Consider the following 144,179-nt stretch of genomic DNA (forward strand, 5'->3'; position numbering starts at 1 on the left):
AGTGATATTATGATTCTTTATGTAAATAACTACTGTACCCCTCATAAGTATTTATACCTATTAGCGTTTTCGTATTTTGTTGCATTTCAGCCACAAACTCTTATGTACTTTGTTGGGATTTTATGTAACAGAAAAATGCGAAAGAGTGCATAACTGTGAAGTGGAAGGATACATGGTTTTGGAATTATTTTCAAATAAAGTGTGAGAAGTGCAGCATGGATGTCCAGTCGGCTCACAAGAGATTTAGATTTAAAAATGACTGCAGAACATCTGCAAACATAGGGTCAGGTTTGGTTAGACACCTTTTTTCCTTAATAAAGTAAATCATCATCTTAAAACTGCTTTTTGTATTTACTGGTTTTTTTTATGCATGATGAAAATTAGTTTAATGATCTGAAATATTAAGGTGTGACCAAAAGGCAAACAGAAGAAATCTGTAAGGGGGCTAAACTGTTTTTACAGCACTGTATGCATAATTCTTCTTCCGCTTCACATTTTTGCCTTACTTTATAATAGTTTATAAAAAAGTACATTTGTTTTTGAAAGGCATTGTAATTTACATTGTGTCCAATAGTTCCTCAAAATAATTTTGTTGTTGAATTTATCTAAATCATGCTCAGTGTAACTGGTAGTTTTGCACCTAGCAGCCTATATAATAAAATAAAAAATAAATGCATGTTCAGAATATTAGTATTTGCAATCTGAAAGCCAAAGACCTCCAAAATGCTGCAGTAGCTTGTCCACTTATTCATTTTGGCTTGTCTTTTCAGACATTTACAATATCCTTTTACAAGATCTTTCTCTATGTTTGGATTCAAAGGACTTTCAAAGTTGGAAAAACGTTAAGCAATTAATGGCTTCATTAAGTAGTTCCAAGCACATTCCACCTAAACATTCTCAAATAATACTTAAATTATCCCAAATCACACAAATATGGATGTTGATCATTTATTTTTTCTAAATAAAATGACAAACACAGATCTATTACTTGTGTTATTCTTTGTAGATTTATGTGCATCACAAGATCTTGTTAACTCTTCCAAAAATGTCATATTTTCTTAAAAAATAATACCCATCCCTTTTAAGTGGTTTTATACAGTAGATTAACCCATTACAAACAGAATCTTCTAATTTCTCATTCACAAAAAAAGGCTACTGCTTTCTATCAGAGATAGCGACGTTTAATGAGAGGCACTTACATTAAACTCTAGCACAATTAGGCGTTTCATGACAACCTCAGTAGTAAAATTAATCCCTCCAATGAATTTGGTCTCAGTTCTCAATATGTCACCCCATGGGACGCAACTTCATTTCTATTCATTGACCCTCCACAAATTAAAGCTCATTTCCTGAGCGTGTGGCTATGTGGCAGCTCCCGCAGCAGGATGCATGGCTTTCATCTGCAGCAGCTCAGAAAAACCTTCCCCCTTATTCTCATTTGATTCGAGGATTAGATCTGATTACAGATTTGAGCTGGACAACCTCTGCAGCAGCCATGCAATCTTCCCTTCCCCTTTTGTCAAATTTACATAAAATTGATGGGATTTCAGCTCAAGATTCCTTCATAAGCACAACAGGGATGTGTTACAGAGCAGCCTGCTGTATTATTATCAGCAACTGGATCATCAGTGAAATAGTTAATGATCAAAACTGATAGCTTTTTAGAAATCTTTAAAATGACATTCAGCTTTTGTCATTTGCCTGCATTTATCAATGAATAGTAAACAATTTCTTTTTCACATCTTGTCTCAAATGTCATGTTTCTGCCTAATAAAATGACTACTGTTCCACAACAAGACAAAAACATGTTTTTTCTTTTGCGCTTTGGTGAAAGTGTATTGTATGGGCGTGTATGTAAACATATTCTGACAACAGCTCTCAAACAAGGAGAACCATGTGTCCCACAAGCGAAAAATAATAGTCATAACACAACCAATTTCCTTAGTCACTCTTAGTCCACATTTGGTGAAGGACAGGTCGGCAGCAGTAAAAAACAAGTAATACATCTTTTTATGTTTTGCATAATCATGAAAATATCTGTTTTATACAAAATTAAATACACTTACAGTATTTTACAACTTTTTCAGATACAGGTGAGCTCAAGCAATACTACAAAGCCTTGGCAAATGAAAATATACTAGACTGGAAATTGTGGGGAGGGATTGATAGTAATACATGTGTATCTTATGGCAAAACAACAGACACCCTGCAGCAGCAAAGTAAATCACTGGCATCACTAAAGCACAGAAAGGGTTGGTTGGGTGGTGGGTGGGTGAGGGTTAATGGTGGTGGGTGGCGTTCAAGAAATGTAAGTATGAAAATGGGAGGCAGTGAGACAAGATGTCTTAAAGGAATAATTTGGATTTTTATAAGTGAGGTGCTGTGACAGTATTACCAATAATAGCTCCCTTACTTGTTAGTTTAGTAATTTTTCAGAAAAGTAAAGAACTCAGAGCAGTGAAAGGCTAACAGCTAGTCAGAAGGGGAAACTATTTTGACAATACTAGCATCATTTCTGGATATGAGTATCAAACGAAAACAGATATCTAATGGATACAATGCTATATTAGAAGGTTTTATTATCATTAGATAATATGACCCAATGTCAGATGTATAGTATCCTTAGCTGAACAATGTCTGTACTACTGCCTGAAATTATGGGTACTAAGGATGGTATCACATTGCTTGATCATCATTGCCGCGCCAGTCAGTGTTGAAAATCTAAACCAGACGAGAGTTATTGAGTAACATTTTTCTGTCACTTGCTGTCTTGAAATTGTGGAAAAATATTCTTGTAGCCTGACGAGTCTAGCTGATAGCATTCAACCTGAGGGATTTATCATTTTTCATCAAACTCACTTAACTGTGACGAGTCTTCTACAGGTAAGTGCACTATTACGTATAATATCTCTAAAATCCAAACTATTCCTTTAAAAGGTCTGTCTCCACATTATGTTTTTATTTTACTTTAGATGATACCTAGAAATCTTGTGTTTTGTTTTGTACAGTTTGTTACCAGAAACTGGCTTGCTTTGTCTGAGCAGAAAATCTCCAGTTTCTCTGATGGCTCATAAGAGAAAGACATTATCACACAGCAAGGGCGCCCACAGTCTTTTCATGTGAGGTTACAAAAAAACAGTATCGTTTTTCACTGAGCCTTTCAGAAATCTTGTTGTCTTTAAACCTGCTGCACTAATTTCTTCTTCACCCACCAACTTGGTCTTGGATATACAAAAGAGTTGCTTATACTGAGCACATTGTCCTCACATTCTTGTTTTTTTCATGTCCATAAGGTTGAGAGTTCCTTCTCAGCATTTGGGGTCTTAGGGTTTTATTTTGAGGATTTTGGTTCAAGCTTCTCAGCAAAGAGAAACAACTGAAAGCAAGAGCATTACAAGGAGAAGAAAATGCCAACGGTCTAGGGGGGGATGATGGAGCGCTGCCCGTCCAGAAAGCTGGTCATCACACTCTCCGGGACCCTGGCATCGAGCTCTCTCACACAGGACACCCATGAAGCCGGGGGCACAGTGGCATCGCTGATGGTGGTGGCACGTGCCGCCATTCTGACAGCGCAGCATCGCGTTGTCACACACCCGAGCTGCAGAGACAAAGCAGAAAAGACAGGAAGGTTTGATTAATAGATCACCCAGTGAGAGTGGCAGATCAGAACATCAACAAGCAGCTTCACAGGGCACAAGCTGCCTCTTCCTGTCCTGCCTGTGTGGCTCTGTGTCCTTGTTGAACAGCAGGCACGTCAGGAACGGCCAAATCAAGGACATCAAATTGTATTGTAAAGGTTAGAAAAATCAACTGTATGAGAAAACAGCTGCTGTTAACAGCATAACAAAAGATTATTAGAGTAAAACATATTTCCAAAAAACCTGAAAGTTCTGTTTGTCTTAGTATTCCTTAACACATCACGCCAAGTAAACAGCCAGATTTCAGTTTTGTTTTGGCTCGGAGCTGAGTAAAAATCACTTTTACTGTTGAATTACTATTATTATGTAAAATAACATCTATAAAGTTTATTGATTTTGTCCAGTTGTTGGAAGTAGGGTGAATGTCTGTGTGACTGTTTGCAGCCACATTTGTAGGCTTGCAAATAACATTAGCGATGAAGAACGGATACAGTGATAGATATTGTGTATCGTAATAAATCTGAACTATACCATTATAATAACTTTGGGCTATATCGCCCAGCTTTAAAAGAATAGTAGAACATTATGAAGATGCCTTGCTGTATGAATGAGCTGACCACTATTTAACTACTATAAGCATTCATATGAAAAAAAGCATTTCCAGTTGGTGTTATTTTCATCTTTTTTTTCAACAAACAATACCACATGTTTAAAAAGCATGGATTCCCAGGAATAGATTGTTTTAGTGCCCATCAAATCTTTATTTATTTGAATAAAGAGTGATGAGGATGACATAAGATTATATTAACTTTTTTTTTAGATAAAACTCCACAACTCAATTATCTTAGGAAGCCTTTCCACTGGCAGAGGTGAAATCCGGGAAGAGGTAATGTTTGCACAAAGATTTCAGTGTAATTGGATATCTCCTCCTGCACAAACAGTAATCACATTTTTGGTTTTCAGTAATGTGGCTCATGCATCAGAAAAAAAAAAAAAATTGAACAAATAATAATTTTTCATACCAAAACTGATTAAAAAGGCATTGGCATAGCATTTAACTTGATCATTTACTGAGACATCGCTGGTGTTTGCTTGAATGAAAATTCCACCTGTGGATGCAGGTTTCTATCTACAGTATGACATTTGACTTTTGTGATGATGGATGCATTTCCTGTTTTTATGTGTATTGAAATATTATTTAGAAAGGAATTGTAAAGGCAAATATTGTACCATTTCTAGTCAGACGCCTTACTCCAAATGCATAATTCCGCTTTGTGACAGGTTCTTCTCAGTTTCAGCCATAAACAGTGGTGCAATATAATGAGGTTGGCAAGACACATTTAAACCAGAGACTGAGTGAAAGCTGAGACAGATTTCATGAATAGATAAAAAATATTTAATGCCAAACTGTAAATCCTAAAGATGATGGTAACTCATCTTTTTAAAATAATATGATTCCTAAATTTTAGTTGTTCTGCTATGATGTTCTATTTGATAGATTTATTTAGTGACTGGATTCTCCTCATGTTGCTTTTGTTTTTATTTCTGCTTCCTCCTGTAAATTGCTCCTCATTATAACTTGTCAGATGTCAGTTTCTGCTTGTCAGATGCTTCTGGTTATTTCTTTGCTGTCGCTTAAGCAGTCTTGTTTATTTTCTCTTCCCATTCTGTTCAGGTTTAAAGTTTTTTGGTTTGTTTACTCCACCTAAGGATAATGTGTTTCTCAATACCCTGTGATAGTTTGTTTCTTTAACCTCTGACATAAATCCCAATATTTGATGTATTTTAAAAGGGGTTTAGTTTTTTTATTTTCTGTTTATGTTTTATAAATTCTTGTAATAACTCTTAAGATCACCTTCAAACTGGATTAAAACCACTTTAATTTCTCTATGATCATTTAAACATGGTCTGAACGCCTTAAATCTGAGGAAATAATCATGAACCATTACCTCTCTCTGAAAGGCCCCCATCTTTGCATTTGACCTGAAATCTGAAAAATTCACACCCTTCAGTCAACCAGCCAATGTGCAATTATGGGATGCAAACCCTTCCCCAGCTGGGAGGGCTATGCACAGCGATCCCAGCAAATACTTATCTCTATGGCCAAGGACTTATGGCACTGTATATATTGGCACTGAGGTTGTTCATCTTCGTTTCTTGGTGAAATCATCTTATAAGGAACCAAGATCATCATGGTTGCTGCCTGAGCAGCAAGATGTGACATAGCAGCTGCACCAGCAAGAGTGTTACAATAACCTGGAGGTCAGCCGCCCAGCAGTGGGAATATAAAGGTTTTAGCCTTCGCATGAGGCCAGCATGGCCAATCCTGCTTCAATTTTTTGTATGACCAATCAGAAAATTTGCCTGCCATTTCACCAGGGTAGTTTTGTGGATGCCCAAAAAGCCGGCGAACTTTCACGCTGCCTTTCGCTGATAGGGAAAGCAGTGCATTCCAGGAGATCTCTGCAAAATCCTGCAAAGACCATTCATGTTCTGTCTGTCTTTAAAATGTCATGGTGCAGTCCTAGCTTGGTGTGATATGTCCAACTTTAGTAAAAACTACAAATCTGATTTATAATATCTAGTGTATCAAGCTGAAATAAAGAATTACTTTTTTCTCTCATCATTCCTCATTATTGCAGAACTGGTAACAAGTTGTCAGGTGATGATAACTTTTCAGATATGTCCTAAATTGCAACACTTCCTGAAAAACAAAACCAGGCTTTTACTAAAAATTTAGACAGATTCCATAAACCTTGGACTAATACAGAAAAAGTTAGAGGAAGCTCACTTAAATGATGTATGATAAATTACAGTTGCATTATGTCTACATAATATTTATCCTTGCGAATTAAAAAAAGAATTGCTTTTTATGACATCATTCACTCCTGAACTCGCACTGGCAATAAGCGAAGATGCAGCCACAGTCGGCTAAGCACCATGCAGCACAGCCTCTGCAGACATATGTGTGCCGGACATCTCTGTCAGATGTGTGACATTTTAACAGTGTAACTGTTGTGACAGCTCCGTCCTCAGGCTTCAGTGGTACATGAAGCAACAGGGAGAAAATTTCTCTACAGCAGCACCACAACTGTGGCAAGAAGGACAAACATCTGATGCAATTGGAGGGTGTGTGCTCTAAATGTCATTGCAACTTGTGCACTCAGTGTTTCTTGTTCACATAAAAATCAGATGAGCCAATCAGTACAAATTTCATCCATCAATGATACAGATAAATGCAGTTTGTGTATTTGGAGGACGGCAACTATTTTAAACTCGTCCAATTTTACAATCTTCTCATCTCTCTGAGCTCTTGGTGTCCTCTGATACTCTGCAACTGAAGTCAGAGAGATATAGAGTATCATAACATGATAAGAGGCTGGGAGTCACAAATCAATGCACTCGATCATATCTTCTTCAACTCTTCGTTTTTGCAAAAGATCAAGATCCATTGGGATGAAAGGAATCATTGTGGTGGCATGGGGCAAACCTAGTTAAAAACGTAATGTCAAAGCAACAAAACCAATATTATAAGAATCAATTATGATTCACGAAGTGAGAAAATGATAATTAAAGACAACCAAGACCCCACAGAGACAGCACCACCTCTATCTAATTACATGTAAAAGCCAAAGTTAAATCATATCCACAGAGATGCATTTAATACTTTTAAAATGCGTTTATAAGGATAGATTCACCAGTGCAATTAATCACAACTGGAGAAATTTCTCAGACACAGGATCTGCTAATTTATATGCTTGGAGCAAGAATAGTGTTGCTTCAATTACACTTGGTCAATATCTTTTGCCATGATGTCGGTGTAACCTAAAACCTTGCGTTCAGTCTTGCCTCCTCTTATCACGTTAACACACAGGCTTCATCATTAGTCTGTGAATCAAGGCTCTGAAGTTCAATATGCGCTGCTAGTGTTATGATACAGCACTCGACTGTGGAGAAGATATAATACGATCTCTGAAGACAGAATGGCAAATGCTTTCCATTTCACAGGAGAGCTGCATTAGTTAATGCTTTCTAATTTGAAAGCATGCATAAGTAAGTTTGATTATTTAATCTATGAACTATGAAAAAGCCTTAGGTAAAGCAATTATGTTTTAAGAAAGGAAATACAGAATACTGTATGTTTATATCATTTCTACCTGGGATTTTATTTAAAATATACAAAGAAATGTGTTTCTTATAGTCTGTTTAGTTTCTTATCAAAGTTCTCATGGACAGGCTTGATTTACATTGTCTAAACAGAAACAACCACAAATCCAGCTCTTGGAACCACATTTAATCTTTTTTAGTGGGTTTAGGTTAGGGTATTTATTAGCAACAAACATGGCATAATAACTACCTTGAATCTTAACTAGAGGCCTTGCTACTTTGCTCTTTGTCAGGAGAAGGAAAACATATCAAAATGAGGCGCATTCTGTGATTAGTGATTGCATTATTGTTTAGCAAGACAACGAATAGGCAAATCAGAGAAGCATAACTCACAAAGATGTCCTGGCTATTCCTTGGAACTGATAAATTTGGAAAGCTGCACTTTTGCATCATAATTTTAAAAGACTGGCAATATACAGTGCCTTGCATAAGTATTTATACCCCTTGGACATTTCTTTCATCTGATTTTCCATTATTTTATGTGATGGACCAACACAAAGTAGCACATAATTATGAAATAGATAGAAAATAATTTATGGTTTTTATGTTATTTATTTTCTTTTGTGAAGATGACCTCAAAAAAAAAAGTTCAGTCTGAGACCTCTAAATTGCATCCGGTGCAACCAACTGACTTCAGAAGCAACCTAATAGGTAAACAGAATCCTGCTATAAGTAAGTTTATCTGGTTGTACAAACAACTAAAAAACATGACACCTGATGGTGGCAGCATCATGCTATGGGGATGTTTTTCTTAAGCAGGGATAGGAAAGCTGTTAAATAAAATAAATCATTATAAATGATCCAGTTGCTGATTTTTTTCCTTCTGTTCAGGTTGGCCCTTGCTTTTCTAGACTGTTACAGTTAGTTAACTTTTGTTGTGCTACTCACAGCAGGTTCATCATCTGCCCTGACAAGATTATTTCTCTTATCTTGCTCGACGTAACTTGCAACAAATTGGCCAATCAATATTAACAATGTAAAAGACAAATATATTTGCTAATTAATTTGTCTCCCTTGATCTTGAGGCTTTGAAAATCGCATTGCGGGTGGTAAGGGATCCTATTTGCATATCCTCCCATGAATTTGCACGTCTGTGTCATTATCATATGTTTTGCCTATTCATGAAGGCAGACACGCTAAAAGGTTTGCGCCCGCACACACAATCCGATTACCACCTTGTTTGTAGATCAGCTTTGCTGATGCAAACAGTTTTGTGTGTGGTTTTGTACACCCAAATCTTTTGAAGATCAGGCCCGAAGTCTGGTGCAAACCCAACGCATCCCATCACCCCAAGAACACCATCCCCACAGTGAAACATGGTGGTGGCAGCATCATGCTGTAGGGATGGTTTTCAGCAGCAGGGACCTGGAAACTGGTCCAAGTCGAGGTACTAAGTACAGGGATGTTCTTGAGCAAAACCTGTCATTCTGCCTGTGATCTGAGACTTGGATAGAGGTTCACCTTACAGCAGGACAACACTCAAGTGATCTAAGGGGAAATATTTAAATGTGTTGGAAAGACCTAGTCTAAGTCTAGACCCCAATCAAATTGAGAATCTGTGGTTAGACTTGAAGAAGCCAACACGAAGAAGCTGGAGCAGCTTTGCCTTGAGGAATGAGGAAAAAATTACTGTTGCAAGATGTGACAAGCTCTAATTGAATAGCAGCTCTAATTGCTGCAAAACGTAGCTCTACAGGGTACTGATTTGTTGTTTGCTTCTCAAAAAAATACGTCTTCCAAGTTATAGACATGTTTTGCAATGAAATGGTAAATGAATGTGGCAAGTCACTGACTCGATGCAATCTGTTGGAAAACTTTTTAACCAATCAGAGTAATAAATGGAATTTGACTGCATTGTTTGATAACTTGAATCTGTTGGAATATATGTACTTGACTTGATTGAAGTGACTTTGTAAAGTGCCTTGAGACTATATGTTGTGAATTGGCGCTATATAAATAAACTGAATTGAAGTGAACAATCCATTTTAATTCCACATTGTGAGGCAACAACACATAAAAGATGCCAAGGGGGTAAAAACTTTTGCAAGTCAATGTGTTTTGCTAACTGGGCAAAACCTTCAGTCTCTTTCAGTCACATGTTACAAAGCTGATAGAGACATACCCCAACAGACTTGTAGTTGTAATTGCAATGCAATGTGGTACTACCAAATACATAAAACACACTTTTCCTGTTTTTATGTTTATTACTTTGTGTTGGCCTGTCACATAAAATAAAAAAAATAATAAGATTGAAATTTGTTGTTGTAATGTAACATACTGTGAAAAGGTTGTTCACAGTATGTCACATTCACTGTGTTCACAGATTTTTGACACACACTAACAAGCTGGTTTCAGCAGGTTTTTGTTTTTTAACTGGAAGACTGAGGATCACACATTTAAAAACCAGAGCTGCTGAGGCATCACATCACAGACTACAAGATTCATCTCTTCAACTACAGCCAACCCTAACCCTAACCCTAACCCTAACCCAACTTGTGAAGGTGACAGTTTAAAGGGTAAACTAACTGACCAGCAGATTGCAGTAATGGAAGATATTCTCAGAATTTGGACAGATTATATTTATTTTACCCTCCCCCATTAAATGAAAGAGATGCAATTTAAAATACTTTGCTTATCCCATAAGTCAATATGATTTGGATAGTGTTGACTGTTTTTTCTAATACTCAAGCTGTGAGTATGAAACAGTATTTGGTTTTTTTTGTGGGTTTTGTAACAAATTTTAATTTTGGCTTTGTTGTAAAAATTTTATAATTGCTAACTTAAATAGACAACAACATAATGTTTGGACTGGACTGCATAAACAAAAATTTAAATTAGGCCTCAAATAAATCCTTTTATTTTATACATTGATGAAACTTTTCAGTTTAAGAGCTTTTTTAGCTTCATGTTTAATATTTGATATGTTTGGTTTATTCATTTACTGAATTTTAGACCCAAATACAAGAGCCTCTCTCTTTTCTGTTTTTGCTTCTTTTTTATCTCTATGTGGTCACAATTAGTAGTTCGTTAAAAGTTTGTATTACAGCGTCCACTGCTGCTCGGTGTTTATTTTCATAATGTTATTACAAATAAATAAAATGATAAAAAGGCTGCCAGCTGATGTTGTCTCTCAGCCTCAGTTTTTAATTGGCTGACAGCAACACATCTTTGCAGTTGGGTCAGTAATCAGTTTACATTAACGGTCTGCTTGCAGATTTGGGCCAAGAAATTCAAACATGTTTTTTTGACTGCGGCTGAGGTCTGGCCGGGTCAGTTCCCCTCACACACCTGCAGACTCCTCTCACACTAACAGGTTTTTGGGCCCACTTGTCTTGCCAACTGACCACAACTACTGCAGACTTTTCCCGACTGGGAATCAGGACTTAAATCAGGCATAACATTTTCTAGTGGAGGGGTGCCCTACTCCAGTCCTAGAGAGCTATCATCCTGCAACTTTTAAATGCATCCCTTCCCAACACAGGGGAATCAAATGAATTGCTTGTTACCAGGCATCTGCAGAGCTGAATGACATGATGAGGGAATTCAACCATTTGATTAAGGTGTGTTGGAGAAGGGATGCATTCAAAAGTTTCAGTGTTGTAGTTTTGAGGACTGGACTTAGGAACCCGTGGTCAAGTGTGTCCCTGGGTTAAAAAAATAATGCACTTTATTACTAACCAAAGCCGATCCTAGTTTTCTTCATATCAATGATCTAGTTTGTGTCACAAACTTGAAGTTTAGTTTAGTTTGATATTTTTAGTCTGTTTATAATAGTTTCAGTGTACACCTGTGGTTTGCATTCCTGCTTACTCGGTTTCCTAAGTGCTTTAGCTTCCTGCTCTCTCACAACTGTTCCTCCTCTGTTAACTCACCTGTGTAACATTTAGTAATGCACAATATATTCATGTGTCTCCTATCCTTTAATCTATGTTTAGGTCCCAACACCTTTATATGACTGTTTAAGGCCAGTACATCGATGTCTCATGAAACCTGAACATTTGGACACAATTACATCATTGTTTTACACCAGAGTTTGGCCTATATAAAAACTGATTATTATGATGGCCATAATTTATGGTCTTTTTCATTGGAGCACATTTGAAATATTTTAACATAACAAGTAAGCAGGTTCATGTATAGTTGGCATATACTGTAAATATAAGAAACAGGCTGATGATAACCAGAATGAGGATTCTGGATATTAACAAGGCTGCAGGTTTGCACTCTCACACTTATTTACACAGATCCTGTTAAGCCTGGTGTGCCCTTATTTGATCAGTGCACTTTTGAAATTACATGCAGAGAAGTCATCATACCCTTTAGAGTTGTTTATAATTTATGAAGAAGTGCTAATTTGCTTGGTTTAATGAATCTGGCTCATTTTTAATTTAAAGGAACTCTTCTGGAACACAGTTACAAAGATCAGCTGCTCTTCTTTGATTTGAAATTCAAATATGTCAGCCTTGACCATGGGACTGTTGTTCCGTCTGACATTTTCGGTGCATAGGTGATAACCGGATGTGCTTGTTTTGCAAGCACCTAAAAGAAAGTTAGGTCAAAACAATTTTGTGCCCTTGCATCTTATGCCAATACTAAAGATTTAATAAAGGGAACATTTGTAATTGTGACAAGAACTACAATGCATTATCTAGTGAAGTGAGTTGAAAAACCCTCCCTTTATTTTGGAAATCCTTAAAGTTTTACTTTCCTCTCCTCCTTTCCTCGTTGTGAAAGCAGTGGTGCAGACGCGACTTAACACTCACTACACAGGATATCTGGGCCTGCGGATTAGCTGGAGATAGCTGGAGATCAATCTACATAAACCCCCCTGAAGCCTCTTTTCTCCTTCCTTCTCCTTCTCTACTTTTGCTTTTTTTTTTACTTCCTTTTTCTACTTTAAGAAGAAGGCAGAAAGGGTGCAACCCCAGGGAGCATTCTGGGTAATTAAAAAGAGGGCATGATCAAAGAGGTTAGAAGGCTGTGAACTTGGTGATCCTGAGGCACGCGACCCGTTCCTTACAGTGTTCTCACAACAAAAAGATCTTGTAAGCACCAGCCTGTGTCTGTGTCGACTGGATGAAAGTGAGCTTTGGTCCAAACAGCCTACTGATTTCTGCAATTTCCATACCAACACAAAGGCCTTTTTCTTGTTTTCTTTTAAACAGCCAATCAATAAGCAGTCAATTCTGTCTGTGAGTTGGTAATGTCATGCTGAAGTTACAAAACCTATGAGCCTACCTTGGTTGCGATTTGCAACACCGAGAGATGAAGCATTTGCTCGATCTGCGTGAAAATGGAAAGGGTATTTATTACATCAGTTGTCATATAATTGAAACTTCTATGTTTTTAAAGTGAGGGGATAGCATGCATAGTCCAGTTTTTTTTTTTTACAATAGTATTCTATATCTCATCTGATTTAGATCAGACTTCTTTGAAAGCTTTGCAGGACAATAGGGGTAATAAATGAGTTAATGCATAGATAGAGTAGCGTGCATGCAGCCCAAGTGAATTTTCCACAACACAAAGGCAGGGAGGTGTATGCATGGAAGTGATTGTTCTTATTCAGTGCGTGGAGTCACCTTCAGGCATCAACATGCATAAAGATGCACGGCTGGAGTCATGTCTTTATAAAGAATGGGTTTTTCTTTGCTTTTGCTTAGGGCACATATTTGGGTGTCTGTGTTTGAGCAAATATTAAGGAGTGTAAAGCAGAGATCTTTCTTTGTTGTGTTAATGCATAGGGCAATTGTGCAGAGCTCTTGCAACATTAAATAAAAAAAACTAATTAGTAAACAATGCACATTTTAACGTTGCTAGAACACTGTATGTAGAAACATTTTATGACTGTTTTATAAAAACTAAAGATGTAGCATGCACCTTGCAGTGCCTTCTAAAAGAACCTCTTTTTTTCCCAATTTTGTATGACAATGTTTACTATATTGTGATTTTAAATGATAGATCACAAAGTAGCCCATTTCAAACTTGTTACATTTAAAAATCTGAAAAGTATGACATGCATCTATATCAAACCCCACTGAGTGTAGAACAAACCTTTCCTGCAATAATAGCCGCATGTCTTTTAGGGTCGTTTTTTACAAAATAGGAATATTCTTTGCAAAAGTGCTCTGTAAGACTGACTGGTGAGCCTTAATAAACAGCAGTTTTCAGGCTGCCATGGATTCTTATTTTGATTTACATCTGCACTTTGGCTGGGTCATTCTAATATATGAATATGTACATAAACCATTCCATTGTACCTCCTGCTGTATGTTCAGTCACTGTCTTGCTGGAAATTAAACTTTCTCTCTAGTCTCAGGTTTTTTTTAACCTCTAACTGGTTTTCTTCCAGAATTACCCTGTATTTAGCTCCATCTTATTAACTCTGACCAGCTTTCCTGTATCCGCTTAAGAAAAGCATCCCCATAGCATGATGCTGCCACCATCATGCTTCTCAGTGGGGGTGGTGCGTTCAGGGTGTTGGTTTTCCAGTTCACATTGCAATTTCCATGTAGGTTGGGAAGTTACACTTTCATCCCCACTAACCGGATCACCTTTTTACACATGGCTGCTGTGTCCTCTGGCTTGTGGCACAATTAACACAGGACTTTTTATGACTTCTTTCAACAAAAGCATTCCTGTTACCACTCTTGCATAATAGTCAGATTTGTAGTGTGCACAACTAATAGTTCTGTCGAAAGACTCTTCCACCTGAGCCATTAGTCTACGCCGCTCCTCCAGAGAAACCACGAATTTCTTGACTGCTTGCCTCAGGCTGAATACAAATGCATGTCATTGTCACACATATTAGATGTTTATTTGTGAAAAAAAACTAAAACCATAAATAATTTGCCTTCTGTTTTGTAATTTTATATTGCTTTGTGTTGATCTAACACATAACGTCTGAATAAAATACATGGAATTATTTGGTTGTAACTTGGCAAAATACGAAAAGGTTCAAAAGGTATAAAGACTTTTTTAGGGCATGACAAAAAGTCAAGGCTTTCATTTAATTTATTTTGGTACAATAAGAAAGCTATAAAATTCCTTTAAATCTTCTTCTATCATCTTTTAATGCACTGTTTTTTTTTTTTTAGCTCCATCATATTGTGGATAATTCCCCATAAAATTGTTTTGTGTTCATTTAAAGGAGGCTCAAAATCCTAAATACTTTAAGCATAAAAGAAGGCCTTTTTAAAGAAATGTCATTTTTTTGCAAAAACAGGCATTAGTCTTTGAAAATTTATACAAACTAATACAACTCTCATTTTAAAACAATTTGCTGCATATTTCAAAATCATTCCAGGCTATAATGCAAACATTCACTTTATGAATTGCACTAAAAAATTTATTTTCTCCTCTCCATACATTGATCCACTGTCATTGATAAGTTAGACTATAAATGTGCTGTTCTGCAAGAATGTCTGGTGTAAATAGACTTTTCTGACAGTGGAAAACATGCTGATCACTGCTACAGATGTGCCACAGTTTCTTACATCAACATCATCACTCGAACAAGAGTTAGTCATGACTGGGGGAGGAAACCTATTAGTCAGCATGCCAATTGAAAAAGCTTGAACAACTTACCCATTGGTCCATGATTGCTGGGAATGCCTGTGGAAAGAGAAGAGGGGGTTGGGTAGTGTTTCATTCAAATGTCACCTTATTTCATTTTATGTTTGATATGTTAGTCATAAAATTACAAGAAAACACATTTGGATGATGTTTCTTGCTGTGAAAAGCCCAATGACACAACGCTTATCCATTTGGCTTCCACTGTGTCTGCTGATTAGCAGCTGTTCCTGAACCTGGTCCAAACTCCGCCTTTTGCTGATGATAATTACAGGTCAGCCAGAGACAAAATGTCAAATGTTCAATATAAGGAAGACATCTTTCCACCAGAAGAGTGTCTATGGCTAAGCTGGAGCTGACTGAACCATCCCTGTAGCATCTGTTTGCACCATATGTCTTATCGGTATCTAGCTGTGGCGTGACCAGCTTTGCATTGCATAATCACCATCAGTTAGTGATTCCCACCCCACAATTAGTTCAATTTCTGATCTTTTTCACTTCGTCTTCTGGATTATGTTTGGGGTTTCATATTGTTTGCATCCTATTCATCAATTCATTACCTGTCAGTGACTATTGCAACAACCGCTGGCAGGAGCAAACCAATGCAGCAGCCCGAAAAGCCCAGAAATTTTGCTCCAATTTGCAAGCAATTGGGCGAGGCCCAACAACAAAATAGTTGTTCTGTGTTAGGAATGGAGGGCAAACAATATTGCACTTCAGAGGTATTCTACAGTTTGATCAAACTCCCAGCTCAAACCCCTTTTAACCTTTGAACCGGCTTGGCAAAACAAGATGGGTTGATGCTGTTGGCAAATGGACTGTCAACAAAATTCTTGGAGCGATTCTTCTTTTTCTATGAAGGCAACATATTTCTTTTCTTACGTTTAGGGTTTGTGCAAGCTTCTATGCAAAGAAAATTTTATTTAAATTTAAGGACAGCACAATAAATGACAAATAAATTACAAGTTTACTCACTTATATTTACAACTTATATTTAAAAACTTTATTTGTATTTCAGAATTTTAGGCATAAATTTAAATAATAAAATTCGAAACATTTTGTTAGTTTTTACAAGCCTGCACAAGCAATGTCAATTTTTTCATAGACACATCCTGATTCTGATCCCATAACAAAGCAGGACTTATTTTGGCTCTAATTCATATTAAACCAGGTCTCCATGTACAGGGATATAAATATGTAATAGACCCTACCCAGAGATTAATGACTGCTGTGATAAAAGAGGAAGGGTTGCTGACAGATGAAACCTATTAAACCATAGTTACATGTTGCATGTTCAACATATTAGTTGTGATACGAGTGGTGTATATTTAATATCATTATAGGAAGCGATCCATGTAACAGGCAAAGGAATGTTAAGGTTCTGAATCTGTACTCAAGAGAGAAATAAGAATAATTCAAGACAAAATGTGCTCATTCAACACCTGGGGGACCAATATTGTTGCATCACCTCCTAGAACAATATTATTGAATTTTATGCCACAGCCAAACAACGCTAATATTGCTTTTGATATGGCTAGACCTCGGTTTCATCAGTTCAGGGCAGATGTGTCCTAGTGGTGGATTTTTTTTTAATAATGGCCTGTCAATCTGACAGCGAGCTCCACATTGCAGGGAGGCACATAAGACAGAGGAGGTACAGGGGCAAATCCAGCAATATCTTCTTAGAGTTCACAGAGTTTCTCATAAACAGATTCCCACAGACAGTCAGATGTGAGCGCGCGTCCAGAAGCACACTCAAAGATTTCTGCACAAGCATGCAGATGATTCATAAAACACAGATTCACACAAATCACTAGATAATTATCCAATTAATCAACAGCAAATGAAAAACAATAAGAAGAGTAGTGTTACAGCAGAGGTTTAATAGTAATATCTTATCCCTTTCAAATCTAATCAGAATTCAAGTCAGACAGTCAAAATGAGCAACTGAAATACCTGCTATAAATCCAAGAGGACTGCTTTGCTGCTGTGAGATTTTCAGACTGCAAGGCTAAAAAAGGCCAAATCAGGGACTGGAGGGCTAGATCTTCCACCATCTGGCCACGCCTGGCCATCTACTGCCGCAACCCTGCATGGCTGTTAGATTTATTGAGGCAATGAGCTTCCCTGCCCCCTGGCATGAGACTTGATAAACGTGACTCAACTCCTGTCCAAGATTATAATGGGGATAATGCAAAAGAGCACCTTCTGCCTCAGAGACACCTTGCAAACTCAAATACTAAAGTTTTGGTTGCAAGAGCTTTTTATTGAAATAATTAAAGAAAACCGGTGATCTGTGATGCAAAGTCTAAAAAGGCAAAGCACATGTATACAACAAGTGCTTTTATTCAAAGTTTTATTCAAAACTACCACATAATTAGCAATAGTTAGCCATTTGGTAATGCTGTTTGGTAATGCTCTTCCTTATCTAAATTAACATTAGCATCACAGAGGGAAAGAACGTATTAATTCTAGTTGAATCTTTAGCAACTCTTCCTATAAGAATTGGTAGATCTCATTGGTTGGTTTTGGTTATGGACTTAGTTTTAAAGAACAGTGTATTAGGTCTGTATTAAAGTCTGGATTATTCCAGAAGCTTAATGTAACCTCTGTTTATTTCAAATCCAATATTAATGTGTCTTCGGGATCATTGCATTTTAGTATTGCATGGGGGGAACCATCAACTGACCTGAGTGATACTTTTAAGAATGACTAAAATCAGCAGCTACTCATGTGGACAAGCCAAATGCCTTTAGGTGAAAAAAAATTGGTCAGAGGAAACAACAATTGAGCTGTTGGTCTACAATAACAAGAAGAAAGTTTAGAAGAGTCAATGCGAGACTTTCGTGCTCAGAGTATGTACCATGTTTCATGTATGGTAGTGGTAGTTTATCCTGCTGTGGAGTTGTTTTGCATTATGCAAATTTATCCACACCACTGGCAAATAAAACTGCCCCACAGCATGATGCTGCCCCCACCATGACTGACAGTTATTGCAGTGTTCTTAAGTGTTAAAGCCTCACCTTCCTCCTAAAAATTCTTCATGTCATTGAGCTAAATAATACCTAAATCTTTATCTCCATTGACCATAAAAGATCTCTGCAAAAGGAATTTGGCTTGTTGACAAAGGTAGATTCAGTTGTTCTTAAAGGTGTTTGCCGGAAACCAGGGAAACCAGCATTGGTGTCCAATGGACACGGATGTAAAATGATACATTTTGTGCCCTGTCACGATATTACATTTTGTGGCATTAGACCTGCACCATTAGAACATCATGTGTTTTTACATATGTTTACATATGTTGTATAAAATGTTACATTAAACCTTTTTTTGTGAATGTCTGACAAACAAATAAGACTAAATCTTTCTGGTTTTAGGTCAGGCAGAATTGCCAAAATAATTTATACTTGCTAAATGTCATAATAATGTTTTTTTTGTTTTTTTTTGTTACTGTTTTTTTTACTTTTTGTTGGGATGTAACAATGGTCAGTGTGCCCAATTAACTAAATTTGTATCTTTACAGGACCTATTGCCAGAAATTAAGGTCTTTGTCTCTGAGTGAATATGCAAACTATAATTTGCCTTTTTATGTGACTTTTGTAGTAATGGCCTCTTCATTGCTGAGTGGTCTTTCAGTTTCAGCAAATGTCCGACAGGATTCGTTTCACTGTGGATAATGTATCTTAGCAACTTCAGCCAACATCTTCAGCATCTTCGTGTGGTCTTCAGCTTTTGTTCTGCACCAAAATAAGTGGGCACATAACTCATTATTTTCTTAAATAATATGAATGATGGAAATTCCCATTGTTTTTATACTTGCATATACAGAATATTGTGCCAACTTCGGGCATCTGAAAATCTTACCCAGACTTTTGCAGGTCCCCAATTCTCTTCCAGATTTCTTTTGATTTTTCCATATGTCACACAATGAAGCAGTATCATGGCTAAAAATACATCCACAGATGTTCTTCCAATTACTATTGGTTTCAGTGGTAAGTAATTTACAGAGTTTGTCTTATATGTGACCTGGGATATGCAGCACTGCATTATGCCTGCGAAGAAAACTTTGACAGTTTATGGTTGGGTATTTGCCAGGTAACAGTATCAGCAGTGAAATATTACATTTGGTGTGTTTTCAGCCAGTAAATTACTTGTGTTAAAAGTTTTTGCTGTACATAATATAGATTTGTTTTTCAACTTACATATATTTGCAGTTCCTTTGGGTATCGGGAGGTAGGAGCCCACACTCCAGGCTCTTCCGTGGTAGTGCCTCTTGCAACGGCTGCAGTCTGGCCCTGTGGTGTTGTGTTCACACTCACAGCCCAGCTTTCCCTTGTCAAACACACAGCTGTTGGCATGCAGGTTACACTTGCACCTAAGACAAAGGAAAAGCAACAAAAAATAGAGACTTGAATAGGCATTGAGCTGCATCCACTGAATCAATACCTTCTATGGGGAATATAAAGAGTCAGCCCTTACAGTTTTTTTGTGCCTTTCAATTTTTTTTTATAGGGATACATTGACATCCAGGAGGTTTATCTGACTTGGATCAAGCCTCCTCAAAGCTTCATTATACTGTCCTTAAAAAAAGAAAACAAGGCTCCATTTGTTGGTACCCTGCTGAGAGAACAACATTGTGAATAAGGTCACTTTTGCCACTGTGAGAGCTAAATGAAAGACACTCTGTTAGATTCACTAATTGAGCTTAAAACATGGCCTGTTAGAAAGATGAAAGGCTTTGCATCCTGGGAATTTTCTTTGTTTCTTTATCTTTAAAGTTGTATTGTTTGGCGAAGACAGCCCTCAGCCTGGAAACTCAGATGGTGAAGCTGGTTTAATAGACTGAACTGCAGCCGAGCTGACATACGCTCCTGACAGGAGAAGAGAGAAGGTCTGACAGTTTTCTACATTGTCTTGACCGAGTGGGAGAACTGTGCTGCAGGCTTAGGTAAAAACAAGTTAGCTGTGGTTTTATTATGAGTGACTCCAACAATCAGAATGAGCAGAGAGTAAACTGCACATACTCAAAATCTAACCTTTCTCCAGCGTGACTTGTGTTCACTCCCACAAAGCTCTATTAGTGGCAGGGAAGGCTTTTTTTGTTGTAATAAGAAGTATTACAGCTCATATTCCAGATATATATTCCAAATATAGCTCTCTGTGTTTGCTGTTCTTCCCAGTTGGGTAAAAGGTTACAACTAGTGACTTCAGCTTCTTGTGAGGTGGGAAGAAAATAAATCAGATGGGAGGAGAGCATGAAGTGGATCTGACACTGCAGACCTCCTGGGAGGTTTGGGCAGCTCATGATATCACATCGAGCCCATGTTTGTTTCTACAAAGTGCTTCTGAGGGCAGACTTTTCCCATTTGAGCCTGATGATTTTTTTTGCTTTTGTTTGCCAACAACTGCAAGTGAACATGAGACAGAGTAACCACAGCAGCCAGAAATATATCTATTCTAATAGACTTCCTGGCTTTACGGTGACATCCATCTTTATTAATGAATAACAGGGATGTAGCTGTATACATGATTCATGGTTTGGTACAGATAACATAAAAAGAAGGAAATCCAAAATGCTCTGTCTATCTTCACTTGTTGGGAACAAAAAATGAGCTCCGCAAAAACAGACCAGCCTTGTTACTGAGGAAAAAGGTAGCAGGCTACATGCACCAAGGCTGCTATCACTTTAACCCTAATAGGCTTCTTCTGGTTATAGGCATCATGGTGTGACAAATTAATTCACCAATCACTAAAACACAAGACTTTTAATAAATAAAACAAATCTTACTTTTAAATTTCCTTTTTCATTTTTAAAAACTCTTTCTCCAATACAGTCTCAGAGGTGCATCAGGGAGTCATTATCTTTTGAATGATTGAATAGGCTTTTCTTTTGTATGATCTGCTAAACAATACCTCCTTTGTTTTTTAGAATCTTGTCAGTTACAAATGTGTCTATGTGTGCGTTGCCAGCTGCAAAGCAGCAGAGAAGAAAGTGCTCCAGAGGGTCATTTCCACTGTCCAAAAGATCACTGGATGCCATGTTTTATCCCTGGATTTTCTTTACCATTTCAACCAGCTAAAAAAAGACTGAAACCAAACCCAGAGGCCCATATCTCCTTGGATGCTACATTTTAGCAACTGTCCTTGCTAAACTGTCCTTGCACAGAAATGAGGTGTCCAATTCTTTAGGATGAGATTTTCAATGAGAAATTAATATTATCTGGAAAATGTTAGTTACAACACAAAGTATTTTTCTTTTATATGCCACTTTTTTTGCTTTTATCTTAATATCATATTAAGTAGGACCACAAACATCCAGCAATTTTCTTTTTAAATCAAAAACAAACATTCATTTAACTTGGCTAAATACAGCAAGTGTTTTTGAAGTTCTTCCTGTTGTTTCTGGCACTAGGCTAAAAATATTTTTAAGACCAACAAAATGGAAAACATTTGACCCAAAATGTTAGGAAACTGTGCCATTGTTTTATGGCAAACATTTGAGAGGTCCTGCAAGAATTTGTGTTTTTACGTTATTTAATTAAAATGGTGCCCTTTTAATTTTTTGCTGAGCAGGTTAAAATAATTCACAATTAAATAATTTAGCATTTACTATCAACCTGACGAATTTGGCCCGCTGCAAAAGCATATACCACTGCAGGAATAAGTGACTAGATGTATGCTATATTTTAACTGTATCATTTTACTTTTATGTGATAGACAAGTAGAGCATTATTATAAAGTGGAAAGAAACAGATTTTTTAAATCATAATCTGGAAAGTATAGTATGCCATACATTTGTATTCAGTCCTTCTAATTCTTTGAAGAATTACCTGTTGTTGAGGGTTGTGCCACAAGTGTTTTGGTGCATGTCTCTGTCAGCTTCGGACATCTAGACTGACATATTTGCCACATCTTTTTTTTAATAAATAGCTCAAGCTTAGTCAGATTGGATGGAAAGCCTTGTATATTTTGTCAGTTTAATTGAGCAGCCATTTTCAAGTGTTCAGAAGGGAAACAGAATCTCAGGTTTTCAAGCCCCAGATTCTCAGTTGTAGCTCTGGTTGTATATTTAGGGTATTTGCCCTCCTGGTAGATAAACCTCCACCCCAGTCTCAAATCTTTTCCAGCCTTTACAAGGCCTGCTCCAAGATTACCCTAAATTTTACTTTATTCCTATCAGCTCTGACCAGCTTCCCTGTCTCTTCCAAAGAAAACCATCCCCACAGCATAATACTGCCACTGCCATGTTTAACAGTGGGGATAGTTTTTTATGATGATGTTGAGTGTATGTTTTCTGCCACATACAGTATTGTGTATGTAGACTAAAACAATATTGGCTTTATCTGATCAGAGCACATTTTTCCCACATAGTTGCTCTTCCTTACATGGTTTGTGGAAAACTGCAAACAGGACTTGCCATAGACTTCTTTAAATAATGGCTCTCTTCTTGTCACTCTCCCATAAAGGCCACATGAAGAGTGTAGGACAAATAGTTGTCCTGACAACATTTTCTCCCAACTTAGGTTTGAATCTCTGTAGCTCTTCTAGCGTTATTACCCTCTTGGTTGCTTTTCTGAATAACACTCCTTGCCCAGCCTCTTAGTTTAGGAGGATGGCCATGTCATGGTAGGTTTCAGTTAACCCAAATTCTTTCAGTTAAATGACCACTAGCACAGAATGACACAGAATGACACAGAAAACAATTTTGTTTTAATTTGTGAAAGCTGAATAAAGTTGTTTAAAACTGTGTAGCCACATAGAGACACTATAGACAATACATTTAAGTTTGCACATGAGAAGAGCCATAAAATTAATGTAACCTTCTGTGATCATGCAGAAATATTCTATACTTGATAATAAAAAAATTCATAAAAATATTTATATAAGAACAGCATCAAAGTCATGAATAATATACATTCAAAGCCATAATACATAAGATTCATAAGCAGCCAGGATTCTAACACCAACAAAATACTATAACACTAAAAAATACCCTAAATTCCCCATTGTCCTTAACTTTTTAATCAATTAAAGTCCCCGCTTCATAAAATTAATGACTGGGTGTAGCTCCTCTACCATGCAGACAGCAGTGACTCCCTGAAGTCAAGAGCGATGAGATTTGACCTTCCACTTAATTAAAAACTAGCAAAATCTAGATCATCAGGCCCAACCAGCACGGCAAGCAGGCTGATAGAGGAGAGGATGTGCACTCAGGGGAGCTCTGGGATGCAATGCTTTTGCCGCCGGCATTGTCATATTGAAATCGGAGAACTTTTCTGTAGCTGCTGATGTTGGTCACAAGAGGGGAGAGATCCCTTGCCTTTTCCAGTCTTTTTGAAAATTAGTCATTGTAAAGGCAATATCTATAAGTTCTATCTACTATCCAGACTCTAGTAATCATATAAATTCTCGTGAAACTGTTTTTTTAAATAAGGTCTGAACATATGTCCACAAATTAAATGTAATTTATAAGAATCAGTTGCAGCAATATCATGGCATAAAGTATTTAACTTTACCTTTATCACATCTTGTGACGCTATGTTCAGTTTGATTTAGATGAAGAAACAACACAAAGTAGTGCATAATTATGAAGTGGAAGGATATTAATACATTGTTTTATTTTTTCAAAGAAAATTCACCTTCTATAGTCACCTAATGGGTGAATAGAGTCCACCTGTATGTAAATTAAGCTGGCGAGCCAAGCTAAGTGATCATTAGAGAAGAAGCCAAGAAGCCCATGTTAACTCTTGTTGAGTGGTAGTGATCCACAGCTCAGGTGGGGGAAACTATTGTCAGGACAATTATAATTTGTGCCCTCTACAAAGCTGGCCTTTATGGAAGAGAGGCCAGGAAAAAGCCACTATTGAAAGAAAGTGATAAGAAGTCCTGTATACAGTTTGCTACAAGCATCTTAAGGGACACAGGAGACATATGGAGGAAGATGCTCTAGCCACAATTCACCATTGTGGCCTAAATACAAAAATATTTCGTGTGATGTGTATTAGCACTCCACATCATCCAGAACACAGCATCCCTATGCTGAAACATAACAGTGGCAGCATAATGCTGTAAGGGAGACTTTTCTTCAGCAAGGACAGGGAAGCTGGTTAGAGGTAATAGGAAGATGAATGGAGCTAAACACAGGACAATCCAAGAAGAAAATCTGTGGAAGGCTGCAAAAGAGTTGAGGCTGAGGTGAAGGTTCACCTCCCAGGAAGATAGTGAGCTAAAACATACAGCCAGAGCATTAATGGAACAAAGTAAATAAATGTGTTAGAATAGCCCAGTCAAAGTCCAGACCTTAATCCAACTAAGAGTCTGCAGCAAGACTTGGAAAATGCTGTTTATAGATGGTCTCCTGAAGGCCAAATTTTTCAGAAAAAAAAAAAATCAATATGTATAATTTCATTCATAGTTATGCTCTACTTTGTGTTGGTTCCCAAATCTTTCAGCCTGTGACCCCTAAAATGACAGTGCCAGAGACTGGCAATGCCCAAAAAATACATATCATTTTTACATTCTATATTTATTTATGAAATATAGAAATATTTAAATGTATTTTTAACTGAATTAATTTTTTATGAGATTTGATCATTTAATTTCATCACATATTTTTAAATTCTTTAATAGGACATTTCATGGTACATTTATTAATTTCATGGGACATTCACATTTACTGATTTCATATTTATTTATTGTATTTTGTCCATTTTGTCCCTTCATACACTTTACCAGTATAATCAAGATGATTCTGAAATTCATCTGGTGACCCCTCACTTGGTGTCTTGCTACCGCCGGGGGTCCCGACCCCTATTTTGGGAATCCCGGATCTATCACATGCATTACACAAGTTTGTGGTTGTATATTGACAAATGTGGAAAGGTTCAAGAGGTATGAATACTTTTACAAGCAAATCCAAAAGCAAAGGGTTTGAATGCATATGGAACAAACAGAAAAAACTGTTTCTGTTACTTGATTAAAAAAAACTCCTTGGAGAAAACACAAGAGAAATATGATGCTTAATCTAATAATCTGTTATTCATCTCATGGAAAATTAAGATGCAATGTAACTTGATTTTGTTGCTCTAATTTGTGGCCTGCGAGTTTTAGTGCTACTGCTACAGATGTAATACTGGACAAATTCATTTAGACAACTGAGGTGACATTTGCATCGAGTTTGTGAAGATATTCTGAAGAAGACAGCAGAGGTGTCCTTTGTCTTCTACTGCCTACCAGCTGGCTGTTAGCTACTTAGAAGTGTGTTGAATGGCTCCCAGTGTCAACCACAGTGTTTCGTCCTTGTGATAGATCATAACCTCCCTGATTTAAGACATTACAAAAAAAGACTACAGAAGTTAAATAGAGAACTGGCAGTTCAGGAAAACCTTTTTTGTGCTAAATTGTGGGTTAAACATTACACTGAGCTCCCAGAAATGTTTAGAGACAGGTATTATTCAAAGAGTAGGTTTTCTTTAATTATACTTTTTAATTACCTGTTTAAGTAATTAACTGCTGAATCATTTGATTATTATAAATGTAAAAATCCAGTTTAAAATAATAAAGACATATACATGAATGTTTTCTAAATCTGTTTGCCTTTGCCAGTATGTGTCCCAGGTTGAAAACCATGGGCTTAGTGGGTTTAAGCATGGAAATCATACATTATATTTGCAAAACATGGTCTCAGTAACTCTACACTGATCATGAATTCTTTAAAACACAGTTTGGATTTACAAAACCTTTATTTTACTAGATGAAATCCCCCAAGAAATGGGTGTCTGATACGGTAGTGGGGGCTAGCCTAGTGTGACATTTATACATAACTGCTACTGTCAACAACAGAAGCACAGATAGATCTTCTGTCAAAATTGTGTTAATAGATGTGAATAAAGGAATTTTTGCATTTTAAGCAAACAGTTGAACTTATCCAAGCTACAACATGTGCCATTTTTGTATGAAATAAGCTTGGAGTCTTCACTTCCTTAGGAATAATTTTCTGTATTTTTTATAATAGTGTGAAGATTTATGTGCCTAACCTTCCTCTTAGATGAATCATACATGAAGGCAAAGAGCTGATTTAGTTCCAAACATTTTATGCAGGTGGAAAACATTAGAAAAAAATTAGAAACAGTATGATAACCATTATTTAGAAGACACAAAACTACACCATTACAACTAAAATGTGCTGTCTCAAACCTTTTTTCTCAAGGCTACAATATGTATGTAGATACTTGCTTATAAAACAACTACGGCTTTTTTGACACCGAAAGTAATCTTTTTTCTTTAGATTCAACCCATGCCTGCCTCTCTGACTGATAAGAATGAGCGAACCAGCCTTCCTCAGTTCTGTATCTCACCTGCTCCCTCGAACAAGTCACCCATGGTCAGAACTTGTAATGCGCCTCCATGCTGAATAAATACATACTGAGTTTTTCAGAAACTTTTCTCACTCCGCAGAGGTTCAGATATGCTAAGCAGCAATTGCTTTGAAAGATATGAAGAGATCAAGGCTAGTGAGCACAACTTTGACCTTGTTGCAAGTTTCAGAGCGTCCGTGTGTTACCTTGGGTAAACCAGAGTAAGCTGCCAACTCCTACTGGGAAACAAAATCTCTTTGTTTTTCAAAAAGGAAAAAAAAACACAATGTAGTACATAGGAGCTATAGAGGCAGAAAAAATCTGTTTCAGAATTAAAATGTGTTTTCAAGCAACTGCTAGAATTGCAAGGTTTGTGAAAAAAAATCACCCTCCTCATTAAATTACACCGCGATGATCCCCAAAACAATTGGAAAATATTCTGCAGACACATTAAATACAATTAGAACCTTTGGGGAATGTCTGGGTGCAATTACATCTGATGTTAAACTAGGACAACAACATCACAATGGGAGTCAAATATGATGGTGTGTTGGCCTTGGTGTGCTTTATTGCGCCATGACCTGGATAAGTTGCTTTTATGGATGGAAGCAGGAAACCTGCTCTCTGGTAGAAAATCCTGAAGGGGGAGGTCAAGCCCTTAGTTTTTAGTCTTAAACTAAGGTGACTACCTCTGAATGGCTTGAAAAAGTAATAAGATTTTGGAGTGGCCTAGTCAAAGTCAGAACATAAGTTCCATTGAAATCCTGTGGCAGGGCCTCAAACAGGCTGTTTGTGTTGGACAACTCTCCAGTTTAGACTAATTAAAAAATTTCTGAGAAAATCTGTGAAAATTCCTCCACAGTGATGTAACAGACTGTTATTGTACATTTTTCAATGGCAGTTGTTGGTGCCAGGGGTGGAGCAACCAGTTATTAGGTTTGGAGGCAATTATTTTCTTTACATAGGGCAAGGTTGGTTTGGAGAACTTATTTTCCCTTTATAAAATAAATATGATATGAAAACACATTTTTGTATTAACTCAGGTTATCTTTATCTAAAATAAGTAAATTTGTCAAAAAAGCAAAAACAGAAAAAGGTAAGGGCACAAAAACATTTTCACCACGCTGTATATTGATAAAGGTAGACCAAGGAAAATTATTTTACAAACAATTTATATAAACTATGGGGATATAAATTATTTCCACTGACAGGATTGATAAAACCTGTAAAGTTACTTTTATGACGTAAAACATTCCATCATGGATGGATGGATGGATGGATGGATGGAAAAATGATTGTTGTAACCTTGGTGTGCCTCAATATGGGTAGCCAGCTCATACCTAGGCCAGACAGTCCCAAAATCCTAAAGGTTACTGTGCTTTCTAGCTTCCATGTTTCACAAAAACACAACCCTCACCTGATTTGTTTGAAATGCACTGTGGTGCTCAATGTTACATGATTGTTACATTAGGAATAGCAGTTTTCCCTCGTTTTTGCTGGAACACAGTTTCCTTATTATTTCAGCCTATGTCAAACACATAGCACCAAGCCCCATCATGGCAACCACAACTCTGAGGTGATGGAGTGTTAATGATCAGCACTTTTTCTCATATAATTTCTAAACAGATGAATGAAGACAATAGTAGCTGAATTAGAATTCTTTAATGCTTATGATCAGTTAGTAAAAGACAAACAGTGGGCAGTTTTTGCAATCTTATTACAATTTCTACATAAATTGCATGGTTGAGTTTGGTTTGAGGCTCACAACGTATGACTGAAATTGATGGTAACTCACCAGTAAACCATTAGGTTCACATGTCTTTAGCAAATAAGCACAGAATTGGCATATCTCTCAATCTTTAAACAACCTGCCTCCCAAATCTGCATTCCATCTTTCTGTTCCAGTTATGCTAAAGTCTGCATCTTATCCTGGACACATCGAGGGCGATCCAAATTTATATTCAGCATCCTGACACTTAAAGATGTTATTCCTTATTCTTGGTGCAAACCTCTCCACAGCTAGCTGTTTGATGGTTATTATCTGATTTGCTGTGTTTTTACAAATATTAAAATAATTTTGGAAATTGCTAAATATTATTTGCTTAATTACCCTATAATGTTTAATACAATTCATTGCAAAAGTACAAAGATTCACCAAATCTTAACCTCTTTACTCTAATACCCCAAAATAAATTTCAATGGCCTCCAGAAGACATAACATGAGGTAATAGCATCCTGCTGTGTGTAATTTAATCTCTGTGTAAATACAACTGTCCAGCACAGGCCTGAGAGGTGTTGGGACCACAGCCATGGTTACAACATGAAAGGCCAGTACAGACTTTCCTGGAACTTTCAAAATAAATTGCAATAATCTACTTCCGGCACAGCCAGGAACTGCGGACGTCCTGTGACGTCCCTGTCCAAATAAAAGCACCGCTCTTGCTACATCCTGCCTCTTCCATCTGGACTCGGCTGCGAGGCTGGCAGGAGAGACAGCGTGCTAATGTCTCTTTGCTGGCAAACAGACATAATTCTTCAACTGGATCCAAGGGTGTCATACGATCATCGATTATATGCACAAAATTGAGTACGGATGAATTGCTGTATGTGTATCCGGTATTCATTCAAGAACGGGAATAATTAAGGTACAAGCATTGCCTGATTTTCTCTCTGAGGCCTGAAGAAGCAAACTGTATTCCAGAGAATTCCCTGCAGAGACGCTGTCTCTACGAAGCCGAGTGGAGCGGTTTTCCCAGTCTGAAGGAACCGTGGTTACAGTAACTGTGCAGATTTGGTCGACATCATCCAATATATAGATTTAGGATAGAAATAAACCCAAAATTCACAAAAAGCTTGACAGCTCATCTTTTGCATCGCCTCCTATAAGAGCGCAGACGGTGTACAGACAAGAGGGGAGAGTCACCTCATTACAGCAAGGTTTGTTACCGTGAAATTGAAGAGTCCGATTAGGTTTGTTTTTGTCACTCCATGTTGTGGCCAATTTTATCATCGTCGGTGGTGTAGCGCAATATCAAACAAATAGTTTTTGTCCCCCATCAACATATAAAGTAGCTTACCTGAGCTCCCTTAAATTATTGGAGAAATATTAGGAATGTATCACAAGTTAATTCCCCCCACTCCAATATTCTACCATAGCAAAATGAAATCTAAATTTGCATACTTCGGGGCCCTGCCCTGGAAAGCCTGTGATTTGTTTCAATGACAAGAGCTATTACTGAGTAGTGCATTGATGCAGTCGTACAGTATTCCAATGTCTAAAACCCTAATCCCACCCAGGTGCTTGCGGTGAAAGGCTGTATAATTCGTGAGATGATGTGACAGCTGCAACGAGATGGAAGCCCTGGAAAAATCTGCCAGAAGAAGAAATAATATATTGAGATGAAATTCAAAGGATTTCTGAATGCAATCCATCCCACAGTCACATTCTTCAGCAGAGAGACTGAAAACACAAATCGCATGGAAAGTATTCCAATTTTGTAACATGATGGGAAAAACGTTGTCACTTCATTAGTGAGTAAACACCCTCGTAAACACGTGCACAGCACGAACGGTTAACAAGCCCCAACATGCTTGTCTGCTTCATTTCGAAAAAACCTTGATCATAGAATAATTGTAGCCAACGAACAACTTGATGATTTTACAATTCATGGCTGCTTCCTCCCCAGAGACTGCTTATGTTGATGTACTTTTTCTGGCACCCATATATCATTTACAAAGAAAGCCCAGCCTTTAATGAGCACTAATTAAATGCTGAAGACTGGGAGATGACTGGCAGAAAACATCGCAGCATGTGACAGACATCTGGAGGAAGATAAGTGATCAGATGATGGAGGAGCTGCAGAGATACCTTATGGTGGAAGCAAAGCAAACTGGAGTCATTGTGAACCTGCACTTGAACCTGACTTTGAAACACTGTCAATCAAGCTGGCTACAGCTGTCCTGGTTCATAGGGCATGGGCTTAGAGGATTGAGAGACTGTATGTGCGTGCTGCATGTGAGAACCTGAATAAGCCAAACATTTGTGTATATGTGTGTGCGGTTTGTGTTTTCCTTCTGTGGTGATGTAAAGGGCAAGTCAGTGGAGTGGACAGTGGAGAGACACCTGTGCTACTACTCATATTTAATTTTTTTTTTTTCAGATTTCATTCTAACACCTTGTTGTTAAAGGTTTTTTTAATCACATTTTTATCTCACAGATCATAAATTAATTAACTTTAATATCGCAAAAACTTTACAAAACTTGGACATTAAGAAAATTGGAAAGATATACATCATTTTAAAGTTAGATTTGTTTTAGTATATTTCAACAACATTTTAAGCAAATTAATTGTTTAAAGAATTTAAACCCACCTTAAACCTACATACCTGCACAGTTTACACAGATGTTTTTCAGCCCCTGGTAAATATATTGTTGCTGTACCTCAGTGTTAGAAAAACAGAAGTAGACTCTGAGAAGTTTAGGGTTGTACAACACAGAATATAATAAAGTGATCTGGTCTTTATCAGATCATAATTATTAAAATCAAAACTTAATAATTTGATTACATGTTAATAAATAAAAAAGTTTAACATTCACCCCAAAATGTCTAAAATCTGTGTGCTCCAAATGGTCACCACATGAAAAAGCCTGGTTTCTCCATTAAGGTAACTTAAAATTAAAAAAATAAATTGTAACATTCTGATGTCAAAATAATGCACTTCATAATTTTTTAGATTATGAAGTGCATTATTTTGACATCTGGGGGTCCATCCAATATTACTTAAGACCAACAGAAATGTTATGTTACCACTCTGTGATCAGACAGGCCACTCTGATCACAGAAGATCCTTCTAAGGTCCCATCACTTATTTTAGCTGCTCCAATCAGGCAGAAGGGTTAACGTCCTTCTGGCCAGGGAAGCCATTTACAAAAGGTTATTCATTCCGTTTGCAATATCCACCTTTAACACTTTAAAATAACATCTTTGCTTTTGTACACTTTTAAAAGTCGCTAATCAGTCCCCTATTATGTATTTTAATGTGCTTTTTAAGTGTTCATTGTATGTTAACTGCAGGAATGTTGTTGTTCGAGACCTGTCAAAGAAAAATGTCTGTCACCAACAGGGACAGACAATAAAGTTTTCTATTCTATTCTATTCTATTCTATTCTATTCTATTCTATTCTATTCTATTCTATTCTATTGCCTACACAATCATGGGCAAGACTGCTGACTTGACAGTTATCTAGCAAAGCCGTCGTCAATCTTCACAAGGAGGGTAAGAAACCAAAGATAGCTACAGAAGCTGTCTCTATACCGAGTACTATAGCCATGCATATTAACGGGAGTTGAGTGGAAAGTGTGGTAGGAGAAGATGCCCAAGTGACAAGAATGACTGCAGTATTGAGAAGACTGTTTGACTCCAACTGTGGTCAACACCTTGTGAATCCCTCCCAGGACTATTGTTTTGGCTTTTTTCAGTGTTTCAAACAAAACAGACCTTTTCAGGACATGGTCTACAACTGTCACATTCCTTGTGCTAAGCCACTCCTGAACCACAAACGATGTCAGAAGCCTCTTACCTAGGGTAAGAAGAGTTCTGGGATTTTTGCTCACTGTTCTCATGATTATTTTGACCCCACGGGATGAGATCTTGCGTGGGGCCTCAGATCAAGGGAGATTACCAATGGTCTTGTATGTCTTCCATTTTTTCACAATTGCTCCCACAGTTGATTTATTCACATCAACCTGCTTGCCAAGACTGGTGCAGGTCTACAACTTTCTTCCTGGTGTCCTTCGAAAGCTCTTTGGTCTTTGCCATAGTTGAGTTTGGAGTCTGACTGTTTGATGGTGTGGACAAGTGTCTTTTATACAGATAATGAGTTCAAACAGGGCCATTAACACACATAACAAGTGAAGGACAGGAGAGATTCTTAAAGAAGCTACAGGTGTGTGAGGGCCAGACATCTTGCTTGTTTGTGGGTGACCAAATACTTATTTTCCAGCATAATTTACAAATACATTCTTTAACACTGTTTTAAAACCACAGATGCCACTCACTTTAAATGAGGTGTGTTCTACTCTGTCCCACTTAGCCAACGTTCACACTGAAGATCTTTTTGGTCAAATACAACTTTTTTGGAATGGTTGTTCAAACTACTAATTAAATGTGACCACCATTAGCTTGTAACCTGAATGGTTTAAGACCCCAAAGCTACCTGCATGCACAGATGGAGAATGTAGACGTCGCACAGCAGCACATTGTTTAGGAAAGTAATACTGGATATCAGTGTCTCTGTGTTTTTATTAAGTTGTTGAGCAAAGGGAGCCGACAATATTATGACCACATCATAACAAGACGAAGAAAGGTAAGAAAAATGAGAGCACAGCTATTTACAATGGACTTTTGTGGTGCAGTGACTGTTATTTCTGTACAGAAGTCTGTGTGGATGTGTAGTTGAAGCCAGGCTCTGACTATGACTCAAACTTAAATTGTATGTTGAAATGTTTATTATAAAACTGGATATATATTTAAATAAATGGACACTTACCAGAAGGAACAACAAGCAGGAAACACTATACTATAGTCTAAGCTATTCCTATGTTACTTTATGATAATATGAAACAAGACAACAATCAAAGTAAATTTATATTTGTCGGTTAAAGTATTTCTAAATGTGTAATAGTAGAACAATAAAACATAATAGATGTTTTAGACCTTTTGATTGTTATTGCACATTAACAGGCTGCAACTCACTATCAAATAAGTATAAAATTAAATTATGCTTGTCAAGCAATGTAATTCAAATTAAATAAGCCAAACAGTCACAACTTCAGACAACTGTGGCTGTGGAAGTATTTTCTTCAACACAAAAGTAAATAGCTGGAGTGGTTTCAGTACACTGACACCACTGAAAAGTAAGTGCACTGTATAACAAAACAAAGGTATGAAACATGTGAACAAGTATGCAAAATATGAACTCCTTGGCTGTCTTTAGCAATTGACAATCTATCTCAAGGTCTTCAAATGCTGTTCTCACAGTCAAGGTCTAGTAGAGGGATTTTTTGCATTGAATATAATGAGGTTGTTAGAGACGCATCATTATATCATAGGCCCTATGTAACCCGACTTTATGCCTTTATATTAATTTACAGGGCAAGGTTAAACCACAGTCCTTCCCAAAGTGTCTGAGACTTTATGGGTAAAAGTTAAACTCCAATGCTAAGAATGACAAAATTTTCATCAAGCTGTTAAACATACTTTGCAAACACTGAGAAGAAATATAGATTGGTGTCCTTTTGCTGCAGTCTGTCTTGCATTATAAGCTAACAAGCTTGAAAGGAAGAATAGGGAAGACCTGTAAAGACCGCGTGGAGGATTTGGTCTCCAGATACAATGTTATATAAATGTCAGTAGTTAAAACGAGAGAAAGAAATGCTTGAGCACATAACACAGGATATGTGCTGAATGTCACTGTGCTGAATTTTCTGCAATTCCAAAGTGCATCCTGTGAATATGTAAATATCCTCAGCATCTAGATACTCTGTGTGTGGCTGTGTGCGGTGGTACAGCGTCATGTAAAGTCTCTGAAGGAGCTATGTACAAATTTAGGTACAAATTTAGTGCAATGTTGAGCTGAAATCTGCATGGTGGTACTATCAGGATATTGGGAATGCCACCAAGGTGGGGAAGACAAAGTTTGTGGCCTGAGGGGAACACTGGAAGCACAAAAATACAAGTTAAATGTTTCAAACTCTATGTTAAACCATTTTTTCAAACGTTTGAAGTTGCCTTTGAAAAATTCTCATGTATATCAAAGTATACATTCAGGATGAAATGACTTTTTTGTTCTAAAGGTTTAGTTTCTGTTAAATATCTGTGAGTGTAGAAAGTCGGGAGGGAATAAAACATCCTTAAATATATTCAAGCCTGGAGTTATGTTAACAATAGATACTTTGTCTTTTTTATTATATAAAAAGCAGCATTTATATATTTATGTATGTAGCACTTCCTATCACAGCTCTGTAATAAGATGTTACTAATAGGGTATTAATCTAGTAATGAAAAAAAAAAAAATAGGTAACATCATGTAATGACCTATATTATTAAAATGTATTTCCCTTGGTAACTTTTTGATTTGTATTTTAATGATGAGTAAGTATAATGTAATAATCATGGCATTAAACAGAACCTGTAACTTCACAACCCTTATTCGTGGTTACTACATATGAATCTGGTAAGATTTAGGTGTCATAATGTCTGATAAAAAAGTACAAATTCTCTAGTTACTCAATGACCTTACAGCCCTGATTCATGGTTATTACATAGAAAGTAACATACTTTTCTTTCATTTAAGTATTAGGCATCCTAATGCTATGTTGACAAGATAAAACTATATAACAAAATAGAAAAGGTTAGTCCAAAGACTTCACAGATGTTACAAAACTTCAACTTTATGGTTTGGTCATTGTCAATTTCATATATTTCCTTTTTTTTTACAGTTTTACCACCAAAGTAGATAAATATAACAACCACTATATTGTTAATTAGCAAAACATTAACTTACTATTAGCAATTAAGTGTGTTCCCTTATTATTTACAAGTGACACACATTTCACCGTAGGAAGATAACCTTGATCTGGTTACCGTTTCTGAAAAGTAATTACATTACATGTCCTAATTACACAAAATTACCTAATCACCACATGTACAAGTAAAAAACCCTTTAATTAAATGGTAATAGGGGGCTGCACAGTGGGGGGCTGCACGGTGGCGCAGTTGGTAGCACTGTTGCCTTGCAGCAAGAAGGTCTTGGGTTCGATTCCCGGCCTGGGGAGTTTGCATGTTCTCCCCGTGCATGCGTGGGTTCTCACCGAGTACTCCGGCTTCCTCCCACGGTCCAAAGACATGCCTGTTAGGTTAATTGGTGACTCTAAATTGCCCTTAGGTGTATGAATGAGTGTGTGCGTGGTTGTTTGTGTGTTGCCCTGCGATGGACTGGTGACCTGTCCAGGGTGTACCTTGCCTTTTTTTACCAAACGTTTACCACATTATAACCATTCTGTTATTGAGTGTATGGCTGCACCACTATAAACTTACCTACTCTCAAACTGTGACAGGAACTGCTGCCTTTATTCCATGTGTTATGTGATATTCTGCATTTTGTGCAACTTTACAAATCAGCTACCACTCAATTTAATAAGAAAATTGTTACTATCTGGTATCAGTTACAAAAACCAATAATTGCTATGATCTGTTTTTCATTTGCAAATTATTTATGTATCCCTAAAAAAAGTCTATAAATATACTAATTATAAACAGAAACTTTAAATTAATGTGTGTCAGATTATGGATTTAAGGTCAATTTTTATTATCTAGCTAAATCAAGAACCACACATTGCTTAGGGTGCTTGTAGTGCTTGCAAAGTTTAATTTAGTCAATTCATGTTCATGTTTTAGGAGCTTGACACCAAACAGTTGCTTGACTTTAAAATTCCAATGAAAAGTTTGATACAGTAACTTTAATATTTAAAAGATGTCCTGCAAGACGTGCACATGATGTATTTTGCAGTACTTTGTACATTCAAACCCTGTAGCAACACTTATATCAAACAAAATGTGGATAGTACTGTGTGTGTGTGTGATGCATATCTAACTGATTTAGAAACTAAGCATCAGAAGTTCAAATAAACTGGTTTCTATATAAATTCAGTAGCCATGTTAGATTATTAGGTCAAGGTTAATGAGAAACCTGTGATTTTCCATGTTAGAAAACCAGTTTCAGGGCACATTCCAGTGGAGCTTTCTGACTTAAAGTTCAAATGAAACAAACCATTAAAATTACAAATTTAGCTTGGTAGTGAAGTAGCCTTTCACTGTTAAACATTTAAATATGTTCTTAATCAGTGCAATGCTTTCAACACTAAAGGTGCAATTGTACCTTTAGTGTTTTATGCTCACAGACTAATATAAATACATATTTGTCAGCAGATATAAAGAGTTCCCAATCTTTAAAACAAGCTACATTTTGCATATGAAACAAAAATTTAAAATTTAGCATAAACATTTTTCTCTCCCCGAAATTCTAATTTTCTTTATCTGAGTTGTATTTTTTATTTCACTCTTCTTTTTGGGTCATATTTTATCAGTAGGAATAATCCTAAATGTTCTTTACAACTGCTTTTTAGGGTTATGGTAACACAAGGCCCAAATAACAGGTATAAGATGAAGCAAAAGGAAAGAAAAAAAGAAAAGCAGGTTTGTAAAAAATAGAGAGAAAATGACATTGGGGTCGGGTGAGATAAATAGCACATTAGTACTTTTAGATTAACTGCCTCTTATTCCCAGGCCCTGCTGCAGCCCTGCAGATGCGCAGGGCTGCAGCATAACTACCCGGCAGCGGTCATGTCTTAATTAACAAGCCGACATCTGATCAATAATTGAGGAACAATGAAGGGGGGATGTGAACCGTGTGACAGACTGCATGGTTCAAGGTTTTTGGTTTTCTGTTGATGTGAAATAACACCAGAAATCGATAGCACAAGGCAGCCCCAGCACACACCGACTTCCTACACAGACATCAAAAAGTGAATATCCCCAACTGTATTCTTTTTTTCTCCTCTTTTTGTCATAAAAAATAAATTATACAATGTATTTTCTTCTCATTTGGGGGGTGTTTTGTGACAGCATGGAAAATTACTCATCAGAAAGCCACATACATTTTTATAAACACAACATAAATAAAAGAAGATATTTTCTCTAGACCCTTTAGTATTTAATTGGAGGTTATTTGGCAATTTTAAAGTTTGAACTGCCTTATGATCAAAGATGCACTGATCTGAGTTCTGCAGCTGATTTCTGATCTTCAGAGTTTGTGTAGCTGATACTGATTTAAGCCAATTTTAGCCACATTTGAACTATAACATGGGAAATGTATTTTTTTATAGCCCTTCAGTCTCTCAGTGGTTGTTAATTATTATAGTAAAAGCACCACCACCTACAAACAACAGACAAAATGATTATGTAGTTCACATTTAAACCTGGCTTTATTATTATATTAGTGATTAGCATGGTTAGCATTTTTAAAAGAGGCGTCTCTATGTGCCATACCTAGATAATCAGACCCTTATAATAACTCTAAGATTTCCAAAAAGGAACAACGTATCTACATAAATTATGGTTCTAAGCTTGAAAAACTAAAAGAGAGCAACTGTGCCGTGATCCATTCAGCCGTCCTGCTATCTACTTGAAAGTCTTTCTGTCTTCTGCTTTCTAACTGCCTTAATGAACTGTAGACATTACTCAACATGCTTTATAAAATAGTTTTTTAAAATAGCTCCTTTGTCTCTGTCCTTGCTCTGACTGTCATGATCCACAGTTGTTTGTGTTTTGGTTCTCGTTTGGGTTTATATTTTTCTTTTAGTGTTCTTAATGTCTCTCGATATTAGTTCATTCCTTTATACTGAGTTTCTTAGTTCTTTCTTGTGTTCTGTTCTGTGCATTTTAGTTTAGTCTCTTTTTTTGGTATTTGGCCTTAAGTTTGGTTTTGTTAGATCCTCTGTGTTCCTGTTCAGTTTCTGCCCATTATTCTTCCTTCCCTCAGTTCCCTGCTTAGCTTCTCCCCCAGTTGCTCTGCATTCTGTTGATTATACTCACCTGGACTCGTCACCCGGACGAGTCCGTGAAACTCCTTAAATTTGCAGATGACACCACTGTCATTGGACTGATCCAGGACGGTGATGAGTTTGCATACAGACAGCAGGTGGATCGGCTGGTACACTGGTGCGGTCAGAACTACCTTGAACTGAACCCACTCAAGACTGTGGAAATGGTGGTGGACTTTCGGAGAACACCACCCCCATACACCCCCCTCACCATCCTCAACAACACTGTATCGGCCGTGGACCACTTCAGGTTTTTAGGAACCACCATCTCTGAGAACCTGAGATGGTCTTCACACATAGACACTGTTCGAAAGAAGGCCCAGCAGAGACTGTACTTCCTGACGCAACTCAAGAAGTTCAACCTTCCACAGGAGCTGTTGGTCATCTTCTACACTGCCATCATTCAATCTGTCCTGTCTTCATCCATCTCAGTGTGGTTTGGTTCATCCACAAAACAGGACAGGTCCAGACTGCAACGAATAATCAGGTCTGCAGAGAGAATAATCAGAGCTGACCTTCCCTCCATCCAGGACTTATACAGGTCTAGGGTCAAGAAAAGAGCTGCCAAAATCTCTGCAGACCCCACACACCCTGCACATAAACTGTTTAGAGTTTTACCTTCAGGCCGCCACTACAGAGCACTGTTTACTAAAACCAGCCGCCACAGAGACAGTTTCTTCCCCCAGGCTGTTTCTCTGATGAACATTCAATAGAGTACAGAACAACAGCATACAGATGTTGCAAATGCACCTTTTCTGTTAGATATGTGTATATTGTACATTGTAAATTGTAAATTTGTATATTCTGTAATGCAAAAACAGAACAAAAGAGCAAAGTGTACCGGAGGCAAATTCCTTGTTTGTATGCACAAACTTGGCAATAAAGCTGATTCTGATTCTGGTTTGGATGCCACAAACACATCTCCACAGTATTTATTCTCCTTGGTTTCTTTCTCTCACTGCTGGATTTTACTATTGCTCTTGTCCTGGTTCCTGTGTTGATTTTCGTTGTATTTGTCTGCCTCTGTGTTGCCTCTGCCTCTGTGTTGTTGCCGTTTAGGTCCTCATCAACATGACACTAAGTTATTTTTAAAAACCTTACTCATACTGAGATTGCTAGTCCTAAGTTTTCCTTTTTAAGTAACAGTTTTCACACTAATGAGTCATGATGTCAGCAATATGGTAGTACTTAGATATTGTTTGTTTATTGATTTGAAAAGAAAAAATGAGGGTGCGATCAAGCAGCACAACAGCTGATTTCAGTCACTGACCGATTTTTCAATACATGTTTTACCTAATCATTTAAGATCCATACTATTGCAGCACGATATTAGCTAAAATAAAAATGAAACTGTGGTGTTGATAAGTATTGCTATGATATCATAATCAAGCCAAATTCCTTTACCACTCTCTTACTTTTCCATCATTACAATGTCTGCTCCATTCTCCCAGAGCTTTATGGTCTTGGTTGCTAAGATCTTTGTCAGAAATAAAGGACATAAATAACATTGAAAGTCCATCCAGGTGATTGAATATATTATTAGAAAGCAATATTTCATTATTATTCTGCATAGCGCTTGAAATGGTATGGCATGCAAAATATTACATTCAGGCAGTCCTTTGCAATTGCAACATTACACACATTGATAGTGTGATCAAAACTGCAATTTCATATATTCTTCTGCTTGAATTAACAACTTGACTGAACAAGATTAGCTATTTAGCTATTTTGGTGATGATAAATCCTAATTGCACAGTTTTGACATTTTTTGCTTTATATTGATAATTCAGGGCGAGTTCCTCCTAGGTTTATTTGATGTGATAAATTAAGAATAATCTGGTCTGTATGGTTTGTAGCAAAACAGTTTTTTGACCTACGCTAAGAGACAAATTTTCATTCTTCAAAACAATAATTTTTTCAAATACCCACTGCTCTGATTTTGACCCTTAAAACTTGGAAGACAGACCTTAATAACTCATCAGACTTGTACCAGGATCAAATACATTTTGAGTGAAAAGTTGAAGATGAGTGAAAGTTCAGCGGTTAATATGACAAAACCTCAAAAGTGTGCACACATTGGTAGCCTCAAAGGTGTGTCACATCCAGTGCAAAAAAATGTAAGTCTTTAAGAAATACAGTAGAGTATCATTAAGAGCTTTAGACTTTGTTCACATTGTCAGAAATACCCCCAGAGCTCTGCACTCATTAATGGAAGGCAATAAAGACTGAAAAGGCTATTTACAAACTAATAAATAGAAATTAGATTTTTTCGTTTAGTTAGATACTTTGTGTAATTTTAGAATAGAAGCTTTTTTTTGAATAGAAGTATATATAGGTAATTTAAATGAAGTTTAATGAAGGTAACTACCAAGCTGAATTATTTCTTTCACATATCAAAGGTTTGATTACCTTTGTCTTTCAGATACTGGAAAATGACAGAGAACATCTGACTATCTCAAGTCTCCACAGGGTCGTTAAAGTGCTGACCAAAACTCTTAGCTCCATGTTAAATGTAAAGCGTGGGAGAGCTAAGATAAAGGTAAGCTGAATGGATGCCGTGTTTCTGTATTCAACGCAGTGTTTAATTATACATCCAACACAGACCTTATTTGTTTTTCACAAAAAAGCAAATGCCTGCATAAAGCACTTTTTGTACAATGACCTGGCAGCCAGGAGGTTTAGGCCTTTCTGTGTGGAGTTTGCATGTTCTCCCTGTGTATACATGGTTTCTCTCCCATCATCAAAAAACAAGCATGTTGGTAGACTGTTTTGTAACCCAACCCTGCTGACATGTTTGCTATGTTTCTTGGTCTTATGATGCTGTTCATTCACTGGTGCTCTCTAACAAACATTTGACACGTTTACAGAACAGGGCACTAAGAGTAAAGTGGCCTAAATCAAATGAATGACAGACCTTTTTTATTTTCTATTTGCAAAACATTTTTTTTTTAAATTTATTCCACTTTGCATTTATGCACTAAATTTATCTTGCTCTAAACCAATAAATCCCAATACGAAGTTTGTGGGTGTTTTTATTTTTATTTTTGTTTAACAAATACAAATCTAAAAATTGAGGTTACTTTGATACTCCTAAATAAGATCCATTGCCACAAAATGTATTTGGGAAGTCTCTTATTAGCATCTACTATGTGTAATGTAATCTCAGTATATTTCAGTATAAATCTAATGATTCTTTCAAGGCCTCAGAGGTTTGTTAGATAACCTTAGTGAACAAACAACATAATGAAGACCAAGGAACACAGCAGACACATTGGGGATAAAGTAGCGGAGAAGTTTAAAGAGTTAAGCCATAAAACAACATGGCAAGCTTAAAACATCTGACAGAGCATTGTTTATTCCATCATCTGTAAATGGAAAGAGTATGGCACATTTGTAGAACTACCAAGATATGGCTATTCACCAAAACATACAAGAAAAGCATTAATCAGAGAGGTAGGCAAGACACCCCATGTCACTTTGGATAGGGTACAGAAATCCACAAATAAGAATCTTTCTGAGGATTAACAAGATTGTGGAATTTTTGAAAGAAAGAAAGAAATCCACCCTGAAATTTGCTGCAAGCCGTTTAGAGGGCAGCAATGGCATCATTACAGCATCTTGCTGAGGATATACTTTTCTTTAATCCCAGTAAAATTAATTGAAGTTTTATGTTTGGAAAGTTACCAAATCTGAAAAAAGTTTAATAGGTGTGATTTTTACAAGGCGCTGTGTTTACTCTGTGGTGCCTCTCACTTATGTTCCTCAAGGTTTCTAAAAAAATCTGTTCACAAACAACATGTACAAAGACAGTTATTTACTTTTACAACTAAAAATCTCAAAATATGGTGAAAAACATCCACGGCCCACTTCCAAATTTTAATTTTGTGGTTGCCTTCCTTCTTAAAACCTAATGACTTACCCCTATCCAAACATTCAGAGCCCTAACACCCAATTCCTAAAACCATCTCCAGCAAACTTAACCTGTAAATAGTCAGCTGTGTATGTAAGGGAAGGTTTATCAGCTGTTGTGGTGTTTCCTGGGAGTTTTCAGACAGGATGGCCATCTTGTGATAATCCTTTCACAGTCTGTGGTAGCCAGAAGGCTACCGGGCTGCTGGAAACTCTAATCAGGCTTTGCCCACCTGCCTCCATCCTGCTCTTTCAAGTGAGTAACAGATCCACTTCTGGACAGAAATCATATGTTTATTTCCCTTTCTTTCTCATTGCAAACTTTTGTTAGAAAATTGAATTCGATGCCCTGGGGCAGGATGGAAAATTGGGCAAAAATAACTTATTTTCCCTACACCCAACCTTTTGCTACCCTAATGAATGGCAAAATAAGATAACCGTGGGAGATGCTATTCCATGACAGCAAGCCATTCTTTCAATTTAGAGTTCATCAATTCATGTTTACAGTATAAGCATCAATACTGGAAGGTGGTGTGTGACCGCAAGAACATGAATCTCTCATGGAGAAAACACTACCCTGTACCATTATGCAAAACGTCTCCAGGCATTAGATCAAAACATCAAATGCCATGAGGCCTTGCAGATTTTTTTGCACACCATGACAGTTCATTTTTACTCTGTAATCTGCTCAGATAAGAAAGGTATAATTTAAGAGCCTTTAAAAAAAGGGAACATCATTGATTAAATCATAAATTCCCTCTTTATTGAACAGGGCAAAGGTAATTTTGGAATCACAGTCTGGCAGTTTTAATGTCGTCACGTTTCACTGATGTGTCCCAGATGATTAGCATTTAATCAGCTGCAAATATTCCTAATTACAAGATTAATCTCCAACCAATTAGCCAACCTACTAATGGTTTCACTCTACCATTGAACCCTACTGAATTCTAATTAGGGAGTAACAGCCTCAATTTACCTAAAGGCCCATCTGATGGGTCATTACCAACCTAGTTACTCTCCGTATAAACTGAAAGCAGCAAGCAACACAGATCGCACTAGGAGAGCAGCTGCGGAGGCTTTATGGTTGTCGTGTGAGGCATTCCATGCATCAAGAAAACACATTTCTACTTCCTGAAAATAACAGAATCATACTGATGATCCACTAATGAATATATTACGTATAGCAACACTGCAAGATCTGTAAACTAAAATGTGCATTAGATTTGATCTTAGTTTAGTTAACTTACATGTTGTATAATATAATTATTTCAGATTTTAGACAGGTATTTCATATTTCCTGTCTTACAGTCTATAACTATACAGCGTAAACATTCACAATTGCTTGTCAAACAGACCTTAACACATGATTTGTTACTTCGGCTGCAGACCATTCACCTTGTCTGTAACAGTAATGGCCTCACCCACTGACTTTGATGGGCAGGGTTGATGTTATGCTGCTGCAGGGACTATAAAACAATTAAATAAATACCAAAATATTTATATATTTATATTGTATTGTGTTCATGATGTAAGAGATTCTACTAAGAAGCTGTTGTTTTTATGTGGAAGTATAAAAACTACTACCTGTACTTATTTTTTTCAAGATATCTTCAGATATTTATGTTTTTAGAACAAGAAAATATCTAATTATCATTAAAAAATCTTGTTTTTTCTTCTGGTAAGATATTTTACCTCTATTTTTCATGTGCCACATGAAAAACAATTACAACATCCATAGCTGTTCTCAGCTTACATAATTTCACATCAAAGATGGTATAAGTTATCAATTTTCAATATTTTATTTATATTTTATATAATTTTGTATAATAAATAATGGCACATCTTTTGTGTTCTTTACCTTTTGATAATTAAAATTATATATAAAATGCCCCTTATTTTGTTTTTCCTGTTGGAAGGTCATATTTCCAAGAATCAATGGAAAGGGAGAACTAAAACTTAAGATTCCACTAATGCACTTAAGATGTACAGTACAGACCAAAAGTTTGGACACACCATCTCACTCAAAGATTTGTCTTTATTTTCATGACTATGAATATTGTAGCTTCACACTGAAGGCATCAAAACTATGAATTAACACATGTGGAATTATATACTGAACAAAAACGTGTGAAACAACTGAAAATATGTCTTATATTATAGGTTCTTCAAAGTAGCCACCTTTTGCTTTGATTACTGCTCCACACACTCTTGGCATTCTGTTGATGAGCTTCAAGAGGTAGTCACCTGAAATGGTTTTCACTTCACAGGTGTGCCCTGTCAGGTTTAAGAAGTGGGATTTCAAGCCCTATAAATCGGGTTGGGACCAACAGTTGTGTTGTGCAGGAGGTGGATACAGTACACAGCTGATAGTCCTACTGAATAGACTGTTAGAATTTGTATTATGGCAAGAAAAAAGCAGCTAAGTAGAGAAAAACGAGTGGCCATCATTACTTTAAGAAATGAAGGTCAGTCAGTCCGAACAATTGGGAAAACTTTGAAAGTGTCCCCAAGTGCAGTCGCAAAAACCATCAACCGCTACAAAGAAATTGGCTCACATGAGGACCGCCCCAGGAAAGGAAGACCAAGAGTCACCTCTGGTGCGGACGATAAGTTCATCTGAGTCACCAGCCTCAGAAATCACAGGTTAACAGAAGCTCAGAGTAGAGAACAGGTCAATGCCACACAGAGTTCTAGCAGCAGACACATCTCTAGAACAACTGTTAAGAGGAGACTGTGTGAATCAGGCCTTCATGGTAAAATAGCTGCTAGGAAACCACTGCTGAGGACAGGCAACAAGCAGAAGAGACTTGTTTGGGCTAAAGAACACAAGGAACGGACATTAGACCAGTGAAAATCTGTGCTTTGGTCTGATGAGTCCAAGTTTGAGATCTTTGGTTCCAACCACCGTGTCTTTGTGTGGCGCAGAAGAGGTTAACGGATGGACTCTACATGTCTGGTTCCCACCGTGAAGCATGGAGGAGGAGGTGTGATGGTGTGGGGGTGCTTTGCTGGTAACACTGTTCGGGATTTATTCAAAATTGAAGGCATACTGAACCAGCATGGCTACCACAGCATCTTGCAGCGGCATGTTATTCCATCCGGTTTGCGTTTAGTTGGACCATCGTTTATTTTTCAACAGGACAATGACCCCAAACACACCTCCAGGCTGTGTAAGGGCTATTTGACCAAGAAGGAGAGTGATGGGGTGCTGCGCCAGATGACCTGGCCTCCACAATCACCGGACCTGAACCCAATCGAGATGGTTTGGGGTGAGCTGGACCGCAGAGTGAAGGCAAAAGGGCCAACAAGTGCTAAGCATCTCTGGGAACTCCTTCAATACTGTTGGAAAACCAGGTGACTACCTCTTGAAGCTCATCAACAGAATGCCAAGAGTGTGCGGAGCAGTAATCAAAGCAAAAGGTGGCTACTTTGAAGAACCTAGAATATAAGACATGTTTTCAGTTGTTTCACACTTTTTTGTTCAGTATTTAATTCCACATGTGTTAATTCATAGTTTTGATGCCTTCAGTGTGAAGCTACAATATTCATAGTCATGAAAATAAAGAAAACTCTTTGAATGAGAAGGTGTGTCCAAACGTTTGGTCTGTACTGTATAAAGGTTAAAATATATAGCTGCCTCCAGGTCTTTTTTGGTGTCAAAAACGTGTCAAGATCTGTTTGACGCACCTAATTGAACAAACAGAGGGCAGAAAAGCACATAGCGGATTACCATTGTATTAGTCAGTACTTCATCTAATAGCCAGGTCAAATCAGGCATAAGTGTTTTTGAAGCTGTAATTTGAACCAAAATGGGCTTGAATATTTTATTTAATATATTTTAGAGATTTACCAGTCATTTCTAAAAGCATTTTTCCCAGCGTGGCCACACTAGACATTTTTTTAATAAAGGCATTCATTTGAAATTAACATAGAAGCAAATAAAGTGTAAGTCTCAAAGAAATCTCAGTGGATCTTACCTGCCCTGTACCTTGATGTCAGATATTGCATAGAAGTATCTGGATAGATTGTTCTCATCCACCATGGTGGCTCCAGTAGCTGGTTTTAGTAGTTTAATCCTCAGATCTGTGATTGTGAAAAAATCTCTCAGGTTCTTAGTGGTATCCAGCTGGCCGTACAGTGAAGCCATGTTGTGTAGCCGAGGTCCGGCAAATAGAGCAAAACGGTCCTTTATCTCAAAACGTACGGTCTTGTCATTCTTCCACACATAACCTCGGGAGTATTCCTCAGTACAAATTATGTCCAGCAGGGTGCGCTGGGACAGATCGTTCACTGTCTTGGGTTCCATGGTGAAAGCATCCAGGCAGTCAGTGGCATAGAACTGGTAAGGGGTCCAGGTACGGCCGTAGTCGAGCGACTTTTCCAGAACCATCTGCTCCGGGCGGCCTGATTCAAAGGTAATAACGATGTCATCGGTTAGCTCAATTGTCTTGTTCCAGGACAGCGTAATGTTGACCTGCAGAGGTTTTGGGTATTTCTTCCATGATGTCGATTGCCAGAACGTTGTGGGATTTCGACCTTCAAAGTCAAACATTAACTCAGGAGGATGAGCCAGCTCCTCCGTAGAAGCATCACATTCGTTGTTGCACATGTAAGGATTCTCCTGAATGAAAACACAATAAACACAAAAGTAAGTGATTATTGTATATAAAGTATTAAAATAATCTCCGCTTCTTTATGATGTTGCTGAAAATGGTTTTATATAGTGCTCTTTATTTTAATTAATATCTTGTAGGTCAACTTAAAGTTTATAAGGACATAAAGTAACATAAAAAAGACTACTTTTGAAATCATATGATATATATATATATATATATATATATATATATATATATATATATAAATAAAAAACAAAAACTTTAGATTATTTAAAAATGAAAGCCATTGTATAAAACCATGTTCATAATGTGGATCCTAGGGTATAACAGGATCTTGTGCCAAGAAATCTCTCCAGACCTTACCAAGGGCTTACATTGAAGTGTGCATTTTTGTCACACATAACCGTGTCAGATCATAAAACTAATTTCAAAATCCCCCAAAGATAACCTGAGTAAGTACAAAAAGCTGTTTTCCACTGATGATTGCATTTTTTTTTTATAGAAAAACAGCAGTCAACACCAACCTAGCCCAATAGGAAAACACAAGTGTCTCCCTTATTAAATCATGAATTTTAAGACTAATTACTTTTTTGGTTGATTTCATAGACAATATCAGGTCTGCTTACTGCCAGACCTGTAGAATTAAAAAGTCACCTATGTAGAACCAATTCCAAGGCTTTGGGACCACAGCAAGAGAAATCGTCCACAAATGGGGAAAACATGGAGCAGTGGGAATTACTCCAAAGGTGCATTGATGACCCATCCAGGAGGGGAATTATCTAAAGCACTGTAGACCCTTCTTCCTTCAGTTAACCTATTAAGCCCCAACCCCCAGTACTGGGGGAAGAGTTTAACTCTTGTTTTCTTCTACTTTCTTTACTGCAAGTTCCATTAGTTAAACATAAACATATGTAGTATTCACAAAAATAGTAGAATCTTGGCTAAAAGCTGATATAAACAATTTCTACAAACACCAAAAACAGTTAAAACCAAAGGAAGTTCAATCAGAACATAAACAAACTCCACAAAATAACATAACCACAAAACTCGGTCTCTGCTTCTACACGCACAACCAGCATGTCTGCTGTAAACAGAGAGCTCAAAGATTCCAAAAAATATATTTTGTCCAAATCCAACCAGGTTTTACTCAACCAGCTGCAAAGAAAGGCCAGAATCATCACTCCCATTTGAAAAACATAATTATTAACATAATGATTGTTTAGATAGAGTATGTTAATTCTCAGAAAAAATATTTTTTATCTCATGTTATTTTGAGCTCAAACTTCACAAAACCCCTCTGGGCTTAAGAGGTTAAGGTCAGTGTACAAAATTCAACAATAGGAAAGAGATCCAATGAGAGATCCAAGGCAACCACTGCTGGCCAAATGGAACAGAAAAACCCATCTGACATTTGGCCCTAGAGGCCCACATTCTAAGTTCAACTTTGGATCTTGCGATATTAAAACACCACAATATTTCTTGTAAAAGTGAATTTACTTTTCAAACATTTCAGTTCCTGTCAGCATATGATTTCATTTTGTTTAAGTTTAATTTGGTTGGTTTAAGTTATTATTTAGGATGTGAAATTAGGAATTTCAACTTAAAACCCTGTGTCTATGTATGAAGTTAAAGAACATTCCTTGTCAGATTAGGCTGGAAACTTCATTACAAAAAACATTGAAGAGGTCTCCACTACTGTTAAAGTATTTATGAGGGAGAATTTTGGGCACCCTATAGATAAATAGAGTCCATTAAGATAATGTCTAATCATTAGTCTCTTACGACGATAAAGCTGGAACCTGTAACATAACTTCTTGTCGGTGCTAAGCTAAAGGGCAGTTACACAGTTTTTTATATCTCTAGGTTGTATTTGGTAATATCTAGTTCAAAATCTATATTACCCAAACTGATCATACCTAAGCTGAAAAATTCTTCACTGAACAGAAAATCTTTAAAAGGCTTGTCATGGATCTCGTAAATTATAGCAATGATATGTACTAAAATGATCAAAAGTTAGCAGTAATTCTAAAAAAAATGAGTTGTTACCAAACTTTAATAGGTTTGGACAGGAATGTTTAAATGTCCTTTTGTGAGTTGGATTGCTTTAGTTTTCTCCAGATTGCACTGAATAACAGCTCCTTTAGCCAACTGAAAAGAACATATGTAACCTCTCAGCAAAATCATAAAAAAGATGAATCAGAATTGATTAGAGCAGTGGTGAAAACAACCAAAAACCTCAGGCTCAGGTTGAAAAACGGAAGTTATGCCGTAACTATGGTTCTGTGAATTCCTGGATGACTGCCAGTGGCAGTAAACAAAGTGGATATGTCTCCTCACACTCCGCGCAGGTCGAGATTAAATGTAAACAAAGTCACGCACGTGACACGTAGCCCACCTGGACATGTGTCTATAAGTAGCACGTGGAAGGCTACGTTCGGTCTCTGGGATCTTCTCGCACGGGAGAAGTTCCAAGTGACCAGTGTGACTGGCAGTCATCCAGGAATTCACAGAACCATAGTTACAGCGTAACTTCCGTTCTGTTTCATTCCTTCCTGACTGCCAGTGGCAGTAAACAAAGTGGATGACTTATGCCAGCAATGTCATGAGGAATGCAGTAGTCGCCCACCTCTCAGTTAGTAGAAGGGGCCAGAGGCAGGATTGCCGAGGCCAGTGCGGACTCATGTGCCACATTGAGGCGGTAGAAGCGTGCAAACGTGCACGGTGTTGCCCATGACGCCGCCGCGCAGATATCACCCAGCGGCACGCCCCTCAGTGCCGCTCAGGACATAGGCACACTCCTGGTGGAATGGCACACAACACCAGAAGGGGCAGCTGCCCCACAGACTCTTAAGCCAGCGCAATAGCATCTACGACCCAATGCGACAGCCTGTGCTAAGAAAGGGCTCGCCCCCTTTTCTGTCCCCCGTGTCCCACAAACAGCTGGTCCGACTGGCGAATAGCGCCTGTAGCCACCATGTACAGCTGCAATGCCCGGACAGGGCACAGCGTGTTAGCCAGCCTCTGTTCCTCGGACTGAAACGGGGGAGGGCAGTATGCCCCCAGTTCAATGGCTGTATTCACGTAGCCTGGGGGCAGAACCTTAGGGAGAAAGGCTATGTTCGGCCACAGCGATACTCCGGACCCGCCTGCCTTCCAACGCAGGCAGGTAGGGGTGATGGCGAGTGCGTGGAGCTCACTGACCCGCTTGGCTGTTGTTACCGCCAACAAAAAAGCAGTCTTAACAGACACCAGTTTCAATGGGGCAGCACACATAGGCTCAAAAGGTGGCCCACTCAGGGCCTTCAACACCAGTGGGAGGTCCCATGCTGCTGCCGGTCTCCGTAACCGGGGGCGCAGCCTCCTTGCACCCCAGAGAAACTGTGACACCCAATAGTGTATCCCCACTCGTCTGCCATCCACAACATTGTGGCTGGCTGAAATGGTAGCCAGGTGCACCTTCAGGGTTGATGCTGCCTGTCCGGCATCCAATAGACCCTGCAGGTACCTCAAAATATTATGCAGGGAACACAAAATAGGGTCAACTGCTCCGCGTCTGCACACACCGCAAAACGCTGCCAGCAACGGGCATAAGTCCTCAATGTGGAAGGAGCTCTGGCATTCTGGAGTGTCCGCTGAATGGAGGGCTCCAGATCCGTCAGGGGCTGCCAGCACCCCTCAGCGGCCACACCGTGAGGAGAAGATGGCCCAGAGACAGATGCCAAACCTTCCCCTCCAACTGAGACAACAGGTCTGCCCTGACCGGGAGCCACCATGGCTCCCTGTCCAGCAGACCGAGGAGCAGTGGGAACCAGACCCTCATGGGCCACTCGGGGGCCACCAACAGAACCTTCAGGCTCGACGACCTCACTGTGTGGAGAGTGGGCAGAAGCAACGGAAACGGGGGAAAGGCATACAGCAGGCCGGCTGGTCATGCGTTCGCTAGGGCGTCCATCCCCATTGGGGAGCTGGCCTCCACCAGGAAAAACCACAAAGGGCAATGTGTATTGCTCCCTGAGGCAAAAAGGTCAACCTCTGCCCTGCCGAACTGATCCCATATCTGCCGTACGACCTGAGGATGCAGCCTCCAATCCCCGGGGGGAAGCCTCTGTCAGGACAGATAGTCAGCCACAGGGTTCCTCGTCCCCGGTAGGTGCATTGCCCTGATGGAGGCGAAGCGAGGGTATGCCCAGCTCCACAGCCTCCGGGCCTCCCTCAGGCACTGCAGTGATCTGGTCCCACCCTGGTGGTTGACGTGGAACACTGCTGAGGTGCTGTCCGTCCTGACGAACACGTGCTTGCTCTCGAGAAAGGGCGAGAAGTGTCTTAGCGCCAAATAAATCGTCTTGAGCTCCAGGACATTGATGTGCAGACTTCCCTCCTGAGGCCCCCACAGCCCCTGGACGGACCTGCACTGCGTCCGTAGTCACCACCTCCCGTCTTGCAGGGACCATACCAAGGAGGACCCCACGCTGCAGATATGCCCTGTCCTGCCAGCGACGGAGGAGCACTGTGCAGCCGGGTGTAACCCGCACCTTGACCTGCCGGTGCAACCTGGGGTCCATGTGGAGGCTGTTGAACCACCTCTGCAAGGGCCGTAGATAAAGCAACCCCAGAGGAGTCAGAGCCGACATCGCCACCAGCATCCCCAACAGTCTCAGCCACATTTTGACTGGGGGTGCCACCCCCGCCCAAAAAGACTGGAGCAGGGACTGAATCCTGTCCATCCTGTCTGAGGTTGGCTGAGCCAGCATGGCCACTGAATCCAAGGCCATGCCGATAAAGACCACCTGCTGGGCCGGGATGAGAGAACTCTTCTGACAGTTCACTGCTATCCCCAGTGCTCTGACGTGGGCCAAGACCTTTGACGTCGCCCGATCCGCCCCGCCGGAGGAGGGGACACAGATGAGCCAGTTGTCCAAATATGGCAGGATCTTTAATCCTGACAGGCACAGAGGGCTCAGGACCGCCTTCATGCACCTCGTGAAAATCCGAGGGGCTAAAGAAAGGCCGAACGGCAAGACCGAAAACTCGTAAGCCATGCCGTGGAAGGCGAATCGCAGATACTTCCTGTGTCCTGGATGGATCGGAACATGGAAGTACGTGTCCTTCAGGTCCATGGATGTAAACCACTTGCCTGGACAGATTACCCGAAGGACGTCGCAAGTGTGGAGCATCCAAAATGGCAGCACCTTCAAAAAGTGGTTCAGCCCCCTGAGGTCCAACACCGGCCGAAGGGAACCGTCGTTCTTTGAGATCAGGAAATAGGTTGAGTAAAACCCGTCGGCCTGTGAATGTGGCGGGACCACCACTATGGCCTCCTTGTCCAGCAGAGTCATTATTTCCTGCAGCAAGATCACAGTTCGTGTAGGATCTGTAACGGGAGTCACCCTGACCCCCGATGGGGGTGGAGGCCGACGGCAGAACTGCAGCCTGTACCCTTGGGACATAGTTCTTAACACCCACGCATCCTTGCAGTGGGTTTCCCAATAGGCCAGGCGCCATTGTGAAAACCTCCCCGCCGTGACTTTGTTTACATTTAATCTCGACCTGCGCGGAGCGCAAGGAGACATATCCACTTTGTTTACTGCCACTGGCAGTCAGGAAGGAATGAAACAGAACGAAATTTTTAACATGGCATGGTGGTAATTTCTTTTTACAAAAACACTGAGAAATATGTACTCTTGTAGCTATAGGAAAGAAAGCCTTAAAATGAAATTACACGAAAAAGGTTAAAGATTTTGTTTTGAAATTAAGCTCTACAGTCGTTCACGTTTTCCTTTGCCTTGATGACTCACAACTCAACAACTTCACACTATTTCTATTACATTCAAGTCCATGCTTATGTCATAATCTAGCAATGTCATGTCTAAGGCTGCAGGAGATGGTGACCCTCTCATTGAGACGACACTGTGGATACCATATTCCTGATAAGCACCCTTCCAGCTCTGACCTGCCACCCAAATTGCCTTTGTAATTTATATTCTTGTGTGGTATTTCAGCTGGTATGGGAATGGAATCCTGATGAGTATTTCTTATGAAACACGGAAAGGGACATGCATATTTCATGGGCCCGTGTTTGCTTTCTGCTGTAGACATCCAGCAGGTTTGGGTGCTCATGCAAGCAAGTTTGAGCCGACAAAGAAAGTGCTCTTGATGTGTTTGTGTTTGTTTGTGACAGGGATAGAGAGCTCTGAACGTGTTTGCCCATACGTATGTGGCGCACATATGCAGTATGTATTTATATGTTTAGCTGTGTGAGTGGGATAGCAAAGAGAGGAATGATGAGAGAGCGAGAACTGAATCCGGGCCATAGAACAAAAGGCTCCCTTGAACTGACATTTCTCTCACGTTTCTGCCACAAACAATGAGGTTAAGTCCTTATAAGATTCTTATCAACTGTAACATGGTTCGATAATTAGCAATTATCTGTTATTCTACTCTGAAAACTATTTAAAGAGGAGAGTGCCGCTACCTACTACTACAGTCACCCATCTCTTAGATACTGCAGAGGATACATCGTAACTTGCCATTTCTTAAAGCAATGATCCATATCCTCTATGTCCCAGTAAAATTTCAAATTTAAGTCTAGCAAAAATTTCTGACACTTAAAGCAATAGAGTGAGTAATTGTCCACTTTGAAAGATTAGAAGAAAGTCTAAATTCCTGGAAGGAAAATATAATGGAAAGACCAAATAATTATGCACAGCAGCGTACTGATTTAGCAAATCAGATTACATTGTTAAACCAGTTTTGCTGTGAAAGTTCAGAAGATTTAATAAATACTGCAAAAACATAGTCAGAATTCCAACTCTGAATGGTAATATGGTTTTACAAGAATATTATTTTGTACAAAAGAAGACTTGAAGCTATTGATTCAAACCATGGCAGGTTAGGTCATTCTTATAAGTGTACTGCATAGCCTCGCTTTTCATGTGTTTGGTGCACAATGATAACAAGGCCAGACTGACCGAGCCGCTGTCACACTGTTTCCTATCTTACCGTGTCGTTGGTTTATTAAAAAACATGTGTTACATAGGTCTAAATGTGAGGAAATAAAGCAGAATTCATGGAACATCAGAGCCTGTTACATCTTTGAAGTCTGTGTGTTGCATTTGATTCATTCCTGTTCTGAAAAGCTCTCGCTTTTTGGAATCAAGGGTGTTGAGTTTGCAGTTTGCAGTGTTCAGGTTGGTCAAGGTTCGTTACAGTTACTGTGATGTCATCGTTTTGTGTATTTGTTTTTTCCATATTAATGATCAAGTGACCATTTGGGAAAGAAATATCAATGCTCTATGAGCGATGGTCAAAAAAAGTATTCCGGTGAGGTGCCGTCAGTTCAAGCGTTCAGCATGCCAAGATTAAGTTATGGTATTTTTGGGTCACTGCTGCAATATTTGAGTCACAGCTGTTTAAATGCTGTAGCAGTGGACCATGTGTGCGGTATATATTGTATATATTTGGAAATGCCATCCAAAAAGCCCATAACAGCAAGCTTAGAAAGGCGATGCTAGGGCATCATTTACCTAAGACATCTTTTGATCCAACATCTGAATTTAAAAGATCTTTAGGAAGTCAAACATTTGTACAAATTCCCTTTCATCCCCCTTCTGATGCTTAGTTAATTTACCAAACTTCAGCAACTCCACTTGTCTAGATGCTTATTTATTCAAATCTCATGACCCAGGATGTCTTTATGTCTTGCAACACCCCCTGGCGAGAATGCTGCTAAGCAGAAACCATTAAATTTCATCTAGAAAGACCAGTGGTTGCTTTGTCTTGGACTGAGTTCCAAAATTTGCTTTGGAAATAAAAAAATAAAAAAAACAGATTTTATGGTTTATCGTCCTCTTAGAAAACAGTACAGTGCTGTTTAAGATACTCATCTTCAGAGTCTGTCTCATTTCCTGTTGGACTCTGATATGCTATGACTCACTCACTCTTCAGCTGGAAGAGATAACTATGATATGAAGAAGGACAAGAATGTGAGATATTGTGTCAGCTGACTCAAAGGAGCATAACATGATCCAATTAGAAGGGTAATGAGGGTTATGCTGCTAAGAGAGAATGTGAGAATAAGAAAAAGTGGGAGGTAGTGTGAATGTAAACCTTTTCAAGGAGCATCTCAGTTGCTAAAAGTATTCTCCTTTCACGCCCATGTACTCCCACACACATTCAACACTAACACAAAGCTTGAAAGGCCACAGTGTAGCCGAAAACCACAAACAGAAAAAATTGAGAATTTGAAAGAGAGTTAAGGGGTAATAGGGAAAATGGTGACTGCCTGAGTTTTGCTGCAGGGACAATAAATTGTACTCAAGTCTTCAGTTTACTGACAATGTGCTGCTGAGGGTCATTATATTCCCTACTTTGGGTCTGTTACAGACTTTGATGGTACAGAGGAGGGGGAAAAGAGGGACATTGTGAGAAGTACTGATTTCCCTGTTGTCATCCAAGAGCATGAATTTTTAGTTATTTACTTTATTGGCTTTTTTGGTTTGGTTTTGCAAACAGTGGGGTTGCTGCCTTTGCATCAGCCAAGCAGGGACTCTTATTTACAGATGATATAAAGAACTGTGTGACATCAGTGGATAATAGGTAAACAATTTTCTAACAAAACAGTGAGAAGAAGAGTAAATAGAAGCTTTAAGCAGCAAAGTTTTACCACACATGTCACCACATGTGTTCAAAAAGCAGCAGAAAGAATTCATGAATTCCTGCAAAAAACATTTGGTCCCTACGTCGACTTCAAACCTTTGTAGAAGTTGTTTTATTAGAAAACTTCATGTATGCTACTCTTTTGCTACTCCTAAACGGCAACATACTGGCCTGCCTTTAAACAGCCTGGTTTAAGTGAAATGTGAGATTTAGAGAAATGTTGGCACCTTTTAGCAGATATCCTGTGGTGGTTATTTAACAACAAAAACAGTGCCCTATAAAGATCAATACCTTCCATGGTCATTTAAGACCAAGGCCTTCAGTGCTCTGCCAGGGGGCAGCTATTGAAAAACAATAAACCCTCTCAACCTGATCCTTTATCTGTGATCATGGACGTAGGAGAGGGAGAAGTCAGCGGAGGATGTGAAAGAAGCAGGAATTTTGGACCAAAATGAAATATCGACCAGCTCAAAAATAGACTTGACCTTATAAATAAAAAGCTGGCATGTATAGGACTACTGCTAAAGGGTTGGGTAAGCATTTCATAACACAGAGCAACATTTTTATGATTTTATTTGGTTATTATGAAACAAACTGAAATATAATAAGAGTGTCCTGCAAAGATGTTCAAACCTTTTGAACATTTCTTTACCTTTTATATGAACGTAACAACTGTAAATTTCAACGTTATTGGGATTTTATTGTGTAAACCAGTGGTATCCAAAGTTTTTTGAACTGCGGGCCAGTCGGCAAATTGAAAGAACTTGGGCCATATTTTTAATTCCACAAAACAAAAAAACCCCCCACAAAATAGTTTTATTGTAACTTTCTTTTGTATTTGCTAAAAAATTAATTAAATATAACATAAATATATAATATATATTTGTATATATTATTATATATCTATATATATTATTATAAAAAAATTATAAATATTTAAAAAAATATTATATTATAAAAAATCACACGTTTGCCCTAATAAAAGAAAGGTGAACAGTTTCCTAACTTCTTGGGTTAAATATTTTCTATTTTGTTGGTCTAGAAATTATTTGTCTGTTTCCAGCAACTGGAACAAGAACTTTCTTTGAAATATTCAGTATATCAGAATATGCGCTTAGGTTCATTATCAGATTAAATGTGTCTTTTGAAAATAACATTTTAGCAAGCATTAAACATACTTTTTACTAAGCCCAAATTTCTGTATTCAAATAGTTTTTTCTAATGGTCGGATGTAATATTTATATTACCTATAAGTGGAAAATCCTCATAATTAACAACAAATGATTTAAAAACATCAGAAATTAATCTATATAATGTGTTTCTCTTAGTGAAATGAATAACAAAAAATAAATAAACTATTTAATAATATCCTGATTCATTAAATATGACATTTGCAACATGCTTCTGTGGATAACATAGTTTCCTTTTAAATAGCTTCTTATAGCTCTTGTGCAGCCTCAGACCTCATTTTAATACACCTTCCTCACACTTATAATAGCTAAGTTTCAGTCTTCTTCTTCGTCTCACTCACTGAATATATACCAAAGAGGGTTGTTACTGGCACCTGTTAGTGCTTAAGTATGGTGCATTCACCAAATCGGTAAAAAACATTTTCAAGCTTACTGGTCAGGGCTGGTGAAGCCAACTTCGTGTAATTACCAGCAATGTTCCCATTTAACAACATAGTATCAAATTGTAATTAGAGGGTAACATGATGAATTGTTTGGTTAAAGATTTATTACATTCTAAATTTTAATTTTGTAAAGTTTGTTAAGTCATAAAGTAACTGTTTCTGCATTATTCAACAGCAAGATTACATATGCCAAAAGATAAACATTAAAACTTTACCCAGAAACATTTGGGTTAGTTTCTATGAAACAATAATTTTCTTCAATACCTGATTTCTTTCTCACTGATTGATCTTACAGTTTTAAAATTATTTCAATATTAATTAAACATAATTCCACCTGTGCTTTTAGTCAGTATTTTTCTTTTAAATTGGATCTATATTTGTTTGTCACAGACTCCAGTCAGTCAATAAGATAGATAGTAAGACAATCAATTTTATATCCAGTAATATATCTCCTGATTTACACCTATTGACATACAGATCACACAACACTCGTGAACCTTTTAATGGCCTTTGTCTTATTGGTATTGGTGACATCTACATTGCTTCCATGGCTGCAGTGCCATAGAGCCCAGCTGCTTTTTATCTGAGCAATATGATCCATCCGGGGGTGCTGGCTTAGTGCATAAGACTTGAGCAGTGAATCTGAGGCTGGTCGCAGCTAATGATGTCCTGATCTGCAGCCTATAAGGTCAATCCAATATCAGGGAGACACACTTCAGGAGAGCCAGAGAACAAGGGCACACAGACAGATACAGGAGCTGTAAATCTAAATGTCATTTATCAGAAAGCAAACGACGGTTCCCCCTGCAGGTGGTGGGCCCACTGGGGGATGGTCTCGTGTCTTTCGTTCGGGCTTGGCCCGGCCGGATCCCGCAAGGAGCATAATATATTATAGTAAATTAATGTTTTATTCTGAAGAGGGTTATATATGGGGTAAGAACGCTGTCAAAAACAATGTGTATGTAAAGACGGAAATGTGTGCATATTAGTCAATAGTTGTGCATAAGTAAAATCCAAAAGAGGTATTGTATATTTTCTCTATAAGAATATAAAAAAAAATGTTACAGCTTCAAGAAATTACAAACACAAAGTTCAAGTTTACAGTTGTGGTTTATTCTTTATGAATACAATATGCTATAACAGTTTGTCCCCTCCTTGAACCACCACCTTAACGTGGTGGAGGGGTTTGAGTGCTCAAATGATCCTAGAGGCTATGCTGTCTGGGGCCTAAATGCCCCTGGTAGGGTCTCCCATGGCAAACAGGCTCTAGGTGATGGGTCAGACAAAGAGTGGTTCAAGAATCCCTCATGAAGAATAAAATATCGAGGCACGTAAAGTCGCCCGGTACGGCGGAGACGGGGTCCCACCCTGGAGCCAGGCCTGGGGTCGGGACTCGTCGGAGAGCGCCTGGTGGCCAGGTTGCTCCTCGCGGGACCCGGCCGGGCCAAGTTCGAATGAGAGACGCGAGGCCATCCCCCAGTGGGCCCACCACCTGCAGGGGGAACCGTGAGGGACCGGTGCAAAGAGGATTGGGTGGCGGACGAAGGTGGAGTCCTCAGCGGCCCGATCCCCGGATGCTTAGGCTGGCTCTAGGGACGTGGAATGTCACCTCGCTGGGGGGGAAGGAGCCTGAGCTTGTGCGGGAAGTCGAGAGATATCGACTAGAAATAGTCGGGCTCGCCTCCACGCACAGCGTGGGCTCTGGAACCCATCTCCTTGAGAGGGGTTGGACTCTGTTCTACTCTGGAGTGGCCCACGGGGAGAGGCGGCGGGCTGGTGTGGGTTTGTTTGTTGCCCCCCAGCTCAGCCGTCTCGTGTTGGGGTTTACCCCAGTGGATGAGAGGGTCGTATCCCTGCGCCTTCGGGTTGGGGAGAGGTCTCTGACTATCATTTCAGCCTATGGGCCGAGTGGCAGTGCGGAGTACCCGGCCTTCTTGGCGTCCCTGTCGGGGGTGCTGGATAGTGCCCCTCCCGGGGACTCCATTATTCTGCTGGGGGACTTCAACGCCCACGTGGGGAACAACAGTGACACCTGGAGAGGCGTGATCGGGAGGAATGGCCTCCCCGATCTGAATCCGAGGGGTGTTTTGTTATTGGACTTCTGTGCTAGTCACGGATTGTCCATAACGAACACCATGTTCAAACATAAGGGTGTCCATCAGTGGACTTGGCACCAGGACACCCTAGGCAGGAGGTTGATGATCGACTTTGTTGTCGTATCATCAGACCTTCGGCCGCATGTTTTGGACACTCGGGTGAAGAGAGGGGCTGAGCTGTCCACTGATCATCACCTGGTGGTGAGTTGGATCCACTGGAGGAGGAGAAAGTCGGACAGACTTGGCAGGCCCAAGCGCATAGTGAGGGTCTGCTGGGAACGCCTGGCAGAGCCCTCGGCCAGGGATGTATTCAACTCCCACCTCCGGGAGAGCTTCGACCAGATCCCGGGGGATGTTGGAGACATAGAGTCCGAGTGGACCATGTTCTCCGCATCTATTGTCGATGCTGCTGCCCGTAGCTGTGGCCGTAAGGTCTGCGGTGCCTGTCGCGGCGGCAATCCCAGAACCCGGTGGTGGACACCGGCAGTAAGGGATGCTGTTAAGCTGAAGAAGGAGTCCTATCGGCTGTGGTTGGCTTGTGGGACTCCTGAGGCGGCTGACGGGTACCGTGAGGCCAAGCGTGCTGCGGCCCGGGCTGTGGCAGAGGCAAAAACTCGGACCTGGGAGGAGTTCGGTGAGGCCATGGAGAAGGACTACCGGTTGGCCTCGAAGCGATTCTGGCAAACCGTCTGTCGCCTCAGGAGGGGGAAGCAGTGCTTCGCCAACACTGTTTATAGTGGGGGTGGGAGACTGCTGACCTCGACTGAGGACATTATCGGGCGGTGGAAGGAGTACTTCGAGGATCTCCTCCATCGTGCCATCACGCATTCCGTGGTGGAAACAGAGGCTGGGGACTCGGGGTTGAACTCTTTCATCATCCAGGCTGAAGTCACCGAAGTGGTTAAAAAGCTCCGCGGTGGCAAGGCTTCGGGGGTGGATAAGATCCGCCCTGAGTACCTCATGTCTCTGGATGTTGTAGGGCTGTCAAGGTTGACATGTCTCTTCAACATTACGTGGCGGTCGGGGACAGTGCCTCTGGACTGGCAGACTGGGGTGGTGGTCCCCCTTCATAAGAAGGGTATTGGAGAGGAGTGCTGCTGCATCTTCTTCTTCTTCTGCTGGTGGTTTGCAACAAATTCAGAGGTGCATACCACCACCTACTGTACATCATTGTATAACTCCACCCACTATATTCTATGTTTTAGATTTGTATTTCATAAAAATAAGAACAATGCTTTATTTATAATACTCTTGATTCCCTCCCCCCCATCTCCCCTGTGTTCCTAATATTCCTTTTAGACTGAATTATCTACCATTCCAGTACTACGTTTACTGGCGGTGAGGACGGGAATCGACTAACTATGTGCTCCACTAACCAGCCTGAGATTACGTGACACCAAGTCGCTGATGTAAATTCGTATTCTCATAGAAAATAAACCGTATTCACAAACTGTTATAGCATATTGTATTCATAAAGAATAAAACACAACTGTAAACTTGAACTGTGTGTTTGTAATTTCTTGAAGCTGTAACATTTTATTTTGTATTCTTATAGAGAAAATATACAATACCTCTTTTTGGATTTTATTTATGCACAACTATTGACTAATATGCACACATTTCCGTCTTTACATACACATTGTTTTTGACAGCGTTCTTACCCCATAATTATAAGGTTATTTTGTAAGGATTCAAACAGACCACAGTGAGGGTCATTATACCGACAAATTGAGAAAACACGGAACACTAGTGAACCTTCCAAGGACTTGCTGGCCCAGCAAAATTACTCCAAGAACACTTCAACGACTTATCCAGAAGGTCAAAAAAGAACACAACATCTAAAACACTGAAGGCCTCGCATGCCTTAGTTAAGGTCAGTGTTCATAACTTAACAATAAGAAAGATGCTGTGTAAAAATGGCATCCCACTAGGAATATCAAGGTGAAAACAATTGCTGACCATGAAGAAGATAAAAGGCCTTTCTCATATTTGCCAATATATATTATATATATTTCTAAAAAATATTCTGTAGACTGATGAGAGAAAGATAAAACATTTTAAAAGCTACATCTGCCATGTTTTAAGGTAAACAAAGGGCCGCTGTGGTTGCCAGAAAAAAAACAACTTTACAGAACAGCTATTATAACAGTATTAACCTGTAAAGGTTATAGGCTCCTCCTTAAAGTTTTGCACATTTTTGTCGTAGCTTTAAATGTTTTTTTAAATCAGTAAATTTAGCTGGACCCTTCTGATGAATTACCATGTTGTTGATGTACACATTCGTCCAGTGAACATTACATAATGTTGTTTCTTATTGTTCATTAAATCCCATTCAACTTTACTGCAATATACTGAAGAAATAATATATCTAAAATGTTGAAACCTCATAAAATGATTCTCATTTCAATTATACCTTTTGTGGAAATTGGACAAAAAAATTTGTAGAGTGTTTCATTTTCCAGTATTACACAACTAAGAAGTACAAATTTGTACTTTCAAGGCTGAATGAGCTTAAACAGAAAATCCGGGAATACCTAAAGAGTACTTGTACCAAAAGAAATAATTATGACAACATTCCTTTGCGACAATTTTATTTTTAGTGCAACAACCATGTACATTGTCTCTTCTCAATGTACATCTTAATTAAAATGTACAAAACTGTACAGAGGCCAACATAAACTGATGTAAATTAGTGATGCACTAATCAATTGGCTGGTGGTTAAAATTGGCCCTTGGTCACTTTACTGATTGCATCAGAACCACAATTTACTTTGTTCTATAAACACAAACACCATGTTCTTTGAGGTTTTTTAGTTTTAGTTTACTAAAAAGCAAGTCTCATTTAGGGACATATTCTTAGGCATTAACAGGGAACATTTTGTACTCCATTTTATGTTGAATTTACAACTAATAATCCATCCATGTTTGAACTGAAACTGAGTTTAATAAATGGGTTTGTGTGTTAGAAAGAAATTTAAAATCGCCCAACATAGGAATCAGCAAACCAGAGCTTAACGAAGCCAGTGAAAGGCCGATCAGTACATCTTTAATGTCAATTATATTCCTTTTCAACTACTCCTCAACATTTTCCTCAATGTTTTACAGGTTTAAAATAAAAGCTTTCAGCTAAAGATCATGTTGGAATGCTGCAATGTGAGAGTACAATATTTAACTACAGAAAGTCACAAAAACACAAAACTAACAAATTAAAGCAGTGACATAACTGTACCAATAGTACTGCAATGCAAGACAATTATTTCAACCTGAAAATACTCACAATAAGAAACACAAAGATGGCGATTAGAGAAGTTCATTGGCAAATGATTATTTCTTTGGCGCTTGGAGCCCGGAGGAAGACATGAAAGCTGAGAATATCATGAGCTTGAATGGACATTTTAGGCTTAGGATTAGATATGTCTTCCCCTCTGGGATCCGACTGGTGGTGGGTGAAGTTCCAGAGGAGGTGAGGAGACCGGGAGGAGATTGGAAGCAAGATGGTGAAGGTGGGGTGGAGGAGGGTCGAGCTCGGCCGAAGAGCAGGAGGGATTCATGACTGGTGGTCCTTAAAAGCGAAGCGTCAATGAGTTATTGGCTAAAGAGACATGTGGACTTGACGCTGATTGGATGGAGAGGAGATGCATGGAGGAGTCATTGGATGGAGCAGGTGGTGAAGGTAAGTCTTTCAGTCTGAATTTTTGTCAAAACTGCATTTTTCAAATATTTTCTTTTTGCTATATAGGCACTTTATGTTTTTTTTAAGGTCTTGTGTTTCATTGCTTCTGTCTTTTTCACCACTGTGGAGACTGCACTTCCTTTAGCAGTAGGCAAATTATGCAACTATATGTTGGGCTATAACAAACTCAACATTAAAACGTCAGAAAAACTCAATCTTCAGGACAACAAGCAAAACTTTGCCTGGGTATTTTGTTATGATTTGGGGTTGTTTGGTTTTTGGTTTCTGGTTTTTTCCTTATGTTTTTCACTGCTCCAGTCTTTAATCATGTTTCTGTTTATTATTTTCCTAGTCATGCTTTAGTTTTTGTCTTCTAGTTCATGTGCGGTCAAGTTAAGTTTTTGGATCTGGTTATGCTTTCGTTTCATGTTTTTCTAGTTATGTTTCTATTAGTTTGTTTCCTTGGATTTGCGTTCTGTTCAAGCCATGTTTTGCTCCAGTCACGTTTTGTTCTGTCAATTAAGTTTATTCGGTTCACCTGCACCATGTTAATCAGTTTTGTGTTCCACCTGTACCATGCTCCATTTAATCACACCTGTTCAGTTAGTCGTCGCGGAAACATCTTTTCATTTTCATGCTCAAGTCTTGTTTTTGATGATGCCATGCCTGTCTTGCCTGCCCCGTTGTTGTTTTGTTCCAGCCTCATCTGTGAGTAAGTTTTTGTTTTTTATTAAATTGTTTTTCACCTACCATCATGCTGCCTGCTAGTCTGCATTCTGGGTTCGTCCGTTGTTCAAGTCATGACATATTTTCATTGTCCGATGAACTAAACCCTCCCTCCTACTCCCCTATTTCTAAGGGGATTGCTTAATCCAGCTCTCCATCCAACGGGTCTGGACTTCCCTAAACCTGGAAGGTCTTACTAAGAAGGTTTACTGGAAAATCTGTTTAACCTGGTGTCGGGAAATGATACGCCTAACCTCTCACACCCTGCATCCAAAAGTCTCGCCCTTCTTCAACTGGTGGTTTGGACAACCGAGTAGCCCACAGCAGTTATCCACTCCTCGACAGTCACTTCTGTTAACGGCTGCTCATTCCCTATTTTACAACTTGCAATTGGTATATGGGTTAGGTTAATTTTAGTGGCTTGTCACGAGCCACAAGGACAGGTTTGGCTTAAGACAACCTATAAAAACCTCCTAAAATCATTTGGAACCAGGCAACAAGACATTTTACCACCAACGAAAAACCCCAAAATAAGGTGACTCAAATAATTGACTGTTCACAGTAAATCTAGAATTTTATATGCTTTCTTTAATTAGTAATGCTTTTGCAGCGGTCAATAACAGCTTAAAAATTAGCAAAACTTAATAATTTGAATAATATAAATAAATCAATCAACTTAACCTATCTTTCCCTAATGCTGAAGCTGGTAAGGCTGAAGAGGGTTTGGAGACAGAGGCTCACCATGGATCCAAATGGAATGATTAATTCAGTAGGTAACAAGTGATTGCCTTCTTGGATGAAAGGCAAATCTTCAGCTTTCTTCCTCTAAGTGGACAGGCGCTGATGCTCGGGGTTTCGATGATCAAATTGGAAAAAAATATATAAAAATTTTTAAATTTAAAAAACAGAAACTTTGTTGGCATATGTTTCAAATGTCGGTAGCTTCCAGAGGCTGAATAGTTGAAGGAAACCTTTGAGGTGTAATTCAGGTTGGTCCAGGACTTCCAGAAGCCTGAAACTTAGAGCGATCAGTTGTTCACTGACCAAGTTCACTTCAGTTGTCTTGGTAAAAATGCAACAGATGAAATTCAGATTCTCAATTTTGAGTCGCAGCTCTTCTCAGGGCACACGGGTTGATCCTCTTTATAATGCAGAATTGTCAGCGGGGCTGCGTCTCCGGCCTTCTGATTTATCTGTAGCTTCTTTCTCTGTCCGATCTTGTTCGCTGGTCTTCTGTGAGGAAACAACCCCTTTCCTTTCTTTGGCACAGCTTTTATAGTGCAGATAGCCTCACTGCTCATTTCCTGTTGCTGGGCAAGCTTTCCCATCATTGAGTTACGCGGTTGCCGTGACTTTTCAGTGCTGTCTCCCAGCCTCCGTAGACAAGAGTTGTAAACAGCCCGCAGCTGGCTCCCAGCCGTCTGTTTTTTGGCCTGCATGACTTCCGCTCCCGTCCTGGTGCCATGATTTTTGCCTGTTTTCCGAACTTCAGACTGATGAAAAACAGCGTGCACCTGGCTTCTCGTTTCTCGCTCCCATGCTTGTTATAACTTGAGCTTGCTCGTTGACCTTCCATCCATGCTCAGTTCCCGTGAAGCTGGCTCTCCTCTGCCCCTCCCGTCCTGATGTTATGACGCTGCCGCCTCTGGCTCCCAGGCCATGGTGCCCTCCTTATCTGCTCAACCTCAAGCTTTCTAACACAGTATTTGTCTGCTTCTTGCTCTCACAAAAGGTACAGCTAACAAAAACCATCACTTCATTCTTTTTATTCATACATCACAATTGATTAACAATACCCCTCTTCATTACATTTAATAATTGTATAAAAATAGGAAATCATCATACATTTTTCTTTGATTATACTTGTAGTTTTTTACTTCTGAAAAAGATAAGACAGTCAAAGTTAATGTGTGACCCCATAAAGGCCTCTTCAGTCCTCAGTTCCAGAGTGCGAAGATATACTCATTTTACTGTTTCATGACATCTTATCCATGTAATATGATCATTATTTATTTGATACTCGAAAGATTCGGCTCTCATTTCATCATATGTGATTGTTGTTAAACTCGATCATAGTGATACAGTTCTGCAAAAGAAAGAATTAAAACATACACCAAATGGGCCCCCCAGACTTCATAGCTTCAAAGTGTGAACATTATGTCATTGATCTAATTATGAGGGTTTAATTAATTTCTGCATGGATACATGGAAGGATCTCACCTCATTTTGACAGTATTTACACATTGTGGGACATTTAATGTCACTCCAATTATAAAATGTCCTTCCTAAAATGGATACAAGTAGATTTGTTAACTTTAAGAACTAACTTACTTTTTAAACCATCAATGGTGCACATAATTGTTGAGTTACGGCTCTAATGGTAATATACAGTATATATATATATATATATATATATATATATATACAGGGGTTGCACATTGGATGCACATGGTCTTCAAGAATGGTTCGGTAGTTCGGGAAAACAGTAAAGGTGGACTCATCAGAGAACAATACATGTTTCACATTGTCCACAGCCCAAGATTTGCGCTCGTTGCACCATTGAAACCGACGTTTGGCATTGGGATGACCGACCAAAGGTTTGGCTATAGCAGCTCGGCCGTGTATATTGACCCTATGGAGCTCCCGACGGACAGTTCTGGTGGAAACAGGAGAGTTGAGGTGCACATTTAATTCTGCCGTGATTTGGGCAGCCGTGGTTTTATGTTTTTTGGATACAATCCGGGTTAGCACCCGAACATCCCTTTCAGACAGCTTCTTCTTGCGTCCACAGTTAATCCTGTTGGATGTGGTTTGTCCTTCTTGGTGGTATGCTGACATTACCCTGGATACCGTGGCTCTTGATACATCACAAAGACTTGCTGTCTTGGTCACAGATGCGCCAGCAAGACGTGCACCAACAATTTGTCCTCTTTTGAACTCTGGTATGTAACCCATAATGTTGTTGTAATTTAGCCATGAAACCTCCCAAACTAAAATGACAGGTGTTTCAGTTTCATTGTCCAACCCCTGTATATATATATATATACATATATATACATACATACATATATGTGTGTATATTCACACACACAAAACAAGTGAGCACCTTTAATTACTCTGTGCTTTTTACAAATATTTTGCTGTGATTGTTTAGATTATGATCCTGGGGCATTTTTAACAATGTTTTTTTTCAAAGATACTGATTTTCTGATTTGTCTTAACTGAAACATTTACAAACATAAATGTTTAACGCTGTTACATGGTAAATATAACCTTTGCTTAAAATACATCAGTTTGTAGTTTGTACGTCAAAAAATATAATTTTAACAAGTTATTACAACGAACTTAGCAGTGATATTTAATAAAGCATTTTACAATACCTTACTGTTTAACATTTTTTTTGACTCTTTTTTTACTTTACAGTTTTATTGCCATGATTTTCAGAATGACTTTTTCGAGGTCTAAAATAAACACAGCATTTGTAATAAAGAGCACCATACTGACAGTAAAACATGGTGATGCTAGTGTGATGGTCTGGGGGCTGCTTTAGTTCTTCATGACTGTGAAACCTGGCTAGAATTGATGCAAATATCGATTCTGCTCTCTCACAGATAATCCTGGAGGACGATGGCTGGTGATCAGTTTGTGACCTTAAGCTCAAGCGCACTTAGGTTACTTGGCAGAACAGTGATAAGAAGATAACTTCATAAAATGATCCAAAGCAAACCAACAAGTCCACCTCTAAAAAAAATCAAAAACAACAAAATTAAGATTATTGCAAAAACTTGATGGTAGTTGTTGCCACCAATAGGGCAAGGTGTGTTAAAGGGGACATATCATGCTTTTAAATCGATCTTTTTCAAATTTAAATCTTTCAGTTGTGGTCTAAATAAAGTGGAACTGCAATGCTTTGGTCTGATTTCCTTGTTATTGTAGCTCCACAGGCTCCTCTTTTACCGCTGTTCTGAGGTGCGTCTGAGAGCAACTCATTTTGGTGCGGTCTCTTTAAATGCTCTTGAGCCATTTCATACCCCGTCCCCTTCCAGGTCAAAGAACGTTCCACTTTAACCCGTTCAGCCATTTTTTTTGTTTGATAGCAGAGATACAATTATCTAACTGTGCAAAACTGTTTGTGTAATAATATTAATAATAATTCAAAACATGCAGTAGGCTTACGTCCTCAAGTAGCTATAAGCAACACACAGCACTAACATAAGCAGAAGGCACGATGCTGCTGCTATCAAAACAAAGGGCTGGGACGTCATATCAACACACAATAAATTCATGTCTAAAATAAAGTTTGTGGTCATTTTAACATTATTTGCAGCTTAGCGCTTTGCTGTGTCTGTCATTTCCATAGAAAGAATGAACTGACCCCTTAATCAGATGAAGTCTTTTAACAAATCCTTCTTGATACTGGTGGAGGTTTGTGAAGAACTCGTTCTTGAAGTGCTTCACGCAGATGAAGAGGAATTTCCCCACTGATGTGTGGACATTTCCATGAGAAATAAAATTTAACCAGGCACTTTGGAGAGGTTCTGATCAGTGTTGCCAAGTCTGCCAATTATAAGTGGATTTGGGCTTGTTTTTTTGTAAAGTCGCTTGCAAATTTTGTGATTCGCGAGTTGCGGTTCATTTGGCCTGTTTTTGAAAGTGAAATTACTTCTTAAAGCTTGGCTTTCTTTCCTAGTGAAACCCCTTGATTATCTCCCAGCTCCCCACAATTAAGCAAAACACTGGTGATAGGTAGTTTGTCCTTTCCATGCCCGTGTCCTGGTTTTTGCGTCCCTGAGCCGAGTTGACTGCAGATCCCAAACACACACGCCAGAGCTCAGAGTGACAGTGGGAGATTGAGTAGGGAAAATAACAATGATGTATTGTAGTCCAGGTAAATGCTGTTTTTACATAATTTTCATCTGTGACAGGCTTTATGTTAATTTTTAAATGTGATTTCTGACCACAATGATGGTTTTACACTGAGTCTTTTCGAAGTGGGTCATGTGTGGTATGCTGACATTACCCTGGATACTGTGGCTCTTGATACATCACAAAAACTTGCTGTCTTGGTCACAGATGCGCCAGCAAGACATGCACCAACAACTTGTCCTCTTTTGAACTCTGGTATGTCACCCATAATGTTGTGTGCATTTCAATATTTTGAGCAAAACTGTTCTCTTACCTTGCTAATTGAACCTTCACACTTTGCTCTTACTGGTGCAATGTGCAATCAATGAAGACTGGCTACCAGGCTGGTCCAATTTAGCCATGAAACCTCCCACACTAAAACGACAGGTGTTTCAGTTTCATTGTCCAACCCCTGTATATTGCCATAATGATTGTATACATTTATACTGTTGGATTCCCCAGTGGGCTTGTTTTCATAGAGCTGGTTGCTTGTTTCTCTTGCAAGATCTGGCAACACTGGTTCTGATGCTGGGGGACGGTGTAATGAATTGTGTGGGTTAATACACAACAACCGAACATTTAGAGTTTTCCACTTGCAACTTTGGCGTATTTGAGGTTGGACTACAAAATTGCAGTGAGAAATGGCGGATATGCAAAATTGTTAGCCAGAAGTCCATGACCTTATTTAGCAGTTCTGCAGCAAATACTGTGACATAACAGTTCAAAAAAATATAACAAAGAATAGAGAAAAGTGAACGGACTGAAATATACGACCCAAACAGAATAAAAAGATATATACGTAGCACCTGGTGAGACTAAATTTAACTTTTCTGCACTCCTACAGACTCCAAGTACACAACTAAATTTATTTAGAGGCTAAAAACGTGGATTTTACATTATATGTCCCCTTTAAGGTGCAAAGGACAATTAAGAATTCTTCTAAGGGCCAGGTTGTTTGAAAAGCTTTTTCCCTTGATAAGTGAAATTACTTTCTGAAAACTAAATTCTGTGTTTAGTCAGATAATCTTTGTCTGATAATAAACTTTGTTTGGTTATCTAAAACATTTTAGTGTGAAGAAAAAGCAAAAACTGGAAAAAATCTTTAAAAGGGAAACACACAAACACAAAGTACATTCTCTTATTGATATGCCTTTTGACAGATGATGTGGCGCTACTGTTAAAAGATGAGCACAGGCGTTCGAACCAGTCAGTTGAGCTGACAGACTTCTGGAGCTAGGGCTCTGATTAAGCTTTAATTCACAACAGTATTCTACTCTTGATGTCTTTTTTTAAGGTAAAGTATGAAAAAACATTATTTGTGAAGATATGACTATTGGTGGCTCATGGGTATTCTGTGACTTTCGTGACACCTCTGACTGAGAATAGTCTCTCCCTCTAGACCAGAAGTGTTGCTGGATTAATCAGCCCATCATCTTGCTCAGCTTACACCTTCTAACCTGTCACACGACACCTGCTGGCATGTCACTGGCCCACACTCTCTCAATCACACCTCCAGATGCTCGTCCTCATTCACGGAGTGGGCTAGGGAGATAGGAAATATCACAAGTGGCTAAATTCAGTATTTAGGGATTTGATCTAGATAAACAAAAAGTACCAAGAAATCTTGTTGAAATGTCACATGAGGCAATTGGACAAACTAAGTAACATTCTTAGTTACCATTCTTAGTGATAACTAAGGGCCTTAAAGAAGGAGGAAAATCCAGCTATCTATCTGTGTATATTTATATATATATATATTTATATATATATATATATATATATATATATATATATATATATATATATATATACATTTTAGAGAAAGGTGTGCTGATGAATTATTTGATTTTAGACACCTCATGTTGATCCAATCCATGATTGGTAAATTATTAAAGGAACAGACATCTAAGATAAACCTTTGAGAGTTACTGGTTGTAACTGGAGAAACTCTAAAGGCCAGCAGTTGCTCACGGCAGAGATAGCTTCTCATTTTCTGTCATTTAAAAAGAATCGGGCACAGATGCACATCATGTGTAACCTGGGATTGTTCCATCACATTTGTAACTAGTGGTCATGCATATCAGAAACATTATAACATGTTATTGTAACTTTATGCGTTACATTAACGCTCAGTTTGGACTCCTGCTTTACTTGCACTGCTTTACTTGCACAATGATCACCTGCACTGTTGTATTGCTCTTGCATCTTATAGTGCTCTATATTTACTCTCACTCACTTAAAACTGTGCACATATATTTATATTATATTGTAGATATGTTTATACTGTTTAATTTGTACTGTATTGCACCGACTACGCCAAAACAAATTCCTTGTATGTCCAAAACGTACTTGGCAATAAAGCTTTTCTGATTCTGATTCTGATTCTGATTCTGATTATTTAGAATCCATGTTCAACATAAAGAGTTGTTTAATCAAAATGCTTTGTTTTTTCCGTTGCGTGTTTGCGGGGCAATTGGGGACTTTGCCAAGCCCCTAGATGCACATGCTTTTACCCAAAATTGCTCCCCGCGTAAAATTCTTGTTCCTTAATGTCGTTGTCAGTGTGCGTGGCCAACCCACCTAGCCACGCCCCCAAATGTGAGTTGGGCCGAACCGTAAGTCGTAAAATCTCAAATTCGGCACACTGATAGAACTCCTCAAAGCAAGAAAAAAAGTCTCTTGGGGGTATGCCCTAAAACGCACAGGAAGTCGGCTATTTGGGGTCAAAGGCCGATTTTTGCCCATTTTTTACTTTTACTCACCTCGAACTTTAATGAACTCCTCCTAGGGATTTTGAGCTGTCAACTTCATATCTGGCCAATATGCTGATAAGGCATGGGGGATTAAAAGTTATCAAAATCCTGAGTTTTCGGCCATGTTTAGGGGGCGTGGCCAGGGCACGAACTTGGCGTTCGCACCAAAACTGAAAATTTGCTATAACTTTCCCAAAAAAACGCCAAACCACACAAGAGTTGGGATAAAGGAGGACATTCACATTCCCGACAATCCTATGGGGTCATATGCTGACATCATCAAAGCCACGCCCCCTGAGCACCGGACGTCAATTCTTTCACTTGGAAAGGTGCCTCTCTGACCCTCTAGACCCAATCAACTTGAAAGTGTGTCAGAAGACAGATAACTAGTGGGTCTAACTTCGTTTGAAGCACAGTAACTTTTCATAAAAGGGCGTGGCCGTGGTGGCGCGGCCAAGTTGGATGTCACGCCATGGCCATACGTTTACCTCTAATTTCCACATAGATCATCTGATCTGCACCAAATTCAATGTGATTGATCCTAGTCCAGTCCCTAACAGAGATCTGATGACATATTTGGTAAGCGTGGCCTAATTTGTCCACAGCGCCACCTAGAAAATTACAAAAAATCAGCCCCAAGACATGCTTTGACCGAGGAATCTGAAATTCGGTACACATGTAACTTCTCAGGACCTACAAAAAAGTCTCTTGGAGCATTGGTCCAAAAGCCACAGGAAGTCGGCCATTCTGGATTGAATTTGCCATTTTGACCCTGTTTTGCCCGTTTCTAGCCCACATATCTGAGCTAACTCGTCCTACAGCTTTTGACTTAGACACTTGAAAATCACTCAGTATACTCTTAAGGCATTGGGGATCAAAAGTTATCAAAAGCTTTTTGATACATGAAAGCGTGTGGGCGTGGCCACGCCTCAAAATATGATTTCTCGCCATAAAACACGAAATTGATATAGCTCCTACAAGGAAAGTCACAGACACATGAAACCTTCTGAGATTGATCTGTCTCTGTCCCTGAACAATATGCACTCATCACATGCGGACATCATCGAAGCCCCGCCCCCTGAGAACAGGAAGTGTCCCGTTTTCCTTTAGAGAGTCAATGTTTGATGTTCTTTACCTAATCAATGTGAAACTGTCCCAAGTAACAGATAACATGATGGTCTTAGACAATCGCCAGTACTTACTGCTTTAGCTGGAGGGTGTGGATATGATGCCTTGGCGAATTCTGATGTCACGTCACTGCCATACGTTTGGCTCTAAATTACACATGCATGGTCCGATTCACTCCAAAATAAATATGGTTGATCTTTGTCATCCCCTAAAAAAGCTATATTGGATTACACTGAAATTTGGATCAATAGCACCCCCTAGGACACTTCAAGGGCTATATCTCCCTCATACATCATCGGATCCACTTGAAATGTAGTATACATGATCATGACTTAATGATGGACATGTTGACACAGTCAATTGATGATGTTGTTTTAGCCCCGCCCACAAACAAACAAGTGAGTGCAGCTTCCATCTGGAAGGTCCGATTTACTCCAAATTTTGAATGCTTTTTGCCAGACCGAAACTCTGCATGACAGAAGATCATATGACATGTTGCTCACAGTGCCACGTACTGGCGACGTGTTGAAGTGAAGCGGTGTCATCGTGTGTGGCGTGTAGGAGGCGAGGCCAGGCTCCCGCGGTCGCTGCACAGGCCGAGTTGCGCTGAGGTGCGAGGGCCTTCAAGGCTGCTTGCAGCTTTAAGTTGTTATTATTCTTTCAATGTATTTTTTGCTTTGAATGTAACTCTCTCTTTTTTATTTTTCTTCTGCTTTTAAGAAAAATAAATATATGTAGTTCAGCCACATATTTTAGTTCAAAATATGTCTTTTTTAATTAACAGGTTACAGACAGTGAGAATGAACAATCGTCTCTTAGATTTAATCAGTCAAATCAATCATATTCAATCAATCATAACTATATTTATATAGCACCTTCCAACAATGTCTTGCATTGGCCAAGGTGCTTTACAAAATAAAACAAATAAATACAAAACACAATAAAACAAAAAGTTATGCCAAGTAAAAACTAGAAATACAAACATGTTAAAAGAAAATTGAATACACCAAAGGTCAAAAGCCTTTTTAAATAAATAGGTCTTAAAGTTAGCTTTGAATAAAAACAGGTCAGAGATGGCGCGCAACTCATATGGAAGACTATTCCAGGATGTTGGGCCAGCTGCTGAAAACGACCGGTCCTCCCATTGCTTACACTTAGAGCCACCTCCAGCAGATGTTGACCAGCAGACCATAAGGCTCTGCTGGGCTGGTGGGTTTTCAGAAGTTCAGCTAGGTAGGGTGGTGCAAGGCCATTCAGAGCTTTAAAAACAAACAGCAGCAGTTTAAACTGTATCCTGAGTTGAACCGGAAACCAGTGCAGTGATAGAAGGATATTAAACGGGAAATGGGAGACTGATTGGTACCAACATATAAAGCATGGATGGCCTTCTCCAGATCACTGCGGCTAAGGAATGACTTTACTTTAGACAGCAGACGAAACTGGAAAAAGTTTGTTTTCACAATAGAATCAAGTTGTTTGTCAAGTTTTAAGCGACTTAAAGTATTAAGATATTTAAAATATACTTCCACTGGTCTCCTCGGGGCTGTCTGCTGTCACTTTTTTTATTCTTTAAACTAACGTGTAAGAGCAGACATGACAACAGATTCATAATAAAGTATGCTGATAATTCTGTTGTTGTTAATCTTCTCAAGGAAAATTAAAGCAGCCACGGTCTGGTGACTGATGGTCTCGTTCAATGGTGTAAGGAGTCTTACTTTCAAATGAATGCTGATAAGACCAAATAGATTATAATTGAGTTTAAGAGGAAACCTTAAAAGCACAAACTCACTTTAAATACAGACCATATACAGTGCGATTGAATGTGTGCATTCAATTCAATCTTGGGACTACCGTAGATAATAAATTGAACTTTAAAGCTAACTTTGAGGTTAGCTTTAAAGCTAAAAAGGCTCATCATCACCTATTATGTCTAAGAAAACTGCCATTTTGATTTAGACCAAACCATAAAGACCATCTTTAATCCTGATTTTATTACATTTATTTTATTCTGTTCTTTGGTGTCATGGTTTGGTCATACAACGTTGAAAGAGAAAATGTCCTCCAGCAAATAGTTAAAGTGCCGTCCAGAACTGATTGGAGACAGCCAACAATCAGTCTCATTCCAGTACAGCAGGCAGGAAAAGCGGACTGCCTCGTCTGTTTTAAATGACAACTCCCATCCCCTTCACAGAGAATTTCAGATCCTGCCCTCTGGACAGAGATTCTTCCCAAAATTTAGGACAAGATGTTTTAAAAACAGCTTTGTTCCTACTACTGTAAATGAAATGCAGAAGCTGAAATGAGACAGACACTTTCAATGGACTACAGTTGGATTTTTTATGGATTTTATATTAGATTAAACTTTAATATTTATTGACAACCATTTATTTGTCATGTTTTATTTGTTCTTTTACTTATTATTATTATTATTATTATTTTTTTACCAGAGTCTGGTATTATTCTGATTTTATTTTTGCCTATATTGGGTTTCACTCTCTGCATATCTGATTATTTATTTATTTGTCCTGATTATTGAGGCTTGCTCATGGTTCTGGTTATGTTAAGATGTTTTTTCTTTTCTTTTTAGTGTCTTTTCTTTTTAGTGTCTGTGTGTAAGTATTTTCAAACCAACAAAACAAATGGGTACCAATGGGTACAAATAAAGTAACCGTGAACCCTAGTGATATGCAAATAAACTTGCCTTCCTTGCTTTGCCTATGAAGTAGGTGGATCAAGCCTTGCAACTATGACACAAAATTCCATTAGTACAAAATTCAATAGTACTTGTATAACAGACTGCCACCGCCATAAGCTTAAGTTCATGATGCTGTGCATAACACACATAATTCATAATAATTAATATAGATTCATAATTCATACATCATTTTATTTAAATAACACCAATCTGAATTGATAAATCACCATGCCACAGTTTTTTATGATTACAGCATTCTTGATTGTTTTGTCATATCAAAGAGTTGTTTAAAGTAAAAAGTTGTTAATTTACTTTATTGTGAGAAATTTTAGGTGTGAATTTGAATACTTAAATAACACAGAAAGACCACAGCATAGGAATGATTTTAGAGATTTTAAGTGGAAGACGTTTGCAGTAGGCAGAAAGACCTTCTATACCTGCTGCCTTTATTGCAGTTGAACTCGCTAGATGAAAATACTGATGTATGCATCTGCTTCTCAGTTTGCAATGTTTTTCTGCTACAGGGCAGTTATTTGAATTATGCAGTCATGTTTGAATATACAGGGGTTGGACAATGAAATTGAAACACCTGTCATTTTAGTGTGGGAGGTTTCATGGCTAAATTGGACCAGCCTGGTAGCCAGTCTTCATTGATTGCACATTGCACCAGTAAGAGCAGAGTGTGAAGGTTCAACTAGCAGGGTAAGAGCACAGTTTAGCTCAAAATATTGAAATGCACACAACATTATGGGGGACATACCAGAGTTCAAAAGAGGACAAATTGTTGGTGCACGTCTTGCTGGCCCATCTGTGACCAAGACAGCAAGTCTTTGTGATGTATCAAGAGCCACAGTATCCAGGGTAATGTCAGCATACCACCAAAAAGGACGAACCACATCCAACAGGATTAACTGTGGACGCAAGAAGAAGCTGTCTGAAAGGGATGTTCGGGTGCTCACCCGGATTGTTTACAAAAAACATAAAACCACGGCTGCCCAAATCACAGCAGAATTAAATGTGCACCTCAACTCTCCTGTTTCCACCAGAACTGTCCGTCGGGAGCTCCACAGGGTCAATATACACGGCCGGGCTGCTATAGCCAAACCTTTGGTCATTCATGCCAATGCCAAACGTCGGTTTCAATGGTGCAACGAGCGCAAATCTTGGGCTGTGGACAATGTGAAACATGTATTGTTCTCTGATGACTCCACCTTTACTGTTTTCCCCACATCCGGGAGAGTTACGGTGTGGAGAAGCCCCAAAGAAGCGTACCACCCAGACTGTTGCATGCCCAGAGTGAAGCATGGGGGTGGTTCAGTGATGGTTTGGGCTGCCATATCATGGCATTCCCTTGGCTCAATACTTGTGCTAGATGGGTGCGTCACTGCCAAGGACTACCGAACCATTCTTGAGGACCATGTGCATCCAATGGTTCAAACATTGTATCCTGAAGGCGGTGCCGTGTATCAGGATGACAATGCACCAATACACACAGCAAGACTGGTGAAAGATTGGTTTGATGAACATGAAAGTGAAGTTGAACATCTCCCATGGCCTGCACAGTCACCAGATCTAAATATTATTTAGCCACTTTGGGGTGTTTTGGAGGAGCGAGTCAGGAAACGTTTTCCTCCACCACTATCACGTAGTGACCTGGCCACTATCCTGCAAGAAGAATGGTTTAAAATCCCTCTGACCACTGTGCAGGACTTGTATATGTCATTCCCAAGATGAATTGATGCTGTATTGGCCGCAAAAGGAGGCCCTACACCATACTAATAAATTATTGTGGTCTAAAACCAGGTGTTTCAGTTTCATTGTCCAACCCTTGTACATTGTATACTACATTCCTGAAATTTCTAAAATGTCTGTCCCAGTGCCTCCATTGAGACTGATCTGATACTGGGGATGCATGGTGGTGAATTTGTAAGCACTGTTGCTTCACAGGAAGAAGATCAAGGGATTTCAATCTCAACAGGGGCCTTTCTTTGTAGAATTTGTGGGAATGGGTTTTCTCCAGGTAATCTGACTTTCACCCAACATTCAAAAGCATGCACATAGGTCAATTGGCCATTCTGAATTGCCCTTGGATATGAGCATGCCTATCAATTCATCTAATTTCTGTAACTGCATGTTGATGTCGAGGGAGTGGATCTGGTCATTATCTGATAAGGTTTGCATTATTTGAGGGAAAAAGGTCTAAAATATTTTTCTCCTACCAATGCTACATTATACCTCTTGAATGTTATCATCATCAATACATAGGGAATTTTCATGAAATATCCCTATTGTGAAGTGTAAGCAAAATGAAAAACTGTTTTCAAGATTGTTTTAATAAAATCAAAATCTTAAAAGTGTGGCATCTATCTGTTTTCTGTCCCTGAATACTAATGGATCTTAAAACTTTGGGAACTCATGCTGTTGACTCCTTTCCTATCTTGACCACGACTGCCAGAGAGAAGAGAAATTGTATCTCAGTAGAACATTCTTGCATTTCTGCATTAATGTGTTTCAGCAGGAGCAGAGAAATAGACTAGAGTTGAAGGGAAGGTGGATGGAGTTAAATAAGACAATCCGGTAAGAAAACCTTCATTAGAACACTGACTCTAAACATGCAGCCAAAGCTAGAATAGAATGGTTTATATTAAAGTCAGTAACTTAAGAAATCTGTTTTATAACTCCATAGATTGTGGTCCTGGCTCAGAACCTATTTGCTTAGGTTCGTTTTCAGTTCAATTCAATTCAATTCAATTCAGTGTTATTTATATAGCGCCAATTCACAACACATGTTGTCTCAAGGCACTTCACAACAGTCAGGTACATACATTCCTATTTGTCCTAACCATTGAACAGTGCAGTTGTCAGGATGTGAGATTTTGTACTTTGTTTGTGGTTTGGTGTTTTTGTTTTACTAGATGCTCTTGTTTGAAGTTTTGTATTCTTGTTCATAACTTTGTGTTCTGACAATTCTGGTTTCCTTTTGCCTCCCTGTCTGTTCTCCTCTCATCATTAGTTTTCCTCTTTTAGTTAATTACTCAGTTTCTGTTCCCTTTACATTCGTTGTCCCTCTTAGCTCTGTTTCTTCTGTTTATCTTTATTCTCCAATTCCTCCTTTAACAGGTTAGCTTTAGTTACTGTTTACTTTTATTCTAGTCATCTTTTCTCAAGTTCTGCTTGGGTCTGTGTTTCTCCTTATTGGTTAATCTGTTTCACCTGCTCCCTCTGCCTCCCAGCCTCCTTGTATCACCTGTTCCCTGTTCTTCTGATTACCTGCCCTATTGTTTCTTGTCCACCTTCGTCTGTATTTAAGTTTTGCCTTTGTCCTTTGTTCCACGCGGTGTCGTTATGTCTCTTTGGATTTAGTTCTTGCTCCGGATCCTGTTAAATTCTAGTTTGAAGATGCCTTGTAATCAGGATTATCCTGTCATCCAGAACCTCGCCTGCATGTAAGTGGACTCGCTTTAAATTAAAGGAGTTTTCGACCCCCTCTCTGCTTTTCTCCGTGCTTGTCTGCCTTTTGGTCCACCACTAAATAGAATTATGACAGCAGTCAGAATTAGTTATTTATTCAAATTGGATAAAAAGTTTTTCTGTCTAAGGAAACCCAACAGATTGCATCCAGTCACTGACTTGCAGCATTCCCCCCTCCTGGATGAGTATGTAGTGACAGTGGGCAGTCACTGCCGTTGACTTTTCAGCAATCCTTCATTTCATTTCTCTCCTAGATATGGCCAGAAATAGAGCCAGTGCTTCCATTAACTCTATTTTTCTTGAACATTGAAAGTACACCAGCGGTTTGATGGTTTTATGTCTTCTTAAGTCTTTGGACAGACATTTCTTTCTGTTAAAAGGGAGTTGTTTCTTCCTACTGGAAATACATGCTTTCTTAGTAGGAGGGATTAATGCAAATACATTTGATTGATGCTACTGGCTATGTTTGACTAGATATCAAATCTTTTATGAATTGGCATAACAAAATAAACTAGACTTCATTGTATTACAATGAGAATAAAATAAATTGAATAGCACAATTATAATGTGTTTAATTTTTTCTGTGGTTTAGGAAAACACACAGCAGTGTATAATTGTGAAGTGGAGAGCAAAGTACAGGCAGCTGATGCAAACAGAAATCATGCCCCCCCTTAGAGTGACACCTGTAATCAAAATCAAGTCCAACCAAACTCATTATGTATGCATGCTTTTGCAAGACACTGTATAGGTGTTTTTATGAAATTATATATAAGACATTGTATGATTATCAGTTTAAATAAAGAAGTGTTTTAAACATCTACATGTGCAATAAAGGTTTCCAATGAGGCAGTAATATGCACCAATTGATAAGGAGTGTGGAAAGTGTTAGTATGAGTTATGTCATCTAATAGTAATAATTGAAGTCAATTTACTTTACTTTACTTATAGTGCCCAATTCACAACAAATATCTCAATACAACTGATTTGTTTCATCAAACATGAGGGCAGTAATGAAAAAAAGTCAGAAGAAAAAGATTAGAAGTTTCTGTCATAAGAAGATATTCAGTTTGTCAACAGACAAAAGAGGTAAAACATGTCCAATATGTATTTGTTGCCAGACCAGAAGGTCCCCACTATGACTGTAATAGGTGAGACTGAAGACAAATACAATGAAATTACATACACAAGGCAGGTATTTTACCTGCATATCAGAGGGTGTTGTTTTCTATAACAATCTATTGAAGCTGATGTTTGATCAAAAAGAAAACACAAATTACTTCAAGTATTCACATTTCAATTTGCTGCATGCCAAATACTCCACCCTTTGGAACACAGCCCTAGCCAAAGCAGTCCCTTTGAGGGTTGCAGCACAGTCAGTCTGGCCTTTTGAAGTGCATCACTTGGCAGTTCAACCGCACCAAGATGCAGGGCCGTAGCCTTGATTTGGATTCACAGGGCGTCAGCAAACGAGAGGAAACGCACTCCACATTAATTAACACCTGGCCTCATTATCTGTCCCATGTGGCAGAACTCTACAGGGGTAAATTTAACACCGATTTATTAAGGAAGGTGGTGCTCAGCTTTCATTAGTATATGTACTTAATTATGTGTATGAAATGTCTTTATTGATGCATGAAGCCCTGAATCAAAGATAATTTGTATGGGTGCATTTGTTTTTACTTTGGGTATGTCACATGCCCAATTTGTATTCTTGTGTATGTGAACTCATAAATTGTGTGGGCTTTGTTGCATATGGGATTAGACTCTTTTCTGTCAGCATCTAATAACAAATGCCATTATAACACTGCCACAAAATGTCAGCATATAGACATGTAAAAGACTTCAAACATACCATGCTTTGGCAAGATAATTATTGTTCAGCTGCATCTCAGATTGACAATTTTACTCATTTGCATCATTTAATGATTCAAACCCCATCTGATCTTCCCCTAAAAGCAGACATGCAACCACTTTGCCCTGGAGAGATTTTTTCTCTTACAACTCCTTTTTATTGCAGTGTAAGAAGAACTTCAATTGCCATTAGTTGATCTCTTGCACTTTTTTGAGGTTTGTTCCATAGAATTCACTGGATAAATCATTACATGATGGAGCGTTACATTTTTATGTCAGAGTTAAAATATCCTCCACAGAAAACTTTACATGTAGGTATCTCTGTATAAAAGAACATCTCTGCAAGTTATTAGCATTTAATTCTGCTGAGTATCCAGTTATGCTAGATAATAAGTCTAAATGTCAGTGGCTTCACCTGGGCTAAAAATATGCATGTCTACAAACACTACAGTACATAAATGGTAAAGTGAGCACTTAAGCCTTGGGCTCTGAGTATGTGTACATCTATTTAGGCCTCACAGTTATGCAAATATAGATTCTTATCAGTTTTATTCATAGAACCAGTTTTCATTGTAGAGACAGACGTTTCTGTATGCATTAATGCTTAAATTCTTTTAATTCATCCTTTTGCCAAACTAAAATCCATCCATCCATCAATCCATCTGTGTTCAATATCCACTTAGCCTTGCAGGAAGGCGAGGGTGCGCTTGTGCCTATCTCCAGGGGTCACTGGGTAAGACGCTGGACAGGTTACCACTCCATTACAGGGCAACACAGAAACATGTAACCATGGAGGAACACACTCATATCTAAGGGAATTTTGGAGTAACCAGTTAACCTAATGGTCATGTATTTGGACTGTAAAAGGAAGCTGAACATGCAAATTCCATGCAGAAAGAACCCAGGCTGGAATTCTAACCCAGAACCTTCTTGCTGCAAGGCAACAGTTCTGCTCCCAAACCAAAATGTAATTAAAATATATCAAGTAAGCTAGTGCTTCAACAGAAACTTTAATCAAGAGAGAACTACCTTTGGTAGGATCATTATGTAAAACTATCATAAAAGGGAGTTTAACATTCCGTAGATATAAAGATTTTAAAAGGGCAACACCTAATGGTAGCATATGATGCGCATCAAAAAATAATTCTCTATTAATATGAGTTATAGCAACCCTTTCTAACATTTGCTACCTAGCAATTCTTTATAACACCATTCTCTTTGCAAGCATTTGAAAACAGATTAGAAAATTAATTTGTGAAAAACTTCTGACAAAACACGACAAAACGTCCAGATGTTAAAGAAATGGTCCGATAATGTTACTTAATCTTATGCTACGTAATGAAGATGCTCTCTCTACACTGATGATGAATACCCTGTCCTTACTCAGAAACATACTGTAATTTTCAGATCTTTCATTGCAGTACTCATACAGATAATATCAACGCATCATAAACAATACACATACACACATACATTCATAGAAATGACAGAACTTAGTTTTCATAAAATACGGTTTCTTTTTCATGTTTGAACCAACATAAAGTGCATTGTTAGTTTCACCTACACATACAACTGATTAAGCAACAGTCTAAGAAAGTGAGTGCAGGAAATGAAGTTAATGTAAAGACGTCACTAATCTATATGTTCTTCAAATAAAATCAATGATGCACAAAACAAGACACAGTGGGGGTTATTAACTGAAGAATGCACACATGATATGTAATTTTGGTTAAAAAAAAGGGCAAAATATCTTTTGTTCCTGACTGCATTTATCACATAAATCTTTGTACTTCGTAACTAAGATATTTGCACCAAGCTTTGTTTCTGAATGATTTTCTGAGTTTCATTACGATTTGGCCCTATAGTTTCAAACTAAATTAAAATCACAGCATTATCCATTTTTTATCCCTGTATGCATTCAATCTAACTACGCACTAAAGTGCAACCTCTAAATCGATGCAATATCGATTTTGACTTGTTAGTTTCATTCAAGCACGTTGGAATCACAGAAATGTTTCACAGATTCTTGATGCATTGTCATTCAGAAGAAAATCAGAGGACACCGGCTTAGTTCTGAGCCGTTTGAGATTCAAGGGTCATCTAAAATAAATTGATAGAAACTGGGATGAAATTGAGAGAGTGAAAGAAAGAAAAAGAGAGCATGAGAACGAAATCGCTGCATTGTTCATCAAGGCGCCAGCTCACAGTGTCAACTCGTCCTCCATCTTTTCAATCTGCATAGTTATTAGAGTCTTTTTTATTAATTTGAAATGCCAAAGTGAGGAATAAAGCATTGCTGAAATGTCACCCATTCACTGAGAATGATAAAATCACACCATCGCCTCTTTTGGTAACGAACATTCTTCCTTTGCTGTGTTTTCAGTCCAACCTCTTTGGCCTCTCTCCCTTCTAAAGCATAGCCTATTTTACTCTTTCTCAGAGATCGATATGGCCTGACAGCATGACGGCTGGGTTTCCTCAGGGTAGGTGGGTCGCAACAGTTGGCTGTCATCTTGCCACTATTTCTCTCTGTCAAGTCTTGCCCCTTTGACTTGGTGCATGAGTGAAAAAAAATAAAATATACATCCAAAATCAGTCCAGATTCTTGACCTAGGATTTTACAATGAACACAATGAAATGTAAACATTTTATATACATTTATATTTATACTTATAATTCTATAATTTTTTTCTCTCCTCTTTCACGCAGTCAGGGCAACAAGTTTTCCATTTTTATTATTATGATGTATCATTTTGTTCTCTGATATATGTTTTTTCTTGCAAAATAAATCCCATTTTATCGCCTCATAAAAATGTCTTGGAAGCATGCCCATTGGACTATTGGCATCATGAAAAGAAAAGAAGGGCTAAGAGATAAAACAAAAAAACTGCTGCTGCTGACAAAGGCAACATACTGTGTCGCACTAGTATTCATACCCTTAGAATATTTTACAAATGTTATCACATTTTTGTATATTTCACTGGGATTTTGTGTAATAGACCCACACAAAACTGTGTAGGTCTATTACAGGTCTAATAGCATGATTGGAAAGTGGAAAGAAAATGATGAATGCCTTCCTAATTAAAAGGAAAATACAAATGTAAAAGTCTAGCATGCATTTGCATTTATCTTCTCCAGTGTTTATACTTTGCAAAACCATGTTTTGTCGGCATTTCAATTGCAAGTCTTTTGGGGTATATACTTTACCAGCTTCACAGATCTAGTGACTTTTGCAGATTCTTGCTTGAAAGGTAAAGCAAGCTTAGTCAGATTGAACAAAGAACATCTGTGAACTTAAGTTTTCAAGTATTTCCACAGATTTTCAATTAGAATTAGGTTTAGGATTGCTGTGTATTTAGCTCCATCAATCTTCTCATCAAGTCAGAACAACTTCTCTGTCTCTGCAGAAAAAAAAAAAATCCTAACTACAACATGAACATGATGCTGGCACCAACATGTTTTTCTGAGGGGATAGTTTGTTCAGAATGGTGAACACTGCTATTTTCCAGCTCAAAACATTTAAGCGAAACATTCAACAACCATATCCATAATAAATGTATGAGGACTTTGCAAACCAGCTGCATTAGTACTAAGATTAAATTACAGAGAATTAGATTCTGTTTACCATTTATGTAACTGCTGAAGCCAATTGGATACTAGATTTTATTTTGTTTTCATCAGCTTCACAAATATGCACAACGTCATGTTGGTATATCACCTACAATTTCTAAACATTACACTGACGTGTGCAGCAGTAACATGAAAATGTGTTCAAGTGGGATAGATACTTTTGCAAAGCAGTGTATCATTGCAGATGAAAAATCATCGAGCCATGATGTGGTTTACAATTACAACAAAAACAGAAACTATGGGATTTTTAATGTTGTGCAGTCCCGTTATTGTAAAACTGTTTCAGTTTTTCATTTCTGGACAAATACGTATTTATCTATTTACAAACAAGATCACCTGCAGATTTCACTTCAAAAATGTTGGGTCTGTCACCTTTGTTTCAATATTTTTGTTTAAGTATATAGTATAGAATAAAATAAACGTTATTGTCATTACAGTGTGCAAATGTGCAGTACAACAAAATGTGTTTTAGCAGCTCCATGTGAACACTCCTAAAGAAAGCAGTACTAAGCAAATAAAAAGTTGGACAACAGACAACGTTAAAAACATAAAACTTCCTACAGTTCAGCAGCACTAATGTGGATGGGTGGGGAACAGGGCTGTGCAGAATTATTGTCGAAGAATGTGCAAAAGGTGATACAGGGTGATTATATTTACAGTGTATACACAATGCAAACAGAAGGCAGCATAATCATATGATGGGAGACAGAATGTACAAAGAAGGAAGACATTATCTGTGTGTTTTCGTTCAGAACCGCCACAGCTCAGGGAAAAAACAGTTATTGAGCCTGTTTGTGTGTGTGTGGAGGGCTTTGTACCTCCTGTTGGACGGCAGCAGTTCAAATAGGTGGTGGCATGGATGTGTGGGGTCTTTGCAGATGTTGGTTGCTTTCCTGAGGCAACGTATGTTATAAATGTCTTCTAGCTTTGGGAGTTCAGTATCTACCTCTTTGCACTGGAGATGACCTGCTGAAGGGCACTTTCTGTCAGCTGCAGAACAGGTGAGGAACCATGTGGAGATGCAGTATGTTGAAATGCTCTCAATAGTAGAGCAGTAGAAAGTTACCAAAATGTCCTGTGGCAGTCAGGCCTTTTGAGCGGCCACAGGAAGAACAGGTGCTGCTGCGCCTTCTTTAGTAGGGCAGAGGTGTTAATGGTCCATGTGAGCTCCTCAGAGATGTCTACTCTTAGAAATCTGATGTTGGACACCCTTTCCCCGTTGATGAAGATCTGAGTGTCGTCATCAGCCTGGAGCTTCCTGAAGTTGATGACCAGCTTCTTGGTTTTTCCAGTAATGACATATTGTTCTCAGAGCACATGCCGACCAGGTGTTGTACCTCTGCTCTGTATGCTGACTTGTCGCTGTTGCTGTTCAACTCGATGATGGTGCTGTCATCCGCAAACTTCACTATTATACATGAGTCAGATGCAGGGACACAATCGTGTGTGAGGAGGAAGTACAGGATGGGCCTGAGTACCAACCCCTGTGGAGTTCCAGAGCTAATAGTGATTGTTGAGGATGTGAGGCAGCCCAGTCTCACCCCTTGAGGGCGCTCTGTCAGGAAGTCCTGAATTCAGTTGCAGAGTGATGGGCTCAGTCCTAACTGGTGGAGTTTTGTGGTGAAGTTGCAGGGGAAAACAATTTTAAATGCAATGCTGTAGTCCATGAACAGGCTCCCTCAGTGCAGTGTGAAGAGCTAGAGATATGGTTTCCAGTGAGAGAGACAAACAAATATTTAAATGTGTTCAGACAGCAAGACACATTGCGGTGCTGCATCCTCATATATAGAAAATGAAAAAAAAAAAAACAGGCTAAAGAAAAGAACAGTGGAGTATCTGCTTTTGTGCACTCTTGGTTGCAAATATTGCTGCAAACTGCATCTTCCAGCGGTTTATATAAATGTTTCCTTTGCATGTAAATATAGACTTAGATGTAAATAAGGAACATTTCGTTGTCTGATGAGCTAACCCCTCCCTCCTACTTCCCTATTACTGAGGGGATTGCTCAATCCAGCTCTCCATCCAACGGGTTCGGACTTCCCTTACCCTGAAAGGTCTTACTAATCTCAAGCAAGAGTGACAATGGTAAAAGATTTGTAAATTCATTTTAGTTTTTCTAAGGTGAAAGAAGTCTGCTTTGAAGGGTTGCATTCAGACTGGCTGTTCACTTTATTCTCTGGGACCAAGGAGAAAACCTGTAGCTCTGAAAGATTACTGCTTCTACTCTAATATAAAAAAAGTATTCTCCGACACAAAAAAATTCAAATTTTAATTTTAATTTCATTTTTATTATTTAAAAATTTAAATTGATTTGCATGTATGCAAATTGTTTGCAGACTGGCAACTCCCTCTGCTGCAGGAAATTAAAGCTGTTTAATCTTCTAATAATTAAAGACAGACAATATCTGATCAACATCAGCCCAACAGGAGAAGCACAATTTTGTTTCACTTTAAATATTAAGCAAAAAGTAATGAGCAAAACAAAGGAAAATTCTAAATTTCAACCCAGTCTAAGAGAAAGTGAACCTCAAATTTAAAAACTATATCAAATTAAAAAATAAACGTTCATTTAGGCCCAAAAATATTAAACCCCTGGCAGTTTAAAGTTTTTTATTTTTATTTTACCAACATCTTACTTCTTAATGAAAATAAAATACCATTTGGAGTGGTTCAGCTAGAAACTTGATTGAGCTATAGATGAGGTGATGGCAATGAGGCCTTCCAACCTCAAAGGACCTCATCAACAAAGATTAATCATTAAAATACAAGGGAAAACATGCAAAAAGCTGGCCAGAAGTTACAAGGATTTGACTGCTATAATCCCAATAAAAAATTTTCCATTTAATATTGAGGAGGGTAAGAATACTTATCATAATGCCAGGTTTAGTAAAATGTAAAATAAAAAGATGCTACTTTTACATTGTTTCTATTGTTTAAGAGATGCCTATCTCACTCATATCAGAGTGGTTGAATTAAAAATAATTTTAGATCTAAATCTGTCAGGTGCATAAAACATTTTGTGCTTAACTGTATAGTTTTAATTTTAAATTAAATAAGACAAATAACCTTTAAACAAGAGTTAAGATTAGAGTCATATGGTTTTGAAATCCTATTCTATTTTTGTTTGTAACATACAACACTTTAAAGTAAATTTGTGTAGTTAATTGATCACAAACTTAAATAATCTAGTAACAGTAGTAATATGAATGGAATATCAGAGAGGAAACATACATTTAAATGTTAATCTTTCTTTAAACGCTCTTTATTTCAATGCCCGAAGCCCATCACTTGCTTTTATATCTCCATGCATAATTCATCTTTCTTTGTATTTACAACCTTTGAAGAATTAACCTGTCACAGATTCCAGAAAAGAAATGCCGGCATATCTCCATCTGTCAACTGCGAACCTCATATAGAGCAGCGAACCTCGACGTGTTCAAACAAGACGTGCATATTATGCATCATCAGCTGACAGAAAACAAGTGAGTGGGAAATTAAAAAGCCAAGAAACGAAGAGGGTGGCAGCAAGTGAAAGATTAAATGATGACGCCCCCCCCTTCTCGTCCCCGAGTCAGGGGACATGTTGCATGTCATCTCTGTGTCTTGGTACGCAGTGGTGCGGTGATGATGTGCTGGGCAGGGCCAGTTCACAACAGAGTCAAGGGCACAGAGGTGACAGCAAGTTAAACGCTCCAACTGTTCCCTGTCTCCAAACAAATACATGGATGAGTGAATCTCCAAGCGAGGAGAAAGGGTGCAGGGATCAAGGAGGGGCAATGACAGTTCCGCATTTAACCTCTGACCTGTTTGACATTTCAGCAGCATGAGATAAACACACAGGTCATCATATAGATGGTCAAACTGGCTTCAGATAAAAATTGTGAAAGATTACAGTGCCTTGCAAAAGTATTTATACCTTATTTAAACCTTTCTACATTTGTTGAACTGGGATATTATGAGCAACATATTTTAATTTCATTTGCTAACATATTTTTTACAAATAAAATAAAAACCTGAAAGGTTTAGAATGTATTTAGTTTTGGTGGCCTTGGAAATACAGTTCCAAGTCTTTTGTGGTCTGTCCCTACCAGCTTTGAACATCAAGTCTGAAATGTTTGCCTTATTTTCTTAGCAAAATAGCACAAACAGAGTCAGATTGGCTGGAGAGCATCTGTCAACATCAACTTTCAATTAGATTTAGATCGGACTTTGACTAAACAATTCTAGCATATCTGGCCATCTAGTCTGGCCAGCTCAGATGTCCCTATCCCACGGCGGGAAAAGTGTGTTCAGGATTATGTGCAGTTTTTGTTTCTTTAAAACATAGCAATTTGCTTTTAAGACACAAAGTTTAATTTTAATTTAATCTGAGCACAGCACCTTCTTCCACGTTCCTACATGTCTTTTGTTAAACCTCAAACAGGTATTCTTATGGGTCTCTTGTTGCCACTCTTCCAAGAAAGGTGAGATCTGTGGAGAGCCCAACTAATCGATTAGAATAATATTTTATAACCTAACCTTGTCTTAGGAAGGTTAAATTATCCCACAACGTTATCCCAGGCCTGTCTTCTCTGTTCCTTGGCCTTGATGATGCATTTTATTCACTAATGTTCTCTAAAAAACATTCTAAGGCCTTCGGATTTATGCTGAGATTAAATTACACACAATTTGATCCCATTTACTAATTAGGTGGTTTCTAAACTGGATGCACTGAATTTTATTTAGTTTCTGAGTAAAAAGGGTAAAAAGTAAAAAAAAAAAAAACAATAATGCACACCTGATCTCATGGTTTAAGGTTGCAAGGTAACAAAATGGGGAAAAGTTTAAGGGGTGTATTTTTGCAAGACACTGCAAACTGTTGCAGAGTCCTATCTAAAAACATCGCAAATGAATTAGCAAGGGAACATTTTCAGACAGAACTAAGGGCTCAAAACAAGAGTGTGAATAATTGTGATCAATCCATCCTTTTTTTATCATCTGAGCAAATTCGTCAACCCCTCTCCTGAAAATGATCTTCTTATGCAACAAAGAAGCAATAACAGTACAGTTATAGTTTGAGCTGTGAAGTCAGTTTTTGTATTTCCTCCTTTTTAGCCCTGCTTAGATTCCTTCAGACACGAATGTCTCATTTTTATAACTAGAGTAAGTGTTTGGTACCTAATGGGTTTTAACTGCCACCCAACTGCCTCATGGCCAGAAATAGAAGTTCAAGAGAAGTGGTCTTTGCTGGTGGGGCAGTAGTGGGATTAAAAACTTACAGACTGCAACTTTTGAAATAAATAATTGACAATTCTATTCATTTTACAAGAAGTCTTCAAAAACTGATCACATGAGTCTAATTTATTGAGACAAATGCCACAAAAATCAATCTAAAATGTGAAAAAATATATATATTTTAATGATAAACAGCTTCCTCTACAAATGTCCAGAAGCCTTCAAAAACAAAACCTGGTGTTGGAAATCGAGATGCCCTTTCTGTTGTACTTCGCTAACAGTGAGCTTTGGAGAGTTTTCCAACCTTTTTTTCTCTAGCCTTGATTGTTCCCAATTTGAGTAAGTTGTTATCTTTTTAATAATTTCTCTGACTGTGCAAACCGTCATGAAAAAACATTAGGACACACCATTAAATATTTAGCTCTATATTAAGAAATGTTCACATATAGATGGCATATTTTTATCACTAAAAAAGAAAGTGATTTAATTACAGCTGAACACTAAAAACGTACCTTTTTTAAATTATCTTTTATTAAATAAAGATCATTAAAAAAAATTATATTCCAACCTAGAAGAAGTTAGGACTCCCTAGCCCCTAATAGCTAGTGTTATGCCCTTTGGCTGGAATACCCTCAGTGGGATGCTTCTTGTAGCCATCTACCGGTCTTGATCTGGTCTGATGAATGTGTGCCCCACACTTCGCTTTTAGCTGTGAGATGTTTGAGTAGCTCCTTTCATTTACAGCCTGTTTCAAGTCACCAAACTGCATCTCTATGAAGTCATGATCTGGACTTTGACCTGGCCCAGGGCTTTCCATTTCAGATTTATACACGGTCTCACATTTTTGTTGGGACCCTCAGCCATGGATTTCAACATTAAACTCCGGTACGAACTCTTCTGGAACTTTTCAAAATAAAGTGCATTAACCTTCTTCCGGCACAGCCAGGAAACGGGATAACTGTGGACTTCCTGTGACGCCACTACCCACATAAAAGCCCAGCTGTTGCTACATCCGCTCTCTTTCCACACGGCCTCTAGTGGGACCGGTCAGGAGAGGCCCAGCGCTGATGTCTTTTGCTGGCAAAAAGACAAACTCTTCAAACTGGATCCAAGAGTGTCATAAGATCACGCGATCATATGCACAAGTTAAGTATGAGTGAAGCACTGTTTGTGTACCCGGTGATTTCATTCATAAAGAGGGGAAATTAAGATATAAGCATTGCTGACTTTCTCTCCGAGCCCTGCAGAAGCAAACGGTGTTCGAGAGAAGCTCCTGCAAAGACGCGGTCTCCCAGTCTGGAAGGAAGACAGCAGAGACCGCATCGCCATTTTAACCCGTGTGGTCAACGGACAGGACGGGCCGCCCAGCTACGCTCCGGAGCTAACCCTTTTGTTCACAGAGCGAACGCACCTTCAACCCCCCGCGAAGCTACCAAGGTTAGCTGAAAGCTAACTGCTTGTTGACTGTGGATGTTTCTTCAAACTTCGCTCCTTGGACAACATTTCCTCACCATGATCAGAGGTTAGGTTTGGGCAGATTAACGGTTAGGATGAAATGATCTGAACGTTTTTCATTCTATGAAGTTTGGTTTTGTTTGTGTGAAACTTGGCTATCTTAGTGCTAGCAGGCTATCTGCAGCACATGTGCCCTGTTTGTGTTCTGTGTTTGTGTGTTTTTAAGTTAAGTCAAACTTTACTTGAAGGGTGATTTTAAACACAGAAGATTGCTCATAACGCGCCATCTGCGCTTATGCATTTTAACCCTTTTATTAACAGTATTTTTAAAGGTGTGTATTTGATTCAGGTGCAAAATAATATTTACCCAGAAAGGTTTTGTCTTCAATCCAGTAAATAATAGTCCCTAAACATAATTTACTAGATTTGATAACTAAGTAAACACCATTAAGCCCCATTTCTCCAGAAAGAATTGGCTCATTTCCAAAATACTCCCTTAATAATATTTCTTCAAATATTATTTTAATAAGTGAAGGCAGCTAATTAGACACCGTTGAGAATTAGTCATCCAGAAGGTTGGTTTTATTCAGCAGATCATTCTTTAAAACATTATTTTATTAAAATAATATTTTATCTGATCTTGCATTGTGAAGGGTTTTCTAAACATTTGCTGATTATTGCCTAAGTTGATTCCAAGACTAATTTAACTTCACTTCCAAATTCTTCCAAGATAATCCTTGGTTCTCAAACATAAACATTGCATGGTAATGTTGCATCACTCTTTTGGTCATGGTTTTCAATCATCTTTAACCAACTTGTTTATATTGTACATAGTCCATTAGTCTTCATTATTCTTTAATTCTGCTTGGTAGTTTAGTTGGATTGTTTTAGCATAGTAAAGAGTTTGTTGATTGAAATATGTTTGACTTTGAGTTGACTTATTTTTGTTAATAAATTCTTGTATTTTAAGAAAGTGTGTGAATTCATTCCATATATGTGCAGAGTTTATGCTGTTCAATAATGTCAGAGCTCGTCTCACACCTTTCTATTTTCTCCTAATACCATCGCCTTACTGGGCTGGTATTCACAGGACAATCCTTAACAGACCGAAATATTATTTGATAAAATATTAATATTAAATAATATTCTCGGATTAATAATCACAACATTTTGCATAAGCATTCGCTGGTACACAATAGATTTTATGGTGGATTTCATAATGATGATCTGACCAGGTCCTTTTCCCCCTTAAATAAATAAAACTGGCAGAGCTGATATATGATAGCATTCTGCAAATGTAGCATTTCTGTCAGCAATGTTTCCAACTCTTTTCTCTGGTTTATAATCTATTTGTGCCTCTAAAGTCTATTTGCTAACATTAGTTGTTTTAGACATGTAAGACAAAGACTGAAAGTTCAAAATGACTCTTATCGTCAGAAATGAGTTGTCTGCACAGGTGGCCAGTAATGTGTTGTCTTCAAGCAGCTTAGAGGGAGCCCTCCTTTCTCCTTTACATCTACAGTCACAGCAGGAGATGTTGGAATGAACTGGCAGCTACTTTTCTTCTCATCTATTCTCAGATAAGTAAGTAAAGTTTAGAAGCATTATAGGAATTTACTTGGTTTTATCCAGAGCTGCAATAAGCATGATTACTTAAACAGCCTTGGCAATGTTTACACAACTTACTCAATGACGTGAGTCAGTGTGGTAGCGAGTCATGGAAAACACATTGGAGGATGATGCTTGACTTTCAGATCCAATACATTAATTAATTTATTCATTCATTCATAGATGATGTAGGAAAATAAAACGTTTTTTTTTTTTTATGATGACAGATTTCACAGCTATAATCCAGCAGGGAACCGAGTGATGAAATAATATAACTGTTTTGCCAACATGTATTCATGTGTGTCTAATCGGACTTGTTAATAATGAACATTTAAATACCTATTTTAATTAACTGCAATGAAAAGATGCAATGAAAAAATACTATCATATTCAATAAAAAATAAATACTTAATATTTGTATATTAATGAAAAGTTATTTTATTTCAGTAACTCAATTCACTAAGTAAATCACATTATATAGGCTATTTACACACAGATTGATGTTTTAAAGGCTGTATTTCTGTTAATTATGAGGATTTTCTTCTTACAGCTACTAAAAACCAGACATTTATGCTTAGAATATTACATCAGACCAATGAAAACATTCTTAATGCAGAAATGTTTAATACTTGATTAAAGGTTGTTATTTTAGAAAGGTACTTTTAATCTGACAAACTAGCCCCTTTGGAACACATTTTCTAATTTATATAATATGACTATGTTTTACAAAACATTGGAAAAGTATTAAAAACAAATTATTTTTTAGTAATTTAAAATTGAAATTGACCTTTTAATTCATAGTGTATAGTTTAGATGTGCAGCAATGCAGGTCAACAATGTATGCCTATTACAGGTACTATACAAAAGATTTTAAAGCAGTGTTTTTTGGCCACAATGCAATTGAGGAAAACAAGTTTAACATTCTGAATTAATACTAAAGGTCTTCATCTAAAAGAAAATGACAAACACACAAAAAAATCTAAGTCAGCTCCCTAATACAGAACATCTGTCCTTGACCCTGTTATCCTGGTGTCCGCTGATCTTAAGTTAGTACATAAATGTACGCTTAATGCATGTTTAATGCTTTGTCGAGTTTTTAGGACATGACACACAGTAATTTCAGTGCGTAGCAAAAGTATTTCGTTCCTTGGGTTTTTCCACATTTTGTGACGACACAACTATAAACATCAATGTATTTTATTAGGATTTTACGTGACAGACCAACATACAGCAGTAGCATTATAGTTGTGAAGTGGAAGAAAAACAATACATGGTTATTGAATTGTTTTAAAGAAGAAAATGCTGGCCCATTAACCCTTATACACTTAAATAAAATCCAGTGCAACCAACAGACTTCAGAAGTGACCTAGTTAGCAATTATTACTAGGCATACGCTCCACCTACCTAAACTCTATGAAAGAGTGGAATGAAGGATATCATTGTTGAAACTGAACGATAACAAGTCATGTTTGCAGCTTACCACAAGCCATGTAAGGTCCACAGCAAACATGTGAAAGATGATGTTTAGCTCAGACTAAACCAAAACTGAACCTTTTGGTCTTTTCTTTCAGTCTTCTACATAAAATAAACAGAATTTTGACAAAATATAAAAACGTTTGAGGGTATGAATATTAAGTCAATTTTCTTGCTAGTTATTGGTAATTTATAGAGTACATAGAGCTGACGACAGTGTTTCATATACAGTCACCGGCCACTTAATTAGGTACACTCAAATTTCTAATCAGCCAATCACATGGCAGCAACTCAATGCAAAGGTGATTTAAGTGACTTTGAACGTAGCATAGTTGTTGGTGCCAGACGGGCTGGTCTGAGTATTTCAGAAACTGCTGATCTACTGGGATTTTCACGCAGAGAATGGTCCGAAAAGAGAAAATATCCAGTGAGCGGCAGTTCTGTGGCCGCAAATGTCTTGTTGATGCCAGAGGTCAGAGGAGAATGGCCAGACTGGTTCGAGCTGATAGAAAGGCAACAGTAACTCAAATAACCAATCGTTACAACCAATGTATGCAGAAGAGCATCTCTGAATGCACAACACTTCGAACCTTAAGGCAGATGGGCTACAGCAGCAGAAGACCACACCGAGTGTCACTCCTGTCAGCTAAGAACAGGAAACTGAGGCTACAATTTGCACAGCTGAGCCTGTGCGAAAAGTAAATGCTGAAAGCTGAAGAATGTCATGTGTAATACATTGTAAAGTTTAAAACTGAGCATTTTAGGGAAAGAACTGTAGGATGACTGGGAGTGACAAGAGCCAGCTGCATGCTGACATCAAACCTTTTGAAGGCTAACGGGAGGAAGGGAAGATGTGACTACAGCCAGTTGCGTGGCTATTTTCGGCATCTCCAAGGCCGAGAAACAGCATCAGTACGTCACGATGATCATGACTCAAGATTAAGAATCTGATTTTATCTAAAGCCTTTTTATCCAAACAACAGAAGAGAACTTGATCGGTGAACAGCTGATTGCTCTAAGTTTCAGGCTTCTGGAAGTCCTGAATCAACCTCATTTATGTCTCCGGGTTTCCTTCAACTCTTCAGCCTCTGGAAACTACTGTCTTCGGAGACATATAACAACAAAGATCCTGTTTAACCATCGAAGCCTGGAGTGTCAGTGCCTGCCACTTAAAGGAAGAAAACTGAAGATTAAGTCGTATTCCCTTCAAGAAACCACTCGTTACCAGAAGAATCTTCTCCATCAGGTGCATGGATGAGCCTCCGTCTTCAAAGCCTCTCTAAACTCACTAGTTTCAGCATCAGGGAAAGACAGGTTGAGTTGATTGATTCATTTCTATTATTGAAATTATTTTGTGTTGCCGAATTTAAGCTGTTACTGACCCCTGCAAAAGCGTTACTAATTAAAGAAAGCATATAAAATTCTAGTTAAATCGTGGACATTCAATTATTTGAGTCACCGTATTTTTGCTTTTTCATTGGTGGTAAAAAGTCTTGTTGCCTGGTTCTAAGATATTTTAGGAGGTTTTTATAGGTTGCCTTAGCCAAGTTTGTTAAAACAGCGCCCTTGGGGCTCGTGCCGAGCCACTAAAATCAACCTAGCCCATATACCAAGAGCCAGTTGTAAAATTAGGGAATGAGCAGCCGTGAACAAAAGTGACTGTTGAAAGTGTGGATAACTGCAATAGGCTACTCAGTCATCCAGACCTCCAGTTGAAGAAGGGCAAGACTTTTGTATGAAGGCTGTCAGAGGCTAGGCGAGTCATTTCCTGACACCAGCTTAAACAGAACTTTCAGTAAACCTGCTTAGTAAGACCTTTCAGGTTTGGGGAAGTCCGGACCCGTTGGATGGAGAGCTGGATTGAGCAATCCCTTTAGACATAGGGAAGTAGGAGGGAGGGGTTAGCTCATCGGACAATGGAAGAGTGTTTACTTTCCATTATCCAAATGCTTGCTCAGGATGAAAGATTGCTGCAAAGTCAGTGACTCAATGCAACACTTTTTACCAACTTGCCGCCATAATTTAATTTGACTGCATTGCATTATAAATAGGATAAAACTGGAATGTATGACACTGAATGTGAAACTGTCTAAATCACTGAATTCACTGATTTGACTGTATACTGTATTTCTGGGCATGAATTGAATGTGTTGGTTTTGTAAAATGTTACATTTGTGGTCAATTGCCACTCTAAAATGGACTACATTGAAATTAATTTATTCACTATTGGTTTTGAGCTCAAGTCATTGCAAACATTTCCTACTGTTTTTATACAGTGGGGAATGTTTGAAATATTCTGTTTTCTATTCTGGAAAACTATTCTAAGATCAAAAATATCCACAGTTTAGGTTTGAGGTATAACTGGTCTGTACAGAAAGTGTAGAATTTCTCTTTGGGTGGCTTGCAAAACTGTATTATAAACCTGTTGAGAAAATGTAAACACTTTGTGAAAACAACATTAATGACCTCAACAGTATGGCCACAGCAGGCCAATGTTGTGCTAATTGTATAAGGAGTTGATAACCTCAAATCCATGCCAGAATTAGTCTACAGCTATTCCAATATTTTGGCAATTTTTGCTTCTCTACATTGGGTAGGATTAAAAATGTTCCTTCTTACATATCTTAGTTTCATATTGTCCCAACAAAGCATGTTACTCCTATGCTGCAGGTTTTCTTGCTTTTTTAGTATATAAAATAAAAAGAAAACATGACTGCTGATTGGATAACCACTTGTTAGCAACTGAAAAAAACAACAACTGTAAACACTGTTTAGTGCCAGTTTAATGAAAAAATGCTGGTCAGCAGCAGATATGAAGACTCTAATCACAAGGCACAGTAGGGGAAGAGGGGAACAGTCACCTACATTTCTTTGACCATTCTCTATAAGGCAAATTAGCTTCTGGCAAAACTGATTAGACCAGGCTCACAATTGTAGGCAACTTAGTGATGGACTGAAAGAGCTCATTTGCATGCTTCTCTCATCTCCAACAAACTCTGAGGGAGCACCAGTGGATAAGGTCACTGGTGCCTGTCTGCCTGTGTACCAGCCAAGTATTCAAACAGATCAAACACGCAACATCCATTTAAGCCAGTTTGCGGTGCTGTGTCCTAATCATGCAGTCAATGATAACCTCAGATCCATGCTAGAATTAGTCTACAGCTATTCCAATATTTCCCCAATTTTACTTCTCTACATTGGGTAGAATTATATATTCACAAATCATAATATATATTTCAGTATAGAAAGCTATAAAAATCTTAAAATAACCCTTTCTGATCATGAACCTAGTTTATAAAATAGTTAGTGTTTGAAATCGCTCTTTAGAATAGTAACTGGTTTATCAACTTGATCAGTATTTATAAATTGTGCTACAGTCAGGAGTTACACTGACTCAAGCAGAATTCAAGATGGATTTATATAGATTATCCGGCAATAAAAAAAAAAATGAAACAATGTTAATAAATAGAACCATAACGAGTATCCCCTGCATACTTGCTAGTTATGTATGGCATTTTATGAGCTATTGAATATGATTTTGTATGTATCAAGATTAACTTAAAATGGACGGGATTTAACTTAGACTTAAATTGGAATCTGATTGACTTCGATTACATTGAGATTATATTTTATTAAAATGAGCTGGATTATCTTGAATTTGGAACTGTATTTTCGTTATGATGTGATTTATAGTATTTATTGCTTATTGATGCTACATAAAGAAAGTATATTAAGTTTAAATGAAGGCCACACAGTGATGCAGTTGCTAGCCACGTTGCCTTGCAGCAAAAAGGTCCTAGGCTCTAACCAAGGCCTTTCTGCATGGAGGTGGCATGTTCTCCTTGTTCATGCTTAGGTTTTCACCAGGTACTCCTCTTTCCATCCACATTCCAAGTTGATGTATAGGTTATTTAGTCTCATTAAAGTGTCCTTAGGTCGAAGCGTGTTGCTGTTTGTGTTGTGGGTCTAAGTGCTGCCCTGGGAAGGACAAGCAACCTGTCTGGTTTACCCAGCCTCTTGCCCAATGACCGCTGAGAACAGACACCAGCCTTTCTGTGACTGTGCACAGATAAACAGGTATAGACGGAAAGATGGAGCTTAACTGAATAGAAGCCCATTACATGTAATCAGAAATTGGATCGTTTTGCATTTTCTCTAAAAGTGCCCTGAAAAGACTTTGTTATGGGTTTCATGGCTGAAATAAATTTAAACATTTTGAGCGAAACATATTTTAGTCATGCATGCTAATATTCTTTAATCATGTACTTACCGAATAAAATTATTAAACCTGGAATGTTATGTATTTGTTTGACTAAACAGCCTCTTAGCAAAGGAAATAACCATTTTGTTGAAGATTTAGACTTTTAATCTGATGATTAATCTTTTGCGACGCATTACTCAGACATATTTTTAATGTTGAACTTTCAATTATTTTTCACATTCTACTGAAAATATAGTCCTTTCTTTTTACATCTTTTGGTAAAAGGTGTCAAGTTTTGAGACTTTGTGAAAGTTTTTGAAAATATTCTAAAATGGTCTGCGAACCTCAAAAGTCTGAGAATATTGAAAAAAAATGCAAACAATTACCCCCTCAGCCCCCTAATCCTCAACCAACCCAGAATAATAAGGAAAGCCCACACACAACCTTTCTCAAATAGTACTATAACACAAGCAATAAAACAAATTCTTGCTAAGCATTCTAACAATGTGTTGTTTAAACTAACAGATCATGCAATGTCATGCCATCATCTTCTTGTGCTTGTATTATGTGATGGAATAGCTAAAGAGATTTTGCCATAATATATGCATATTAATTAGAATAACACAGTTTAACCATGTTGAAAACATAGTATCGTGCAAAAGTACTAATACACCTTGAACTTTTTTGTATTTGTTCTCATTACACCCATAAACTTCAATGTATTTAGGATGGATTATCTTGTGATAAAACACAAAGTAGTGATTGCATTAGTATTCATCCCCAAAGTCTACACTTTGTGTATGCATCTTTCCGTGAAATCACAACTGTTATTCTTTATTTCTCGTGACCATATTACATGGAATAGAACAAAAACATCAATTAAGAACAAAACAATAATAGCTGGAATGACAACATAACTTTCAAGAGGAGTTGAAGTCATTGTACGATTTTAAAACTTTTTGATGGGGGAGCAATATCTGGATATATACCCAATATGTCTGTACTGAACCACTTTTATATTGGCACATTCAAGAAGAATATGGTACTCACCCACAATAAAGTCCTCATTACACAATGTGAAAATGTTGTCTTCCCCATCTATTCCACTATATCTCCCAGTAGGCTTGGGGATTTGACAGAAAGTCAATAATAGCTTGTTATTGCCCCTGGTTTTCATGCATCAAATACGTTTTAAACTTAACATAAACACTGCAAGAAGACATCTCATATAGTTCTGCTATCTGCATATTCTTCATGGATATCGAAGGGCAATTTTCAATCTTGCCACTGACTCTCAATTGGACTTAGTTCTGGACTTTGGCTGGACTATTCTAACACTTGAAATTGCTTTGATCAAACAATCATGTTGTATATCTGGCTGTAGGCTTAGTCGTTTTTCTTCTGGAAGGTGAGCCTCCACAGTCTTCTGCTGCCTCTAACAGGTTTCCTTCCAAAGCTGAGCTGTATTTTTGCTCCAATGTCCCTATGCCTGTTCAAGAAAGCCCCCTCAGAGCATGATGCTGACATTTTCTAACTATTCTTCTTAGGGTTATGAGAGTAAAGGGGGGTGACTACAAATGCAAGTCACACTATTCTGAATTGCATTTGAAAAAATGGGAAAACATGTACCATTTTCTTTTAGCTTCACAGTTAGGCACTAGTTTTTTGTTGGTCTGTCAAACAAATCCCCAATACATTGCTTTGACAATTAGTTTATTTACTACCCAATATCTAAATACATATATGCTTTCCATGTATATAACAATGCCTGTACAGAATATAAATTTTTTTTTAATTGTCATAATTTGTAGTCTCTAGTCACTAAAAAAAAAAATAACTGAAAAGGTCTTTGTAAATTTAACGGCTGTTTTCAGCTCTGTTTTGCTCATCCTCCTTGTGTTGTGTTAATGTTTCACATTCAGAGAAATTTACTGGGATGATGAAGGTTACACAGCTTGTTTTGACACAAGGCTCCAAAGAATATCACACATGGCTACACCAGACTAACTCCTTTTTATCCTACGGTGGCATTAAATGTCTCAATGCCATCTGGTGCAGCGAAAATAAAAAACAAAGTTCCACTTTTAAGGAAGACCATCCTAATTGGTAAATGTTTACTTGCTGCAGCTCTCGGTGGGCAGGCACACAGCTTTTAATTAGTCATTAAAGCCTATGGGCTCTTTAAGCTTACTTTAAGTGTGTTTCCAAACAAACTCAACTCGGGGATGAACCGTTGATAATGGCTTGTAAGGGCCGAAACACAGCACTGAGTAATCAAGCACACACACAAGTAGTTACCCTTGCACTACCATTGTGCGTGTGTGTGTGTTTTTTTACTTGCTGCTGAGTTAGTACAATTTTTCAAGTTTTACCAGCCAACTGAGAACATTTTTGGAAAGTGAGGACATTTTTCTGGTCCTCACTTTTGAAAATGCGGTTCCTATAGGTTAGGGGTCACATTGAGGACTAAGGTGTGAATTAAGTTTAGGTTTGGGTGAGAGTTAGGTATGCCCTGGTAATGGTTAGGGTTAGGGGCAGGGGCAGGAGCAAGGTTTGGCCATAAAAATGAATAATAATGAATGGAAGTCAGTGGAAGTCAATGAAAAGTCCTCATAAAGATAGTAAAACATGGATGTGTGTATGTTTATGTGTGCACAGTACTGTGTATGGTGTTTATATGTGCAGGTGTCTGGGTGGTTACACAAATGGTGTGTTGTATGGTTCCTGGTGAGTAAATACAACAGTTTTATTCATCCAATTATCTTCACATTGATTTATACAAAACTACAGAGTTTATTACTTCTACTGTACCCAAGAAAAAAGAAATGGGTTTAAAAAAATGGGTTTAAAGGACAATCTTTGAAAGATACAAAAACACCATCTTAACATATAAAATGTTAAACGGTGGTCTCTATGAAAGTTTCAATTTTGTATAGATTTATAATAAGCACAAGTAGCAGGGCTGTCATGAAAAATCAGAAAATGTTAAGAATGTTAAGCAATGTTATAATTTTTAAAACATTTTATAAGTGGAAAAAAAATAACATTCATGATAGAAAAATGTTTGATTTTCCAGACTTTACAACTTATCTGAAATTATTATTATTATCTGAAACAATAGTCTTGTTGTCTTGTTGTTCAAATGTCCTGATCCAACTTCAAGTATTTTCTTGAAGTCCTGATTAAAGTATTTTTAAATAATCATGCTTAATTTGAATGCCGATGCCTATTTTCTGGTCTATTGTCGATGATTTTGTCAGTCACATTCTAAGCAAGCCATGCAGGTTTTGATCTGTTTTGGACCTTCAATTTGAAAGGTTACAGTTAAAATTCATGTCTGTGTGGATGGCTTGCAAAACTGTATTAAAAGAAGACAACAGGGCAAACCAAACTCAATATTCTTAAACTCTGAGTAGTTTAGATGCCAAAAAATGAAATGCTGAAACCTCTATTTTTATTTTCGTAAACAAAATTTACCATAAATCACAAACTATGCTTTAAAGTACAGTATCTGTATTTAGCGTAGGATAATCTTGATTTGAATGGATTTAAAGTTACAGGGTTTAAAACAGAACTGATATAAGATTGTTTAAATGCCAGAAAATCTGTGAAATAGCCAACACATAAAACAATCCATACTTTTTTGGACTTACAGAATCTGGAAATCAGTTTCCAAAAATTATAAATCCATTATCAGAACGTTTGGAGTACTTTCTTGGAACTTGAAGGGTAGCTGCGTGCCTTTCCAGAATAAAATTTTACATTAATTTTACCTTTACACTCTGAGAAAATACCCTTCAAATTTAACATAGCTTAGAGGTTCCATAAACCAACCTCTATCTTCTGGAAAGTACCGGGTACAAGTTCACTTATAATATTGCTCTATTCCAAAATGTCCCCTTTATGTTTTGGAAAGTTATCTGTAGGTTTCACACAAGTAATATGTAAGTTCCAGTAAAGTAACCTGTTAACTCTGGACAATAATGTTCGGGTGAATAAAACCTTTCAGTTTTGGGAAGTACCAGGCAACAAATCACCTCCACGGTCACAAGAGGTTATCTGTACACTCAAGGAAAGTAACCCTTAGGTTATGGAGACTAACCTGTAGGTGCATCAAAGAGTAACCTATAAGTTAAAAATTGTAACTTATACATGTCAAGAAAAATAACCTTTTATATTAGGAAAGTAACCTGTTGACTCTTTTTTCCATTTGCAAATATTTAATCTCAGAAAGATAAATACACATTGTTTCATTTTCTATCAACAGTTATGTGAATACATTTTGAGTTGACAGCTTCACGCAGTCTCGCACCTATGTGTTTATGCTTGTATTTGATTAGTTGTACTTGCTTTTATATAAAAGAGTTCCTGTGAATTGCTCTTATTTACAACTGCCAGTCTTTGCCAATTTATCTGAACTCATCTTTAATCTTTGTGCTTACTTATGTGGAAACATGTGCACGTGTGTGCTCCGGCTGTATTTAGAACTTGTTTTCTTTTGCTCACCGGGTCTATACACATTAATCTCAGCCTCGACGGCATCGTATTGCCTTGTATGCTCCGCTTTCTATCCCTGACCCAATATGCTGTGTGATCCTGCCTACAGCCTCATTTGTCTCCATCAGGGGACAAGTGAGGTTACGACTCACCAAAGCGCAGTACGTCTCGGGCGGATCTCCACACGTGATGTTTGGAGGGTCAAGGGCCACTCGCAGGTACTTTGTCATGTCGGTGGCTTCTGGCTGACAGGCCATGTAGTCCCATGCCAGGCCCTCCTCTGTGTAGATCTGGGACTTGCACACGTCATAGTGTCCCCAGGCTGCAGGGTAATGTTGCATTGCATGTGTCACACTCGTGCACACAGCCTGCAGGGTGAGTAATATAGGCCAAAACATTGCTGATCTTTTTCTTTATGGTTTCTGTTGAATTCCTGTTCTACGTTTTTGTCTTTAAAGCTTCAGCTGCCTCTTTGCTATACCAAAGAATGTTCTAAATCACTTGAAGGTCTGAACGGCGCAATGAAGCATTTAGGAACAGTGGCAGCATCTTGAACTTGTGTGTGAGCAAGTTCAGGCGACTATTGGCCTTCACGCTGTAATTCTGGATTTGATTGGCAGCACATCTGATTGGCTGATGAGACGTGCCAAGTGAACCTTTTCAACAGTGCTGATCGCTGATGAAAAGGTTAACAATCAGTCAGATGTGTTGTATGGAGAGGAGCGACACTCCTCATATGTCAGCAGATTCTGATCTTGATCGCCTGTCAATTGTGGTGTTTGCCTCTGGCAACATCCTAAAAGAGAAAAGAAAAAGACAGTTTGAATAATGCGTGCACACAAATATACTGGAAATAAAAAAATCTCATTGTTTATTCTCACATGCACGCACATAAACATAGGATAAACCATGCTCAGTGATGACCATGTCAAAATCACAGCAAATAATTCAAATGCTCCATAAAGTGCTACATAAAGCACAATCTCCATTAGATTTTCATATAAAAAGCCTTCTTTCCATGTGTCAAGTCACTGAGTTTAAGTTATAGCTTTTTCCGACTCCTTCGACACACTTTGCGCAAAGCAGCGTCTGTCTAAACCCCTTCAGAGGCATTTGCAATGCATTAAAATAAAACAGGGAGACAGAAAGGGTTTATTTGAGGAATTATATGTTGCTCAAAGCTTTCAAAAGGCATCAATCAGATGATGTAATTCTTGAGGCAAAAGCGACTTGCAGCAGTCTTTGACCTGTGTAATCATAAAATAAGAGTGTATTGAGGAGAACAAGTGACTACATACAACTGCCTCCAAAAGAAGAGGATTAGGTTAGTTGAGTTACCATCAGGCAACTCATATGGCAGTTTATTTGCTGTGGTGAAGATAAGTTTCTGTAAATATAGTGCCCGAAACATTTATTAGTAAAGATGGGTAATTGCAAAGCATATCCAAACTTTACTTGTTGGCACAAGTAACAAATAAAGTTTATTTAAAGGAAAGGTTTAAAGCAACCGTAAGTAACCAAGTGTGTGCACCCCTAAAATCCTTTTAAATAGCTTCTTGGTTAAACTTTTCCATATCTAAAGTTAAAAGAAAAACTAAAATGTTAAACAACACTGGATGAGGACCCAACTGTCTTGCTTTCATGGACGGTGGATGGTAAGAGGGATATAAAAATCTCCAGTTGCAAGGGGACCTTAGGGTCACCCAAGGTCTTAGCCACTACAAGATGCCATCTACATGCCGCACCCAACTGAGACTTGAACTGAAACTATGTGTTTTGGTCAGATGAGACAACGGATACCTTCACACTACAGGTCTTGATGCTCAATAACGATTTTTTAATGAAATCCGATTGTTTTTACGTGGTTGCTCAAACTACTAATTAATTGCGCACCACCATCAGACTGAACTCCAAAGTGACCTGCATGCAGACAAGGAGAATGAAGATTTCACACAGCAGCACACTGTTTACGGGAGTAATAATGGATGTCAGTGTTTCTGTTTTATTATTATGTTTTTGAGAAATGGGAGCCGGCAATATTATGACCGCGTTATAAGAGCACGAAGACAGGTAAGAAAAAAGAGAGCACACGTATTACAATTGCAAAGCTGAAAATCGCAAAGTCTTAAGGCACGATAAAGATCCAAAGTATTAAACACACACAGAAATAGTTAACTCGACACAAAATCTGTAATGATTTTTTGTTTTCATGCATTCGCACTCCTCCTGCCATGTCTCCCTGTTTCATTGGCTTCAGCCCACCTGTGTCATGCCTAAATGCCTCTCTGTTTCACTTGTGCACGGTACTTCATAACTTTCCCCAGCCTGTCTCTCTGCCAGATAAACGGCCTTCTTGTGCCAGTATAAGTCCAGTGTTTTTTCCATGCTTTTGTTCGTCTCCTAGTGATCGACCTAATTAATGCCCACAGATTATTCCCTCTTTGTCATGCCCATGACAAATCTCTACTGCCTGATATCTGGACGTTGATCACCGCTCTGAATTCTGACAACCGATTTCCGCCTGAATCCTGCATTAAGTGTTCCTGCATCTGTCTTCTTGTGAATGACCATTGCCTGTTAATTAAATACGTCTTTGGATTTTGGACTGATTGTGGAGTTGTTTTGTGTCTGTGACACCTCAGATGTAACGTCGCAGACTGAAGAGGAGCGATCCAGGGATCCTCCGCTTTTACACTCCATCTCCACAAGATCATCCACTCTGATGTCACTGTAGCTGCTGCCTCTCCGCCCACTTCTCTGCACTGCAGGTTAGTGAAACTGATCAAGCTCACACTTCCTCAACTTCCTTGAAGTCACCAACCTGTTCTTTCTCCCTGTAGAGTGGCAATCTGTATCTAGAACATTAAAACCTGTTTACAATTCAATAAACCAATTTTCCTTTAATGCTTACTCCTGTTTTTTGGTTAAATATCCAGGTCCTCTGTATAAACCATTACAAATCAACCGTCTTTTATGGCCATCTAAGTTTTGCAGAGCTAAATCCTAGAGGGAACTTGTCTGATGAGCTAATAGAATGGAGCATAAAAGAGGACCCAGAACTCTGAAAAATCTAGAGAGATTGTGCAAAGAAAAACTGTCCCTCTCTCTGCATGCTCCAACCTTGTAATATATTTCATGAAAGGACTAAGAGCTGTTGACAAAAGGCAAGGCTACAAAGTACTGATAGCGGCGGTGTCAATGATTTTGTTAAAAAACAATAAGTTCATAACATGATACTTTTACCCCACTGAATTAACACATTCAGATTAAAGGTTGGATTGGAAAAAATCTCTTTGAGGTTTTTGTAACTATAATCAAAGATGCTTTTATTATAATTAGAGAACCTTTACCAGGGGTACCAACAAATGCGCTCAGCACTGTAGCAGTAAAGAAAATTATGTTTCAAATCAGCATCTGCTAAAATGATCACAGGGTTACTCTAAGTTCCTTTTTAAGCATCGGACAAGTTTCACTACTTTCACTAATAGTATGTCAAATAAAATCCCACTAAAGAACATCTGAGTTTGTGTTAATGTAACAAAATGGTAAAAAGGGCACTGTATGCACCCTCACAATATTAACAAAATTAAATGTATTTTGACCACATGCATGACAAAAAAGGTTTGGGTATAGTTGAAATGTAACAAGAGATGTTCTTTTGAGTTAGGAACTATTATCTGCACTGCTGTACAGACTATGGAAACTTCAGAGAGAGTCATATCAGGATTTACGGATAGCAGCCCTCATTCTGAGGAACTGGGATGGGAAAACCAACACAGAACTATGAGTGATAAATAAGCTGTTTCTTTTATGGAGAGGTGTGTATTAAATTCAATGAATACAAATGTAAGTCTCTGGATAGGCCTCCCTCATTTCCAACACACAAAAATTGTTTCACACATTCATCAGGCTGCTTCATAATACTGAGGTTTACTTCACAATGCACCTTGCCAAATTATGCATCAGCTGTGGCTAGTGTGTGTGGGTGTAGGGGATCACTTCTCTTTTCTTAATTTAGGGCTCATAGGATGCAGCAGTTGGGTTCACAATGGGAAGTTTAGATTTAATCTTTCACACATTGAGTAATGAAATCTTCACACACTACTATGAAGTAATGCAGGCTTGTAAGAAAATAATCTAAATTATAAAATATTTAAAACCTACTTTATCCTAAGGCAGACAGTTCTGCAGGTAGTGTCAAATAACCTGCATTTATATTGTAAACACAGCACAACTTATTATAGCCCCTGTTCATAGTGTGTGATATTACCAAATATCGTCTTCTACTCTTGTTTTTTTCCTTTTTTCTCATATATCTGCCTCTGTGACATTACTCAATATGCGGTGAGTAACCCAGGAATGTCATACTTTGGCAGGAAAAAAATACAAGGTCAGATTCTATATTAAAAGTCATAAATATTTAAGCACCTCTCCATATGCAGGAAGAGGAAGAGCCACCTCACCTCTCCCACCCCTCTATCTGTCTCTTCCCTTTCACTTTTTCTTAAACCCCTGAAACACCCCCTTGTGTCTGCTTGCATCCCATCCCCTGGGCAGCTCAAGCATAGCAGAGTGTTTTAAAAGTCAGCCTCTCGTGCACGATGTTTCGTAATGGTTACGAACTCCCCGTGCTAGACTCTTAAAAACCATGCCGGATGGGTTTCATTCATTTTATACTAATCGTGCTTAAGTGAACCTTTGCCCGCTGTCCCCAATTGTGACTTCCTGATCTCCATGTGACTCCTATGTAGGGGTCAATGTGAAAGAAAAAAATTTACAACACTTAGTGCAACTGCCCACAATTACATAAAAGGTGATAAGAAAACATCTTTTTGGAACAGCCTGACACTTTGTTGTTTATCTTTAAACAATTTTGCACCTGGTGAAGATTTTGGATGTACAGGTCCTTCTCAAAATATTAGCATATTGTGATAAAGTTCATTATTTTCCATAATGTCATGATGAAAATTTAACATTCATATATTTTAGATTCATTGCACACTAACTGAAATATTTCAGGTCTTTTATTGTCTTAATACGGATGATTTTGGCATACAGCTCATGAAAACCCAAAATTCCTATCTCACAAAATTAGCATATCATTAAAAGGGTCTCTAAAAGAGCTATGAACCTAATCATCTGAATCTACGAGTTAACTCTAAACACCTGCAAAAGATTCCTGAGGCCTTTCAAACTCCCAGCCTGGTTCATCACTCAAAACCCCAATCATGGGTAAGACTGCCGACCTGACTGCTGTCCAGAAGGCCACTATTGACACCCTCAAGGAAGAGGGTAAGAAACAGAAAGAAATTTCTGAACAAATAGGCTGTTCCCAGAGTGCTGTATCAAGGCACCTCAGTGGGAAGTCTGTGGGAAGGAAAAAGTGTGGCAGAAAACGCTGCACAACGAGAAGAGGTGACCGGACCCTGAGGAAGATTGTGGAGAAGGGCCGATTCCAGACCTTGGGGGACCTGCGGAAGCAGTGGACTTAGTCTGGAGTAGAAACATCCAGAGCCACCGTGCACAGGCGTGTGCAGGAAATGGGCTACAGGTGCCGCATTCCCCAGGTCAAGCCACTTTTGAACCAGAAACAGCGGCAGAAGCGCCTGACCTCGGCTATAGAGAAGCAGCACTAGACTGTTGCTCAGTGGTCCAAAGTACTTTTTTCGGATGAAAACAAATTCTGCATGTCATTCGGAAATCAAGGTGCCAGAGTCTGGAGGAAGACTGGGGAGAAGGAAATGCCAAAATGCCAGAAGTCCAGTGTCAAGTACCCACAGTCAGTGATGGTCTGGGGTGCCGTGTCAGCTGCTGGTGTTGGTCCACTGTGTTTGATCAAGGGCAGGGTCAATACAGCTAGCTATCAGGAGATTTTGGAGCACTTCATGCTTCCATCTGCTGAAAAGCTTTATGGAGATGAAGATTTCATTTTTCAGCACGACCTGGGACCTGCTCACAGTGCCAAAACCACTGGTAAATGGTTTACTGACCATGGTATCACTGTGCTCAATTGGCCTGCCAACTCTCCTGACCTGAACCCCATAGAGAATCTGTGGGATATTGTGAAGAGAACGTTGAGAGACTCAAGACCCAACACTCTGGATGAGCTAAAGGCCGCTATCGAAGCATCCTGGGCCTCCATAAGACCTCAGCAGTGCCACAGGCTGATTGCCTCCATGCCACGCCGCATTGAAGCAGTCATTTCTGCAAAAGGATTCCCGACCAAGTATTGAGTGCATAACTGTACATGATTATTTGAAGGTTGACGTTTTTTGTATTAAAAACACTTTTCTTTTATTGGTCGGATGAAATATGCTAATTTTGTGAGAAAGGAATTTTGGGTTTTCATGAGCTGTATGCCAAAATCATCCATATTAAGACAATAAAAGACCTGAAATATTTCAGTTAGTGTGCAATGAATCTAAAATATATGAATGTTACATTTTCATCATTACATTATGGAAAATAATGAACTTTATCACAATATGCTAATATTTTGAGAAGGACCTGTATACACACACAGACACACATACACACACAAGCACATAATGCTTTCTCATTGTGTTTTTGATTGCATTGACATCCAAGCAATCACTTATGATCTGCTGCCAATTTAGGCAGACTGCAATTCTGCTGTGGTTTACTCTGGCTGATGAGAGCAACAATAAATGGATAAATTCTCCTAACATCCTCAGAGCCAAAAGCCAACCCCTCAATATGAGTCACAGTGGGATCCACTGGCGAGCAGAAAATTGTCAGTGTGGGAACATGTTTTTTCCTTTCCTTTTTCAGATTCTCACTTCTCTCTAAGACCTTCATTCAAAATCTCATCCTTTTCTGTTTTAGTCACTCAACTGTTTCTCTGCATGTGTCTCCCAAATCCAAGTCTTTGCACTCGTACTACCTGCACATAAAAACACTATTACTGGTCCACCTTTAACTTCACCAACAACACCAGTCACATTAGCTCACTTGTTATTTGCAGCAAGGATTTTTCCCTCAGCACTTTTCTGTGGAAGAGCCACAGTTTCACTGAGGTGATGTGAGTGATGAGGGGACAGTGTGATGGTCCTGCTGCGGGGTGCGGTTTGTGTGTGTTTGTGTGTCTGTGTGTGTGTGTGTGTTGGGGGGGGGGGGGTTGTTCTGGTGAAAGACTGAGTGACTTTTAATTGTCATGCGTACAAAACGTGCATAAACAGATACATGCATACATAAATAAATAAATGTTGCATTGACTGTCCTCTCTTTTCTTAAATTTGATATGAATACTTTATACTGATTAATATTCATTAACATGTGCATGCAAAGAAATTACCGGTACACATTGTTTAAAAGATAATTGAAGCATTAAAGTTAATATTTTCCTTTTATAAAATTATACAACCCAGGTGGTCATTTCAAATTAGTATCCAATAAGTAAATGAATAAATACGTTTTCCATTAAAAAAAGATTGTCATGTCCTTTCTTAAGTGTATGCCCAAAAATGTTTTAACCAAATTGCTAAATTCTTAGGGGTGGTCATTGCCGCCATTTGTGGCTCCTCGTTGGTGGCGCCACTGTGGTAACATAATAAAATCCGACACACATACTGTATAAGTCAGAGTAAAAAGTGTTTTTCTACCTTTACATGCTATAATCAAACGCTTGATAAACGCTGTTTTAACCTTGCAGCAATCTTGGGTTTTTATGTTCTGGGTTAGATTTTGCGCAGAGGCGAGGTACACCAACACATGGCTTTACAAACCCTTTGCGCAACAGGTTTTGAGGTATTATTTATTTTATTGACAAACTGTTATATTACTAATACCAGATTTAATTGAGATTGTCACCAGTCTTTCAAAGAATAGATCAGTAATACTATTTCAGAAGAGATGCTGTGTAAATACACGGCTTTTTAAAACTTTTGTCGCATATAAAAATCTCCTTCAGTAGTATTTTACAAGCTTCAGCTCAAGCATAACCTTTAAGCCCTCTAAAAAGGTCACTACAAAAACAGAAAGCCAATTAAAAACAGACCATCTATATCAGACGACAGTGTATGAGGCACAAAATGCAAAAGCGACCAGAACAGTACTCACATTCAATTACGCTCCCGGGACGAGCTGCTTGTTCAAGGTATTTACAGCATTTGCAAAAGGGATTTTCATTCAAATCCGAGAGCCTTTTCTTTCATGTCTATTTTGCTCTGATAGTTGCAAAAAAAAAAAAAAAAAGATCGCGTGGTAAAAAGTAACGTTGACGCATAACGCGTGAATTCACATGGAGACCTGCGGCGTTTTGCTTTGCTCCAACTTTCTTTCAACTTTATGGTCTCACTAGCTAAGCATATTTTCTTCCAATCACAATCTTTTCTCTCGCTCACGCCGGACTTGTCCGAACATCGACTGTCAATACTTTACGCAACGCTGCTGCTTATTGGTGCGGTGTTCGTCAGAATGGCGCACAGGAAAATGACACCCTCAAGCAGCTTTATTAGCCGAGGGGATTCACTTCATTGTCCCCAGATTTATGGAAGTATATCCCGATGGAGAGCGAGTCTTGGGGCACAGGTTACTTGATTTCTCAGCCTGGGCTTGTTGTGAACATAGGAGAGAGGAGAGAGATAAGCATCTCTCTGAAAAGGAGCCACAATGTCCTGTTTCACGTGAACGCTCCGCCGGGTCCTAAAGATATTGGCGACAGACAGATGAATCTCAACTTCAACTATTTCTCCAAAACACTGCTGTAGTTAGTTCTCATTTCTGTGCGAAATAGGTGCAGGGTTTTCCTTACGTTTAATAGGAAACTTTATTTTATGGTTTCTCTTTTTCAAACTTGAAAATCAATTGATCATTTTTATTGTTTTACATTTTCATTTATGATTTTTCAAATTGTTATTTAGTTTCTTTTTTAGTTTTGCATTTGATCATTTCAATTATATAAAGTTTTTGGAGCATATAGGTTTTGCAAGCAATTTGCAGGAAAGGCAAAATGCACGTGTGATGATTAATAGTGTGGTTCATGCCTGTTACTCGACGTAACAGGGACACCTAATTAGGTATAGAGTCCAACTCTTTAGCAACTCGGATATCTGTAACCGAACGCATTCTTCTACGAGTAAGAGATGATTAGCTCACAACAGCGGCATGCCCTAGTGCTTTAAACAGCGTGTTATCACGGACATTTGACCTATGAGAAAACTGTCACTGAGTTTGGATTATTTTACAAACATAACAAAGATGCAGAGTAAAGCTATCCAAAACAAAACACGTGTGCTAAACCAGGCCCCGAGCGATCGGGGAATATGTTTAGAAACCAATTAGAATTTTTCAGTCTAATTTAGGCTGGAATGTGATCTTTTGCATCCGCGCTGGTAACCCTTTTAGTTCACACACACGCCTTGTTTCGTTTTTTTGTGGAATGCATCGCCTTAAGACTCGATGCATTTCACAACAAACAACCACAAAAAAGATCTTACCTTGGATATAAGAAAGTGGGGATACAAGCTGTAAAAACCCGATCAAGGGCGAGGAAAAAAATTAATGTCCTGAATCTGTGGAGTAATTATTCGTATTTTCTTTTTTTGGGAAGCAGCGCTGAAAGAACAAGTAGGCGCGCCTGCCTGGCTCCCTTGGCGCGGAGTCACAGATGTCACCCTCTCCCACTACAGGGTGCCGAGCAGCGCGGCGAACAGGCATGCTGACAGCTCGCTTGGAATACGCATTTTAATTGTGCGTAATGCCAAACTGCTGCAAATTATCACACGATAAGAGCAGCCGCGCCCAGCTGAAGGTCAACACAGTTACTGAGCAGATCCGTATCCCACTCAATGGTGCTGCACACAGTTCCAAACTACAGGGATTATTTGCAGAATAAGCAAATCTTTTCTATTTTACTAAACATTCTTCTTTTTAGGTACTTTTCTGTCTGTGACCATTTCCATGTGCTGCGGAATGTTTAATAAGAAATCCATGAAGCTCAACTTAAAAATAATAATAATAATAATAAATAAATAAAGACGTTTTTTTTTTCAAGCTTTTTCTTTAAATTCAGCACTATGGACAGCTCATGTAGCCCACAAGCATTGCAGATGTTTGAGTGCATTTTATTATTAATTCAGCATTAGCTAACTTGTGAACTGTTACTGTATTTTTTTTTTTTATAGCCGCTCTATAATTATTTTATTTTTGACTTCATTGCTGTATTGTATTGTGTTTTCAGGATTTATTTCATTGCTTTCTTTGTAAGTTGACTTTTGACTTTATAAAGTATTATTTATTGAAATTGTAAAACAAAAATATTTTTTGTGCAGCACAGCACACGTGCTTGACCTACACTCTTGATTATACTGGCTTGTTGACTTTATAAAGCTCATACATGGTCATGGGCTGAGCCTTAGAGATAGGGTGACGAGCTCCATCATCAAGGTGGAGCACAGTAAAGAGCTGCTGCTTCTCTTTATCGAAAGAAGTCAGTGGAGGTCACCTCAGCATCTGATTAGCATGTACTATTGGGATGAGTGCCCTGAGTCTGCCCAGAATCAATGTGTCCCTATCAGCCTGGGTTTGCTTTGGGATCCACCAGAATGTCTTGAGAGTGTGGCTGAGGAGAGGGATGTCTGGGCCTCCCTCATAGACCAGTTACAACTGTGACCTGAGCTCTGATAATCAGACAATGGATGGGGTGACCTATAGATTATCACATATCACCTCCTGAGTCACTGCACTACTATGTGATGAACAGATAGACAAATAGATAAATGGACAAGTTTACATACAGCCATCATTGGCAAGGCATATTGAAAAATGCATTCAGTTATTATTTGTTTTCTTCAGAGTGTAATAATTTTAATGATATTTAGAGACTACAGCTAGGCGGACATGTCTGCAACTATTGTGGATTTTGCTAAATTAACAGAGTTTCAAAATGAAATACATAGATATATAGATTGATTTGTTGTGAAGTGTAAGAAATTAGAGGTAATCTTCTGTGTTTACTATTCCACCCGCATTCTGCAATGCACAAGTACAACTGGGCGCAAAACAGACTCTCAGCATCATTACACCACCACTATGTCTAAGTGTTCCTAGTTCAAAATGGGCTTGTGCAACGGGCTCAACCTCAACACAGTTTGACATTTGTTGAGAAGGCTTAAAACTCAGGTCCAACATATTTAAATTAGCTTTATCATTTCTGTCAGGAAGAGTCATCAAATGCCTAGCTTGAAAATTACAGCCATAATAAAGTCAAACTAGTCAAAAAGATGCTTGTTTTTAAAAATCATTTGCTAGCTCTACAATAATTCCACACTAGAACAGCAGCATTTCAAATGCATCTTTAAGTGGCCAAAATTAATGTGACATTAATTGTCAGTGATGACTGCATTTAAACTTCTGAACAGAAATGCAGACAGACAGAACCTGCCTTAAATCACACCAGGAATCTCTCCATAACTCATCCACTGTTTTTCAGCTGAACGCTACAGTGGATGACAAGGATCCAGAGGTGGAGTCTGCCCCCTCACCCTCTGCATGTCCTTTCCCTCTGCGCCACAGAGAGCCTGGGGCTGACAGAGATGGAGGGTTTGCTGTTTCATTCTGCTCCCAGGGGTCTATTGATGGTTTCAAAGTGGAGTCCACCTGCCACAGCTTTAATCATCCGTGACCCCAGCTGCATGTTGGAAGACCAATGAACGGTGGTGGGGGCGGTATCACGCAGCGCCTTTCTTGGATGTGTGAGCAGTCAAGAAAAAGGAAGCAAAGACTGACATAAGTAGATGATGAAGAAAGATTTCATACCTGCAGAGTTAAGAATGAGTGCTTTGAGCAACTGTCTCTATATGTTCATATAATTTTGAAATAACAGATTTAGACACCATGTATATTTTCATTTTCTTTCTTAATGAGTAATTTATTTAGTCTAAATTTATCAGTGTATTTAACTTCAGTCAAAAGGTGGAACACCATGGATCAGCATGCAGGCACATCCTACCAAATTAATTTAATTTATTCAAAAGCCTTTCTTAAGGCCAAGGTTGTAATCAAGGCTTGCAATTAGATGGGACATAAATATTAGATGAATTTACTTTGCAAGTCCACGTAACAGCAACCCCAAGTAATTTTAAGCTATTGTTGATTTCCAAAAAGATCTCAGGTACTTGTGGCTATAATTGAAGGAAAACTGACACACAGTACTGTGCAGAAATTTTGAGGCTTCTCTAAGGTTTTTATAGTTTGCTTTCAAGAAGACATTTTAATGTAATCTGCAAAAGTGGTCTTGAGCAGGATTTTTACATGTATTCCTAATTTTTTTTATTAGTCACTGGCTCCATTTTGTTCACTTTCAGCTAGGCATGGGTTGGTTACTACCACCAGGGCATTAGGCTGTGGGAAATTGCTTCCTTACAGTTTTTGGTTTTTGGTCAACACTCAAATGTTTTAGATAATGAAACAAACAAAAAAACCTAAATTAATACAAAACAAATGTACACTAGCAACATCAAGTTCTAATTGCTTCCTGAAGTTTAGAATCAAGACATCACTTTAATCAAATGTCACTGACAAAAAAAAAAAAAAAAATGGCTTAAAGACCTCAAAAAGCAACAGATCATGCCCCAATCTAAAGATATTCAATAACAAGAAGATAAATTAAGTCTTTGACATTTATACATCAGGATAATGGTTGCAAAGTAAGGCTTTATTTTTCCAGTGAACCACAGTGTGAAAACATGGAGCAGTATCTTCCCAGAAGTGTCTGCCCTACCAGAATGACTCCAAGAACACATCAGCACCTCATCCTAGAGGTCATGAAAGGATCCAGATGTTGTACAACAAGACGTTTGGCTATGAATAACTAATTATTAACTTTAGTAACGTTAGTAATTTTAATTATAATTACCAAATCCCTGATTATCATGAATTAACAGCCAATCAGCTTTCAGTCTCTGGCAATTATTGTTTTAGGAATACCTGCATGGTGAGGTGTGGTATTATAGAACAATAAATAAAGGAATGGCTTTCTGAAACAGCAAGTTCTGCACACATACACACAAAATAAACAAAAATAATTAAACTAGACTATTAGGCGAAAATGAAAAGAAAAGGAAAACTAATAAACTACAGAAAACACAATAAAAAGGAACAAATAAGAATACTCTGAAGCCAATAACCAATAACAAGATGCAGTAAAGTCACAGTTTACTGTGAACATGTATGTTTAAGAACTAAGGTTTGCTTTGAGGAATTTGGAATGAGGCAAAATTAGCTTTAAAACTAATTAAGAACAACAGTTGCTAGGTATTCAAACAACCAGTTCACAATGCAAAGCAGAATAATCTAATGTTTTAAAACCAATTTGCTGAATTAGAAATCAATAACCTTTTGGACAATTGATTCTTAATGTTGTTTTAACCAGCCATCACAGTAGCTGAATATCTGGATTAATAGACAAATGAGATAGCAGGGAGGAATGGATAGTACCTCATATTTTGGCCATCTTGACGGCAGGTGTGATGATGTCACATCCATTAGGAGCTCAGTTAACAACAAAGAAAAACTGCGGGTTTTTCTAAGTCCCACATGTACCTTTAGGTACCAATTAATACGAATATTAACGTATGTATAAGCTCTGGCTGCGGACTACAGCTGATTGTGGCATGAACAGAATGAGCTGTATAGTAAAAAGCAGAACTAATGGTGACTACAGTGATAGCATTAGCAGAGCTTTAGCATTTGTGTCTGATATCACAGAGCCACATTTTAGCACATTTATGAGGACTATGCAGACATGTTTTATACATGTTAGTGAGAGGAGCTGAAGGTAAAATACTGATAAAACAGAACAATTTCACGTTACAGGACTATCAGTTCTTAAACAACTAATTGAAATATAGATTGAATAAAAGACAGCCTCAGCTCTTGCCTTCTCTAAGCCTTCAAGCATCAAAGCAAAACACAATGAAATAAACAATACTTAAATTGTTTCAAACTTAATAAATTTTCTTTGTCCAGACACAACCTCTTATAAGAACCATTCTGATGAACAGGAGGGCGTTCAATAGGACCAGTGAGTTGAGTCCTGATGGTTCTTGGTCTAGCAGCTGGAGTGAGAGTCTGCTCGGACTGGTACATGCGTCAGGCGTGTGGAACTGAGGTTTCAACGCCGCTTTCTTCAGGCAGTAGGGAAAAACCTCTTCATCGACATAATTAGGGACACCGTCACTTCTTGGGGAATCTTTGGCTCAGATTCTTTTCTGCAGTATCTCAGTCAGAAAGGTTAAGGTGGCTAGATTTGTTTTTGGCTGGGTTACCATCACCGGATACACAAACAGCAGACCATACATTACTTTGAATCCAAGTTTTCTTCGAAAATGCATTCTTTTACTCGGCCAGCAAGATCAAGAGGTTCAACCGCATGTTCTCCCCATTGCAACCAATAGATGGCTATGGGCAGCTCTTCTTTCTTAGGAGCTGTGCATGAGTATGGATTAAAACGGTGCATTCTGAGATTCAGAGTTTTTGTTCTCTGTGTGTAGTTCAGTACCTTTTTAATCCTCCCCTGGCCGGGCTCAACACAGAACAACATCTATAGCACCACAGGCCTCACTTGCCTCGATTAAGGTCAGTGTTTTGGATTCAGTAAAAAGCAACACAAAGGTCCATCTCAAATTTCCCCAAAACATTTTAAATATCTCCTAGATTTTTGGAAAAATACCTCTTTTTTAAAAAAAGGACATCACAACAGTGTAATTGTCGGGGTTTGGGGTTGTGTTTTGTGTATATTGTGCTTGCAACATTGTGTTCAGATTCCCAGATGGTGCTGGAGTTCTCAGGTGCGCTGGGGGACAGGTGCGTCTTATTTAAGCAGGAGGCTGCCATCACTTCGACGCGAGAGTGTTTGCCTACAGTGGTAACGAACTCAGCCACCTTTAGTCTAAGCTTCGTTTTCGCACTCTAAATAACTTTGTTTATGCTCCTTCGCAGGCTGAAACCCTGATTCTTGGATTTTCTCGCTGAACACAAACTTCAGTCTCAGATGTTCTGTGTGTTAAGACTTCCTACGTTTTTGTGGACTTCGTTTTCTGCACTACTGACTTCAACTGGATTTCGCTCTGGCTGGCAGCCTTCCTGATTCCTCCGTTTCTTGGATCAAGACATTAAGCATACCCTGTCCACCCTCCAATGTAAGCATCTGCATCTTGGATAACTACATGGTTTTTCCAGTCTCCCTCAAACAGTACCAGAGGAAACATCAGAACGAACTCTGCTCTGTAAACCGAGACCCCGAATCCCTCAACCCCTGGCGACCTGACTGCGTCTACTTAGTAAGCCGTTCACTTATTCAACTCAGTTATTTATCATTATTTATGCCTCATTTTAGTTCCTTGTCTCACCAGTTCTCTTCCCCTTCCTTCCATACAGTTGAAGATTCACTCGTTCATGTTCCTGATTACTTGTTGCACAATAAAACATACTTTTACTGATTTTTGTTCTTCGGAGTGTACTTCTGTATGTGGGTCAGATCTATTCTGAAAACAATGACAGTAATATGGTGGTGGTATTATAATGTGCTGTGGCTGCCTTCCTGCTTCAGGACATGGATGGCCTTCCACAGTGGGGATGATGTGTTTTGCATTGCCAGCTTTGTTCTCATCTGACCCAAGCGCCTTGTTCCAGATATTTTCTGTGTCCCATAGATTCTCCCAGTGTAGCTGTGGATCTCTGCAGTGCCTCTATACAGTTGTTCATTTGCTAGGTCAATTTTTAAGGCAAAAGTTTACACTTGATTTCAGGGGTATTTGAGTAAAGGAGACTGAAGACAAATGCATGCCACACATTTCAGAATTTTATTTTAAAAATGTTTTGAAGACTATGTATCCTTTTTAATTCCCCTCACAATTTTCCACCACTTTCTGTGTCTATCACATAAAATCCAAGTAAAACACGCTGCAACAAGTGTGGGGTTTAGGCATTGTGTAGTGGCAGCTTATCAGCTGGTCCTAGTGAATTAAAGTGCATTAAAAGTCTCTTTGTAAAAGGAATATGTGGTGCCTTCTGAAGAGTGTGCCAGTTACTGCAAATTGGTTTATACGAGGAAGTGATCAGGGCAAGGAAGGAGATGGGAAAGTTGTGAATCGCTGTTAAGGAATTAGTTAATGCGCTGCAGTGCATATCTGTGATAAGCTTTTTTGTCTGTGTTTGTGCACTTTTTGCATGCTTATTTAAGTCAAAGTATTGCTCATTTGCAACACTGAAAGTGGTAAACAACTTTCTGGCCTAGTTCATACCAGATAATTCATATTTTTTGTCAAGGTGCACTAATAATGCATGTCTGCTTGGGCAGTTCTGGATTCAAGATGTTTTTCATCCACCCAGTTTTAGATGACTGACAGGTGCTCACATCATCTAAAATTTAACCTAAACATTTTATTCTGTAAACATGTAAATTGTGCATCTGTTAGCAAAATGTGAAGTTTTGTCAAAACTTTCTAGAGTGACAAATCTTCATGGGACTTGATCATTATCTGCTGAAAGCAAACAGATTATACAATTCATAAATAACTTAAGTTATTTCAGGGCACTAGTCTCAACAAATATTATGAAGATAAACAGATCCAAAAGATACACAGTTATATAGAATACAATTTGTTCCAAATTCAATTTAAATTATTTAATTCTTGTTTAATCAAGTCATATAGTCAGATTTAGATAAAATTACAGTGGCTCTCAGAAGCCAATACACCCATGTTAAAAGCCAGGTTTTTGTGAGGTAAAAAAGCTGATTGCTCTAAAAGACTTTAAAACTTTTTCCACATATAATTTAACATTTATAGTTTTCAGTTCAGCTGAATTCAACAAACTTATCTGGACATCCTTTAACTAGTACCTTGTTGATGTGTATTTTGATTCAATTTGCATTAGTTTGCTAAAATGATAAGTTCCAAAGGACCACAAAGATCTCATTGTACAACTATATCAGTAAAGAGAAGGTTACAGAAAGTTCCACAGAATTTGTTGCACACCATGATGCACTAAATGCAGTCACTGGTAACTGAAAAAATATAGAACAGTGGCCTTTACAAAAATGGTCTGTTTTTCAAAATACAAGGCCAAAACTGCTCAGGAAGGCTGTGAAACATGGTGGTGGGAGTGTCATGTCCTGCGAGTCCTAAGAGTCTGTCAAGGTGGATGAAATTAGGAACAGTTCCTAATAAAGTTAACAAACCTTTAAACTCATATCATTGTGGTGTGGTCCTTGTATTTAGTACATTGAATATTTTGATTCTAACTTGACAATGAGTGAAACAACTTAAGAGGTACAATTTATTTTCAGAGACACTGGAATATTATATATAACATGTTTGTATGACAGATGGAAATGTTTGACAATAGTAGAGATCAACTGAAAGGGAAGATGCTGCTCTTTGCCAAAATAAATCTGCCCAAAAACCAGGACACATTAGCAGCTGGAACCCAGAATCTCTTTCCTTTGGACCAGCAGGCAACATACCAAACTCTGCGGGAGCTGTGCTAGATTTCACAACATGATTAATGGCAAAAAACATTTTTACCTGAATCAGTTCATCAACAACGCTCCTTATTGAGTAAGAGGAGACAAAGCTGCCTTTAAAGACCAATCGTAATGGGATGATATCTGTTCCCATGAGAGTGATGAGTCAGTTGACACATTCAGAGTTTTTTGCCCTGTAACTAGAGTAAAAATTTAACGATGAAATTTACTATCTAAATGAACCTGTATGCACTTTGAACAGCTTTTTCTTGCCACACGTTTATTTAAAATGTCATAATAAATGTCCTTCAATAGATCTTTATTCATAATTATTGAATCAAAGTGATGGAGGTTTCATTGAACAAAGCTGAAAGGAAGAGAAAAATAAAAGCTTTGGACATGAAAAAGAACATTCTATACAAACCAAAAAGAGTGAAAAAGTTCTTGAATTCTTTTTTTTCCTTTGGTAGTTTTAGGTTTTGATTTACATCTCAACAGACCCATGTGACCCTGTTGACATTTATTGGGAATGGCATGCCAGAAAGTCCTATATTTCTTATATTCCCGGAGGTTCTTTTTGATGTGTCTCAACAAGGTTTTGACTTTTTATGTGAAGCAAAGGGATTTTGAGATTTTTCTTCTAAAATTTACTGAAATGCCGATAAAGTGTTTCTCTTCTGCAGTATATCATGATGGGTGTAACTTTGATAATACAAATGTGTTTGTAGTGACATTACAAAAATTGTCCAAAATTATTGAAAAGACAAAATAGAAACTGGTCTGGCAGGCTCTCAGAAGGCCAACAGCACTACTAAAGGAGCTGAAAAACTGTCAAAAACCGGTGACAACAGCCTTCTGTCTTCTCATATGTCTAAGCTTAGGAGCAGGTCAGCAACACATAAACCTTTTCTAAGAAAATGCTATGGCCTGGCTAAAGTCTTCCAGAACATTGGGGAATAATGTGTTATCATCTGTTGAAAGTAAATTTAAAGTTTTGGCACAAAATTCCAAAAGGCATGTTTGCCACAAAACCCCATCAATGAAAGAACACCATACCAATAGTGACATGCTCTAGGGTTACTTTTATTTAGATGGATCCATTGTTTTTATCAAGGTTGGTGAAAGCCTAAACACTTCTAAATAGCAGTGAGTTTTGACCTAAAACCTGATGGAGATGGCTGATGGATAGCTGATGCGGAAGATGGATTTAATTTTGCAGTATCACAGTGAGTCCAGGTATGCATCCAAGTCCACAAAAAAGTGGCTAAATGCAATAGTGCTGAGGACATGACATGTCCTCAAAATCCACTAGGGTTGGAGAACAATGAGGCTGTCAGACATTAACAAATCAAGATGTGGGATGCCGAAATCTGTCTGATACAAGAAGGTCAGAAGATTCATATACCGATCAAAGACCACGCCAACACCCGGCGCAGGTAAAAACCCACAGAGGGTTTATTTCCAAGGAGATGAGTTTCCTCCTTGTTCATCCAGTCGAGTAAACGGTTCTTCATATTTTCCCCTCCTGGACGGATGAAAGGTTTACCGTTTTTTTTTCCTTGAGGTGATCACGGACGCATGATCCCCCCCTCCCTCGTTTTTCTTCAGACCTGACCCAACAGGTGGAGAAAAGAAATCAACGTCAAAGTAATTTCGTTCTTTTCATATTAAACCGGATAGGTGCATTTAGAGGTCTGGGCAAGATGATGCATAGTTAAGGTGATTTTAGAATCACCAGTAGTTAATCTAAGGTATCAACTCATTGCATGCAATACAGGTCCTTCTAAAATAATTAGCATATTGTGATTAAGTTCATTATTTTCCATAATGTCATGATGAAAATTTAACATTCATATATTTTAGATTCATTGCACACTAACTGAAATATTACAGGTCTTTTATTGTCTTAATACGGATGATTTTGGCATACAGCTCTTGAAAACCCAAAATTCCTATCTCACAAAATTAGCATATTATTAAAAGGGTCTCTAAACGAGCTATGTACCTAATCATCTGAATCAACGAGTTAACTCTAAACACCTGCAAAAGATTCCTGAGGCCTTTAAAACTCCCAGCCTGGTTCATCACTCAAAACCCCAATCATGGGTAAGACTGCCGACCTGACTGCTGTCCAGAAGGCCTCTATTGACACCCTCAAGCAAGAGGGTAAGAAACAGAAAGAAATTTCTGAACGAATAGGCTGTTCCCAGAGTGCTGTATCAAGGCACCTCAGTAGGAAGTATGTGGGAAGGAAAAAGTGTGGCAGAAAACGCTGCACAACGAGAAGAGGTGACCAGATCCTGAGGAAGATTGTGGAGAAGGGCCGATTCCAGACCTTGGGGGACTTGCGGAAGCAGTGGACTGAGTCTGGAGTAGAAACATCCAGAGCCACCGTGCACAGGCGTGTGCAGGAAATGGCCTACAGGTGCCGCATTCCCCAGTCCTGGGCTACAGAGAAGCAGCACTGGACTGTTGCTCAGTGGTCCAAAGTACTTCTTTCGGATGAAAGCAAATTCTGCATGTCATTCGGAAATCAAGGTGCCAGAGTCTGGAGGAAGACTGGGGAGAAGGAAATGCCAAAATGCCAGAAGTCCAGTGTCAAGTACCCACAGTCAGTGATGGTCTGGGGTGCCGTGTCAGCTGCTGGTGTTGGTCCACTGTGTTTTATCAAGGGCAGGGTCAATGCAGCTAGCTATCAGGAGATTTTGGAGCACTTCATGCTTCCATCTGCTGAAGAGCTTTATGGAGATGAAGATTTCATTTTTCAGCACGACCTGGCACCTGCTCACAGTGCCAAAACCACTGGTAAATGGTTTACTGACCATGGTATCACTGTGCTCAATTGGCCTGCCAACTCTCCTGACCTGAACCCCATAGAGAATCTGTGGGATATTGTGAAGAGAACGTTGAGACACTCAAGACCCAACACTATGGATGAGCTAAAGGCCGCTATCGAAGCATCCTGGGCCTCCATAAGACCTCAGCAGTGCCACAGGCTGATTGCCTCCATGCCACGCCGCATTGAAGCAGTCATTTCTGCAAAAGGATTCCCGACCAAGTATTGAGTGCATAACAGTACATGATTATTTGAAGGTTGACGTTGTTTGTATTAAAAACACTTTTCTTTTATTGGTCGAATGAAATATGCAAATTTTGTGAGATAGGAATTTTGGGTTTTCATGAGCTGTATGCCAAAATCATCCATATTAAGACAATAAAAGACCTGAAATATTTCAGTTAGTGTGCAATGAATCTAAAATATATGACTGTTAAATTTTCATCATTACATTATAGAAAATAATGAACTTTATCACAATATGCTAATTTTTTGAGAAGGACCTGTACTGATTGAAGGGTTTTGTGCTGAGTGGTGTTTTGATTTGCTGCGCAAGTGCTGCTGGATCATGCGTGTTCATGTTTTGTCCAGCTGATCCCAAATCAGCCAGGAGTTAGAAGTTGGACTTTAAAGGTTTTTCATTCAAAGCAACTGCGGTCTGGGCCTCGTGGTCTGACCATTCTTTTGTTCCAGTTTTATTTCTGGAGTTTTTCCACTGAGTTTCCGCCTCAGAGTTTTATGAGTCTTTGTTCGAGATTTGGGGCAATCAGCTGTACGGCTAAAGGGGCGCGGCCGCATCGTTTTATCAGCTGATCGCTGCAATCAAGACATCTGCATACCAGGAGGACTTCTCTTTCCATTTAACCCAAATTGCACATTTTGTCCATAAAACTGCTGGTTTGATCTTCATAGACACTAAATGTGCATATATTTTTCTTCTATTATTATTGTTAGGAAGTCATTTTCATACCCTTTTGTGTGGAATAGTGCTTGTTAGTTAGGTGAAGGTTTTGGACCAGAATAATAGTATATCAGAATTATTTGGCTTCAATAAATGTTCATATATATAATTAAGAGAAGCGTTTGTGTTTATTTTGTGCAAAAGTGATTTATCTGTCAAAACAAGGTCGAAGTTGCCCCACCTTCGGTGAAGCGGTTGAATAAACAGTGACAGTTGGTGGTTTTGGTTAATAATTTATCAATTATTAATGATGAATAGCTAATTGTAATTATTAAAGAGCTTTGAGCCCATAATCACAACACCACAGGACATCTCTGATTTCTATTTGTAAGTGATAATGTTTGGTTAAGAAATAAATTTTTTCAAATTATGATTTTAAATTATAATTCTTGAAAAATATTAATTAATCAATAATCCTAATTCTTACATATCTATCTATCTATCTATCTATCTATCTATCTATCTATCTATCTATCTATCTATCTATCTATCTATCTATCTATCTATCTATCTATCTATCTATCTATCTATCTATCTATCTATCTATCTATCTATCTATCTATCTATCTATCTATCTATCTATCTATCTATCTATCTATCTATCTATCTATCTATCTATCTATCTATCTATCTATCTATCTATCTATCTATCTATCTATCTATCTATCTATCTATCTATCTATCTATCTATCTCAGATGTGTCAGGAGCTTTGACAGGATGACATGCACATTGTGTTGTCTGCTGCATTTTGTGAGTTTAATAAATCTAAACTGCAAACGCAAATCATCAGAAATGTTCTGGCCAAACTAATTTTTTCTTGGCTGGACATTTTCATCTTGGAGCTTTTCAGTTGTGTGACCAATAGCATACTTCCGAGAAGACAAGTTAAATGGGACTGCATCCCAGAATCAATTATCTATAAATTTGATCATGTTATAGTGAACAGCAGAGCTAAATACAGGTCCTTCTCAAAATATTAGCATATTGTGATAAAGTTCATTATTTTCCATAATGTCATGATGAAAATTTAACATTCATATATTTTAGATTCATTGCACACTAACTGAAATATTACAGGTCTTTTATTGTCTTAATACGGATGATTTTGGCATACAGCTCATGAAAACCCAAAATTCCTATCTCACAAAATTAGCATATCATTAAAAGGGTCTCTAAACGAGCTATGAACCTAATCATCTGAATCAACGAGTTAACTCTAAACACCTGCAAAAGATTCCTGAGGCCTTTAAAACTCCCAGCCTGGTTCATCACTCAAAACCCCAATCATGGGTAAGACTGCCGACCTGACTGCTGTCCAGAAGGCCACTATTGACACCCTCAAGCAAGAGGGTAAGACACAGAAAGAAATTTCTGAATGAATAGGCTGTTCCCAGAGTGCTGTATCAAGGCACCTCAGTGGGAAGTCTGTGGGAAGGAAAAAGTGTGGCAGAAAACGCTGCACAACGAGAAGAGGTGACCGGACCCTGAGGAAGATTGTGGAGAAGGGCCGATTCCAGACCTTGGGGGACCTGCGGAAGCAGTGGACTGAGTCTGGAGTAGAAACATCCAGAGCCACCGTGCACAGGCGTGTGCAGGAAATGGGCTACAGGTGCCACATTCCCCAGGTCAAGCCACTTTTGAACCAGAAACAGCGGCAGAAGCGCCTGACCTGGGCTACAGAGAAGCAGCATTGGACTGTTGCTCAGTGGTCCAAAGTACTTTTTTCGGATGAAAACAAATTCTGCATGTCATTCGGAAATCAAGGTGCCAGAGTCTGGAGGAAGACTGGGGAGAAGGAAATGCCAAAATGCCAGAAGTCCAGTGTCAAGTACCCACAGTCAGTGATGGTCTGGGGTGCCGTGTCAGCTGCTGGTGTTGGTCCACTGTGTTTTATCAAGGGCAGGGTCAATGCAGCTAGCTATCAGGAGATTTTGGAGCACTTCATGCTTCCATCCGCTGAAAAGCTTTATGGAGATGAAGATTTCATTTTTCAGCACGACCTGGCACCTGCTCACAGTGCCAAAACCACTGGTAAATGGTTTACTGACCATGGTATCACTGTGCTCAATTGGCTTGCCAACTCTCCTGACCTGAACCCCATAGAGAATCTGTGGGATATTGTGAAGAGAACGTTGAGAGACTCAAGACCCAACACTCTGGATGAGCTAAAGGCCGCTATCGAAGCATCCTGGGCCTCCATAAGACCTCAGCAGTGCCACAGGCTGATTGCCTCCATGCCACGCCGCATTGAAGCAGTCATTTCTGCCAAAGGATTCCCGACCAAGTATTGAGTGCATAACTGTACATGATTATTTGGAGGTTGACGTTTTTTGTATTAAAAACACTTTTCTTTTATTGGTCGGATGAAATATGCTAATTTTGTGAGATGGGAATTTTGGGTTTTCATGAGCTGTATGCCACAATCATCCGTATTAAGACAATAAAAGACCTGAAATATTTCAGTTAGTGTGCAATGAATCTAAAATATATGAATGTTAAATTTTCATCATTACATTATGGAAAATAATGAACTTTATCACAATATGCTAATATTTTGAGAAGGACCTGTATGACTGTGGAGGAGTGCCACCAGTCAGCACTGGGCACATGTTAACACAGCTTAGGACAGACCAAATCTTGTCACTGTCACTAATTAAATCCAATGCAGTCACTCATTTTGTTTTCTTTCTCCAGGACAACACACATCACTCTGTTTTACTGAGAGAGCTCTGAGAGTGCAGTCTTTCGAGCGGTATTAATTGATTGGTGTTTTCTTGTGTCCTGCCTTATTCGTCATATGACTATCAATTAAGCCTCTGCTGCCTGTAGGTCTCATATATCATGCTATTTGTGTCTGTCTTGTTTTGAGCGGCTCATTATTTCCTAAATGGACCATTGACAGCCGACAAGGTAGTCACTGACCTCTACCTAACCTAACTGAATTTAATTGAATATATGATTTGATGATGTAAAGTGTATTGACTAAAAGGCTTAGCATTAGTATGAAAAAATCAAAATTACTGACTCGATTTATGTTTGGAAAGGATTGACTTAGCACTCACTGAATCATGTCTAATTTAATTATTTCATGTTAATACGCTGGGAGGTTAAGAATCACTGGGATGCTTGCTGCTTGTACTGACACCACAATCTTAGTCTTCTAAACTGTCGGCAAAGTGGAGATCATATTTTAAAAACTCTAGCAAGCTCAAACTATTACCTGCCTCTCGGTCCAAGGATATTGCCTTGCAAAAGCATTTGCACAACTTTTCACTCTTTGTTGCATTAAAAACAACTTTAATTTGTTTCTTTGAAATTTTATGTGATAGGCCTTAACAAAGCAATGGAAAACTGACACAATTGAAAATGAAGCATTTTGTTCAAAGCAAACATGAAAACATGCAAAGCCCCTTTTAAACTGATAAAACTAAATAAAATACAGTTAAATCAACCCTTATTTGAAAATTTAAATAGTCAGTCATTTTCTACCGCTTATTCCATAGTGGGTCACGGGGGAACTGGTGCCTATCTCCAGCAATCTATGGGCGAGAGGCAGGGTACACCCTGGACAGATCGCCAGTCCATCGCAGGGCAACACACAAACAACCATGCACACACTCATACACCTAAGGTCAACTTAGAGTGACCAATTAACCTAACAGGCATGTCTTTGGACTGTGGGAGGAAGCCAGAGTACCCGGTGAGAACCCACGCATGCACGGGGAGAACATGCAAACTCCATGCAGAAAGACCCCAGGCTGGGAATTGAACCCAGGATCTTCTTGCTGCAAGGCAACAGTGCTACCAACTGCGCCACCATGCAGCCCAATTTAAATAGTATGGTACCATTTATAAAAATAAGGTGAGATCTTTCCATGTAGTCTATGCAACATTTAGTTACTGCTCACAATTAACTCCATAAAGGTTACAATAAATATCCTTATGTGTAATCTATGCAATAATTATTAAAACACACAGTTGAGGCAGTAGGGAGTGAAACAAGCATGTTCTCATATTCTGGAGCTGAGAGACTGGAGAGGCCTGTGTGGAGCCACATATTATCTGCCACATATTCTCTGTCTTATCTTTTGCAGAAGTATAAACAACAAGTATCCAATGATGTATGATGATTTTGCATTCTTTCACATGTATTAAATGAAATTAGTAACCTTTGATTAACAAGTTAAAAAGATGTATGATTTAAATGTGGGTAAGAACTGAGAATTAAAGTAAAAAACATTAAGGTTTGACATTGTCAATCAGCTATATATGAAAGAGCTATAACGTTAATCATTTGTGAAGCATGAATAAAAAGAATGAAGTGATGGGTTTGTAACTGTGTTTTAAAGTAAATGCTGAAAGCTGAAGAATGTCATGTGTAATACTGTGTAAAGTTGAAAACTGAGCAGATTAGGGAAAGAACTGTAGGATGACTAGGAGTGACAAGAGCCAGCTGCATGCTGACATCGAACCTTTTCAAGGCAAACGGGAGGAAGGGAGGATGCGACTACAGACCAGCTGCGTTGCTATTATCGGCATCTCCAAGGCCGAGAAACAGAATCAGTAGGTCATGATGACCATGACTAAAGTATTGAGCAATAACCAAGAAGCTGAGCTGAATAGGTTGCACAATAACTGAGAAGCCTAATAAGGGGCTGACTGGTGAAAGCATCAACCACCATAAAAGCAATGCTGAAGGAGGGAACGGGGTTGTTTTCCTCGCAGAAGACCAGCGAACAAGATCGGATGGAGAAAAGAAGTTTAGATGGAAAAGGAAGAGAGACACAGCCCAACTGATCGACTGCATTAAAAAAGGGGATCAACCCATGGGCCCAGAAAGGACTGTGCCTCAAGATTAAGAATCTGATTTCATCTAAAGCCATTTTATCCAGACAACAGAAGTGAACTTGATTGGTGAACAGCTGATTGCTCTAGTTTCAGGCTTCTGGAAGTCCTGAATCAACCTCATTTATGTCTCCAGGTTTCCTTCAACTCTTCAGCCTCTGGAAACTACTGTCTTCGGAGACATATAACAACAAAGATCCTGTTTTACCATCAAAGCCTGGAGCATCAGTGCCTGCCACTTAAAGGAAGAAAACTGAAGATTAAGTCGTATTCCCTTCAAGAAACAACTCGATGTTACCAGAAGAATCTCCTCCTTCAGTTGCATGGATGAGCCTCCGTCTTCAAAGCCTCTCCAAACTCACTAGTTTCAGCATCAGGGAAAGACAAGTTGAGTTGATTGATTCATTTTTATTTTTATTTTTTCACTTTTTTTGTGAGGACCCACAAGCCTGCCCCATGGTCCCTGGATGGACACTGAGGAGATCCGAGCCACAGACATCTAAAGGCCCCCCAAAGCACAGGAACCCCAGGAGAACCACCGCCGGGACTACCACAACCCCCCCAGAGAAGAGCAGTGGAGAGTCCCAGGGGAACCACCCAGGAGCAACAGTGCAGAAGACCCAGGGAGCCGCAGCGACGAGCTCACAGGCCCCGCCGGCAGCCGTCTACGCCGAGCAGATCCAGCCATGGACCCAGAGGCCCAGGACCCCGGGACACACCACCCCCCAAGCAGAGGCCCGACAGAGACCAGGGGGCCAGGCCCCGGCAAGCAGCCACCGGGAGTGAGCCAGCACACACCAAAGCACCCGGCCCCGGACACCGAGAACCACAAGTACACCAGCGGGCAGAGACTCCAACCACCGGCAGGAGGTGTAGCGGGGAGGGAGCTGATCCAGGAGAGGGAGCAGTCAAGACCCAACCTGTCGCGAAAAAAAACAAACAAAAAAACAGGCACACACAGTCACAATCACCCACTCCCACCCTCATGCATACAGGTCCTTCTCAAAATATTAGCATATTGTGATAAAGTTAATTATTTTCCATAATGTAATGATGAAAATTTAACATTCATATATTTTAGATTCATTGCACACTAACTGAAATATTTCAGGTCTTTTATTGTCTTAATACTGATGATTGTGGCATACAGCTCATGAAAACCCAAAATTCCTATCTCACAAAATTAGCATATTTCATCCGACCAATAAAAGAAAAGTATTTTTAATACAAAAAACGTCAACCTTCAAATAATCATGTACAGTTATGCACTCAATACTTGGTCGGGAATCCTTTGGCAGAAATGACTGCTTCAATGCGGCGTGGCATGGAGGCAATCAGCCTGTGGCACTGCTGAGGTCTTATGGAGGCCCAGGATGCTTCGATACCGGCCTTTAGCTCATCCAGAGTGTTGGGTCTTGAGTCTCTCAACGTTCTCTTCACAATATCCCACAGATTCTCTATGGGGTTCAGGTCAGGAGAGTTGGCAAGCCAATTGAGCACAGTGATACCATGGTCAGTAAACCATTTACCAATGGTTTTGGCACTGTGAGCAGGTGCCAGGTCGTGCTGAAAAATGAAATTTTCATCTCCATAAAGCTTTTCAGCAGATGGAAGCATTAAGTGCTCCAAAATCTCCTGATAGCTAGCTGCATTGACCCTGCCCTTGATAAAACACATTGGACCAACACCAGCAGCTGACACAGCACCCCAGACCATCACTGACTGTGGGTGCTTGACACTGGACTTCTGGCATTTTGGCATTTCCTTCTCCCCAGTCTTCCTCCAGACTCTGGCACCTTGATTTCCGAATGACATGCAGAATTTGCTTTCATCCGAAAAAAGTACTTTGGACCACTGAGCAACCGTCCAGTGCTGCTTCTCTGCCGCTGTTTCTGGTTCAAAAGTGGCTTGACCTGGGGAATGCGGCACCTGTAGCCCATTTCCTGCACATGCCTGTGCACGGTGGCTCTGGATGTTTCTACTCCAGACTCAGTCCACTGCTTCCGCAGGTCCCCCAAGGTCTGGAATCGGCCCTTCTCCACAATCTTCCTCAGGGTCCGGTCACCTCTTCTCGTTGTGCAGCGTTTTCTGACACACTTTTTCCTTTCCACAGACTTCCCACTGAGGTGCCTTGATACAGCACTCTGGGAACAGCCTATTCATTCAGAAATTTCTTTCTGTGTCTTACCCTCTTGCTTGAGGGTGTCAATAGTGGCCTTCTGGACAGCAGTCAGGTCGGCAGTCTTACCCATGATTGGGGTTTTGAGTGATGAACCAGGCTGGGAGTTTTAAAGGCCTCAGGAATCCTTTGCAGGTGTTTAGAGTTAACTTGTTGATTCAGATGATTAGATTCATAGCTCGTTTAGAGACCCTTTAATGATATGCTAATTTTGTAAGATAGGAATTTTGGGTTTTCATGAGCTGTATGCCAAAATCATCCGTATTAAGACAATAAAAGACCTGAAATATTTCAGTTAGTGTGCAATGAATCTAAAATATATGAATGTTAAATTTTCATCATTACATTATGGAAAATAATGAACTTTATCACAATATGCTAATATTTTGAGAAGGACCTGTACACATAAAATCACTCACACCCAACGTAAGGATAAACAACAATGGACGTCATACACTCACTCACACTCCCCATGCATACTCTATACTCCCAGGTCCAGGCGCCGGTACCCCCTAGGGTCAACCAGCCCCCGGACCCAGGAGGTGGTCCCCTTCCCTCCTGGGGCAGAGGCAGGCAGACAGTGCCAGTACTGCCCAGACCAGGGTGACCCCGGCCTGGCTCCCACCCCACCCCCCCGCCCCGAACCCAGTCCCCAACAACCCCCATCCACCTCCGGAGAGGGGGCTATGTACAAAAGAGGGGTCCACATGGCCCACAGCAACCCGCCAACTGGAGCCGCCCCAGGACGGAGCAGTCCCGACCCCCAACGAGCTCCAATCCCAATCCCAACCCCATGAGTCTCCCACCCCCAGTGAACCCCAACAAGAACCTCCCCACAGGGCCACCCCCAACAAGGACACCGATATCGAACACATCCCCCCGAACACAAACGCCACGAATCCCCACCCCCACAGGGGCACACCCCCACAGGTGAACTCCGTGGCCGAGAAGCCGATGAAGCCACACCCACACAGCGCAAGCTCCACACACAGCCCCGCTCTAAGAACCCCTTCGCCGCACCCCGCTCCCCCACCACACAGCGTGCCGCAATGGCAAGGCAAGGGCCCCACGCATTGCCACCCCCGCCCACTGGCACAACAGGGCAGACCCCACCCAGCACCGCAACCACAACCAGACCCCCAACCCCGCACCATGATGGGACAAACTCATCCACCAAGAGGTCCCCGGCCAGCGGCAGGCACCCAGTGCCAGTGACCCCACCACGCCCCCCTAAGCAACAAAAAACACTACATCACTGCCACTGCAACGACTGCCCAGGGAGAAACACTATCCAGCTCAACTCCACCATCACCGCCCAGCCGATCCAAACGCCAGTGACCCCACGCCCTAGAAGTGGACACAACCCCTCCACCCCACAGGCCGCACCCCCTCCACGCCACCCCCCAGCCCACCGCCCCGATCCCCCCCTGGACAAGACAGCCAGCAGAGCAGCACACCTCCAAGCCCGCCCAACCCCCCCAGACAGCGCCAGCAGCCCCAGCCCACCAGTCCACGAGAGGGATACATGCACCGGCCGGGGACCTGGGCCATGCAGGCCAACCGCTCCAGGCCAAGCACAACCCACCAGCCGCCCCGGTGCAGTCACAAGACATGCTTGATTCATTTCTATTATTGAAATTATGTTGTGTTGCTGAGTTTAAGCTGTTACTGACCCCTGCAAAAACATTACTAATTAAAGAAAGCATATACAATTCTAGTTAAATCGTGGACATTCAATTATTTGAGTCACCGTATTTTTTTGGTTTTTCATTGGTGGTAAAAAGTCTTGTTGCCTGGTTCCAAGAGATTTTAGGAGGTTTTTATAGGTTGCCTTAGCCAAGTTTCTTAAAACAGCGCCCTTGGGGCTCGGCCCAGCCACTAAAATTAACCTAGCCCATATACCAAGAGCCAGTTGTAAAATTAGGGAATGAGCAGCGGTGAACAAAAGTGACTGTTGAAAGTGTGGATGACTGCGATAGGCTACTCAGTCGTCCAGACCACCAGTTGAAGAAGGGCGAGACTTTTGTATGAAGGCTGTGAGAGGCTAGGCGAGTCATTTCCTGACACCAGCTTAAAGAGAACTTTCAGTAAACCTGCTTAGTAACACCTTTCAGGTTTGGGGAAGTCTGGACCCGTTGGATGGAGAGCTGGTTTGAGCAATCCCTTTAGACATAGGGAAGTAGGAGGGAGGGATTAGCTCATCGGACAACGAAACATTGCACAGAAACCAACAGGCCAAGCAGGGAGACTTCAGTCCCAAGGTGTGCTTAAGATAAAAGCCCTGAAATACTTGGAATATTAACTGTATTGTTTCAGTACGTGTTTGCTATTGGCTAGGAAAACTAGTATACAAACAAGTATACAAAAGATAGCAAAACCCCTGAATGTTTCTAGAGATCCAGATACAAGGTTGCATTTAAGGTTAACTGAATGTGGCAAAATGAGAAAGCAAGTGATGGCTGCCACCATATTTCTGAGGGGGAAGGTGGTCAAAAACCTCACCTGAAAACAACCTGCAGCAAGACTTGGTGGCACCAGCCACTGAGGTGTCAAATTCTACAATAAGGCACATACTAATCAATGAGGCGATTAATCTCCCAACTCCAATACAATTTTCACCACTGACCTAAATAACACAGTGTGGAAACAAGCTTGCACGGTTGACCATTTTGGTGTTTTAAAGTGTCTCGACCTGATCTACAGTGACATTATTCAAAGACATAAGCACATTAAGACACCTTGTTTCTGTTGCTGCACTGTACGTTTGGGAACCTTTCGTGTTTCAGACAGATTTTCTTGCCGTGGTAAGGGATTGCTTGCTTAGCGTTAGGTCCAGCACTACTATGGCTACGTGTTCGGTCTCTCCTGTTGTTTTTTCCTTACTGTCTGAGTCTCCTCGTCTCTCCTGCTCTCGCTGTCAGATGTTTGTTTATACCTCTGCCTCCTTTAATGGTAACGGTGCATGTAATAAATGCAGTATTTTTGTAGATTCAGAGGAGAGGGTGTGGAAAATGGTTCATTATGGACCCTGGCAAACATTTGACAACCTCAGACCCTTCCGCTACCTGTTATGACACCCGATTACGCCTAATCAGAGGTCAATAAAATAATTTAAAAAAAGACTTCAGTAGAATTTGTGTTGCCTCAGGTGTGTAAATTTGCTAAAACAATATTGAGCTCCATACCTTTCTTTGGTCTCCTCTGTTATCTGACCAGTGACGAGATGTTCAGACACATGCTGACATTCAACTGCTGATTGTCTAGGTGGTGTCCTGGAAACAATGTAGGCTACACTGATAACTGGTGAATAATTTTGGGGAAACACGGTCCGATCTGGAGAGACAGACAACGGCAACGTAAAACTTCTTTTGGGGATTCCAACTCACCTGATCCGCACCCCGATTCCACCTCTGCGCCGAAGAGGTGGGTGTTGCTGAGGAAGATGCACCAGGCAGCTGTTGAAGCTGAATGCCTTTTTGTGGCGTTCTTTGTCTGCCTCTGTTAATGATTATGGCTCAGTGCCTGGACTCATTGTTTCAAAGTGTTTCCATAACTCATGGTCTCCTCGTCGCTGCTGGTGTGGTGGGGATCAACGGAACTTGCGTACTCTGTGTCGGGTTTTCAGGACAACCAAGGAAGTGGATCCCACAGCTCCCGCCAGTATTGGGCTGGTAAATGCTAGATCTCTAACTAACAAAATATTTATTCTGAAGTATTTTTTTATGTCGCAGTTCTTGGATTTCCTGTTTGTGACTGAAACTTGGCTGAGTGCTGGTGACTCCAGCATATTTACCAAACTTCTACCAAATGGCTGCTCTTATTTTAACTCCCCACGAGTGTCTGACCGAGGAGGAAGTATAGCTTCAGTTTTAAGAGCTGTTTTAAATGCAAGCAGCTCTTTTTATTCTTTGCTTTTGCCAGCTTTGAACTAAGTGCATTGAACTGGGTTTCTCACCAACAGTGTTTTGTTCTGTGGTCTATCACCTCCCAAATGTAACAAGGACTTTTTGAATGATTTTTGTGATTTATTAGCAGAAATTCTGCCTAAATATGATCGAGTACTTTCTATGGGTGATTTTATTATACGTGTGCTGCCCAGATAAGCCAATGGCAAAGGCGTTTTTATATCTTATTTAGATCTTACGACACATGAACATGGACATACCCTTCACTTGATTTTATTGTATGGTCTGCCCATGTTTAACTTGGAGGTTTGTGACGTGTTCTCAGATCAGATGCCCATTTTATTTGAAGTTGTTCTAACCTAGGCCACCTTAAAACTAAACTCTGCCGCTCCTCATGTTTTTAAATTCCTCAAATGCTGCCCAGGTTTTGCTGATTTTAACAGGATTAGTGTTTGACTCCTGGCTACCTGGATCAAAAACGTCCATGTCCTTAGCAAGAGATTCAAGCTGTTTGAAATGGACACCATGCTCCCAAGGTGGATCATGTCCATCTGAGAAGTCACGCTGGTTAGGTTCATGAAATGGTGGAAGATTGTGGTCTAACCTCTGGGGAAGAAAACAAGTTTTCTCATGTAAATGAGAGCTTTCTAATGAATGGACTCGTGCAAGTGGTGGTGGGTCAGGTTGGATTGAGTCACCTGAGAACCATATGCGTCTCTCCTGGCCCCTAGGGGTCGACACAGAGTCAGAAGGGAGAGGGGTGCCAATCAGGCTGGAAGGGTGCTCCTCCCACCTAATTGGACCACTTGTGCATGCTGAGTCCAGCACTTGGTCATCTTGGTGGTTGTTCACTGCAATGGACACCACTGGAGACCATCTGACTTCCAACATTTCTGTTAAGGTCTGTGGAAGTAAGTTGAACACTTTGACTAAATTTAGGAAGGGGAGACTCTGACCTAGGTGCTGGAAGTCTGCTGTCTGGGTCTGCCCCCTACTGTGGCTGCTGCAGCTGCTATGAGTGAAAATGCAAATCAGGTACCTGAGGTGGGGAACTGTTCCCCCCTTTGGGATGAAGCTTTCTTGAGCTCATCTGCCTTCAGGTCCACTAACTTTGCTTCAGCTTTCTTGGTCCTCTCCTCAGCTTTTGAGAGCTCTGATGGTCAGTCTGTAACTGAAAATATCTTTTAGCTTCCAGTTGTGATTTCTGCTGATACAACAAGGTAAGCCTACCAACAACATCTGAAATCAGAATCTCTCTAGTTGGATTCTCAATTAGGTCAAGTAATTCTTGAATCTGCTGAATTCATAATGGAGTTTGATTCCATCATTCTGGCAGACACTCCAAAACAAACACAAAGGTATGAGAAATTGCTAAAAGCAACAACATCCAACAAAGTATGTCCAGCTATATATGTATATTTGACTATACATATATTGGAAACATTTGTATGATTGTAAAATGGGCACAGAAGTTGATCAGTCAACCTGTGACTTGTGACAACACTATGCTCTAAGTGTTACAATGCTACTCCTTTCTCTAAGGATATTTGTGATTTTAGCATACATTTTTCACCTTTGTTTGGAGGAACTAGTGATTAGACACTACTCTTAACCTTTAAGGGAATTTTGTTTAAAAATGCAAAGGAAAAATAAAATTGCTATACCTCCTAAGTATAATAATTGCAATTTGACTTTTGGTTTACCCCCCTTTATGGCAGGGTGGATTAGATTATATTTGGGACTTAATCTGGCAATAAATCCTTTCTTTCAAAACATAAAACAATCTAAAGTTCCTGAATGGACACATGCATCTAAATTATGTCAGATACTAAAATTAACTGCAAAGTTAATTCAGTTACAGATTGTGGTTGTACACAAAACACAGCCTCTGGATACAGATGTGCAGCAACTGTCTGGACAGTGAGGTTAACTGAAGTTAAACCAAGTCTCAAGTCATTGCTTACACAGAAGAAACCAATCTGAGTCCGAACATCTAAAATTTGCCTATGTAGCAGAGTTGATTGTTACTAGCATGGAGATACTGGAGTTATTAATTTTGACGAAAGTCTAAATTTCTTAACTCCTGGAATGTCACAAGTTATAATCTTCTCTTAAATATAATGAGCACTGACATTATTGAACAGCAAAACTCTGAACACACATGGAACAAATTCACACAATTTCTTAAAATACAAGAATTTATTAACAAAAATAAGTCAACTCAAAGTCAAACATATTTCGATCAACAAACTCTTTACTATGCTAAAACAATCCAACTAAACTACCAAGCAGAATTAAAGAATAACGAAGACTAATGGGCTATGTACAATATAAACAAGTTCATTTAAGATGATTGAAAACCATGACCAAAAGAGTGATGCAACATTACCATGTAATATTTATGTTTGAGAACCAAGGATTATCTTGAAGAATCTGGAAATGAAGTTAAGTTAGCCTCTGAACTAACTTAGGCAATAATCAGCATACCTTTAGATAACCCTTCACAATGCAAGATCAGGTAAAATATTATTTTAATAAAATAATGTTTTAAGAATGATCTGCTGAATAAAACCAACCTTCTGGATGACTAATTCTCAACGGGGTCTCATTAGCTGCCTTTATGTATTGAAATAATATTTAAAGAAATATTTTTAAGAGAATATTTTGGAAAAGAGCCAAATCTTTCTGGAGAAACGGGGCTTAATGGTGTTTACTTAGTTAACAAATTTAGTAAAATGATGTTAGGTACACATTATTTACTGGATTGAAAACTAACCTTTCTGGGTAAATATTATTTGGTAGCAAGCACATGTCCTTAGCTGTTAGCAGTTGAAGCTAACAAAGGAGGCTGATAGCTTAGCACCAGAATCAAACACACACCTTTAAAATACCGATAATAAATGGGTTAAAATGCATAAGCACGGATGGCGCGTTATGATCAATCTTCTGTTTAAAATCACCCTTTAAGTAAAGTTTGTCTTAACTTTAAAAGATACAAACAAAGAACACAACCTAAACACGTGTGCTGCAGATATTCTGCTAGCACCAAGATAGCTGAGTTCAGCACAAACAAAACCAAACTTCATAAAATGAAAAACGTTTAGATCATTTCAATCTTAATCACTTCTATATTATTCTGCCCAAACACTTAACCTCATGAACAGTAGTGAGGAATGTTGTCCAAGGCGGTGAAGTTTGAAGAAACATCCACAGTCTTTAAACGATTAGCTACAACTCACCTTCTTAGCTGTTCTGTCGGCCGGCCAAAACTGCACGTTACCGTGATCACGGTGATGCGGCTCCTGTTGTCCTTCTCTCAGGCAGGGAAAACAGCTTCACTTGGCTTGTAGTGACAGCGTCTGATACTCTGCTTCCGCCTCTCTGCCTGCTCAGACGCTTTTCTCCTAAGCTCCCTGCTTGCTTGCATTCTTTTACTCCTAACTTTTTATCTCTTAGCCAAAATTACGGAAATATTGGACTAAAACAACTTCTTACCAGCGACTCCCGAGGATTATTATAATAATTTTTTTTAAATGACTTTGATGTTTTTATAATCGAACTCGAAAGCAGGACAAGTTGACGCCAGCTAATCAGCACAAAATGCATCCCTTCACCACAGTGGACTTCGACAAACCTTTACAGAAATTGGGTGTTTTGGAGATGAAAATCCACCAACTAGAAGTGAATGTGGAGGTGAATATGGGGTACAACGATGATTCAAATCTGCCTGTGATCCCAAACAGTGACAGCCAGCTCAACAACTCAGCCGGCAATCAGGACACTGAGAATAAACCTACCGGCAGACCCCCTGGCATGTTTTAGGGGCATGCCCAAAAAATCAGGGTGGACGACTCACTGGAAGATCTCAGCAATTAAATAAATTAGAATTAGAATTACAAAGAAATATCCCCGTTTCCCCTGGGAAAAGGAGACTCCGACAGCGAGCTGCTGTCACAACAACTGATAGGAGTGAGACAGCTGGAAATAATGGAATTCCACTCCAAAACAGATTTGCTCCACTCCAGAACAACCTTCATTCTAAACAGTCTTCTCCTAAATTGCCAGAGAAAAAGTGCCCCACCAGACCAAGAATCCTAATAGTGGGCAACACAGCTGTGGATGAGATAAAAAACTTCTGCAACAAGGAAAACACAGAAGTTATGCTTGGTACCAGTAACGTGGTCTCTGATATCTCAGAGAATATTTTTGTAATCACAGAAAAGCGCCCGTCCCTAGAAAACCTTATTATACACTGTGGAGCCATGGATGACGTGGCTAAGAAAAAATCAGAAAGACTGAAAGAGGATTTCACTCGTCTTCTGAATATTGTTGGAGGTCTCAATATCAAGGTGTTTCTCAGCAGACCCTTTGCACCGATTTTCTTCTGATGATTAATAAGTGGTTGAAAAAAACATGTGCCACCACACCTGTGAACTTCATCGACAACTTTAATATTTTTTGGGAAAAAAGACAACTCTTCAAGCAAGATGGTTTCTGTTTGAACAATCCAGGAGCCAGACGTCTCACATCTAATCTCTTCTATTCAGTAAATAATCCACCAGCAGCTTCGACCTTCAGCAGAGAACATGGAGTATCAACAACAATGATAACACTGCCTCCAACAGCTCCAGCAGAAACAATCAGCCAGTTGGCTGAGAAAGAGAGGTCATCACAAAATGTCTCCCCGTCGAAATCCACAGGATAAGTGGACCCCCTATTATACCCCCATCCCCCCAAACCCAGACCCAGACCAACACCCCCGGTAAACCCCCGTCACCCCAGACCCCGACCCAGACCGCACAGAACTCCCCCATCTCCCCACTGAGCCCGCCTTTTGCTTTACTGGATTCTGATAACATGAAAGGAGCTCTTAAAATCGGGACTCAAATGGCTCTGACATCTTCTCCATTCAACACCCCCCGTTGCCGAGGCCCTGCTACTAAACCAACATCTTCCAAATGCCGCAGACCTCCACCACCTCCTAATCTATCTCCTCCTAATCAGGACCTTCAAATAACTTCTCTGTGATACAGTCTGGGCCCCAGTGGTAACTCTATCAGAAATGAGCATGTCCAGGAAAAACTTGGGCCCCTAATAGGAGATAGTTGTAAAATCTCTGTGCTTATACGTGACAGAAAGAACAAAGCCAAAAGGATAAGAGACAGTAATAAACAATCAACAAAAGCCATAAACTGTCAAGTACAACCACACACAGAGTTAATATCAGCAACTAAGTCATATAAACAGGCTTTACTGAACATTAGATCTCTGTCAGGAAAATTATTTTTATTCAATGACTTGATTACTGACAACGATCGTGATGTTATGTTTTTAACAGAAACATGGTTACATGAATTTAATGAAGCTCCCATTCTGATAGAGGCGACGCCTCCGAACTACAATTTTCTTTGTGACAGCAGACAGCAAAGAAAAGGTGGAGGGGTGGCAACTTTGTTTAAAGATTTATTAGAGTGTAAAAAATATTTCTGGGCAAATTTGACTCTTTTGAATATTTGGCTGTCCAGGTAAAGAGCCCGGTCCGAACAATGTTCTTGAATATTTAGAGGCCTCCTAAGTCCAAAACAAACTTTATCAGTGATTTTAATGAGCTTTTATCTGTGATATGTGTTGACTATGACTGTTTAATTATTGTGGAAGACTTCAACATTCACATGGACAATCATGAAGACAGAAGTGCAATAGATCTATGTGACACTCTTAGAAATTTTGGTTTGACTCAACATGTTAAACAGCAAACGCACAAACATGGACATATTTTGGACTTGATCATCACTAAGGGTCTAAACATTTCCAAGGTGTCTGTAACTGATGTTGCTCTATCTGACCACTTTTCTTTTATTTTTGAAAGCATCATCTGCAATGACTCAGTTTGCCAAAGAGACATGATAAGAAAATGCATCTTTAAGGACAGTGCTGCTGAAACCTTTAACTAGATTTACTCTTCTACCTCCACTTTGCCCTGTAACACTGTAGATGAGCTGGTAGATAACTTTCATTCTAAAATCTTGGACATCATTGATTCAATTGCTCCAATTAAAGTGAAAGTCATTTCTGGGAAGAAAATGCCTCCATGGAGAAGTGCTCAACCAGTCAGAAGTGAAAAAAAGGAGTGTCGAAAAGCTGAACGCAGGTGGCGAAAGACTGGACTCTGGGTTCACTATATTATCTATGAAGAGAGAGTATACAGATATAACCTACAACTGAAAAATGCAAGGGAATCATTCTTTTCTGAGATCATCAGCAAAAACATTAACAATGCTCATGGATTATTTGCCACGGTCGACAGGTTAACAAACCCTCCTGTAACTGTAGCATCTGAACTCCACTCTACCAGGGCCTGCAATGAATTTGCTAAATTCTTTACAGAAAAAACCCAAAGGATCAGAGGGGCAGTCAGCACATCCACATCAATTTCAGTACCAATGTTGTCTCCAACTAGAACTGATTTTGACAAAATTTCCCAATTTGACCAAATAAACTGCAAAATCTTAGAAGAAATCGTACAGCAAATAAGCTCTTCTTCCTGCTGTCTCGATCTTTTACCCACAGCTTTCCTTAAGAAAGCTTTGCCTGTAATAACATCGGATTTAACTCAAATAATAAACACGTCCCTTTTGTCAGGTGTTTTCCCACAGGCCCTAAAAACAGCAATTATCAAACCTCTATTGAAAAAGAGCATCTTGGACAAGCTGCTACTACAGAACTACAGGCCTATATCAAACATCCCCTTCATCAGTGAGATAATTGAAAAAGCTATGTTTCAGCAGTTAAACAACTTCCTAACAACGACCAACCGCTTCGATGTCTTCCAGTCAGGCTTCTGTGCTCACCACAGTACAGAGACTGCTCTTGTCAAGGTGTTCAATGACATCCGTATAAATGCAGACTGTGGAAGAACCACAGTGCTGGTATTATTGGACCTTAGTGCAGCATTCGACACTGTTGATCACTCCATTTTATTAGAGCGCTTGGAAAACTGGGTCGGCCTTTCTGGTACAGCACTCAACTGGTTTAAATCCTACTTGAAGGACAGGGACTTTTTTGTGCCAGCAGGTAACTTTACATCAGAGAGCACAAAAATCACATGTGGCATTCCCCAATGGTCCATCTTAGGGCCCCTCCTGTTCAATATCTACATGCTCCCTCTAACTCAGATTTTAATAAACAACAACGTAAGTTATCATAACTATGCAGACGACATACAGCTATACGTTACGATGTCACCAGTTAACCATGAACCCATTCAAGCGCTGGGTAAATGCTTAGAAGAAATCAATGCATGGATGGGCCTAAATTTTCTTCAGCTGAATCAAAACAAAACTGAAGTAATAATCTTTGGACCAAAGGAAGAGCGTTTAAAAGTTAGCACACAACTCCAGTTAATACAGCTAGAAACCACCAGTCAGGCTCAAAACCTGGGTGTAGTGATGGACTCAGACCTGAACCTTCAGAGGCACATAAAGGTAGCAACTAGGTCGGCCTTCTATCACCTAAAGAACATCTCCAGGATTAAAGGACTAATGTCTCAGCAGGACCTTGAAAAACTAATTCATGCGTTCATCTTTAGTAGAATTGATTACTGCAAAGGTGTCTTCACAGGCCTGCCTAAAAAGTTGATCAGACAGTTGCAGTTGATCCAGAATGCTGCTGCCCACGTTCTCACTAGAACTAAGAAAGTGGAGCACATCACTCCGGTTCTAAAGTCCTTACACTGGCTCCCTGTAGCTCAGAGAATAGAGTTTAGTTAGTCTATAAATCACTGAATGGCTTAGCACCAAAATACATGACAGACTTGTTGTCAGTGTATCAACCAGCCAGACCTCTCAGGTCATCTCGCTCAAATCTACTCTGCATACCCAAAACCAGAACCAAACATGGAGAAGCAGCTTTTAGTTCTTATGCTCCACTAATCTGGAATAAACTGCCAGAAAACTGTAAAAGTGCCGAAAACCTAAGTTGCTATAAATCAAGATTTAAAAAGTATTTGTTTACAGTGGCCTTTGACTGTGCCATCTAGGCATGATTAGTTGCGTTTTCAGTCCATTTTCCTTTCATTTTCTTGTCCATCATTCTATTCTCTTTATTTTATTTTATGTTTTTAAATTAGCTCTGTTGTTTGATTTTATCATTTGATTTGTTTTTCTGTGTCTGTATCTGTGTTTATTTGCTTTGTGATTGTATTGTAATTGTCTGTACAGCATTTTGAGTGTCTCGCTGCTGAAAAGCGATATATAAATAAACTTACCTTACCTTACTGGGGACTTCTCTGGGACAGCTTGCTTCTGCAGGTCTCAGAGAGAAAGTAAGCAATGCTTATACCTTAATTTACCCCTTTTTATGAATGAATACCGGATTCTTTCAATAGTAATTCATCAGTACTTAACTTAGCACATATGATCGATGATCGTATGACACCCTTGGATCCAGTTTGAAGAGTTTATGTCTTTTTGCCAGCAAAGAGACATTAGCGCAATGTTCCTCTCCGGCCAGTCTCTCAGCAGAGTCCCGGGTGGTAGAGGTCAGACCATTGGAAAGGGAGTACTTTTATGCAGCCAGTGGCATTATGGGAAGTCCGCTGCTACAGTTTGCTTGGCTGTGCTGGAAGTAGGTTAATCCAATTTATTTTGAAAGTTCCAGAAAAGTGTACCGGAGTTTAATGTTGAAATCCATGGCAGGGTCCCAACATTGGGGTTGATAAGCCGGCATGCATGGAGTCTGAGGACCTTAGTTCCTGGTTTCATTCTACCTGTCACCATGAGTGATGCAACAGGAGTGAGTGATTTACATGTTAACCCCATGTAGAGGCGCGTTCAGGAGAGAAGCGTTGCGAAGGACGCATGCGAATGACTCGCTTCATGTTTAGTTGAAACTGGCAAGCAGCAGATAGTAGCTCCTATTATTTGATTTTTTGTTTTGTTTTGTTTTTTACCATGTCCTGTCCGGCAGGGTAGCTCAATGGTTGTCTGAGTGCCAAGAAGAAGCCCAACAGATTTGCTTTCACAAGTGGAGCATTACAGTTAACGCTATGATGCTCTGCTTGATATTTATAAAATAAATTTTATCATAAACTGCTTTAGGATTATTTAAATTAATATGGACATGGAGACGGAAAGGAAAAGAAAAATTAAGAAGCAAGGAAGAGAGAGAGGTGGGGCAGGCAAAAGGGAAAAAAAGTTATTTTTTCTTTTTAGCATTTTATATTTTGTTCTGTCTACACTATTTTATGCTTTTAAGTATTTTATGTATTGTTTTTAGTGTCTTAAGATCTTTTTATTATTTTATACATTTATGTCTGTGTAATTGTCTTTTTGTAATTTTAATGCCTCATGTTTTCTGTATAGCACTTTGGTCCATCTGATA

General features: G+C 39.0%; 1 protein-coding gene across 3 annotated transcripts; it reads right to left on the reverse strand.

Annotated features, from left to right (window-relative positions):
* Positions 1-934: 934 nt before the first annotated feature.
* LOC124869633 (netrin-G1-like) lies at positions 935-112,353 on the reverse strand. Of its 3 annotated transcripts, none has more exons than XM_047367600.1 (7): positions 112,042-112,353; positions 102,736-103,379; positions 46,281-46,924; positions 19,577-19,749; positions 15,390-15,416; positions 13,044-13,088; positions 935-3,598 (listed from the first exon to the last, which is right to left on the reverse strand). In XM_047367600.1, exons 2-7 carry the CDS (start codon positions 102,979-102,981, stop codon positions 3,360-3,362), a joined length of 1,374 nt encoding a protein of 457 aa, XP_047223556.1. In that variant the 5' UTR covers positions 102,982-103,379; positions 112,042-112,353; the 3' UTR covers positions 935-3,359. The 3 variants fall into 3 exon arrangements, with proteins under 3 accessions (XP_047223556.1, XP_047223555.1, XP_047223557.1); XM_047367599.1 differs by lacking the exon at positions 112,042-112,353 and adding an exon at positions 110,663-111,185; XM_047367601.1 differs by lacking the exons at positions 13,044-13,088; positions 112,042-112,353 and adding an exon at positions 110,663-111,185.
* Between the last annotated feature and the right edge of the window lie 31,826 nt (positions 112,354-144,179).

This window comes from Girardinichthys multiradiatus, chromosome 6 (assembly GCF_021462225.1).
Source record: "Girardinichthys multiradiatus isolate DD_20200921_A chromosome 6, DD_fGirMul_XY1, whole genome shotgun sequence".
NCBI classification, from domain to species: Eukaryota; Metazoa; Chordata; class Actinopteri; order Cyprinodontiformes; family Goodeidae; genus Girardinichthys; species Girardinichthys multiradiatus.

Excerpts from the sequence above, each read along its gene's own strand:
- LOC124869633 (XM_047367600.1), bottom strand. The coding sequence starts at position 102,981 with ATGTTTTGGCCTATATTACTCACCCTGCAGGCTGTGTGCACGAGTGTG. Across the intron at positions 46,925-102,735 it reads CCGAGACGTACTGCGCTTTG|GAGAATCCTTACATGTGCAA; the intron begins GTGAGTCGTAAC and ends GTTTTCATTCAG. Across the intron at positions 15,417-19,576 it reads CAAAGGAACTGCAAATATAT|GCATTCCCAGCAATCATGGA; the intron begins GTAAGTTGAAAA and ends CTCTTTCCACAG.